Genomic DNA, 139,224 nt, shown 5'->3' with positions numbered 1-139,224 from the left:
AGAGGCAACTCCTCCTCCCTGAGCTGTCTCCAGTCTGCAGCATTCACAGGTAATGGGGTCTGACCAAATGCTGGAGGTCAGGACCTCCTGGAGTCACTTGTTGCCAATTAACAAGTCAGCTGCACACCAAGATCTGCCAGGTTTTACAAGAAAGCATCCAGGGACACCTGGGCTGGCTGGGCAAGCACTGTACACCCTCCTCCAGCCACAGCCAGGGAGCTCTTTCTGGGCCATGACCAGGCTCCCTGGGGACGCTCCACAGAGCAGCTGAAGATCCTGGACTTGTTTACACCCTTCAAGCCAAGCACACCAGGATCTCCCTCCTGCACGTTAGCAGATGGACATTACCTCTGCTCTGCTTCAGTTCTCTGGCCTGGGTGGGTTTCAGGCTGGCACTGTTTGTCCTCGAGTGCCTGGACTGGTGGCCAGGACATCCCTCCTGCACATGTTGGCCTCAGCCTCTGAGGCTGCCCAAACTCATTGACTCTTCAAGGCAGCCTCACCTGTGGGAACATGCTGGCACTTGTTGCTTGTGTCACGCCTGCGCTGTGCTCTTCCCATGCTGAGCTCAGCAATGGTCCTGTCACACCCCCAAGCCCCCCTTTCATTCAGAACTGAGCAACGGATTAATCATCTTCAGGTGTTTTAGTCAACAGATTAATCATCTTCAGGTGTTTTAGTCAATGGTACAACCTTGTTTGCTGTCCTCTTGGGTACGAGGAACTCTGCCTTGGCATCCTCTCTGGATGATGTCTCAGATGCACCTCTAAAGGCAGTGGTGGCCAAAGCAAGACCCCTCCTGGGGCAGTGTCCTTCCTGCAGGCTGCAAACTGCCTTGGGGTCATCATTTTGCACACCAGACCTTGGTGACGGGGACTCTTAAATTCAGACCTGACATGCTGCAGCTGTGCCCCAGCAATTCCTCTAAGTGCTGTGCTCTTCCAAACTGTTCATATTCAGGACCTAAGTATGAGGAGCTTACCTCTCCCCCAGATTCGGAAGCCACGCTGGTCAGCCCAGCCGGCTTTGCATGCTGCAACACTGGGAGAAAACGGAGATAAAAACATCCTGTAGGGCAGGAGCAGGATGGTGATTAATCCTTGGAAAAGGCTAACTGACATGACCATCAATAACTACAGTAACTTGTTATGGCTGCCTCATTCCAGGAGGATTACATGCCTGAACACTCCTTAAAACATCTAATGAATGTCATTTTGTTTTTACTCTCGGTGCTCATGCGAGTGAAGCACTCGGCAGCTCTGGCCAGAACCATGGGGAGAGCTGGCAGGGCTGCTCCAGCTTCCCACACCCCAACCCACCCTGCACCTCCCTGCTGACCTGAAATATCCCCTCTGGGGCTCCTGCCGTCCTGCCGCCGGCTCTGTCCCACCGGGGTCCTCACCCACAGCCAAGGGCTGGCTTCAGCTGGCTCTGGGGGATGTCTGGCTGCAGGACACCCACCCCACGGCACAGGCACTGCGGCTCACACCTTGCTCTTCCCAGTCACCTGAAAGCAGAGTTTTAGTCAAGCAGAGGGGGAGAGGGAGATGTGGTAAAGATTGTGCACAGCTCCAGATACTGAGGGTTACTTCTCTGTCTTGTTCATGCTGTACAGGCACATCATCAGTGGAATTCCGGGGCCACTGTTTTTCTCCAAAATCCCACCATGAATGCATCATGGCTCCAAGGAAGGCATTTATATTTTCTACTGGCAAGGCTGTCTGGGTTCATTCCAGGCTCACTCTTCACCCCCACACCAGGGGCAGGCAGCAATCCTGTCTCACCCTGTTGGGGGTTCATTTTTTCAAGGTGCTGACAGTTTCCTGCCAGTTGGTGCCGTGGGAGACTTTCTGGACCCTGAACAAAGGGTTTTGCAAAGGTCTGGAGATGCTCTCTGCAGTCACGCTGTCTGACCCCACTGATGGTCCACAGCCACGTAAAGACACCTCAGCACTGATGGGGACATCAAAGGGGACTCAGCCACCAGGATCCCACCCCACTCCTCCCCACATCCCACCAGTATGAGCAGCCTCACCAGCTACTTACTGGAATTCCTTAAACATGAGACTGTCCCCAGAGACGCAGCCCAAGCCCAGCCCTGTGTGGCAGCTCACACCTGACCTTCCCTGATTTCCGCAGCCCCGGATGACTTGGCTTTTCCTGTTAGCAGAGGACCTTTTTGCCGCTTCTTGTACTCTCAGCCTCATATTTCAAATTCCTTCGCAGCTGTATCTGGTTTTCATTTAAACATATTACATTTAGAGATAGAGATAGATATATATAATACAATGAGAAAGGATTTTCAAGGTAATAAATGGAACATGCGAGCCTAATTATTCAGGATGACCCAATGCAATTCGGTAAGTCCAGCGAGTTGTTTATATTGGCGAGATGGGAACAAAATATCATTGGATACAGTCGTTACTCTTATAAGATTTCAATATATATACATTGTCAGGAGTCCCTGAGTTATGAAGTCCTCCTCGCTGGAGGAATAAACATGCTGGGTAGTAATCCTGGAAGCAATCAAAATGCCTTCAGCTCGGTGCCTGCAGAGCCCCTCTCTCTCCTGCTGTCTGCAGCCAGCCCTGAGCAGGCTTCACTCAGTGCCCAGACTCACCCACAGCTGGTTTACCTCGCTCTGAGGCCGTGGGCAGAGCTCAGGGAGGGAGCAGAGGCAGGAATAGGATTCTTGGCGTTTCAGGTTGAATTACTGGAGCTGTCTGTGATGGGCCCCGCTGGTCAAATAGGAAAAAATAACATGAGGGAGCTGGCTTCGCTCTCAATATGGCTGGAGGAGCCTGATGGGTGTCTGCTCCTGCCTGCTGGCCCGGAAACAGCTTTCAGGTGTGCTGGGACCTGGGAGGCAGGACTGGCTGCTCTGCTGATTGTCCAGGACATCCCACCTGGAGATGCTGCCCCTGTTCCCCACCCAGCTGAGTGTGCCTGGGCAGCAGCTCCTCCAGCTGTGGATGCCAAAGTGGGCTCTGCTGGGAAGGATATAGGGAAAAGGGCTGTCTCCACTCCTATCTTTTGTGCACACCTTCCTGCCACTCAAGAAAAGCATGATCCAGGGAAGCAGGGTGCTCTGGGGGTGCAGGTCAGGGCAGCACTGAGACAACAGATGCTGAAAATGCCACAGCAGCCCTTTGGGTTCCATGGGAGGCCTCCGACTGTACAGAAACCTCTTTGTGATGGTGATACACAAGCTCCTCCAAGAAACAGGGCACCCTCCCAGCTCCTGTGCAGGGACCATCACAGGGTGCAGGGGTGCCAGGGCTGAAAATACTCAAGTCCAAGCAGTGGCTCCTGTTATGCAGTGACACACTGCCTACCCCAACAGGGCAGCCAGGAAACCTGGCAAGGCTCTCTGATTAGGAAAGGACCCGCCCCTCAGCTGGTCCTGTGTCTGGGGGGTATAAATCAGCCCAAAAGACAGCGTTTCTGTTTCAGGAAGAAGTTAACTTTCCACTGAATGCACTGAGCTGACAAGCAGTGAAGCCTTGGCTGTTTACCCCAGAGCCCAGGCGTCATGGTCCACATGGCTGGAAGTCCCAGTGGGGCTCTATTCACTTTGATTTTACACCAGGGTTAACTAGACCCCGGTAATTATCCCCTTTTAACAAGGCAGTGTTTACACCTATGAGGAAGGGTCAGCTCCTGACTTGTTCACTGTGGCTGGAAGGAGAGTATTGCTCATGGCAGCTGGAGACGTGATGTGACCGTAGGGGGGAAAAGAAAAGATGGGAAGAAAGAAAGAAGTGGAAATAGGAAAGGTGATCTTAAAGCTCAGATGAAAAATATCCCCCATGATCCTTGACTCCACAGCTTGCTCCCTCCCCATCCCTTCTTCCCCCACCATGCTGTGGTGGTGCCTCAGAGTGCACACAGAGATAGTTGGAAGCTGGGATAGGTTGATAGATTTCTTTGCTCCTGGGCTATTAAATGTCCGGACCAGCTAATTTTAAAGCAAACAAGCAAAGGCCAAATGACAAATTGTTTGGGAGGCCCTTCAGCAGGAGGATGGAGTTTTACGAGCACCAAGGGCACTATTGCTGCCATTAAATCTGTGGACAGAGGGGAAAAATAAGATCTGATTTATTTGGTGATGGTGGAAAATATTATCCAAGCTATAATTTATTGATCATCGCATCCTCCCAGTTTTCAAGGCCTTTTTCTTGTGCATATGGAACATATACAGATTTTTCTGTGCATATGAGGCCGAACACATCGTGGCTCCTGAGCTTGAGGAATTTTTGCATGCTCTGCTGGAGGTGGGGCAGGAGCCAGCAGTGCCAGCAGCCCCTGCAGAGCAGACTGGGGAGCTCCCTGTGGTGAGGGACAGGTCACCTTGGGGCTGGGGCTGCTCTTCAGTGAGGTGAGGAGCTGTGGGATTATTGGGAATGACTTGCCACTGGTGGCAGCTGCTGGTCTTGTGGGGCTCACCCAGGTCCAACACCTCTGTGAGAATGTGCAGCCCAAAGACCTGGGCATCTGCCCACCTCCTCCTTCCTGCTGGACACTGATCACTCCCATCCTGCTCCCCTGGTCCCTGTGCTTGCCCTCCCTCCTGGTCCCCAAGGCATCATGGAGAATCATTCAGGTTGGAAATCACCAAGATCACCAAGTCCAACCATTCCCTCAGCACTGCCAAGGCCACCACTAAACCATTTCCCAGGTGCCACATCTACACATCTTCCAAATCCCTTCAGGGGTGGTGACTCCACCACTGCCCTGGAGCTGTGCCAGGGCTGGACAACCCATTCCATGAAGAAATTTTTCCTAATCTCCAATCTAAACCTCCCCTGGCACAGCTTGAGGCCATTTTCTCTTCTCCTATTGCCTCTTACTTAGAAGAAACCAACCTCCATCTCACATCCACAAGGAGAAATATTGTCCCTGGGAAAGGACAAACTGGCCCAAACCCCCTGGCACTCCCACGTGAGGGGAAAACAGACCTCAAGGAGGTTTGTTCTCTGCAAAGAAGAGCGGGGACACACACCAGAGTGCTGGCAGCAGCATTTCCCAGTGCTCCCAGCCAGGCTCGGGGGCCCACGGAGCCCAGCTGCCTCTGTTGCCTGGCTCAAGCAGGGGGATTGCAAGCACGGGTGGTGGGAGCAAAATTCAAGATGGCAAATGAGAAGAGGGCAGCCTCGAGCCCCCTGGGAGCTGAGCTGGAGCTGGAGGCTCTCTAAGCCAGTCCATCTGGAGAGGAGAGAGCCGGGCTCTGCAGGGATAGCCGGAAATAACAGCAATTTATGCAGTTATGTTTCCAGATTTTTTTTCCTCCAACCATCAAATAATACCGTAAGGAAAAAATAAAAAAGAAGGAGAAAGGAAATAGAAAAAGCAATATAGAGACCAGAGCTTTTAATCCTCCCTGCGTTCCCAGAGAAATCCAGGGCCTCTTTCCACCCGTTAACTCACTCCTGCTCTCCATTAGAGCCTCCTCCAGCCGACCTGGGGAGAGGAGCCCAACTCCTGCGCACAGTCTGTGGCACCTTCTGCCTGCGCAATTTTTGGAGGTGATTGTGGTGGCCCTTCTGTGGCAGGTGCCAACTGCAAAGCACCACCCTCCTCTAGCCTGGCAGCCCAGGGAAACTGGGAGCCGGTGCCAGGCGATCCCTGTGAGCCAAGCAGTGCCCCTGGAGCAGTACAGAGACCTTGGCCTCCCACCCCACCAGGATGATGCTCAATCCCAGTCAGACACGGCATTTCCCAGGGGTGTGCAGCTGATCCCATGGTAGCTGCAGCTCTGCACCTCCAGGGAATGACAGAAAAGCAATTTATAGGGCCCCTGCCCCAGACCTGTGAGCTCTCCTCGGAGTCCTGCACAGCCTGTGAATGCTACAGTTGCTCCCAGAGCTCAGGGTGTGTGTCGGGCGGCAGCAGAGCCCTGCTCTCTCTGCAGTCACTCATGCCCAGCAGCCACCAGCACCCACGGCCCGAGACCAAGGGTGTGCCCAGGTGTGATGGCACAGACATGCCTGGATCTCCAGCAACCCACTTGGAAGGAGAGCACAGGAAAAAAGCTGCCAGGAGGCCAGCGAGGCAGAGAGCCCCAGGAGCACAGAGCCCCTGCAGTGCCACTCATTTGTTTTCCTTGATTTAGAGAGCAAAGGCCAGGGCAAAGGTGGGCTGCCCAGACCACCCACAGCCTTTGGTGGTGACAGGGAGTGATGGGCCAAGAGGGACCCACCACCCCCTCCACACCAGAGCCACGGCCAGGCGGGGGATGCAAAGCTGATGAGCACAAGCTGAGGCATGGATGGATTCCTGGGGCAGTGCCTGGGTGGATTCCTGGGGCAGTGCCTGGGTGGATTCCTGGGGCAGTGCCTGGATGGATTCCTGGGGCAGTGCCTGGGTGGATTCCTGGGGCAGTGCCTGGGTGGATTCCTGGGGCAGTGCCTGGGTGGATTCCTGGGGCAGTGCCTGGGTGGATTCCTGGGGCAGTGCTCGGCAGCTCCGCCGCTGCTCCCAAGAGCCCAAGGATGGCAGAGGACTGGGTTTTCCAGGACAGCAGGGCTGGGTACAACTGTGTGACAAGAAACTGCACAGCCTGTTTTGCCTCGAGCATCCAGAACTGAGGTGAAGAAAATACTTTTGGGCGGACTGAGCGTTCCCATTGCACCTATCACGTTGGGAATCAGGGAGAAGATGGATAACTGCATCCTCCCACTTATCAGGCAGAAAATTAATAGCACTCAGCTGCTGGGGCTTCTGCCTGTGACACAGATGGACCAGGGCATGGGTCCTCATGCCCAAGTCTCTTAGGAGGCCAGTGAGAGTGTTTGACTGAATGAACATCTAAATGAATGCCTCTTCCTAGGGCACCTTGCTAGCTGGGGGAACCTGACCAGGCTGTCTTGATCAGCAGGGAGAGAGGGCCATGGGATCAATGATTTCCTGCTTCAGCTCTGAATTAAACAGCAAATATTTTCTTCTTTTCTTGGAACAAACTGCAAAGAGAGTTGTGCTGCATCCAGGAGAGAGCAAAGCCTTTCAATGTGCTCACGCATCAGTTGGACTCGATGCCCAGAGCACAGTGCAGGGTTTCTGGCACCACCCAGGCTTGCTGGACAGGCTTCCCGAGGGACAGGCAGGGCTCAGGGTGAGCCAGCCCCTGTCAGCACAGACCCCCTCAATGGGAGCAGGCAGAGGACATGCAGCCCTCACAAAGTGCAAACAGAAGAGGATCTCTCTTGGCACTGGAGCTGTTTTCCCTTCCCAGAGTAAAATGCCCAAGTACTTGCTATATTTAGACACCGGGGTTTTTCAGGAAACAGAAAGAGGCTTGTGCAAAACCCCGTGTTCACCTCTGGAGATGGCTCCTGGCCTCCTGACCGGGGCTGGCCCCAAAGCCCATCATTGCATCCCTGCCAACCCCATTTGTCCTTCCTGCCCTGCCAGCCCTTCCCACAGGCACTGGGGGTCCCTGAAATGCCCTTGGCACACTGCGGGCTCCGTGGGTTCTGGCCAGCCCCCTTTTCACATGGGGAAGGGCTTAGAAAGGCTGGCAGGGGGCCAGTGCTGCAGTGGGAATGAGCAGCAGTGCCTGACTCCAGCTGCCACCGAGTCCTGGGAGCAAGGGCTGCTGCTGCTGGACGGCAGAGGGCACTGAAGGTGGTGAAGCCATCCCATAACAAAAGCTTCTCCAGCTTTCCTGATGGTTTTACCCTAACAGAGAGAAAAAGAAAAAGGTTGCCTTTTTGAGCAATTTATTGTTAAAGACTGCCACCACTCCTCGGGGTGCCCGGGCTGGGGTCCCTGTCCCTATCACCCACTCACAGCTGTGGGGCAGCCCTCCCTCCAGAGCTCCCCTTTTCCAGCTGGATGGCTTCCCAGCAAGGAGCAGCAGGAGAAATCTTGGCTTCTGGCAGGGAAAGGCAGCCAGCGGCGGGGAAGGGTGGGGAGGGAAAGCGATGCATTTCCAGCGCTCAGTGCACCATCCTCACAAGCATCCCCATAATTGCAGCCACATGCTGGCTCTCACAGCCCTCGCCTCGCTCGAGCCCCACATCTCCTTCTCCGCTGCTGGGGCTGCTGTACAGCCCCCCTGCCCCGTCCCAGACATGCCTTTCATCTCCTGCTTTGGGCCAAGAGCTCTGCACCCGTTCTGCATCACGGACCCGTAAACCCAGCGGGGCCGGCGGGGAATTTCCAACACACCCTTCAGCCACAGAGAAAAATGATGGACCCTGGATTATACCGGTCCACAGGCCCTTCACTCTCTTTCTTTCCTCCGTCTCTCCTCCAACATGAATATTTATCCCCTCGCCCGGGCTGCCTTCGCGCCGGCCGTCGCCATCGGCATTCCTGCAGGAATTCCTCCTTCTCCCGCCACCGAGTGCAGCTCGGGGCCGGGGCGAGGGGGAGGCAGGCCTTTTCATTTCCAATCCCCCCATCCTCGATGGAGAGTAAACATTGTTCCTCTCACAAAGGCGGGTATTGTAGCAGGACGGGGGGGAAGGCGAGCGGGAGGAGGCGCGGGGGAGATGAAGTGCGAGCGGGAGGGAGGGAGGGCACGGGAGAGCCCCCTGAGAAGAGGGAGAACGGGATGTGAATATAAATTCTGTAAATATTTTCTTTAAGGTGCTGCATGTAATCCCAGGAAATAGATCCAGTTTCACGGGAGAGTGGGGGGAGCGGGACTGACTTTGCCACGGGTTTCTCCACATTGATTAAGACCCTGATGGAAAGGAGGGGGGAGCACCCCAGGCAGCTCGGGAGAGCACCAGAACCTTCTTCTGCCTCCTCTCCTGGTCCAGACACCAGTCAGCAGCAGCTTTCCCCCTGTGCTGTCCCCACGTGCACTCCCCAGCCCTTCTCCTCCTGGGTAACACTTGGCCAGGCTGGGAAAGCAAAGAAAAATGGGGCTTTAATCCTTCAGCAAAGGGTTTAGAGCCCATCAGCCACATCACCCGGAGCAGGGAGAAGACTCTGAGTTGAGGTGGGGGATGTGGCACCCAAGGGAGATGCAGGGACACCTCAGCCTGGCCATCACCTAATAAAAGTCAAGCACAAGGCTTGAGATTTTTCTCAAGGGGACATCCCTGGGGATGCTGTCCAGTGGGCAGCAGCAGCAGCAGCCGTGGGACAGCCCCACCATCCCCTCCCCTACCCAGGAGCTGCTGTGTCCATCCTTCACCCTCCCAGACCAGCTCCCCTTTGCCAGGGAGAAGACAGGAGCTGGGATGCCCTGGACTGGCCATGCCAGAGGGAGGGCTGTGCCTGCCCCCCACTCGAGGGGACAGGGCCTGTCCCAGCCCTCCCGCAGAGCTGCTCGGAGGGGATGAGCCTTTAGCCCGTTCTGGTTGGATGAGCCATTGAGTCCCCTTCAGAAAAGGATTACCAAAACATCCAATTACGCTTTCTCTTCTGCTTGTCTCCCCTCCTTTTGATGCTTTTTGTCACTGTATGAAACAACTGTGTCCAGAAGTCAGGATCACCATGGACACTGGCTTTAATGGTGATTTTTCACTTGCTCAGCTCCATCCCAGGAGTCCCATTTACCTGCCTGCAAGCACCCTACAGCCCTGCTGGCCTTAGGGCATCAAGCAAAGCACGAACCCCTGGGCAGGTGCTGGGACTCCAGCATGGCTGAGGATCAGCACTGCATCCCATTGCTTGCGTGGGAGCTCAGCCACATCCCCAGTTCTGGCCTCTGGGGCAGGGGACCTACCAATGCCTTTGACACCCGTGGCCATCCCACAGCATCCCCCGATGAAGGGCAGAGGCTGCGAGGCCACCGTGCCCCCACCTGCTCCCTGAGCCACATGCAAGCACAGAAATCCCTGATTCTAAGGCATTTCTTTGAACTCAACAGTTACTCTCTATTATTACCCCCCTTGCTCACAGGGGATCCCTGACACCACCAGCTGGTCCCCACACACAGTCCTAGGGGAACACAGCCATGGTCACAGTCCCCTGTCACCTGGGGCACCGTGAGATGTGGCAGTCGCTGCTGGGGCGATGGGGAGGTCAGAAGTGTAACCACATTGCAGAAGAGATTAGAGCGGTTCAGGGAGGTGCCGGGGGCTCAGCAGGCTGACCCGGAGGTGTGCTCACCCTTTCACTGCCAGGAGGATCCCTCCACACTTACCTCATCACTCCTGCCCCAGTCCCCGACACTGGCTCATGTCTGAAAGGGAACGTGGGGCTCCCCAGACCTTTGATCTACTCCAGCACAGCTGTTCCCAGACCTTTATGTAAGGGACGAGAAATGTGACTGAAATAACCAACAGAGTGAACAGAAGCAAGTGTGAAAGGCTATAAATAAAAATGACACAATAACTGTGGTCACTGCTAAATAAGTTTTAAATTGAATTGATGTTATAAATAGAGTTGAAAGCAAAGAAGCCACCAGCAGGTGACATGGATTTGAGGTGGGGAGCAACTGGAGTGATGCAAGTGCAAACACATTGAGGCCCTACGTGTGTTCTCATTGCCCCACTGCATCTTTGCTGTCTGTCAGCCATGGAAGTGTTTATTTCTTCTTCCATTCCTCCTTTGGAGGGGGAGTGAGTCCTCCACAAGAAGAGAGCTGGGCACAGTGGGATGGGAAAAGCCTGTGGGAGACAGCGGCTCCTCCATCTTCTCAGCTCCCAGGTTGGAGCCATCCTTACCTCCTGTCGGCCTCACTGGACCCAGAGGAACCAGACAAGGCGGGATGTGCCAGCCCAACCCTCAAGGGGCATGAAGAAGGTTGTGCCCCCTCAAGGGGTGTGGTAGCTTGGACCCCTCTTGCCACCCTCCCAGAGCCCCATGGGCAGCCTCACATGCAGCCTCCAAGCAGCTATAAAATGGGGTTCACATTTCACTTGCAGTGTTTAAAATCTTTTTTCTTTTGCTTTTCCCTTCCTTCTCCAGCAGATGTGTCATCCCTGTCTCCAGCAGGTCCTGGTCCTTCATGGTGTTGTCTGCAACACTTGGCACCAAGAGCTGGGCGTGCACTGGCTCCCTTGCTGGCTGGTGCAGAAACTGTGATGTCCTTCAGCCAGTCACATTGCACCTACCTCTTGCATTGCAAATGCTCTGGGCACCTCAATCCGGAACCCAAACGAGAGTTGCATATAATAGTATAAATAGTATATAATATAGTATATATAATATAACCACTGCAGTTCCCACGTAACCAGGGCACCATCCCATGTCCTTGGCCCCAAAACAGACCAAGGAGCAGAGCCAGGAACCCAAATCACCACTGCAGCATCACCTTTGCAGACTTTCCTCTTCTATGCACAGTGGTTCAGCAATGCTCCAGAAATGCTCAGCAGACACCGAACACTGAGATCAGCCACAGGAGATGCTGGTGGGGACGGTGATGGTGCTGCTGTCCGAGCCGTGCCACAGTGGGGCTCACACTGCCAGCTGCCATGGCTGCCAGCTCAGGATGCTGCCAGCACCACGATGCCCAGCAGCACATGGGAGAGGACTCCCCACCCATGGCTGGTGGGACAGAGACCTCTTCTGACTTATCCACGAAGCTTTGCACAGCTCAGATTTGCACAGCAACCCTGGCAGGGTGGGAAACTTCTCCCTCTTTTCCACGTTCCTCACTGCGGGTTCAAATTGATCTATCTGCAGTGGTCTCTCTCTCTCCCAATTAATATTTGGGCAAACACCCCCCTTGGCATGAGAGCACCCAGCTGGGTTTGGCTCAACAAGAGGGCTGGCGTGGGGTGGGACGGGGGGAGCGTGTGTGGGAAGGGGCGAGGGGCTGCAGATCAGGGCTGATATGGCCTGGCATTTTGGCAGAATTTTCTAGGACAGTTTGTACAGTGTCTTCCCCATACAATGGTTATGTCTAGCCGCCGCGCTGCAGCTCTCATTTCCATGAGCAAGGAATTCAACCGAAAAGTAAACAGGAAAAAACGTTACATCTCACAGTTTATAAATATATACGGAATTATTTAGGCAGTCAGGCCAATTTGCACAGATGCCGCATATATGCTGTGACAGATCTCTGTGTTGTTTTGGAGCCACCCCTTGTGAATGGGAAACAGGGCTGGTTTCTCGCCATGTCTGCATGAAATATCAGTATCCTCCTGCAAGCTGGCTGCCAGCAGCGAGTGCTCCGGCTCTTGGGAACAGCACCGAGAGCTGATCCGAGCTATTTGCACGTAGAGCTGAGAGACTCGAGCCCCCACGTTTCCAACTTGGGCTCCACGAGGCCTTTGGAAGAGGCAGGGGAGTTTTTTCCTGGGCACCGTACTGGGGATTTCAGCCTGGGATCTGATGGGACAAACGGTGCTCTGGGGGGTGGGGGGCAGGATCAGCCCTGGCACACACACCTCCAGGGGGGTGAGTTGTCATCCTGGAGCCCTGGTTCCCCGTGTTCAACAGGCTGGAGCTACTGGTTCCCAGGGCTTGGGCATAGAGATGGGCACAGACAGGGCAGTCCTGCCTCTGACTCCACTCTGCCCAGGGGAACGAGGGTCCTGAGCCCCCATCCCATCAGCCTCCTCCACACGAGCATCCCACCGTGCCCCGAGCCGCAGCTCAGACCAAACCCACAGAACTGGGCTTTTCCCAACAACGTCCCTTCCTCCCCCTCTCACACCCGGCCTGAGCCCAGAGGTTTATTCAGCCTGACAGCAGAGTGACTTGATCGTTCGAGGCGATGTCTTAATTACAGGACATCCTCCATGGCGTTTTCTGGCTGTGGCCGGTAAAAGAAACTTCTCTTTGCCGTCTCTCTCTGCCCCCCCAGCACTGCCGAGCCGTGCCGGGCCACGAGAGCTGCTCAGACAGTGGGGATATTGTTTTGGCCATTGCCTGAATGGCCCAACCTCCTCAGCTGTAAAATTACCTAGAGGATAACTAAACAAACCCCAGACAAACACTTCTTTAAAGGCACTGCTTACTTTGCAGCAGCCATTTCCCCCTGCCCACCACATGTGCTCACACTGCGTTTTCTTTTTCTCCCTCTCTCAAGGGTGACACAGTTGCAATGTCCTTGCATGGGGAAGGAGGGACAGCGAGGCATGGGGGGACATGGGGGATGCCATGGGCTCTTCCAGACCAGGCTCTGCTCGACCCCAGCCCCAGCTCAGGGATGGAGACCTCGTGATGCTGAGGCATCCAGAGCAAACAGGGAGGCAGAGAGCAGCTCCTTGGACTGGTTCGTGTCGGAGCTGGGGGGGAAGATGGTGTTTCAAAAGGTTCAACTCTGACCCATTGCCTGGGAGGACTGGTTTTTCTCCCAAAATAGCACTGCTGGCCCACAGGAATACTGGTCCAAAGTCCACTGAAGCCAGAGGAAAAACTGTCCCAGCCTCCTGCATCATGCATGACCCGAGGGGACTGTCAAGCTCCTGGGGAAAATCTAAGCATTAAGGGGTGATAAAGCCCCTCCAGACTGTGCTGGTTGAGTGGGGAGGTCAGGACAAGTCCCCTCTGGGAGGTTTTGCTGTTTTTCAACTATCCCTCATCAACAGGAGAAAAGTTCTGGCCAAACCTCATTCGGAGTCAATCGAAGCATTTCCTGACTCGGTGTTGATTTCACAGATTAAAGCTGGTTAAAAACAACCTGGTCACAATCCAGACAGCATTAATTTTTGGAAAAAGACCTTGAGGAATTTCATTTGAGTATGTTCCGAGGGTAGGGGCTGCATTTTTCCCACCCAGAACCTTGTTTGCTTTGGGAATATGTGCAATAAACACGTGAACGCTGAGCCCTGGCTACAAGCAAAGAGGCTGCTTTCTGCTGCAAAGGCACTGTTTTGTTGTAAAGATATGGGATATTAGCCAGTTTGAGGTTATCCTTTAATTCCAGGTCTGCCAATGTGCAGACCCAAAGTACTACAACTTCTCAAACCCAAAGCATTACAAGTGCACCCAAGTTTCCATGTTCGCAAGGGCTGGGGTTTGGCACGGGGAAGCAAGGCAGGAGTTTAGGATCAAAAATCCCATTGATCCAAAAATAAAGGGGTGGAAGATGTTAATAAATCCCTCCATATTCCTGCAGCCTGCTGGGGGAGGCTTTCCTTTCTGGTGTTGCTGACCCATTCAGACAGGGTGCCCTCGCAAAGGCAGGCGTGGAAACCCAAACCACAACACTGCAGCGTGTGCTCTGGAAATATGCACAGTCTGACCAACGCAGATCCCAAGTTTTGGCAGATTCCTAAGATCAGGAAATTCCTTGAGAGTTCGGGAAATTCTCCAAGACTGAACCCAAGCTATTTCACTTGCAGAAGATATCAAGTTCTCCTCCCCCTCCTCTCTTTTTATTTTTTTTTTGCATTGGTGATGGGTCAGTGGGACCTTGGCAAGTGCACGTTGCTGTACAGTGAGAAAGAGGATTAGCAAACACTGCTGAAGGCCAAACACAGATGCAGGGCCTGCAGGAACAGCTGCTTGCAAAGGGAAGTGGGTGAAGCCAAATAGCAGCCATGAGGTCCCAGATCCAAGCAGGTCTGGAAGGAGCCCAAGCTGGTATTAGTTACACTTTCTTCTCTGTGCATAAATAACCACCCATTATTTATGGCTGTTCTCATCGTGCCTGCGGGGTCACCTCAGAGGATGGGGCAGAGCTGGCTGCTGGAGGGCATGAAGGGCACCTCTTTGAACCCAAAAATAACTGCCCCTCATCCCCTTGCCTCAAGAGACGTGGGTAATGGCAGGGTTTCAGCCCAGCTGTTCCCACATTTGGTATATCCAGAGTCACCCAGTGCTTGGGGACATGTGGGAGCTGGGCTGCCCATGGCTTGGAACAAGCAGGTCTTGACCACAACCAGAGAAAAACAGGCCTGAGGTGTGGGAAAACTTCCTGCTGTCCCAGGACCCCATCTCCTGGCAAAATGTCCTTGGCTAGGCAAAAATAGGCACAACAAATCAAGTGTGCAGGATAACTTGTCCCAGTTGGGCCTGTAGGGCTGCTTTCCATCATCCACCCCACAAACACACATTTGCCACTGAGACAACCCTCACCCAAGCAGTCAAGAAAGTTCCATGTGACTCTTGCCCCTAAAGTGCAGAGCCCTGCAGCAGCCTCTGCACTGGGCCATCACCCCCTGGGCTCACCACAGGGAAACCTGTACCCATAGCTGCCTCTCATGTCCCCCCCTCTTGCTGAAGTCACTCCAGACCTGGAGTGTCCACCCCTTGCCTGCAGGAACCATGTACCCATGGTCACCCAGCCCTCCTGAGCATCCCAGCACTTCAACCCAGGAAAACTTCTTTGACAGGAGGGTTGAAGACAGGGCACAAAGAAAAGCTCAAAGGTTACAATTAGCCCCCCTGTGCTGGGTGACTTCAAAAGAAAAAAAATCACCTAAGAAATCTGTTTGTACTAATGCCCTTCAATATTCCCCATATTCCAAAGGAAAAGTATTTTCTTTCCACTCCTGTGGTGTTTTTCTTCCGCTGTGTGCAGCAGTGAGGTCACTGAGCAGAGGTTTTGTGGCTAAATCGCTGGGTTGCTGCCATACCCCTGTTCCCAGGAAAGGCAGAAGGTGACTCAGCTGGATATACAGCCAGGGAACAACATGGATTTTCCTAATACCCAAAGACACAGCTCTGCAAAGGACCTGGCTGAGCCCTGGAGAAGTGGTCAAACATACCAGTTGTCTTGGGTTGGAAGGGACCAGTACCTTCCCTCACAGGACATGGCTTCAGCCCTGCCCCTGGCACAGCCTCGAGCCCTCACTTGGAAGGCATTTTCCTCTCCTACCAGCTTCCTTTGGCTTCAGGGATACCCTCACAGGTAAGTAGAAGCTGTTGATTTTTTTCCTTGCCACAGAGATCCCTCTGTTCCCTCCAGATCTCTCACACTGAGATCTGTGTGAGATCTGCTCTCTACCCACAGAGTAGTCTTTTCTCTCACACCCCAATTACAAAATTCCCCACAAACACTACTTACTCCAACCTCTCTAGCCCCAGGCACCAGCCTTTTATAGTATTCCCAGGCTCCTGCTCAGCTGAGCCCAGTCTGATGGGAACCAGCTGAGGTCAGGGCTGCTCCTCCCTGGGGCTTACGGGGCCAGCCCACCTCCCCACATGTGCCCAGTGCCTCACCATCATTATGCTGGAGTTTACTGGGAGGGTGGCACCTCCTCCTTTCCTCAGTCTGCATCCTCTTCACCCGGACTTGTGCGCTGCTGAATCCAGCTGGGACTGCTCCTGCTCCATCTCCATGGCTGTTCCCTGTTAATGCTCTCATCCCAGGGGTCCTGGCATGGTTGGAAAAGGTTTTTCTAAGCACATCACCTCCTGCCTGCACCTTGCCCTTGCTAAATGTCCCCTGCCAGCCTCCCTGCACCCTTTCCTGGAGGAAAGACACTAATGGATACATAAATAAAGCAACCTGTGTATTCTTCCCCCCGCTCAGAGCTTGTATAACCTGTGGGTGACCCCTCCTAGTAGTCCCCAAACCGCAGCCCCAGTGTGTGCTGCCGCTGCCGCTCTGGCATTTTTATGAATGGCCGTGAGCCCAGGGCAGGGGTGGGAGCGTGGATTTGGAACAGCTCCATCCCTTCCACCGCACGCGCTAATCTTGACAAATGATCAGCGTGTGGCTCTCGGAGCCAGAGATAAGGCTGTCTGACCACTGCAAGGCACTGCACTTTCCCACGAAGAAAGGGATCCTGTTCTCAGCCCCCCCTGCAGCTCCCTCCTCAGCCTGGGCAGACCCAGGTGCCCCCCACCCCACAGCTTGGGGGGACACACACTGCAATCACAGCCCTTGGGAGCAGGCCAGGGGCTGGTTCAGAACAAAACCTCAGCAACCTCCACACAAAGCAGATGTTGTGACCTTCCCTGGGTTTCTGATGGACCAGGGATGCCTCCTGCCTGCACACCTGCATCCCCATGGAGGCCAATGATCCACGCCCAGCAAGGAGCTGTAATGGGGCAGAAGCACTGGCTGGGAGCCAAAAAGAGCTTCCAGTTCTGCAGCCAAGCCATGACCATGGTGGACTTCCTTGAGCTCAGTTTTATCTGGGAATCGAAACACCTGGAGAGCTCCTGGCCCCACTGGGATCACTGCTGTCCTTGGACTGGTATCCCCCCACACTGCTATGGCATTTGGGACACGCATCTTTCCTGCCACTTTGGGCAAGGCAATGTCCCCGTTCCTCCCCGGGGCTGGGGAAGCAGCGTGGGATTGCTGTGGGATCTTCCCATGGATTCTGACATGGGAGAACAAGCCCTGGGTGGGTCCTGTTGGACATGCACCTGGGAAAGCTGCGCTTTCCAGAAGGCTCCCTCTCTCACACAGACATAGACACAGACACAGACCCGCTGCCAAGGGAAGAGGCCTCTGCGAGTGCCAGTTCAAGGAATGCCTTTGATCCAGTGGGAATCATTAGGGAGAAACTCTGGCTCTAAATTGAGCTGCTCTCTTGCCTTGCCACTTTGGGAAATGAATTTGTACTCGGAAAAACTCAGGCTGGGAGAGCTCTTGGGAAGTCATCCAATGCATTTCCCTACCCCAAATTGGTCCTGACAGGTTTTTTTTTTTATCTAACCTTTCCTTTAAAATCTCCAGATGGCTCAATACAGTCTCCTCCAGGGCTATATTCATTTTACTAGCAGATATTGTTTTATTATTAATATTCAACTTAAATTTCCCTTGCTGCAATCTGCTCCTACCCCATGCCAATAGAGAGGGAAACTGCCCTCTTATTGCCCAGCATGGCAGGGGACTTTCCCCAGGGATACCTGTTTAAAGCTTTGGATTAGGATGGACAAGGCTGGTCCTGGCCAAGACCAAGCTGAGTTGCAGAGTTCCTAGAGTGTCCTGTCACTTTTGCTGTCCCTGTGCTGCCCGAGGGAGGGTTTGGTGGTACAGCAGTGTACACCCCCTGCACCCTGTGCAGGCACCAAACATCGTACCCAGGTGGGAAGGGGAGGTCAGAGGCTGCTGACCCATGAAGGGAGGCAATTATCCAGCTGATGAGGCCATGCAAGTGTTAATTAAAAAGCATGGGAAGCAGAACAGGTCACTGTTTGGTGTCATCCACTTGTGAAATTAGCCTTGTGGTGGCTCACCCAGCCCTCCCCAGGAGAGAGAGCAGGGGAATAGCTGCTCACAGTGCCTCTGCTCTTGCTCTCATCTCCTCTGGCTGAGCTCCTATTTCTGGGTACCTCCTGCATCCTGCACAACGTCTTCTGTTGGATCCTTAGTTTGGAAAAACTTACTGTTCATTCCTGAACTGGTCTGGAGCATAGCTGTGCAGGGGTGAGAGCTGTAACCAAAATAATCAGCTCCTGGCAGTCCAGGTGGAGAAAGAAGCTCCCTAGGCACATGCAGGGGGTGCTCACACAGGGGCACTGATGCACTCAGTGTCTCATGGTTGGATTAGCTCATGGCTAATAAGGCACATGAGAGTTTTTCCCGTGGTTTGGAGCACTCATAATGGTTCTCTCCTGAGTGGATCCTTTGATGTCTTATAAAAGAGTCGATGATGAATCCATTTCCTCAGTTGGGACCTAAGTTTGGCACTCTCTTGTCTACTCAGATGTCTTTTTTCATAAACAATTAGACAATAGAACAACAAAATGGGATTTAGTCTCTCTGAGGATCCTGCCTCGCTCTGAAATCTGGCAGAAAGTGATCCGGTGCTTCAAACATGGGGTTGGACAGCAGAGACAGACAGACAGACACACACACACCCCCAAGTGCAGCAGCTCCCACTGCCTTCCCTTTCACAGCCAGGCTAGTGAGAGTACCCTTAGCTCTGCCCTGTCCTGCCCGTCCAGCACAGCACAGGCCCAAAGACCAGGGCCAAGGGCTCTTTCTGAAACTGTGCAACACCAGATGTTTTTTTGCAGAGGCCTCAGACACACACGTGCAGCTTGCTGTTATTAGAACTGGCTCTCACTCCCTGTGCACAGGGGAAAAAAATTAAGGCTGTGCTCCGGGTTCATTCTCCACTTTGGCATCCAGTGCTAAACCAGGCAGGCTCAGTCAGCTTTTGTTTGTTTTTGTGAAGTTGCTTATGGACTGTCCCTCCTGCAGCATCCCAGTGGAGTGGAACAATTCAATGCACCAGCTGGATGAGAGTTGCTTCATGTGCTGCCAAATGTACCACGTACAAACCACCCCTCAGCACCTCTGAGGTGCAGCCTGACAGGCACACGGCGGCTCAGCAACACCCTGCAGCAGCTTGAACCAAGAGGATGCACTGCTTCATTGCTCAGGCTTCCTCTTGGTTTTCCACTTGGTCTGTCCAGCCTTCCTCCCCCAGCATGGCTTTCTGGTGGATTTTTCTTCTCCTGATAATATTTCTGTACTCACCTCAGACTGAGCCAAAGGCTCCTTTTAACTGAAAAAGGCCGTTTGTCTCACTATCTTATCATCTCTGTCTCAGTGTCAGCCCAAGCCTTGATGCCTCCTTCCCCCAACAGCAGGTTTCATTCCTTCATTTCGGATTCCACCCAGCCACCCTTTCTCAGCCATTTCTTGTTTTCCTCCAAGAGTTTCAGAGAAGCATGGCACTCCTTGTTGTGATGCTTCCCTAGCTTGGGGCTGATCCCTGCCAGCCAGGACAAGAGTTCATCAAACCCCTGGTGAGGTCTTGGTGAGATGCCAAGGGTGTCCCTGGGACAGCGGGATGCTCAGCTCAGTCTCTGTCTATATGACAAAATCTCCTGCTCCCTGGCATGGCCTCAGTGCTGCAGGGCTTCAAGACAACCTCCACTGGGTAGCACTAGGGATGTTACCCCCTCCCAAAATGCCCAGTGCCCCAGGTGGGGCGCTTTTCCCCCTTGCCCAACAGCAAAGGCTCCCATTGTGGTCAGTGGTGCAGAGCCCAGGGAATGCTGTCGTGGTGCTCAGCACCCTCTGTGGTGGGTCACCTGTGGGTGGGGGCATCGGGGGGCAGGTTAGCAGGGATGTCTGCAGTGCAGGAGGAGAAGGAGACACAAAACTGCCTCCCAGAGCTACACAGGAGGAAATGAGCTTGGCTGTGGGAGATCCAAGGATCTGTAAGGAAAGGCAAGGGAATCCCCCTTCTCTCCTGCAACCTGGATCCAAAGCCAGAATCTACTGGGGAGGGCTCCAAAACAGCACCGCCTGCCTCTTCTCCGTCCTGCAGAACCGCGGTGCTGGGTTCGCTGTGTGATGCTGGATGCACCAGGCTGGTGCCACAAATAATTGACAACTGCCAGTCTCCAGCACCACAGATCGCCTCGACGGGCGGCGCTGAGGTCCCTCCATCCTTTCTCTCGCCCGCGCTCTGGGATGAAGCCGAGCAGGGCTGCGGACTAGGGGAGGACCAGGATCCAGGGGGCTCCGGACCCCGCTGCACCTGCTACCCCGAGGGGACAAACACTCGGTACGCTTGGGGGGGTGGGCAGCGGGAGAAGGGGCGGGTAGGGGGCCGGGAGGGGATGCGAGCCCCTTCCAGCCCCCGCGGGGGTCGGCAGCGCTCCGCCCGCTCTGCTCCGGGGGCTGCAGCACCGCAGGCGGGGGCTGGACGGGGGGAAAAGGGGGTCGGGGGGCTTCGCTTTGTCTCCCCGCCCGCGGGGCCGGGGTCGGCGGCTGTGGGAGGGCGGGAGGAGGAGCGCGGACCGCCCCCACCGTCGCCGTACAAAAGGGGAAGGGCGGGCGGCGGAGCGGCGTGTGCCGCCGGGCAGGGACAGGGACAGGGACAGGGACAGGGACAGGGACAGGGACAGGGACAGGGACAGGTAGGGCGGGGGACAGGCAGGGCGCAGCGAGAGGCCCTCCAGTCCCCTCCTCAGCGCCGTTCCGACCGGGATCGCGACCGTCCCGTCCCACCTCATCCCGTCCCGTCCCATCCCATCCCGCTCCGCCGCCGGGCCGGGACCATGCGGCGGGCGCGGGCGCTGCGCCGCCGCGGAGCGCTGCTCGCCTGCCTCTCCCTGGGGACGCTGCTGGCCCTCGCCGACGCCAAAGGCTCCTTCTACCCCCCCGCCGCCCCCCTGCCCTACGGCGGCAGGTACAGCCTCTACACGGCCGGCTCCAGCCCGCAGCTCGGCCCCGGCAAGCCCGTGGGCAAGCACAAGTAAGCGACTCCCTGCGCGACCCCCCAGCCGCGGTAGCGCAGCCATCCGGCGGGCACCGGGAGCCGCCGGCCCGGGTCTCCCTCGGGCATCCCTTACCGGGCACAGACCGCGGCCACCGGGGACCGGCCACGCGTCTGGGCTCTGCGGGCACAGCATCCCCGGGGACGGGCTGCCGCGGGCACCCCATGGTGGGCACCCAACCCCCGGCACCAACCATGGGTACCATCTCCCAGGGCTCGCCAGCGGGTATCCCTGGCTGGGCGGGGGTCCCTGGGTACCAGCCGCGGGCATCCCTTGCCGCACACCATGTGCCGGGTGCTGAGCAGGGGCTGGCGGCAGGGCAGCGGTGTCCGTGTGCCTCGGTGCCCCCTCCACCTAGAGGAGGGTCCGGGAGCTCTGTTTCCAAGAGGGAGTGGGCTGCGTGCGGTGGGGACGTGCATGCTGAGGTCCCGTGTGGGACGGGGCTGGGGAAGGTGGGGATGGGGATGTTCGTGTGCGGTTTTGGGGTAGGTGCATGTACCTGTTCTGCGTGACATGGGCGCGGGGGGCGATGTGCGGGAGGGAAGGGTGGCAGTGCACAGAGAGACGTGTGAAAACACATGTTGGTTTGGAGGGAATTTGCCCATTTGCTTGTAAAACACATGCATACTAAAGTTTAAATATGTTTTCAAGAAACCTGGAAAGCTCAGGCAGTGAGGAATGTGGGCTTTACACATACTATAGACTTTTTCCATTCAATTGCAGAAAAGCTGTTACACTGGGGGCGGGGAGGGGGTGTCGCTTCCCTCTCCGCTTGTTTGCTAAGAGTGGTTTCTGCCGGGCTCCTTTGAAAAGGGGAGGATGTGGTGTTAGGAACAAGCTGAAATGAATAAAGTAACACTCCAGACAAACAATACTGGCAGTGCCAGTGAGAGCTTTCAAAACCCGTAACATTTTCCAGCTGCTCACTCTAAAAACATCAGGCTGGAGCTATAAAACTGCTTGCCACAGGTGTGTGAGAGGGGAATGGCGTTCTGAGAGGGAGAGTGAGCCAGAACCACACTAACCCAAGAAGTTGGAGGTAGGCACTCTTTATTAGTAGTGAGTGGTAGATCTGCCTGCTTTGGCTATGAGGTGACTTAGAGACAGTTGGCAGTGTGTTTGTAAGCAGGTCCTGGATTCATGGATAGACTGTGATCCTAAATTTCCACATGAACATGCACACATGATCTCCCTTCCCTCCAGCTAAGAGAAGTGGCTGGCCTTGGCTCTCCTGTGGCCCTGTACGTGCATGAATGACTCACTTCTAGAGGAGTGGGGAGCAGCACAGGTCCCTGCTCACGCTCTGGCAGCCTCTCAGGTCTGGGCAGGCTGGGATAGATGTGCTGGTGCTGCTCTTGGGGGAACAAGGGGGATGTGCTGGGCATGTGGGATCAGGGCATCTCTGCTGAGAGGGAGCAGAATCAGAGCCAGGGTGCTGGAGGGAGGATGAGCCTGCTCACACCTTGCTGCTTCACAGAGGGAGCTCCTGCTCCATGTGGGCTGTTGGAGACGGAGGAACCTGCTCAGGTCCTGTGGATGGGGGCACTGGGAGGCAGCTCCCCCTGTGTGAGCTGGGGTTCCTGTGACTCTGGGCTGCCTGGCCACAGAGTGGATGCAGTCTGAGTCCCCTGGCATCCCCATCACACGGCCTGTGGAGAGCAGCCTCGGGGCTGAGCACAGAAATGAGCTGCAGGGTCTCAGCCCAGCTCTCGTGGGCTTGTCATAATGATGGTCCAGATGATGTTGAGACCTCTGGCAGGTGGAGGTGAGGGAAGGGACTGGGACAATTAGGTTGGAGCACAAGGGTTTGGGGAGAAGGACTGTGGTGTCTCCAGTGTGAGGGAGTGTGTGTGCCCGAGTGTGTGTGTGCGTGCTCCCCCCCCCCCGTCACACTCAGGGGACAGAGCAGCAGGCCTCTGGCTCACCCTGAGTGGGGACAGATCAGTGAAGGAGGGACAAGCAGTGATGGCAAACAGGTGAAGACAAAGTACACTCCCTGCTCATCCATACCAAGCCCCCCAGCTCACACAGAGCCACGTCCTGCCGCCTCACTGAGCACCTCCTGCAGCTGCAGCTCACGCTGCCCCATCTGCTCCATCCCACTGACCCTGCCCCTCAGCCCTGCCCCACACTCAGTGCCTGTGCCCTCCTCTCCTCCCGCTCTGCCGTCTGCCACATCCCCCTGTCCTTAATCCCTGCCTCACCACACATCCCTGCTGTCTCTGTCCCCATGGACCAAGTCCATCTGCTCCTGCCAGCAGCCCTGCCTTCAGCTGGAACAGCCTTGGCCTCCATCTGTCCCACCAGTTCTCCTGCATCCTTCCTGTGCAGCCTTCTTCCCACCCAGCTTATCCTAAACTCATGGATTTGCTGCTTGGCTCAGGAGAGATCCTATGCTGGAGCTGACTGGTACCTGTGGCACCCCACTGTGGGCACCACGGCAGGGGGGAGGAGTCTCTACTCCTTGTACCAACTGTTCTAGAGGTCTGAAGAGGTTTCCAGCCTGATCCATCACGGATCTGGTCCGTGTCCCTGCCTCCATGGTGGAGGGACCCATGATGCTGCAGCCCTGCAGTGGCCAGTCTGCATCTCCTCTCTGCTGACTGTAGCATCACACCTGCAACAGAACCCACTGCCTACGGGTACTTTTGAGCTGCTTTTCAGTTGGTCCCTGCCCTGGCAGCACTCCAGGAGCTGCAGCAGGACAGACAACCCCTGCCAGGCACTGCTGGAGCTATTTCTGGGATGCTATTCCCATAACTGCTGCTGCTGGTGGGGTTCTGCTTGTCGTCCCAGGCTGTCTCACCACCCAGTCCATCTATGCCCAGCTCTGGTGACACCACGAGCACTGATGACAAGTGTGGCTGTGACAGCAACCATGCTCCTGCAGCGTGGTGGTGATGCCCCCCCCAAGCAGGGGGGTCCCTCCAGCTCCTGCCGCCTGAACCTCGCCAGCAGTGCCAGACCTGCCTGGGGACTGGGGGGGACAGCTGGGGTGCCACTGTCTGCGGGCATGGGGTGACAGTGTCTCGCTGTGCTTCCCCCCAGGAGCTACTGTGCCTACGTGGTGCAGCGCAACGTGACGTGCACGCTGCAGGACGGGGCCGAGAGCTACGTCAAGGCCGAGTACCACAAGTGCAGCTGGGGACCCAAGTGCCCGGGGAAAGTGCTGTGAGTACGGGGGGCACTGGGCACAGCTCCCTTCCCCCCCACTGTCAGCTCCTGAGGCTCCTGTGCCACCTTTCCGACCATAAAACACCACTTTCCACAGGGTAGTGAAACGAGCTGAAAGGCTTTTCCTGGACAAGGCAGTCAACGGCAGGGCAGTGGTGCTGGGAGGAGGCAAGATAGGATCTGTTCCCTCCTTAGATAGGTCAGGGGAGGTTTAGGTCAGATATTAGGAAAAGGTTTTTACCTAGAGGGTGATTGGGCACTAGAACAGGCTCCCCAGGGAAGTGGTCACAGCACCAAGCCTGACAGAGTTCAAGAAGTGTTTGGACAATGCTCTCAGGCACATGGTGTGATTTTTGGAGGTGTCCTGTGCAGGAGCTGAAACGATGATCCTTGTGGGTCCCTTCCAACTTAGGATATTCTATGATTCTACGATTCAGAAATAAATCAGGAATTCGTGGGAGGTGGGGAGGTGCCTGTGCACATGTGCAGGGAAGCATTTTGTCACAGACCTGCAATTGGGCAGAGTGATGGCAGCTCACTGAGAACCTGAGTGAGAGGAGGAGGGAACAGAGCCCCTGGCTGGGGATGGCTCAGTGCTTCCTGCCCTAGGAAAATATTTGCAGAACTCTCTGCCACCTTGTCGGTGCTGGAGGGAAACACTCCACTGTGCCACCGCCAGAGCTGCTGCTGGAGCAGTGTGGACACCTGGGCTTTGTGCTTCGCCACCCTCGGCAGCCCTGGCTGGGGATGCTGCTCCCTGTGGAAATGCCAATCTCCTGCATCCTCCCCAGGCCCGAGGAGTGGAGCAGAGCTGAGCATGAAGGAAAACTGGGATGAGAGGGGCTTTTGTTGGAGCCTGGTACCCCTCCTGTGGCAGCCAGCTGGGACTGTCCATGTGCCAGTGGTGCCACAGGCTCTGAATGGAGCCTCTGCCAGCAGAGATGGGCAGTTGGACCCACTTGCTGACTTGTTCTTTCCATCATGACTTTCTGCACAGCCTCAGATGCTGCATCCATAGACCAGAGGGAAACATGGTTTTTCCACGTGCTGGGGCCATCAGCTAATGTTTGTGCAGGTGCAAATAGCACTTCCCCTTGCTGCTGCTTGGAACAGGGGGAGAAAGGTTTGGAGGGTTTGGAGCTCTCTGAGCTCCTCTGCAGAGTCTGGCATGACACAGAGAAGCTGCCCTGCCTTCTGGATGCCATCCTCCTCCTCGCTTCACCCCCTGACAGTGGCTGGGAGCAGCAGTGTCCTGGGGCACATCCAGGCAGGTTTCCACACACCACAAGACAAGGAAAGACTGTAGAAACTCAGCAGCAACTGTGAAAAGGAATACCAAGAAGAGGAGCTTGTTTTGAAGCTGTCCCGTGCCTTTGGGAAATTCATGTTGAGAAATCTTGAAGTGAATCAAATACCAGAGGATTTGGGTTTCCTTTATCCCCTGCCCTGCGGTTCGTACGGAGGTGGCTGTATTGCACTGGGAGTTGTGTGGAAGCAGCAGTGCCAGAGGCTGCAGCCTGGGCCAGGACACTGAGGATTCAGGCAGGGCCATGGATGACAGGGAATCCACCCTGTGTGAGCAATGGATAGCTGTGAGTGGCTGCTGCAGCCCCTCTGTGCTGCCGCCTCCTCTGAGACCGTCTGCTGGACATGCTGGAGAAGAACAAGGGCCTGATTGTGTGTGTTGTTGCAAAACAGCAAACTTCAGGGTTTTCAGGCCCTGGTTAAATTCAGATTGGAAATTTCCAAGAGGCAGGTTCGAAGCACTGACGTTCAGAGGGGGTGAGAAATGTGCCATCTTCAGCCCTGTGAGGCTCAGCTGGGCTGGTGGGGAGACACAGGGGCTGGGGGGTCCTGTCCCATCCGTGTCACCTCACAGCAAATTGCCATGGAGGAGCAGGGAGCAGCTGAGTCCTCCAGATGGGCTGATGGGACCCCATGCAGAGCAAGAGCAGAGAGGGAGGATGTTGGTGTCCCGCTGGGCAAGGAGGTGGGCTCGCACCTTCTGTGCTGGTTATGGGGGCATAGATGTTTTAGTGTCCAGATTGGTGATGGAGAAACTTCCCAGGGCATCTCAGCTGGGGCAGGAGGCAGTGTAAGGAGCCATCCCTCTGTGCACACCCCAGAGCATTGGCCCAGGGCCAGCCCAAGCCCCTTTAGGCTTCCCAGCAAATTGTTGTCCTCCACACATAGAGAAAACACCTTTCCAAAGGTATTTCAATGCTCACAGAGGCTTCAGGACACAATTACTAGGAAATTCTGCAGGTCAATTCAAAGTGCAAAACACTTCCACAAGCTGTCCGCTTCCCTCTTGGAAATGATCTGAGTTTGCAGGGGTTTTGAAATCACTTCCATCATTTCACCTTGTGGTCTCCTGGGCCAAAGGTTGCCAAACGATGTGGCATCAGTCAGAGTGGCCACCAGCTGGGCCAGGGACTGCAGCAATACACTTACAGCTGCTGTTCTTGACTAACACCAAGTGTCCCAGGTCAAAAACACTCCAACAAAACCCCACTGTAGTGCTGCACTGAGCTGTGGTGCAGTAAGAGGAGGAGGTGGGCCATGGTCTGCGGGTGTAGCACAAGGGTCTCAGCCAGGCTTTCCCCTGTGCACAGATCCCCCACACCCAACAGGACTCAGGACCCCGCTCTGCTTTCCTGCTCGATGTCAAGGTTGTTCTCTAAACTGTCCTCTCTCTCCCCCCTCTCCTGCAAAGGTACCGCACGTTCTTCAGACCCAGATACAAGATCGGATACAAGACAGTGACGGAGCTGTCCTGGAGGTGCTGCCCAGGCTTCATGGGAGAAGGGTGCCACGACAGCCCCACCGACCAGCCTGGCCTGCTGCCCCAGCACCCCAGCCCGAAAATGCCTCCTGGGCAAAATATGTTTCCAATGCCCAGACTTCCACCCTATCCAAAAAGCCACCCTGACCTGTTTCCAGGACCAAAGAAGAATCAGTATGGTGAGATCTCACTCCTGCCTCACATTTATAGGCCACCACACCACCAGCACACACTCAACCATCCTGGGTCTTTCTGTTCCAGCACAGGGCATGAATTTGGCAAAAAATCAGTGAGTGATGTGCTTTCTGATCAGAGATCTGAGATTTGATTCCTTTGAGGACCACTTGCTTTTTTAATCTTGTCTCCTTCAAAATGTGCAGCTTCAAAATTGCCTTTCCTCATTGCTTTAGAGCATTTTTCTATTAATTTTGGGGTTGATAGGGGGTGTCTCAAGACAAAGTTCCCCTGGGCTATTCTCATAACCTGCTGTTTAACTTGAGAGCACAGGGCTGGATCCCAAGAGGAAAGAGAGTTTCCTGATCAGCTTAAGGAGACATGGTGAGGGTGGGTGGGCTGAGATTTTGCTGAAATGGCAATAAGAGGAAGATAGCCAAGGAGGGGAGTTAAAGGAGCACTGGTCCTGACTGTGCCCTCTCTGTTTCTTTCCCCTGCAGGCAGGAAGCTGCCGGGCCTCTTTGGGGACCGCCTGGATCGGCTGGAGGAGGAGGTGAGGCGCCTCTCCCAGTCCTACGACAGCCTGCACACCATGGTGAGCGGGCTGGGGGACCGCCTGCGCCTGGCCATCCAGGAGGACACCACCAAGATGATCGGCTCCCTGATGAACAGCCCGGGCACGCCTGACTCCACAGTCGGCTTCGGCATCATTCCCGACGGGCTGGTGGACGTGGCGGACAAAGCCGACATCACCACGTACCCTCCCGTGGGGGAGATCCTGACCAAAGTGACCGAGGTGAGCGACGTGCTGAAAACCAAGGCAGATCTGCTGCACGAGGTCCGGGGCATGGTCCTGGACCACGACGGGCACATCAAGCACCTGCTGGAGGCTGCCCGGCCCTCGCCCCTCACCTCCATCGACCTGCTGGAGGAGTACGTGGACACGAGGCTGAGCACTCTGCGCGGGGAGCTGCTCGACGGCTTCGAGAAGAAGCTGGGGAAGATCCAGACCACGTGCGACTTCCGGATCCAAGAGGTGCGGCAGCAGTGTGAGGAGGAGAAAGCTGCCAACCTGCGGCTGCAGCAGACGCTGGATGGGAAGGAGCTGGAGATCAAGAAAGAGATCTCCCAGCTGGAGACCCAGATCCAAGGGCTGACCGTGGTGGAAAGCTGCTGCAGCAACCTGGACTACCTCACTGATCGCATGAACATCCTTGAGAAAGGCCTTCACAGCATCTCCGAGTCCCAGAAGAACTTGCACTCACGGCTGGATGGAGAAATCTCCACTGTCACCCTAGGGAACCTCTTTGAAGGGCGCTTTGAGGACCTGGAAGCCAGGCTCAATGCTACAGAGAGGGAAACGGGGAGCTGCTGCTCTGGGATAGAGGACAGCATGAGAGGCACAGTGGTGGCAGAGGTGGATGGCATGAGGACTGCCTTTGAGGACAAAATGCAGACCCTGGAGGACAGGTTCATGACCATCGTGGGGGAGCTGAACAATGTCAGTTCTCCCATGGGAATGGATGGAGCAGTGGTGCCTGTGCTGGAGGGCGAGCTCGCCAGCATGAGGAAACGGACAGACGAGACACTGGAGGTGCTCCAGAATCGCCTTGTCACGCTGGAGAGCACTTGTTCCCTGGGCTGCACCTCCGCCTCCAAAGATGTGGAGACCTTCCGGACGGAGATCGAAGACTGCCAGAACAAGAACCAGGACCTGCTCCTGAGGATGGACAGCAACTATGACCTCCTGCGCAAGCTGAACGCCACCATCCTGGAGATCCAGCGGCGAATCGAGGAGGAAGCATCGGGAGCTTTGCAAGGGGAGATCACCTTGCTAAAGATCAACCTGAACACTGTGAGCAAGTCTCTGACAGGGCTCAAGGACTCTGTCTCCCAGTACTCGGATACCGTGACACATGTCAACTCCTCTCTGGACGAGCACGAGCGGAAGATAGAGGATGAGGTGCACTCCATCCAGGAGAAAGTCAACGACCAAGGCTCCCAGCTCTTCTTCAGCAACCGGCGTGTCCTGAACCTCAAGGGAGACCTGGAGCGACTCAAAGCCAGGATTGTCAGTGACCTGAGCTCCTGCAAGAACGTGGCCCACGACCTGCAGCAGGAGATCTCTCACTTCGACGAGCGGGTGGCCCGGGTGGAGAGAGCCTGTGGCAGGCTGGGTGTCCTCACAGGGAGCCTGGACGACATCAGGAGGGAACTGGAGAAACACACGGGCAGTCTGTGGGACTACATGGACCACATGAACGGGACACTGGCTGCCCACTCTCAGGAAATAACAGGACTGAAGGACAACCTGCTGGACTGCCAAGCCAAGGTCTCCGAGCTGGCAGAACAGGTCGGGCACTTGGAAGAGAAGGTGGAGGGGAGGCAGCATTAGCCACACTGCCATGTGTGTCTTCCTTCCCCCCCCGTGAAGGACAGGATTAACTTATATCACACAGACTCGCTCCAATGTGACAACAGTTCGTGGGATAATTTTTTAAATGAAAAGCTGCTACTTTTTCTTTTTTTTTTCCCCTTCATCTCGTTGGCCCCACTTTTCCATAACTCTGCTGTGCCAGTACTCCCCTCCTGCTCGGCAGCTGTCCTGACCCTGGTGCAGCAGTGTCACTGCCTCCTGGCTGGGGGTGTTGCTTTGGCTCCTGGGCTGATGACCCCAGAAGGACAATTCAGGAGGAAGCTGGAGGCGGGAACATTGATTTTTAATTTTATTTTTTGTGGATTTATAATTTCTGGAAGAATACAACCCTGTAGTTATCAGTTGAGGAAGAGTTTCTCCGACCTAAAGACCACCTGCATCTCAGTCCAGGGACTGAGCAAAGCCAGGGCTCCTTACGGGGAACAAAACTCACCACAGGAATTGCAAATTTCAAAGAACACACGTATTCACACGTCCCCTCGGGGAACTGGCTTCCCCTCTCCGAGACAGCAGCTCTCCTTGTGTATGGTAAATCCATTTATACTGCTCCCTCCTCCATGCAGATGCACATGCCTTGTGGAGCAGATGAGGGTATGCATTAGGAAAACACACATATGCATATATATACATATGATATCTGTGTGTATATTTTTGAAGAATCCACTGTCATGGTGCTCATCTGATTGCAGAGTTTCCCCCTGCTGCCCCATGTCCCTTGCCATATTCCAAAGAGCCACACTGAGCAGCTAAAACCTGCAGCAGCAGTATTTGGGGAGAGCCCCACAGTCCCCAGAGCTGCTGTGCTCTGCAATCTCACTTTGCTGGGCTCTCTGGTTACACCTGGGACTGACTTACTGGGTTATGGAAAACGCGTCTTCCCCAAGGAGACGTGTCCGTAGGTCCCTGCAGAGACCAGTCCTGTCCTCCAGCTCTGGTTCTCTCCTGTTTTACTACTTAAACTGTGAACGTGGTTTCCCTCATCTCGTCCAGGGGCAGGAGAATTCCAGCTGCTCCAGGGTGTGAGTGCAGCAGTGTGGGAACAGGAGCCTCCCCCTCACATTCCTCTAGCCCACTAGCCCTGGGACCTGCACCTGTGAGAAGACCTCTGGAGACCTCTCCTCAGCTCAGCCTGGGAATCAAAATCCCAAGTGACTTACCCAGCTTGACTCTGGTTTCCCACAAGCAGGCAGGCTGGAAAAGGTTGTCCATGTTCCTGAGCAGCCCCAGCCTTGCCTTATGGACCTGTTGCACACAGAACCTGCCTCTCCCTGGGAGCCCCCCACGGGCACCCTCCACTAACCAGCAACAGGGTCTTCATGACTAGGATGAGGGGGAAATTAAAGAGCCTCCATCCAAGCAGGTCTGGCACTTTATAGCAGAGGAACATATTTTTCTATCAGCTCAGCGTTTCAGCTCATGGACTCTTCCAGACCATCCAGCCTTCAGCTCCCACCCAGTGCCCATCACCCTCACCAGACTGCCCCTGTTCTTTTCCACCAAAATTCCCTCCCTGATCCTCCCTGACCAGCACAAAGCAGCAGCAGCTCCCAGTAGAGATGCATCAGGGCACCTTTTCTCCTCCAGAAAAACTGTGTGAGCTCCCTGAAGCATCATTCCAGGCTGGGGAGGACCACAGGGATCCCTGAGTCCAGTTGGCCACATCGTGTTCCCCTGATGCAGTAATAAGCTCGTTCCCCTGCCAGAGGAGCATGGGCCATCAGCTGTGGAGAGGGGACCTGGCCCCCCACCACTCACCCAGTCCCACCAGGTGCTCACAGCACCAGAATCCACTCTTCCTGCTCTGGGCTTTGCTCAGTTGGAGCTATGCTGCAGCTGCTGAGACACTTCTATGGCTGAAGAACAACCCCCGGCTGCTGATCGGCATCCTGCAAAACCTGCTCTTACACAACAAAACCTATGTTTTTTCTCAGCCCAAAGAAGGAGTCTTAAGTCAATCCTCAGTACTCAGGGGAGCCCTCACCCCACACAAGCATCCTGCCAGAGCTCCCCTTCCCATACCCTCACACCAGGGAAAAAAAGGGCTGCAGCAACCAAAGAGAAAAAAAGCCAAGGGCCAGGCTCTCCCTTCCCCAGCCAGGGCTGGGTTAGAGTGGCTGAGCAGGAACAGCTTCCCGAGCACAGAGGGAGCCAGGATTGGCCTTAATAAAACTAGGACAAGGAAGAAGTCTGACCTTCCAGAAAATGGTGCTAAGTTTGGACTATTCCTGACTAGTCACTTGAAGCTATGGACAGTTTATATTTCAGTTCTCAACTATTCATGTTTAAAAAGTGAAAGGAACTTTGTACAAAACTGGGCATTTTTTTTTTTTATTGCTTGCAGAAGGAGGAAATGGTGCCCATGGGGTTGTCCTTGCATGGGCAGCTTTCCAAGGCAGTTGATAACTGATACCGTCAAAAGGCTGTGTTCTGTTGTTTTTAAAACATTTTACATTTGTTCAGATTTTAAAAGCTGAAAAAGCGTTTGTACTGGAAAGGAAAAAAATAAAGTATTTCTCACTGAGGTTTCCAGAATCAAAATTACTTGTGTGGCTTCCAGAAATGGCAAACTCGGAGATTATTTACACTCACACACGGCAGTCAGGGAAGGACAAGGCAGGTGCCAGACTGGAGGCATTATTTATTATTGCTATTAGTCAAAAACACTCAAATACCCAACATCTTCCATCCACCTTAATGATTTGGTGGGCAGTTTCACTCCACCAGCTACCAAACTGCAGGAAGCTGGACTGTCTGGGAACTCTGGTCATACTGGAGGTAGCAATAGCTATGCCAGAGGCTCATCAATAAATAAAACAGTGATCAACCACCACCTCTGAAAAAGAGCCAGGCTTTAGAGGGGTTACAAACATTAGAAGAGACCCAGCTTACAATAGCTTTAGTTTAGCAACTGGAGGTTTTGTAGAGTCAGAGCTCCCTTTTACTCCCTTTAGCCACCTGAAAAGGGGTGTCATGACCTCTATTACAAGTGCAAAATGCCTGAGCAGCAAACAGGGGAAGAGGTGCAGCTGGAGCATTCAGTCCTGGCAAAGGACACACAGGAGAGCCCTGGGTCCGGCCTCCACAGGGAATGGGGTTAGAAGAAGGCATCCAAGTCAACATCAGGCAGCACAGGTCTCCAGTAGGAAAAGTGGCTGTACTCTGGGCACTCCAGACCAGCTCTCCCCCTCTGTTCCAGGGGAGGGAAGATGAGCTCCACCAGCTCCGACAGCCGCTCGTACCTGTGGGGGTAAGAAAGAGGTTGCACTGGGGCCATTGGGCATTTGTTTGCTTTTCTACACCCCAAGATGCTCCTCTGGGTTACAGCGAAGTTATCCCAAGGATGCTGAGGAATAAGCACATCGCTTACGTTGACTTGTGGTTCTTGGTGAGCTCCTGCATCAGCTCTCCCCTGGGGTTGACCGTGAATATGCGGCTCTCTGGCAGCCCCACTTGCTTGTATGCGTAGACATCCTGCCCAAGGAAGGCCAGCATGGCATGAGAGCTGCAGGAAGGCACCACCACCCCCCCGAGCCCTCCCTCTGCCCCAGGAGAGCTGCTCACATTGGGCCTGTTCCCAAAGGCCGCGTGGAAGGGACACCTCGGGGCAAACAGGTTTTGGATGTCCCTCAGGCAGGTGATCTTGAACACCTCTGGCTTCTTCTCAATCACCTCCCTGCAGCACAAGACCCGTGGTCAGAGTGGCATCAGCTGGCCAGGAGTGAGGGCAGCGAGGCTGTCCGGGGCTCAGGGAAGTGATTTGGAAGGCAAGAGAGGTTTTGTGCATCAGGAGTTGCACCACAAAGCTCCAGGGAGAGCAGGCAGCTCTCCTGCTGCCTCACACAAAAGGTATCGTGTGCCAAGGAGGGCAGAGCAGTCTGAGGCTGGGACATCCCTCAGCACTGAGCTGGGGAAAGGGGTGCTGCCCCCAGGGACGTGGGGGGTGCAGGAGAGGACACAGTACCTGTGGAAGGCAGAGAAGAGGCTGCTGGGGGCGAGCAGGATGGGGCCCCTGGGGAGGGCACAGCCTTGGTCATTGACCCATTCGAGGTAGCCTTTGGTGACGTGGGCCATGCCTATCGCCCTGGCCGAGCAGTAGAGGAACTTGTAGCCATTCCTAGAGAGAGCACAGGGAGCCCCTCTGAGCTGTGTCCAGGGCAGGGCATTCTCCTGCTTCAAGGGGGACAGTACCTGGCCTAAGCCCAAAGCTGTTCACCCCTTCAGCAACCAAGGTGGTTCCACAAACAATGCAAATGCCTTACCCAGAGACCTGGGCTAAGCCCAGTCCCCACCTGCCTCACACTGGGGGTCCCTGCACCACCCTCCAGGCTCTCCCCAGCAGCCACAGCCACCCAGCTGCACAGCACCCACTGCTGCTCAGCACCCACGCACCCAGACAGGACCCCCAGGCAGCACCTCCATCCCACCGGGCTGCCTGGGCATTAGGGGGGCTTTACCCAGCCCTCACAGGCCTCCAGGGCAGGGCAGCTCAGCCGAGGGGGTACCACGGTGGCCAGAGGCAGCCGAAATGCCAGTCGTGTCCCTGCAGCCCCAGGAGCGTGTCCCTCCCAGGGCCGGGATGAGCCATCCACGGGCCCACAGTGCCTCTCAGTGGCCACAGGGGCCAGGGACTGAGCTGGAGGCTCTGCAGGGACCCACTGCTAGTGTCACCCTTCGGGGGTCTCATCCCCTGGGCTCTGGGAAGCAATCGCTGGGCACCCAGAGAAACACCAGCACCAACCCAGGGCTGGCAGTGCTGGGGACTCCCCTGCCGCCACTCTCAGGTGTCACCCTGGGTGGTTTCACCACCACTGCTCAGCTACACCTCCCCAGCAAAGCTTCCACCGACACACTCCTGCCAGGGAAGGCAATGCCAGCATCTGCTCCCAGGGGGCCCCCTGCTTTCACCCCCCAGCACCATGTAGGCAGCACAGCAGCCATCACTGACAGCAGGTAACGAGGCCATTCTGGCCAGCATCAGTGAGCCCTGGCTCTCACTCCATCAGTTTCCCACTTCCCCTTGGCCTCAGTTGATCCAATACCTACAGGTGGATTTTGTGGAAGAGTTTAACAATCCCATGATGAGTCCAGTCTTTACCCAGATGAGGCAAGATGTGCCCCAGAGCATCCGACCTAGAAGGAAAGGATACCGGGTTAGTGTGATCCAACCTGGTGGGTATCCATCCCCAGCACCGTGGGGTTTGTGGTCTCTCCTGCCTGCCTATGCAAGCCTTTAAAGGACACTTTCCCCTAACAGGGGAAAACACGGATTTTGGGGTGGCATAAAGGCCTTTTACTTGGTGATGGTGCCGTCGATGTCCGAGATCACCACCTTGTCATCCCAGTTCCACAGGTAGATGGTGGCCTCGCAGCGACACGTGCCCTGGTACTGAGTTGTCACACTGAATGCCACCTCGTTGGGGCCATCCTGCAGATTCAACCTTTCCTGTGGCAGAGGGGCAGCAAAAGTGTTACAGCAGCACCAATTCACACCAGACCAAGACTTGCCAGAGGCCAGACTGCCACCCAGCCAGGCCAGAGACCCCAAGCCTGTACAGGGTGGCCAACCAGGGCAAGATACTTGGAGGTCAGGAATAGAGAAATCCCTGTTTAAGGTTGTCTCACCCCTACACACACACAGGCAGTGAAGGCAGAGGAGTAAATACATACGATCTGTTCGGAGGAGAGCCGCAGGGATTTCTTGTAGGTTGGCAGAGGTTTCTGAGCAGGGGCCTCTATTGCCAACATGTGCTCAGAGTGCAGGGTCTCATAATCACTGGATGAGCTTTCTTCCTCCTGCCTACACAAAGAAGGGAAGATCTTGCTGGACTGGGATCAGCCGGAGTCTTAATAGAGTTTTTTGCCCCCTTACATTAGATAAATTTGGGAATAACTGGAATATCTTAGAAGAGATAAGGAGCGTGCAGACTTGTGAAGGTGACCTGGGAGAGAGGCACTCACCTCTGCTGAGCAGAGTCAGGCTGCAGCATCTCCTCGTTGGCTTCCCCTGGCTTTGGCTGCTTCTGCAGGCAGAGAAGGGTGTGCTGGTTTTGGCTGGGGCAGAGTTAATTTTCTTAACAATGGCTGGTTTGGGGCTGTGTTCTGGATTTGTGCTGAACAGTGTTGATAACAGAGATGTTTCTGTTATTGCTGAGCAGTGCTTACACAGAGCCAAGGGCAGGAACAGGGGCTGCTTTGCTTTTCTTCCACTTGGAGCAGTGATGCCAGAAGAGAGGCAGCAATGCTCCCCCTGCCTCCACAAGGACACTGCCCATGGCAGAGGAAGCACAGCCTGGTGCTGTGGTGGGGCAGGGAGACCAGCAAGCACACGTGGTACCTGGGGACCTGGCATGAGGGGCACGTGGCAGGATGGATTACAAGGTCTGTGTTACTGCATCACCAGGCCTTGTTCTGCTGCTCAGGTATTAACAGACCCAAGGGGACAGGAGCAACCTTCAGAAGTCACCTTGTCAGGTCCTGGATGTCCTCATATTCAGCCCCAGGCCATCCCCAGGACCCTGCTGCTCCCCTACCCCCACCTCTGCCAGTCAGCAGAATGATGCCTGTCCCCTGGGGACATGGTTGTCACATCCACTGCCACAAACACACCTCCTCTGCTGGGAATTCTTTCCTCCTCCAGAACCACCACCTTCTGCCTTTCCTGGGCATCTTCTCCTTCACCAGGTCGTCAATGATGCTCTGTGAACATGGCAGAACATGGGATAAAGTCAGTTCTCATCCCAGGGAGGCTCAGCCCAGGATTCTCAGGCCCTGCTGAGAATCATGGCCAGAAAATGTGTCATACCACTGACCTCAGGAATGCTTCTGTGGAAAGCCTGCATGGAAAGGACCATGGGACCAGCCACTGCCCAGTTGTAATACCTGGAAAACCAAGAGGGGTGGGCACATCATCACTCCTGGAGCGAGAGCTCTTTACAGATCACCAACCTGCACCACAGCCAGCTCCCCTCTCACAACTACTGCAGTACAGTCATGCTCTGGGATGGAGTCACACTGCTACAGGAGGGTTTCTGTAGGGGCAAAGGGACCACACTGTCCATCGTGGGATGAAGCAACAGGAAGAGCAGGCCACTCACTTGTTGTTGATGAGTATGACCAGGTTCGGGTCATTGACAAGCATTGGATTCTCAACAAACTGCTGGTAGGAAACCATGTGCTCCAGGAACTTCTCTGGTGGGACAGAGGCTGTGTCATGCCACTGGTGGATATAATGGATTTTGGGGCTGCAGGTTCCCCCTCCCCTCTCACCTACCGTGAGAGATCTGCTTGCTGCCCCTCAGGCCCCCGCACAGCGACAGGGCGACTGCAGGCATGGGGTCACAGTCCGGGGGGGTGTCAGCAGGCAAGCTGGGTGGCAACTGGACACACACAGGGTTGCTGGGGTCTGTCACAGGCCTCAAACTCTGCTCTGTGCTTCTTCTTTTTCTGGTAGTGACATCAGACAATAGTTTTAAACATACCTCCATCCTTTGTGCCAAGGGAATTGCTCAAGAAGGTCTGAGCTTGGCCAGCTGGGGCAACTCATACCTCCTGGGGAAACAGAGAGCCACCTGCTCCTCATCCAGGTTGGAGAGGTCTTCCAGGTAAATGTCACTGGGACCCAAGTGAGGACTTCTTTTGATGGATCCTCAATGCACAGACAGGAGAGAGAGAGCTTAGCTGAATCACCTTTCCAACCATTCCAACACCTATCGAGACAGTAACAGTGTTTTCCTCCATCGTAGCCATGTACCATACAAACAGGGCAGCCATTTTCCTACTGCAAAAGCTGCCTTAAATCAATAGCAACAAAAGTACCTCAAGACACCTACACTGGCATAATCCTTAAATATACTGTCAAGGGGAGGAATATAAATGCTTCCCTGAGATTTTCCCCTTGACTTGGCATGTTCAGGATAAAGACACAAGTCAGGCCAGGTGGTGCCAGACACTTCAAGTTAAGGTATGGCCTGTATTGCTGAGAAATCTTCTAAGCGAGCACAGGCAGAGACATCCAAGGATGGACTTCAGGGAACATAAGGCAAGAAAGCCTTCCTGGGAGCTGGGTGGTCACTGAAAGCTGGAAACTTGAGGGATGAATCTTCAAAGCAAAGGAGTTGGTTGCACACAGAGAGGGCAAAGCAAAGCAAACAGCACACCTGCAATGCCCAGGGCAGTCATGAGGGAGTTATAGTGAATGAATAACCCAGGCCCTCATCCGAGACAGGCACCTGCAGGCTCAAACACCACTTCCAGCTGCACCAGCCACCCTCTCACCTTGGCTCCTCTGCCTCTCCCGCTGGTGCTCAGGGCCCTCTGAGCCTGCCTGCCTTCGAGCAGTGGCTCCCTCAAAGGGCTCCACAACCGGCTGAACCTCTGGCACAATACTCCCATCTTCCTCCTGGTTCTCTTGTGGGACTGAGGAGGCCAACAACCTTTCTGCCCCCCCAGCACTGGGGATGCTGTTCCCATCCTGAGGTGCAAGTGTTGTCTCAATAACAGCCACAGCCGAGGAACAGGGTACGTCCTGAGGTCCTGCTGGACTTGGATTCCCTTCCAGACTTTCAGAGGTGGCAGCAAGAGGGGTTGCCTCATCCACTGGGACCAGTGCCGCAGAGATGGAGGTTCTTGCAGTAGCAATGGTCTTCAAGGGCTTGGCTGGTTCCACTCGTTCCAATTTATTCACCTCAAGGAAAGCAGAAGGACAGGTTTGAGGATGGGAAGTTGCCCAGAGCATTAGGCAGAGGGGGACAACTCCCCGAAGGCTGCCTGGCCACAGACTCCTCCGCTTTCTGCAGCTGCTAGAGAAGATCAAGAGCAGGGACTCACCTGAGGGAGCATTCCCCAGGTCCACTGCACGTGGGATTCAGCCTCTAGAGCAAAACTGTCCTGTGATCTGACCTCCAGTTCAGAATCACTTTTGGGAGAAGATAGATGGCTCAGCATGAAGCTGCAAGAAGAGAAAGTGATATGGGAGCTTACCAATACTACAGCCCCATGCTCTCCTATCAGCACAGGGATATTTAGGACCAAGAACCCTGTAAGGCTGGTTTCCCATAAAGTCAGTTCTGCTCCATAAGACTGTCACTCACAAAGGACCAGGGCCTACGGAAGCTGAGGCCCAAGGAAGCAAAGTGCTATGCCAGCAGTTGTCCAGAGCAGCTCAGGAGCACAGAGCCCTGGACATGCAGGTTTCTCACATCTGTGACCATGACCACAAGTGTCCCCCATGGTCTCTGAGCTTTCCTCCAGCCACACCATATCAGGCCAGGAAAACCCTCCTCTCCTGATACCTGCAAGTCCTTTTCCTGTACCACTTTCCTAGCCATGAGGCCTGTCCCCTGCTCTCACCAGAGCTGAGCAGAACACCTTGCCCCTGTCCATTACCTGTCCGCAGAGGCCAGCTCCCCATCGGAGTGTGGGTGCATCTCTGGGGACTGCAACAACAGGGTTTCTTCTTCGAGGCCACCAGTGAAGGATGAACACCCTGCACCACTGCAAAGGGGGAAAAGAGTCAGTTGTGCTACTCTCAGGCACCTCTCCAGAAAGCTGGCAATATAGCTTCACCATTCCCACTGGCTTCCTACTCCAGAACAGGCTGGGCTCCCCTTGGAAACACTTTCCTCCTGTTCCAATACTGCTGGGCTTCACCAAGTGAACCCACGGGCTTGACCCACCTTGCCCAGACCAAGCAGCTCACCCTGGGGCTGGCAGCTTGCACAGCTCCTCCATAGGCATCTCGCCTTTGGTCTCATCAGAGCTTTCAGACTCTGAGTCCAACACCTCCTTCCTCTTGGTCTTTCTCCTGCATCGCCTCCTCTTGCGCTGGGTCACTTCAGCGCCGGTGGCCTCCTGCCCGTGGGACGGCTGGACAGAATCCTTCAGGCTCTGCTCCATGGGGATGGGGGACGTGCAGAGGCAGAAGGGGATGCTGTCCTGCAACAGGGATGGGGAAGAGCCCATCAGCTCCCTCCAGCATGCTCCTTTCCAGCCTGGCAGCTCCTTGCTCTTGCCTATGGAACATACTCCACCAGCACAACCAAAACCACTGAGCCTGCAGCTCACGGGCCGTTTTGTGGCCTGGCCTAAAAGGGAGGGTTTGTACATAAAACTTGTAAATAAAAGAAGGCCGATCCAGCCACAAGCTAAAGACAACTCTAACATGGGCAAGGAGAGACAGGCAGGAGATGGCACCACGAGACCAGAATAATAAAGGCTGCAAATGGGACTAAGCCCTCTCCTGCTCCCAAACCCAGCCCAAGCTAGCAGTGATCACGAGTCAGGCTGGGAGAAGAGCTGCCAAGATTTCTGGAAGCCACAACTAGTCTTATCCCACTTCCCAGTGGAGTGGGCAGCCTGCCACAGCATCTGTCTCATTCTCATCCCTGTTATAAGATCCCTCAAAAGGCCAAGCTCCAAGATATCTGCCTGGTTGGCCAGCAGCCATGTCCGTTGATGGAGATCAGTCTGGGATGCAGATATGTGGTCTAGTACTCCCTCAGGGTGCTCCATTGCCCAGGTCCTCCACACTGGTTGAAAGGTCCTTTGAAAAGGAACCTTTCCAGACAGAGAAAACATCAGAAGGGACAATGGAGTCACTCTGTGGAAGAGCAGCATTCCAAACCTGGTCATTCCACCTCAACTCTGTACTTCCACACAGCAGAACACAGACCTGCAGCACCTCTCCATCACCAACCTCATTCTCCTCTGACTCCTGGACAAAGAAGGCCTCTCCATTGTCTCCCAGCTTCATGTGCAGATCCACAGGCTCCCCGTTGATTTCAATGTCAACCTAACAAGAGGCAGAAGCAGCCTGTCCATCCAAACCCACTCATCCACTGGAGTGCAGGGGCACTTCCCCAGGGAGGGGCTGGGTCGGAGTTGCTTGCAGGGCTGACAGCCACCCAGCCTTTGAGGCAAGGGACCACTCCCAGATTTCCTGGGAAGCATAGTCATTCCTGGAAGAGGATGGGTTCCATTAGGGGGCATCACCTCCAAATCTTGGCAAGCACTCCTCTCAGTAGGGCTCCCATTCCCCTCAAACAAAGTTTTTCCACAACTCAAGGGTTATAGAAGATACTGGGTACGGAGACAGAAGAGAGGAAGCACAGCCCCATGGAAAGGAACCACTTACCACCTTCTCCCTGGAGCGCAGCACTCCCAGTTTCCCGAAGCGCACGTGGAATGGGGAGCACTTGAAGGAGTTATCGGGCTGCCTCACCACCACCACATCGATGCAGCCTGTCAGGGTGGCAGGGTTCAGGTCCTGGTACAGCTCCTTCACCGTGACAAAGACGGACTCAGCCAGGTGCCCCATATAGTTCATGGTCTGAGACTGCAAGGGAGAGACAGGAATACACTCAGGGAGGGGAAGAGAACTCCAGTAGTAAACATTTACTCAGTGAGTCACATCATGGCTGCAAACACAGCCCCATCATGGGCACAGGTAAGCCTCTAGGGAAACTAAGGCAAACACCTGAAGGGCCAGGGCCTTCAGCCAGGGCCTCTGTGAGCACCAGAAAACAGGACAGAAGCCAGAGCAGAGCATCCAGCTTGGAGAAGAGATGCCTTTGCCATTGGCTTACACCATCACATCTGCCCCTTGGAAGGGCACATACAGCCTCACAGCAACACTGTGCAACCAAGCTGTCAACATCCTGCTCAAACAAGAATTTGATTGGCAGAAGACATCCTGTCCTGCACTGTCCTTAAAAATTCCCAAACAACTCAAGGCAGAGAGGGGAAGTTCGAGCTGCTGCATACACCACAGACTCCCTTTGAACAAAGTCCAAACCTAACATTTCCCACTCGGAAGGGAAGGCATCGTGGAATTGGCCAGACATGACCCTTGTTCAAGCCAGAACTCCCTAGTCTCCACATCTTGGCCCCTGCCACCACCACCCATCTTTCCAGGGAATCCCAGCAAAGGGGCCGTGCCGCCTGGAGGACACTCGGACAGCTCTGCCACAAAGCTACACTCTGAGGTTGTACAGCTCCTGGTGTTCATCAGCAAGAACATGTGGAAGGAAAGCCTTGCCTGCTTCCTGCTCATCCACCATGATGAGCAGGAACTCCTCTCCACCATGCTGGAGTCCTGGCTGTAAAGCTGGAGAGCCAAATGGTCCATGCTGGGCTCACAGCACAGCCATGCTTCCAGCCACACAAGGTGGCACACATGCTCTCATGCAGCACCTCTTCCTGCACAGTTCCACCACTGGTAGCTGCCTCTGGTCAACATGATGAAGACCCAGGATTGCAGATCTATGTCAGGGTGCTGGGTCTTGTTCCCAGGCCTCGGGCCAGAGGAGCTCCTCGCTCCATTTGCTCAGCACTCAGCATCAGCAGGACAGTGGTTGTGGTGTCAGCACGTCGCACCAGGGACTGGGAACCATGGAGGCCGAGCCCAGCTTCCCCAGCAGCCAGCTCTGCAGCCCACCTTGTCCCAAGCAGAGTAGGAGGGCACAGGATGACCATGGATGAACTAAAGGAAAGGTCTTGTGTTGACAGCACAGCCAACATGGTGTGGTGTCCCCAGGGGCTCTCAGCACAGCCCGCAGTGCACACTCAACCCAGGGCGGCTGGAGAGAGTTGGTTTCTTACCCAAAGGGATGAGGACAAGCACGTGCCACCCGATGAGCCCTCTGCCCCAGCAGGTACCCAGCCTCTCCGATCTGTTTCGCGCAAGCTCAGCCCTGTCCTGCTCCCAGACATCCCTCCTGGAAGGCTGTCTGTGTGGGCAAATGCGGTTCCTGCTCCATGCTCCGTCCCCCACCTCTCCCTGACAGCTGGGAACATGCCCAAAGCCCAGATCCTCCCTGGGGGATGATGGCAGGGAAGTGCTAGCCAGCTCCCGAAGCTTCGGTGCCTCCATCAGCTCTGCTGTGAGCGGGGCCAGGGTCATGGGGCCACCACCAACCTGCTGAGCCCAGCTTTCCCAGGCACTGCTGCCGGGGCTGGCAGCCCTCCAGCTGCCTTCCCTGTTGTGCTGCAGGGCCTGGCAGCAAACAGGAGAGAGCTCCTCGCTGCATGGGGGGGATTTTTGGAGGAGGAAAATCTGGGTCACCCCAGTGCTCCCAGGGCAGCGCTGATGGCCTCCCCGCTGGGATATACACTGACACAGACCTAAAAAGTACACAGAGAAAATCCTGGGCAGGTAAACCTGCATGGCCCATAGGATTTGGGGTGGGGGCTTGGAAATTGGCCCCAGAAACAGCCCCACACTGAGCATCACCATCAAGGTGAACACAGGGTGCGAGAGCTCAGCAGCAAAACGTGCCAGAGCCACATCCCCTGTGCGGAGCTGCTGTCCCCCCCGGCCTCAGTGGGCAGCTGCCCCCTCCCCAGGCATCTCGTTGCTGGGGACCACTCAGTATGGCTCTGGTACAGGTTTCACCGAGCTTGACTCCCTGTGGGCCTCCCGCAGGACGGCTGGAGGAAGGCAGGGGATGGAGAGAAGAGGCTTCTCCCCTGCAGGCCTCAGCTCCCCCACGGATGGAGCAGGCCCGTTAGGGAGGTGAAAGGCAAGTTTTACTCTGGAGAGAGATTAAGAGTTGGACAAGAGCAAGAGAAAGGGTTTTCAAGTCACATTCAATAAATAACCCCCTAGAGGAACGCGGCAACTCGAGCCCTCAGCCCCCAGACCAGCAGGACCGCAGCCCTTGCGGAGGGGTCAGTCCTGCCCCGGGGAGGCAACACCGCTCAGCTCCACCTCCACCGCCGAACAGCCTCCCAAAACAAGACGGGTATTTTGCTGACACCAGCCTCCTCTGCTCCTGGGCCACCCTGCCCACATCCACACTGCCATCCATCCAGCCGGGACCTTCCCCGTTACCCGGGCAGCCGCTGAGCCTCGGCACGCCCTCGGCCCGGGGCCGGAGCGAACCCCGGGGGCCGCTCCCTGCCGGCAGCGCTCACCCTCGGCCCTGCTCTCCCCGCCGCTTCCCTCCTCTCACCTGAGCGAGGGGAGGGCCCGTCTCCCGAACTACCGCAGACCCCGGGGCGTCCCTCCCGCCGAGCCCATGAGGGTTGCTGGGAATGCGGAGCGGGATCGGGGAGGCAGCGGGTACCGGGGTGTCCTTCGACAGGCGCGTGTGCTCCGGCAGCTCCGGGCACCGCTGCCCACGGAGACCCTCCTGCTCCAGCCCACCGTCCCGCAGGACACGGCCACGTCTTAACAGGGCACAAAGGGAGGGCTCCTCTGCCCTGTGTCATCTCCAGTGGGGTGGGAAAGGAGAGCGCACCGAAAGGAAAGCAGCAGCTTGAAGAGAACTGAGGCTCCCCGGATCTCAGTGGGGAAGCGATGCAGTGGGGAAGAGATGCAGGAATGGCCAGGTGGACTCAAGTGAGAAACTGAGGTTGGTGGGGTTTTTTTATGCCCCCCAAAAGTGTGGTGACTCCCACCACCCTGTGACTCTGGGACAGGGGTGTGGCTGGTGTGGGCTCTGCCCTGTGGCCACCCAACCCCTGTGCAGGTGATTCTCCAGCACCCTCTCTGCTGGGTTTTGGAGTGATGGGATTGAGTGGTGGCAGCTCCTGGTCTGCATAAGACCTGGTGGCACTTTGGGGATGAAGGGCCTTTTGCTGGTGTGTGTACAGGGCTCTCCCACCCATCAGTTGTGGAGCTGACCTTGCTCCATGAGAGCAGGGAAGCACCAAAGCTGGAGGGTGGCTGCTTAGGACCTCTTTAGTCCCTGAGAAGAAGGGTCCAAACCACCCTCATTGGTCCCAGCCGATGGGCTGATCTGCAGAAATGCCACAGTTCATTCCCAGGCAAGCTCTGTTACCTCCCTGTGCCTCAGTTTCCTCAGCTGTGCCATACTGGTAAGGCTGATGGCAGTGGGAGGGAGGAATGGAGATCCCCCCCATGCCCATCCAATGCCAAGAACAGCCTGGACATGAGGTCCCAGACCCAACACGGGAACTTTCCTGAAGGCTGTGACAAATCAGCTGAGGAAGGAAGCCTGTTTTCCAGCAGCTTAGTGTTTCTGAGAGCTCTGCCCCTCGGTGAAATTGGATTGAAAGCAGCTATTGTGGGTGGCCAGGCACGGCTGTGGTCCCCGAGGAGGGTGGGCTGGCACTGCCACCACACCCCACAGCCTGTAGCCAGGTCACCAGGCACTCATGCCTAGCGGGGAAGGAGCTTGCTGGAACCTCCATCAAGACACTTTGGGATGTGACACCTCAGGCACTTTGTCCTTAGACTAGTGCTTGGTGATGCCACCACAGTGGGTCTCACCCAGGGCAATGGGTTACACCCTGAACACCCTGGGGCTGTAACACAAACCCCAGGGCTGGGACACAAAAGCAAGGGCAGATCCCGGCTGCAGATGCCTGGTAACTAGTCAAAAGTGCTGCAGAGGACATTTCAGCACAGGACACCATTTCTTCCTCAGCCAGCTGAGTGCATCACCAGGTAAGCGTGGAGAGGGAAAGCAAAGCCAGCAGGAGCATATGGGCAGCTCAGCCTTGCTGTGGCTCCAAGCCACCACCCTCTGGACACAGGAATGAGCTCTTGGCATTCAGGCACTCTGCAGAAGTACCTTCCCCATCACTTACCTCCAAGGCTCCTTGTCCAGCTGTTTTTTCCCACCAGCCCTTACACCTGGCTCCCGACACACCAATCTTTGCTCATCCCCCATGCCCCTGCAGCAGATCCCCAGCTGTGCCATGGCTGTGCTGGGTGATGGCTGTTCCTCTCTCCATCCTACCCTTCAATCCGGCCCCAGGGCCTTTTACTTCCCTCTTCTTTCCTTCTTTCTCCTTCAAAAGCTTAAAGCACTTTTAATTGCCATGGTAATTTTTCGCAAAACCATAAAATTATCCTTGGTTCCTGCCAGCTGCTTTTCATACTCCCTCTTACTCCTCCTTACTCTTTTTTGGAAGATGAGCCCTGCAGTTCCATCACTCCCTGGGCTTGTAACCCTGAGCACCACAATTTCTCTGCATTCTCTGCCTCCTCCCACAGGAGCTGCTCCAGTGGGGAGAGGTTTCTTCCTCCTTTTGGGAACTCCACAACATGCAGATGTTTGCAATGAGCCTTTGCAAAACAAGACAGATTTTTTCATTAGTCAACTGAGATGCAGTATTTTCAGCTCCTTGGATTCCACAAAGCTCACACACACATTCATCCTGTCAGCTTTTGTCCTGCATCCCTGCATCCCAGTGCTCCCCACCCATCCTGGATCACAGCCTTCACCTCGCATGGGGCAGCACTGCCTTGTGGGCTGTGCCATCACCACAGTGCTGGAAGTCACAACCCCAGTGTTTCCAGGGCCTCTCCAGGAAAACTCCATCCATCCACTTGGCAGTTGGGAGCACCCAAGGCACTGGCTGTGCAGGAGACTCCTAAATTTTCCTCTGTCTCAAAAAAACAAGTTGTGTCTTCAATCACAGGGTGGGAGAGGGCACAAGCCGTGTCAAACATAGGCTTGTTTTTACCCCTCTTTGTATTTCAACAGCTCCTGCAGCCCAGCCAGGCCACAGCCAATTCTCCAGCTGCCTCCAAGGTGGGAGTTGGTGAGGGTTTTGCCTCCTCCCTCAGTCATCACATTATTTCTCTGGGATTTTCCCAGCTTCTTGATCTCATCTTTGAGCAGCCTGGCAGTCCCCTGGGATGCTTCTCCTTGTATCCCCACCTTGCTGTCTGCCTCTTCATGGGCCTGGGGGGAAATGTCTGGAGGAAGAGTGGACAATCCAACCGTGAGAGAGATTCAGGAAGCTGGTCAACCCACCTGTCCTCATGCTGGCTGAGACCTCTGATGGCTTAGCTCATCAGAGATGCTGCAGAGGACAGGAGGGGAACTGAGCTGACAGAAAGGGTCTCGCTTGGCTGTTTAGACAAAAAGCTGGGGCTGGGACAGGAGAAATCCCTCCAGTCACAGTGCTCAGACAGTAGCTGGGGACACCAGCACTGCTTGATGGCTGGAAGCCCATCTGCAACATTCAGATCCTCTTCCCACCCCTGAGCCAGGAAGCTGTGTTATCCTGCTCCCTTTCTCACACTGAAGGGATGCCCCAGGACCTCACTGCTCTGTGGCACAATCCTCTGAGGGCCACTAGCCTGGCCCCTTTCTCCCTGGGTCTGCTCTGTCTTTACCCTCACCAGTGTCCCCCTTACCCAGGGGTTTCCTGAGATGCTGTCGCAGTCCTGGCAGCGGCCAGGCAGGCTGAGGCACAGCTGCAGTTGCCTTTTCCTCAATGCTATGCTCTGAGCAGGATGCTGCAGGCACCAGATGTTTGGTGAGAGATGGCTGGGTGACCCAGATGTGGGATTGACAGCAGTCAATCAACCCACCAGCTCCAAGGTCCCTGTGCCAGGCAACTCCCTGGAGCAGCTCCCTGCTGCTGGCAGGCCTGTCATCCCTCACTGACATCCCTCTGCTGTGACCCTCCAGGGAATCCCTGCCAGAGCTTGGGATGTGAAAGGGCTTTCCTGTTATCAGGAGAAACAGCCTTTGAAGAGCAAAGGGATCTCTGGGAAGGCTGGCAGAGCTTCCTGACCCTCAGCTGGCCAGGCTGGGGCTTCCTTCCCTGGATCAACAAAGAGCTCCAGAGGCTTGTGAAAGGCGTGATTCAGCAAAACAGGATGAGAGCAGAGGCAGAAACACCAAGTCAGCACAGCTGGATGGGGTGAAATTCCCATCCTGTGAAAGCCATGGGGAGCATGGCTCAGGTGTTCTACTCCCTCAGGGGTGGGGACAACTCCTGGAAGTCCAGCTGTTCCGCATGCCAGCCCTGGAGCCAGGAATACAACAGGAAAACAGTGGTGTTGTTTTTTGTTTGTTTGGTTTTTTTTTTCTTTCCCATTCCCAGAAAGATCAAGTCAGACTGGCCTGGCATGTGATGAAGTGGGTGGGAAAGCCATTTTGCCTAAGAGAAGGAAATGCCATCCTCAGTCACCAATCAAATGCATTGAAAAAGCTGGATTACGGCCGCAGGACTGGTTGAAACCACCCGTTCTGGTTTAAAAACATGCTCTGCTGATTTGGCTCCTAGTTTCTGACCTGTTGGAAGTTCACATTTCTTTTGTAAACACAAAGGGTTCAAGCTCACTTAAAAAGAAAAACCAGAAAGCTGTGATTCCCACACAGTCATGTGGCTCCAAGAGCCAGGGCTTGCAGAGAAATCCAGCCACACTCTAAAACTGGGAGAGCTGAGAGCCCCAAGCACAAAATGGTCCTGAAAAATGAAGGCTCTGAACTGAACCCTCAGCTTTTTTGTCCCAGCTGCCGCACTATAAAGCCAACAGCTTTAGATAAGTGACATCGTATTTACATCAATGTAACTGTGAGCAGAGTCTGACCATCAGCCCTGAATCCAGGAAAAGTGGGATGACGTGCACATTTAGGCAGCTGGAAAATCTTTTATCTTTTGTCCAAAAGCCGGTGTCTGATTTCAGGACAAAATCTTTCCAAGCCACGCTTTATTTAAAAAAAATAGTCGGTGCTGGGTTCGCTCTCGCAGCAGGCTGTGAGTGATGCTGCCAAAGCCCTGGGGGTGCCGGTCTGGGCTCCGGTTGGGGCACCCTGGGCACCTCCCCAGCCCGGGGGGCCAGAGCCGCTCCCCCCGTGGCCGGACCCCTGAGCCCCCAGCCTCTGTCCTTCCGCGGGTGGGACAGACCCTCCTGCCCAGGCTGGGACTGGGAAGGGGACCATCCCTGCCGCTCCAGCGGGAAGGAAGGGCTGCCCTGCCCGGGCTGTTATGGACAGCGCTGATGGACATCACGGACGGACCGCACTCATCGTCCTTCTCCAGCTCCACAGGGAGCCCTCCGAGCCCCGCCGGGCCGGTTCAGCTCCCTGAGCTCCCCCGGTGCCGATCCCGATCCCGGTCCCGATCCCGGTCCCGATCCCGATCCCGGGGCTGTCCCGACCCTCCCGGTGTCCCCCCCGCGCGCACGCGCGCCCCGTCCCGGGTGACGTCACCCCCCCGCCCGGCGGTCGAGCCCGGCTGATGCCGGTGTGTGTCGCGCCCGCCCGCCCCGCGCTCCCCCCGCCGATGCCTGGGCTCGGCGGCGCCCGCCCGCCCGCCCCGCCGCGCCGCCCGCCCCGCGCTCGGGGCCGGGGCCTCCGCCGGACCGGACCGGACCGAGCGCAGCCCGGCCGAGCTGCCACCACGGACCTGCCGCGGGTGAGTGCCCGGCGCGGCGGGGAGGGTCCCGCGCCCCGCGCTTCGGTCCCGCCCGCACCCGCTGCCCCCCGGCCCCGCAGCCCCCCGGCAGGTGCGGGGCAGCGACGCCGAGCCGCCCGCACCCCCTGCCCTGCGCGCGGGGGTCGGGACACGCGTGGAGCCCCCGCCCCGGTGCGCCCTGCCCTGCCCTGCCCGGGCCGGGGGTTGAGCTGCCCTTCGCTGCCCTGCCGCGGGCTCCCCAGCCACCGAAATTGGAATAAATGCAATTAAAATCCCGTCCCGCCGCTGCGGGAGCTCTGCGGGACCCGCCCGGCTGCGTGGGGCGGCTCGGCACCCCTCTCCCCGCGGGGTGCTCTGGGCTGCTTTTGCTCTAGTCTGGGATTTTAGAGGAAGAAAAGTGGTTTTTTCCCAGCCCTCGCTGGCTGCTCGCTCCGGGGACGGCGTGGCAGCGGAGCCCACTCGCGTTGCATATGCGGGGTGCGAGGGTTGGTCACGGCGGGGGTTTCTGTGGCTCCAGGTGTTGCAGCGATGCCGGGTTTAACGTGCCTGGCCTTGGGACAAACGGGGATGAGAGCAGGCACATCTCCCTCTTCGCACAGGTAGGAAAACCGAGTGGCTGCTGAGCGAGGTGCCCGGGGCCGCTCAGGAAATCCGTGGTGCAGCTGGGGCTAAACCCCAGATTGCCCAGTCGCCGCTTTCCTTGCCTGGCTGGGGACGGTGGTTTAAACCTCACCCCCTTGGGCTCCGGGGTGAAGTCCTGCCTGGGCCGTGCCAGCTCCCAGCCGGGGCTCCCGCGGTGCCAGCCGGGCGGGTGGCCAGGAGCCAGCAGAGCGAGGCCTCTCCGCTCCAAGCGACGGATTTGGAGAGGTTGTCCCTTTGGATGGGACGTGGATCCAAGGTGGAGAGTGGGTGTGTGCCCCTCGGGTGTCACATTTGCTTGTCCAGCTGGCCTGTGTGAGAAGTAACCTCGTCTTCCTGCTCAGGGCATGCTTAGTCTGTGCCCTCAAGTCTCAAGCAATAAGGTTTTTCCGAGGAGTTCTCTGCTATTCTGATTATGAGATGGGAAACTTTTGGGGGAGAGGTAGGTGATGTAGGTGATGAGTCTCGTTAGGCCATGTGACGTACCTGGAAAAACTCACATACAAGCTTGTGTTTTCCCATTTCTGCCCCACTAAAGGCAAGAGCTCTGCCCATCCGTGGGTTTTCCCTCTGCCCGTTGCTGTAGAGTGGCTCTAGTTGCACAGGGAGGGTTTCCCTGCTCCCTGACCACCTAGTCTGGCTGCAGTCCCCAAACAGGGATCACAGTGTCCTGAGGAACGTTTCTTCATGGATAGGAAGCCAGAAGTTTTACTTTGTTATCTGGAACAGCTTATTCTAAACTAATCTCTCTTTAAGAGATGAGAAGGAGGGGAAAACCCCTGATGCTCAGAAGCATTTTATTTACCATAGATGAAAACAGCAATTTTATGATAACTTCTATTAACTAGGTTGGGTCTGTGACCTTGATGTATTTTACAACTAGGGATGTGTAGCTGAGAGGAGGGAGCAGACTGTTTCAGTCTGTTTATTGTTCCCTCTTAGTTCATCCCAGTAACTCGCAGCACAGGGATGCCCACACAGTTCTGGAGTCCTGACCCACCTTTGGGGGTAGGAAAGAGGAGGCGTTGAATGGCGTTTTGCTTCAGATACAGCTTAATCTGTAGCTGGTGCTAATTACATTATAGATGGATTGGGGTTTAGCATAGGTTTTTCTGACAGGGCTCAGCCTCCGCAGTTCTTGCTACTGTAGGAAAGCTGTGGTAACTCGAAGCCCCAAAGTCACTCATGGGAGCACATCCCTCTCAATAAAATCCTTGTTGCAAAGCCAAGTGGAACCAGCCCCGTGGGGGCTGCTGGCTTTTGTCAGGGAGGTGCAAGGATGGATGAAGACAGTGCTGACAGCCTGGAGCAGGGCAGCCTGGAGCAGGTGAGCAGAGCTGTCAGTGAGAGCCAGGGTTGTCAGTGTGGGGAGATTTAAACAGCAGTGTGGCTCAGGTTTCTCCTTTATACAAGTGTGTCCCCTCATTCCTCAGGGTTTTCCTTCTATTTAAACCTCTTCTTCCTCCCCTCCAAAAACATGGTCCCCTTGTGTATGCAGGCTTTATCATCTGCCTTGGTTACTATGGTGTTTCTATGTAAAAGCAGCTCCTCTAATAGCTCCTGGAATTATCTACAACTTGGGTTTGCAGTCCAGCCTGGGGACGTGGGCCTGTGTCTGTGTGTGCCGTGGGACGGGTTTGGAGGCAGCATCGTCTGCAGGGCATGGCAGTGTCTTGGTCCCACAGGACCTCCTCCAGGTTTCCAGGCATGAGGATCCCACTGCTCCGTGCTAGGCTGTTGCACAGGGGCATTGCTGGCTATTCCCAAATGTGGGGCAGTGTCTGGGCAGCAACGAGCCCTGGAAGACCCGCTCACATCCATCCCCTCCAGGGACTGAGCTGCCCACTCCCTGCCGAATGCAGTCAGGTTGTCAGCTCTCCCAGAAAACTGTTGGGAGAGGAGACAAATAATTGAGGGTCTGTGGAAATCTGTGCAAACAAAAGGCAGAAGGTGGGAGCAGAAGTCTCCCCCCATCCTGCCCCCAGCTTGTGCAAGCAAACCTCCATGGGTTGGCTCGTTGCTACCCACTTTGCCACAGCAGGTCCCTTCCTTCTTCTCCCCTGATATTATTACTCCTTTCTGTCTTTGCCACCAGATTTGCATGTAAAAAAAGCACAAGGGAGGTTCACCCTGTGGAGAGGTCCTTGGTTTGCTCATGGTTAACGTAAATTATTGTTGCCCTTGTTCTTACAGGGAGCTGGTGTGACCCTGGAATAGAGGGATTTGGTTGGGAGAGCAGGAAGGCAAAGCCAGGTCCAGGTTCCCCCCACCCTGCCCATCCTAAGGATGATTTGCCCTGTATAGACTCAGAATCACACTGAGTTGCCTGTCTCTTTGCAGTAACCACATAAGAGCCCAGGATGATTATGTTTGTAACTTAGACACCTCTTTCAGGTGGAAAGAGCCTAATTCTGTTATGGAGGCTAATTTGGAGAAGATCCTGCTTGCTGGTGCCTGATGGTGTTTGTGGTAAAGGTCGGCAGTCTCTCTCCTTCTGGGAGCTGTGATGGCTTTCTGGCTTTGTTGAGTAGGAAAGGAGTGATGTTTCTAATTATAAAGGGAAAAAAAAAGTCTTGTACTTCTCCTCTTCTTTCTTTGTTTTTTTTTTTTCTCTTTTTTCCCCTGGACAAATGTTCTAAATAGCAACGGTTAAAATGCAAGTGGAGTGAGTTTGTGTGAAGTGACTGAGAAGGCCTGGTTGGAGGAGGACTGGTGGAGCCAGAGGAGCTGGTGATGACACACGGCACAAGAGCAGAGCTGAGGTGGTTGGGTTGTCACCAGAGGCAGTCACAGCCATTGCAGCCATGGCTCATCTCCACGTGGAAGATGTTCTTGTGCCCTTCAAATGCTTCACGGTGTCTCCTTCCTGTCCACAGAGGGACACAGTGTGAGGGTGCCCTCTTTTTGTCCTACAAGCACAATAATGGGACATGTAACTGAAATCCCTTTTATCTATGTGCTCTCCACTCCTTATTCCTACTTTATTTTAATCAGAAGTAGAAAAATTGGAGAATGAGCCTTCTAAACTGTGCGTCCAGTTGCAGTCATGGCTTCTGTAACATTCCTCCTGCTGCAGGCGAGCACTGCCCTTGCTGCTCCAGCCAGGCCCCTCATGTGTGCACTTGCTTGGGGAAAAAAAATGAAATAAAATAACATGGTGTTGAGATTGCAAAAGATTCCATTGTAGCTCCACCCAAACACTCCTGCCCAGTAATGCTCAGAAAATTCGGTCTGGGTGATGGGGCTGCCTTGCTGCTGGGCTGCTTGGGGGAAGGGGAAGAGCTTTTGGGTTGATTGCTTTTTTTTTTTTTAATACTGAGGTGCTTGAGAGGGCCATGTCAGGAGTAGGGTGGCTGGTGTTTGGCTTCTTAATAAAGAGCCTGGGAGGGACAGGTTTGAACTGCGAGCACTCAAAAATGAACTGGGCAAGAGGCAGATGGATCAGCTGAAAGGGGCTTCCAGGGAGAGGAGGTTGCTCTTTGCCATTTGTGTTCGTGTCTTTTATCTCTTCTTCTCCAGACTGAATATCTTGATGTTGTTTTCAGGCTGATTTTGTCCCACTGGTGTAAAGGGCATCACTTTACTCCTGTGGGAAGGATAAGAAGGGAGCTGGTCGCTCCCGGAGCCTGGCTTGGCGTGCGGGATGCTCGCGCATGCTCCGCTCTCATGCCTCAAGAAATAAAGAGGTTTTCATGGAACTTATGAAAAACTTCTCTCTTGGAAATAGGTCAAGCAAATATTTATTTGCCTAAGGTGTCATGCCAATGTTGCACAAATACTTGAATGGGTAGTCATTTTATTTTTCCCTGCTTTGTTTCTTCTTAAGCACATTCAGTGCTTTTTTCCAGGGGTGTAGAAGCTCACATTAATAATTGTATGTAATCAGTCCTGTATATCTCTCTTTCCATCTGCAAATCTGTGCATCTCCTATGGGCTCGTGCTCTACAATTGCAGTGCTGTAAATTGGAAGTTATGACACTTTTTTTCTTTATATCCACGTGCTTATCAGAAATCTGGGGGAATTTTTTTTTAGTTCTGTGGAGGAGTTTCAGGTCTGTTTTATAGAGGCAGAGCTAACTTAAAACCAAAAATCCGGGCACAGAACCCCTCAGCTGTGCTAGCAGGGGGCAGCAGGCTGTGGTCTGGGCTGGGAGCAAGCAGATGAATGTGAATATTTCATTTAGACCATAATCCACCTGTTGGGCTCCGCTCCCCCGGCCCTGCGTGCACTGGGAAGTGCAGCAGATGTTTGAAATGGCAGCCAGCACTCCCTGCTCCAGTGTCTGGTGTTTCCATGTTGCTTTAGAGGCAGGAAAGATGGAGACCGAGGGTGATGTAACTGCAGGTTTGCAGGTCCTTTGCTTTGAAGTTTTTTCCCTCCGGTGTTCGTGTCTGTGTGGGTCGTGTGGTGTTGTCCTGCTGTCCCAGCCCAGATTCACGGTGCTGAGCTGTGTGTGCTCTGCCATGTGCCAGCATGATTTCTGGAGGTTGGAAATTTGGCCCTGGGACTCATGGGAGTGCTTACTGGAGCACTAGAAATGAAGGTGCTTTGGAGGAGGCATCTTTGGAGTCAGTGTACTGGGGGTTAGTTGTGCAAAACCCCTCTCCTGTGAATAGTCATTGTGTCTACCTGCTCCTAACTCTTTACCCAAGAAAAGTTCTGAGGTCACCTGTATGTTTTCTGGGTTGGTATTGGTTCCCTTTGGCATTGCAGGACACTTTTCTTATCACCTTCTATGAAGGTCTCAGAGCAGCTTGAGGGTGCCCAGCAGTGTGTGGGGAGAAGGAGACTGGGGTGTTTAAAGGAATTGTAAAGCCTTCCTGCTTCTACTTTGATCTTCTCTGGCACCTAGGATAGGTTTTGTTTGTTTGTTCTTTTGGCTTTTTGTTTTTTATTGTAGTTTTCAAGTGAATGGTTGGAGCAGAGAGGGTGGGGTAACCACAAATAAACAGCACTGCAAGGCAAACATGACATTCCTTGTGTGCTCAAAGCCCTGCTGTTGACAACACTGGTATATGTGGTTTTCCAGGTGAAATGAGGTGATAAGTAGTATTTGAGCTACACTTAGCAAAATTAGGGACCTCTTTGCCCTGTATCTCTCCACAAAAGGGCCTCCATCAGGGATCAACAGGTAGCTGGTAGACCTGATGACAGGATAAAGTGGTCCTTGCTGGTGGAGTTGTGGACTGGTGTCGCTCTGTCCCTGGCACTCTTCTGGGGTGAGGATGAAGCCACCCCGGTCCAGCAGAGCTGCTGATGGGGCAGGGAACATCCTCCCTACCTCAGCACCAGCGTTTCTGTGTCGCCGGAGCCTTGTTCTTGGAAATGGGGCCTCGTTTCCCACACGTGGGGAGGTTTTCCTTCTTAATTACAATTGTTGGCCGACTGGAAAAGGGATGGGGTTGGTGTGAGGCAGCAGAGGATGGGGAGGAGTGACAGAGGTGTTGATGAACTTGGAAGGGTTGCAATGCCTTCCCAAAATATCTGCTCCGGGGATTTCATTGCTGCTCTGCCCCTTAATGCTGGGAAGCACTGCCCTGTGTGTCTGCTCTGCTGGGGCTGAGTTTGTCAGGGCATTGTAGGCGTGAGACTGGGAGGAAAATTGAAAAAAAAAATATGTTGAATATAAAATGTCATTGATTTCTTCTTCCATTTTTTGGTATTTTTCTTCTAATTGAATCAATTCCCTACTGTGTTGTAAATTCCAAATGTGAATGGGAAATAATCCCACCAGTACAATAATTAGCATGTAACCAGCAGATGAAGAAAACCCAAACTGCTGAGCTGATTGGTGAATGCTGACTGTTTTCTGAATTAATTTCAATAATCACATCTCCCATTAAAAAGAAGACAGGGCGGGGAGGAAGTCTTAAATTTTCCTCAAGCTCAATGTAGCGAAAAATGGTATGTGCAGTGTAGCTGTTCTGCATGTGATTAGAAAAAAAGAGCTGAGGGAGGTTTTTGAAACTGAATTGCAGCGACAAAGTATTGCTAATTTTGCAGCCAAGAAGCTCTATTTCACCTGCTTTTTTTGGGGAGAGAAATAGAATTGTAAGTCAAATATCCGTAATTCTATGTAGGTGTGTGACAGTAAATAGTCTACTGGAAGAGGAAAACATTCCCTCGCAGTGATGTTTTGCTGCAGGATGCAAAAACAAGTCCACTGAAGACCAATAACAGTGAAATATGTTTACTACACATCCATCCAGCTCCCAAATATTTTGTTGTTGTGCTTTGGAGGGAGGGATGGAATTTGGCATTTGGGAAGGGGTGATTTCAGAGCGTCCAGGAGCTGGGCACCCTCTTGGCACAGGGATCTGCAGCCCTGCTTTGCCCTGCCCTGCTCTGCTGCTTTTTTAGGCTGGTTCTGCCCCGATGGTGGGTGATGTTTGGAGGGAGAAATCCTCTCTCAGCCTTGGTGCCTCCATGGTGTCACATCCAGACAGCACCAGGAAAGGTCACCTCTGCAGAGCTGTACCTGGCAGATTGTGTAATTACACACCTGAATTCACATTCAGGATCAGCAAAGATGATTTTATCTCCTAATGATGTTTTCCCCCTCCTGGCTGTGGCCACCTCACCCTCAGGACTTATTTTCCAGCAGCACAGCACAGGTGGTGCTGCTGCCAGGTGTTGGGCCAGAGCATCACTTTAGAGATGGTTTTTCATTCCAGTTTAAACTCAATTTTGGGAACATTTGCTAAGTTGTGATACAGTTTGGTGCTTGTAGGCTTAAAAAATATTTCGTTTAGAAGCGCAGGGGTGATGTGCTGAACCCCTGGCCCTACAAGTGTTGGGTCTGAGTGTACCCCACTGTGCTGCAGGGGTAGGAAATCCCAGTGCATTTATGGAGCATTTATGTCATTGATGTGGAGTGGGAGGGAGCCAGTGATCCAATGTGCTCCCTGCTTCCAGCTTGGGGAATGGCTGCTGTCCAGAGCCACCTGTGGTGTGACAGCCAGGAGGGAGAGCAGGTCCCAGAGAGCATCCCTGGTGTGTGGCACTCAGGTCCCCTCCCTCCCCAAGGCTCTGGATATGGTGCCATATGATATTATTATCATATGTTATTTTAAAAGAATTTTAAAAGAAGAATTTTAAAAGAAGAATTTTAAAAGAAGAATTTTAAAAGAAGAATTTTAAAAGAAGAATTTTAAAAGAAGAATTTTAAAAGAAGAATTTTAAAAGAAGAGCTTTAAAAGAAGAGTTTTAAAAGAAGAGTTTTAAAAGAAGAGTTTTAAAAGAAGAATTTTAAAAGAAGAATTTTAAAAGAAGAATTTTAAAAGAAGAATTTTAAAAGAAGAATTTTAAAAGAAGAATTTTAAAAGCCAGGCCAACCCAAGTGCTTTGAAACAGTATTTGTTATTTTATCAATTCCAGCCCGGTGTGCTGTGGGAAGGGTCACAGCAAGCAGGTCACTTTGGGATTTTCCTTGCCTATTTTTCTGATGTTAGAGACAGTCCCAAAGAAGTATTGCATTGTTTCGTTTCCCCTCCATACTTGATGTTTTTCTAAAAATAAAAGCTAATGTCAACAATCCTACAATAACCAGTGAGTGAATATGCATGTTCTGCACCCGGTATTTTTATTTTTTTTTTTAGGGAAAAGCAAGATTTAGCTGGTAATCATGTTATGAGCTATGGATAAAAATATATATTTTAAACCACCTCACTGATGGCTTTTTCTTTTAGCCTTTTTAAAATGCCATTATTCAAGTTAGAGACTGGAAATACACAAAGCAGAGACTGAGAAAAGTCATTTGGGATGAGTAAACAAGTTGGCTTTTTTTTTTTATGAAAGCCCAAAAAATGGCCTGCTGCCGCTGCCTGTCTTAAGGGTACCTTAAATACACAGTGTCCTTCAGTGCTGACAGGCATCCCAAACACCTTTTATAATAAACCTCTAATTATAGCTTAGTGACTCCGTAGGTTCTCCAGATCAACTTGGGAATATTGCACTGAAATCAGGGAGAATATTTATATTTTCTGTGACTGATGGGTGACCAGATTTAGAGTTGGACCCGGTGAGTGTGGACAGAGTGATGTATCTATGGCATGTTATAGAGTTGTGCTTGCTGCTGCATGATACAATTTTGGGGTTAAACTCTGCATTTTAGGAAGTAGTTCCTGAATGCATCAGTGTGCAGTCCCAAATCCAGACCCCAGCTGAGCTGGTTGGAAGAGGGTTCAGCTGGTGGCCAGCCCCTGCAGCCCATTGCTATGTCCTGGTTAAAGCTCAGCACTCAGAACCAGGGACTTCTGTGAAAACCTCGGCTCTTTAAAGAAAAAAAAACCCTCCAGAGCTTTGTGGTTAAGGAGAAAAGCTGGAAAATGGGCATCTTTTCCATCTGGAAAATGGGCAGAGAGTGGCAGGGAGATGCATTAGCCTGGTTGTTCCCAGTGTCCCAGACTGGCAGCCGCTGCCATGGGTTTCAGGGCTTGACTTATGGTTTTAGAAGCTGGCATGGCAGACACTGGTAAGTTGGCTCTTTTCTCCTTCATTTATTTATTTCTTCCCTCCTTCATTTTAATACCGTCTCCCAGGAGATTCCAGCTGAAATCTATTCATTGCTGAGATGTTTCTTTTCCCCCGTGTGGTGGATGCCGGGTCTGGGTTGGCTGTGGGTTGTTTCTGGCAGGGAGGGAGGAGCAGCAGGACAGAAGAGCTGTGCCTGTGTTGGGGGTGTGTATGTGTGTATGTCCTGCAAAGGTCCCCTGTAGGTGTTACCCACGTGTTGTGGGCCCAGCCCCACTTCCACAGAACAGCAAAGCCACCAGCCCGTGTCACTGGGGCTTGTCCTCCTCCATCTGGGCCTGTGTGTCCCCTGGGCTTTGAGGGATCTTTGATGGGCCTCCCTCCTTGAGTCAGATGGGGTTTGATTTCCATTTATATTCCCCTTGTAAGCTCAAGTTGGAGGTTTGTGAGACAGCTGATCTGATGCTAAGGGATAACCTTGAACAGCTTTCTGCTGGTGCAGAAGCTCTTGGAGGGGTCTGGCATGTGCTAAGGGATAGTCAGAGATTGTGGAGGCAAGGACAGGGAGATGTAGGGGGTGAGGGAGGGCAGAGCAAGACCTTCTGGGGTTTTTTGACAGGATTACAGTGGCTGAATCACAGTCACATACCCTGTGTAGGAAGCAAAGCATCCCTGCTCAGCTGAGCTCCGAAGCCCGTGTTTGCAGCCGTGCAGGATCTCCACGGCTCTGCTCCCACCCGTGTGGTGGAGCCCTGGCTGAAGGGAGCAGTGGCCCTGGGGACAGCTGCTCTCCCCCTTTGCAAAGCATTTGTTCTGATGGTGCTTCCAGGGCTGAAGTTCACAGCATGGTTTCACCCAAAAATATTCACAAGTCACCAGTGAGACACTGAAATCCTGAGGCTGGATCAAATCATGTGATAATCCATCCAAGGTTCCATCTGCTTGACCATCAGTCCTTGAAAATCTGGATCGTGTTGCCCTCCAGCTTGAGAGTTTTACTCCAGAATTGTGTCTAGACACTTATCTTTTTCTTTTTTCTTTCTGTCCTGATCAAATCTGAGGTTCTCACGACCCTAAGAGCCGAAGCTTCTCCTAAGCTGATGCTCCCAGCAAGAGCATCTTTTCTGTCTCCAAGTATTTTGGAGCTCGTGCTAAAATTGCGAGGCTTTGGCAGTGCCCGTTTGGGCGCTATTTGTGTGCCAAACCCTGCTGAATACATCTTTTATCACAGATTTGTAACAGTAGCTGTTGGAGGGGAGCTTCACGGGAGAAGCTTTCAGAAGAATGCTTTTGTGAAGGAACACTCCTGCAAAAAAAAAAAAAAAATAAAAAAGGGGGCCTTGCAGGCAAAAAAACACAAACCCACCAGAAAACAAGCCCAACATTTTTCATGTGTTTGTGTTGTAAAATTTGCCCATTAATTTGGATGAATAAGGTTTCGCTTCCATTTCTAGACAATTTTGTTTGTCCTCTTCGTACAAACAAGCACAGTTGTCCTCCAGGCACTTTTTTGGGGGGGAAAAAAGAAAGACATGTAGGTTCTGCTAAGAAATGCTGAAATCCTTGTTTTGTGTAACTCTCCCCGGGCTGAGCCCCAGCCAGGTCCCTGCAGGAGCTGGGATCGGGACCCAGCTGGCACTTTGCTCAGACTGGGCTCGTCTGTAGTGTGGGGAGCAAACTGGGAAGAGCCAAGATGGGTCTGTTCATCTGTTCCACCTCAAGAGAAGGAGGGTTTAAGGAAAAAAACAGGGCAAGAAGGTTTCTGAGCAGCAAATGTAGTAAGGGAGGATGTGCAGCCCCTCTGGTGTGCTCAACTCTTCTTTCTGCTCTGGATCCCACTGACCTTCCCTTTGTGGCACTGTTGACTTGAGCTGTGTCCGGTCTCTGCAAGAGCCTGGTGTTTCTCAATGGCATAAAGCTTGTCCTCCCACACATTTGCCTCACAATACTAAATGATTTTCCTTGGAAAAAAAGGGATTTTTCATGGAAAACTCACTTTAAAATGATGTTGGTGTCTGAAAGTGTTTTGGGTGCTGTGTTCCACCTAAGGATGCTCTTGGTGAGCACCTCCCCCCCAGGGAGGAGGAAAGCAGTGCTTTGCTCCATTTCCAGCTTTCGTTTGGATTGTCATACGTTGTTCTTAAGTGGCCATTTACTCTCCTTCCCATCTCTTTGGCACAGAAGCAAGAGAATGAAACATTAAAAGAGGAATGTGATTATAATCCTGTAAAAACTGTCAGAGGGATTTGGCAGTGGTTACAGCCTCTGAGTGTAATACATAATATTATATTCATTTTTTTAAATGATTAGATTTCAAGCTGACAGCTTAAATGACAAATCACCTTAAAAAGACATTGTGGACAGTGTAAAGACTGTCAGTGTGGTTTTTTTCTTTGCTAACTGTGGAGTTTGCAAGGTCTGTGCACCCCAAAAAAATAAGAACCTTTGGCTTTTGCCAAGCTGCATGTGGAAGCTGAGAGCAATGAGGTCTCTCATATTAATAATTTGTATTATAATAGCATTGTCACTGCTGGCTCCCAGGCTTTTTTTATCCCTGAGTTAATGGCAGGGCTGCCTGTCAAAGGGAATTTTTTTTTGGAAAAAACTTATTTTTGCTTTTATTATCTCCTTGCTTCCACAAACTGTGTGTGAATGGGACCAGTAATTGCAGCTGGGAGAGGCTGGAGGTAAGGGCAGAGGAACTGTTCAGCTGTGTTACTGAATGTATTGACTGTTTAAATATGTTATTCGGCATGGAAAGCAGATCCCGGGGGACTGACAGAGTTCCCCATCCCAGAATATCCCAGCTCACAGCAGGAGCTGGAGCTAAAGATGCCAAAGCCTCCAGGCAGTGCAGGAACAGAGCCGGAGCCTCGGCTTCCCACGTCCTGCTGTAGGCTTGGGATTTTTGGATGAAAGGGAAGCCAGTGCTCTTCTGTTTCAGCGAGCTGGATAATCACACGGGTGATCAGAGCCCTGTCAGGCCTTGAATAAAACATGGAACAAAGTGATGATTTCTGCTCTCAAATAATAGATAGTAAAATTTAGCCATTTGTGTCCCCCCGTGGTCCTTGGAGCATCCTTTAGGCAGTGAAGTGAGAAGGAGAGGAGTGGGAATCTGTTGTTTCCTTTTCCTGGATGAGAAGCTGGCTGTCCTTTGCTGAGCTTTAATGCTCCATGCCATATATACATGTTTTTTTAAAAGTCCAACCTGAACAGGATTTGAAATTTTTAAAACTCTGCAATAGGAATTTTTAGCTTAACGAGAATATTCCATAACTCCTTCTCTTTCCAATGGAAAAAATGATTACTGTAGACGTGGACTGGACGGCATCTCCATCTGCTTGTAAATTCTTGGAGACTGGACATAAAACTCAGCTGAAAATAAACATCAGCATCAGGAGCAGCATAATGCAGAAGGATGGGGGAAGGTGTACTCTTGTGGATCTGGCAGGAGAGAGGAGAAGAGTTTGGCTGGAGGAGACCCAGAGAGTTGTAAGGAGATTGACTGGAGGGCTAGAAACCCCTGGTGAGAACAAACCTGAGCTGTTTGGCTCTAGATAGGAGAAGAGGGAGGCAGGAAATACATCTTCAGGTGCCTAAAAGGGAAGGTGGTGGTGGTTGCTTTCTGCATTCACAGTAGGTAGAGCAAGATGTCATCATCCTAAAATTGTAGGGAAAAAAGCTCGGATTAAATATTGGGCAAAATTGGGGCAATACTTTTTCTAAAAGTAACAGCAGAGTTTGATAGTCTGAAAAGCTTGTTGAGCATCAGTTCTTAGAAGTTAAAATGGCTTGGAAATATCTTTTTAATATTTCTTGTTGGTCATTCTTGCACAGGGAAGGTGCAGTTTATTCTCCCGCAGTGGGAGTTGTTTCGCTGCTGTCCTGTTCTCCCTCCCTCCAGTGCTGCCCTGGAGTGATGAGAGGGTTGTTTTCAGTCTAAAATAAGCAAGAGATGAGAAATTATGTTCTGGGGCTTAAATTTTCAAGCACTTGAAAAGACTGAAGTGACTAAACATACTGTAAGTTTGCATGCCTGTCTACGAAAGCAGATGTTGTCTAGAAATATTTTATGCTCTTTGCTTCTAAAATTGAATGTTATGGACGTTAAATTGTATGACTTGCCTGTCTGGATGGCACAGCTTTTCCTGGACACTGGTTCACTTGAGCTGGAAGAGACAGAGAGGGGGAGGTCCCTTAATAGTCCTTTAATTGTACTTTGGTAATGGGAACCTTTTAAAATCAGTGTCCCACAGGCAGTGGAGGCTGCAGGCCTGGAGAGTCTTTGCTGGGCAGTGTCAGAAGGTCTCAACATATCTGAGAAGTTTCTTCCATGTGCGTTTTTGCAGCATCCTCTGCACATGTTTTCTTCCCAAGAGTCATTAAAGATGCCAGTTTAATGCCAACTTCATTTTTTTTTTTTCTCTGTAGGGAACAATCATTTTATAGTCAAGAGCAGGGAGTGGATCTGTGCTATTGATTCCCAAACAGGGTGTGAAAACTCAGACCATGTTTCAGAGGCTGCCATGTCTGCTTGTGCAGGTCTCAGGTTGAACCAGGCTTTGCTCAGCAAGGAGGCTTTGTTCTGGGACAACCTAGTTCTCTTTTCAGTGACATAAAAAAATAATAAATCCCAAAAGAGAGCTAACATCTGTTAAAAAAAAATAAATCTGAGGTGGGGTTACAGGTGAAAGGAAAATAGAATAATCTGTATTTTTGAGCCTTTGCAGTGGATTTGACTCTGAAATGTTCAGCTCCTCAGTGGATCCTGCACAGGAGTGCTGCCCGAGGCTGGTGTTCTTCCCTTTCCACGAGCCCACTGGCCTGGCTGGTTTGGTTGTTACGGGGTTAAACCCCCAGATATAGCAAGATGACTTATTCTGTGTGGAGTCTGGTATTTGGGGAAGATATTCTCCATTCTGGGGCTGTCTGCAGGTTTTGAGCTGCTCAGTAAGCCTGAGGAAGCCGTGAGGGCAGCAGTGGGGTGGTAGCGATGGTCGCTGGCTCTGGCAGACAGTGGGAATAACTGAGACACAAGGACCTGAGTGAATCTTGGCTGGCAGGTGCTGGGATTTTAATATCGGAAAGAAGTCAGGGAAAAAAAGCATGCCTTGGTTGTCCTTGCTGCTGCTCCAGTTTCAGTGATAAGCAGCTGAGCTGTCTGCATGTGCTGCTCTGAGGAAACCCCAATCCCTGCTCCCTCGCCCCAGCTCTGTGTTATTCTACTTGAAGCAGCAGTTCCAGGGAATTCAAGGAGGAGCTGCCAGGGTAATCATGGCTCATGGTGCCAAATTTGCAGGGGCTTTACTCCATATTTCAGAACAAGGTTTTGGGAGACTCAGATTTTTCTCTGCCTCCAGCTTAAGTTTCTATTTAAGCCACCTTTAATTTCTAGAAGCGTGAAGCTGCTCAGACTGCTGTGATCGAGGTCACTCTTTAATTTAGGTATTCCAAGGAACACAAAATCTTGTTTGTTAAAGTCTTAGGCATATGTTGAATCCCTAAAGGAACATGTGAAGGATATTAAACCTACCAAAGCAGAGGGAGAGGAGCAGCAGTGTTAGAGAAGGAGGAACGGCAGATAAGCAGCGGGGCCATGCTGTTATCGCTCCGTTTAGGAGGTCATTGCATTGTGCAAGTTGATACAGGACATTTACACCAATTGCTGGAATAAAAACCCACTCCATCAGCAGTCTAGTATTTGTTTCTTATTATATGTTAAACTTTTTCTGGCATAGCAAAGGTTGTCACCTGTTGTGTCAAGGTCTCGGCGTTCAATGCTGGGATCTTTCCAAGTGTGCTGAAACCTAATTGGTGAGGGATAAGCCTTCCCTTCATTTTAGGGGAGGAAAAAAAGAAAAGCGAGGAAAAAAGAAAAAGCTGTGGCATCTAGCAGGCATTTGAAGCATTTTTTCTTGTTCTCTCAACTCCTGTGATTTGCCAGACTTGGAGCTCATTTTTTTCCCCAGTTCTGGGCTCGCTTTGCTTTTGCCGTGAATTAATTTAGGAAAATAATATACAGCAAATAATTTATAGAAAATAACATAGAGCAGCCAGCACTGCAGGTCTGGGGGAAGCTTTGTCCAAGTGTGGCTCTGCAGCAGGGAGCATTGGGACACCTGAGTGCTCAGCAAGGGAAAATCTTTGTGTACTTCTACCCCATCCAATTCCTTTGCCTTTTTTTTTATTATTCTCTTTTCTTTACAAGTCCTGCTGGGTTCGGTCTGTGTGATTACAGCCAGAGTGGAAACTTCTTGTCTGCAGGATTTTGGATGGGTTTGGGGAGCACCTCCCTGAGTTGTGATGCATCTGTGCTGGTAATTTGGTGAAATCTCTCCATGCCACTTATTTATTTTAGTCCAAGAAGTTCAGCAGTTGTGTGCAAAGTGCCTGGTCAGCAGGATCTAACCTGAGAAGAGGATCACTGGGCTCTGGCAGAGAATTCAGGGACTGGAGCACACACTGGCTGAAGCACAGGGACATTTCATAGAATCACAGTGTTGGAAGAGACCTTAAAGATCATCTAGTCCCAGTCCCTCTGCTGTGGGCAGGGATGTTTGGGACATGCTGCTGGGAGAGGAGAACCTGTCACTGCCCGTGCTCAGGCAGGAACAGCAAACAGGCATAAATTTTCCTTTACTTGGGCAATCACAACATAATTTTCCTATTTTTCATCCTTGTTACAAGCACTGGCTTACCTTTTTCCAGGGTGACTGTTTTTCAGTATGCTGTTTTCTTCCCTGGTCTGAACTTAATCCCAGAAATCCACTTGGCTGGTTATCTCTTTAGACAGTAAAGTTTAGAAATTATGAAATACATGGGGCTGGCTCTGCTGCTTCTCCAGGAGTGAGGGAACAGGGACTGGATGGCAGCGGGGGGAAACGAAGGGGAGAAAGGAAGGCCACAGCTGTGAGCAGAGCTGCAGGTTATATATAGCTGCTGGATGTGGCAGTGACAGTCAGGGTGCTGTGATTGCTGCTCTAAATATGTTCTGGCCAGTTGAGGTTTCCAGCCCTGTAGAGGACCAAAGCCCTGAGCAGTGACAGACGGACAGCGGCGGTCACTGGTTTCCAGCACACCACAGCTGGGAGGGGGGTTACTTTTGCTGGGTTGAGAGGAGCATGCTTGAGTGCCTGGTGATTAATTCAGCAGACAGGGTTAACTTCTGATAAATAATGTCTTTGCTAATGGAGTGGGGAAAAATAATCAAAGATGGGTGTTTGGGGTGCTGCAGTGAGGATGTACCGTGGGAGCACAGCGGGGTGGATGGCATGGGCTGGGAGGCACCTTGAAATGATCAGTGTCTTATTTTTACTTTTAGCCTTTGCTAAGCTTCTCCTGTGGAGGTGCAGCAGTAATTCTTAGTTTAATGTCTTCTCTTCCAGCCCTGAATCCCAGCACAGCTGAGGCGACTGCAGGCACTTTAAAGATGCGGGTGAGCGCAGAGGAGGAGCTGGAGAAGGACGGGCTGAGGACGTGGCCCCTCCTGCAGGTGGGTCACCTGTGTCATGTGGACTGTGCACCTTTCTGTCCTGTGCAGCATGGACAGAGAAATGTGGTTATTCCAGTGTATCCCAGGGCTCTCCTGTGTGGGCTGTCGGGACCTGATGGCTGAAGGAAGTGATCATGCAGTGGTTGGCTCTGTTACCTTGAGCCTGGCACTGCTCTGATGCTGGAACAGGTCTTGGGTTGTGCTTCCAGGTGTCCCTGAGAAGGGGGCAATTTTTATTTTTGCTTCTGAACATCACTCCTTAGACAGAACAGGGTTCAGATGTCCTTTGTGTTTGTACTCTTCTCCTGGCTGGGGCTCCTCTGTCTGTGTGCTAGTCACTGATTTATTTTATTTCCCCACCCCTCAGAAGCCCTAAGAATAACTTACTGAATGTCCACCTGTCCCATGGTGTGGATGAGGGGTCAGGAGAGCGATGCTTTTTCCCCTTGGCTTCTGTGGATGGAAGAAGTGTGCTTGGAAATAACACTCCAGTTTTCCATTATGCTGTTCCAGACTTTTGAAGAAGAAATTGGGTCTCACAGCAGAGCCAAGCCATTTTATTTGTACGAAACGAAGCTCTAAAGCTGAGCTTTAGTGAGCAGGCTGGCGGGGACTTTGTTCACCCAATTCATGGCTGTGATAAACGACAGTGTCTCTGTGGAAATGGGGGTTTTCAAACCCTGGAGTGATTTCTACTCAGCTTCTGATGTGCCACATCTGGAGACTGCTTGTTTCTAGACTTTATTAAATAATCAGCGTTGGGAATATGGTGACTGGACTGATGCTGTTTGCTGCAGCTTTCCTGACATACTTCCAGTTCTGCAGCCTAAATGCAGCCTGTTCAACTGGTAGGAATAAACTGAGGGACCCTGCTGCAGCACGTGGTACGGTGGGATCCACGTGCACCCTCAGCCCTCTGAGGGGTGTCCTCCTTGAAGTTCTCTCAGTTAATTGCATCTGGGTGGGTCCTCAGTGCCTGGTGTCAGTGACTGTGCAAATGCAGTGAACACCGTGGCTCTCTGGGTTGTCTGACTCTTACAGATGGAGAATTCAGCATGAGGAAGAGGGTGAAGCTTTTGTAGCTTCACTCTGCCTTCATAAACAGAATCAGGGTGTCTTGGGAGGGAGAGTAGAGAGGAGGGAAATAAATTTTATATCCCTTGGTATCTGCCACTGAAAGACAGTAATAATGCATGTGGAAGGTCCCTGGTAAGTGGGAAGGATTCCTTTGGGTTCCATCTGCAGAAAATCACGTTGTTGGTTGCTGAAGGGCTGGCACTAGGTATGGATCGTGGCCTTGTAGCAAAGTGTGCCACCCCTCACGGTCCTGTGCTGGCCCACGTGGCTTTCCAAAACCTTCTGAGGGAGCTTTGAGAACCAAACTGAGGATCTCTGCTCTAGGATTTGGCCTTTTTCTCTCCACTCCTCTTCCCCCCCGCCACCCTCCTCTGGTGTCCTCTCCCTCCCAATTCATTTGTTTTTAAAACGATTGTGCTATTGTGTGCATCAATACACGCATGGCCTGTCTTGTTTTTCCCTTGGACTGAAAGTGCAAAGCAAATCTGTTTATGGTTTTGGTGAGCTAATTCTTCCCCACCCTGGATTTTTAAATAGACTCTTTCTTTACCAAGCTTGCAGAGCTCGCAGGATGTATTGAAGTAATGGGAAAAATATGTTGTGTGTTAACCTTCCTATTTTGTAAACTTTATTTACAAGACCCTATTCCTAGCAGTGTGTCTGGGAAGTGAATATGTGCATGGTAAAGCAAGTAGAAGACTTTGAATTAGCAAAATTGGAGTTGAATGAATTCGGGGAGAAAATGTTTTGCTTTTTCCACTTTCAGCTCTTGGATTGTGGAGCGAGGTGTAGCAAGCTGTGCTCAGTTGTCCCTTCAATTATTTATCTTCTCTTCCTGCAAATCCCAGTTCTCAGGCTTGGCTGTTCCCTGGGCTGCCTGTTACCCTCAGACAGGCTCCTCCAAAGCAGCTGCTGGCCCAGACCTTGCAGCTGAAGGTAAGAGCAGTGAGGAATGCTCTTGGCCTGGAAATAGTCCCTTGGATTAAGGGCTCGGTATGTCAGTGGTGTGTTGGAAATGTTATTTTTACCTCTTGATTTCATCCTTCCTACGAATCAATCTCAGACCTGTCTGAATAGGTTAACAACCTTTTCTACATCCTTGTGGGGGTTTGCACAGCTCAGTGTGCAGCATTTTCCTCAGGGTGTTTTGGCTGCTGGAGGCAGATTTTAACTCTGCTGTGAGAGCACTAGAGAAGCCCCAGGATGTCCAAATGGTGTCCAAAATGCCTGACTGCTGGCTTGGTTCCTTGTGCTGGATCTCTGCTGTAACCTGCCCACCTCACTGCTGCCCCTCCTCGCCTCCAAACCTGGCTGTGAGTTATTTCTGTTGAAAACTGCCAGCTTGTGGCTGGTCACGGGGCAGGAGCTCCACGGGGAGATACAGGGCTTTGTGCAACCTGGGCTAGTGGAACATGTCCCTGCCCACAGCAGGGGGGTTGGACTAGATGATCTTTAAGGCCCATTCCAACCCAAAACCATTCTGTGATTCTACGGCCATTCCATGTGCAAATGCGCTTCTCCAGCCCCGGCTCTGCAGGGCTTGGCTGAGGCCTCTGGGTACTCCTGTAACATAAATAAGCAGGAGTAGGATTTCAAAGCAAGCAAATTTTTGACATAGTTGATGTCATGCCTCTTCAGCTTTGTGTTTAGGGCCCAAGGATCTGGAGGCCCACAGCTGCTAGTTTGGTCTTGTTGCCTAATAACCCTCTGGAGGTGCTTCTGCTGAGCTGGTTCTTGCAGAGGACTGAGGGGTTCATCCTGATCTGGTGGTGACAGGAAAAACAGGACCCATGGTGAGAGAAACATAGTGCTTTCCAAGACTGGGTGCTCGGCATGAAGCCTCTGGTCCAGCTGCAGCATTGGACGTGCTCCTCGCTGGGGTTTGTGGTCTGGTGGTGTGGAGTGGCAGGAAGGTCTTCTGGTGAGTAGTCTTAAAGCAGACTGGGCTGGGACAGGGCTATCCCACTCATTCAGCTGCCATCACCATTCCACCCAGAGCCTCTGCTCTGCTGGTGAAGAGCAGATGGGGGAAAGATAGATTTAATTTCCAGACCCAGAGAGAAATTTTTCTGAGGAGCAAATCTGCAAATCTGCAGCAGAGCACAAAGTAAAGAATTCCCCACTCAAAGGGTTTGCAAAGCAGAGTTGTCCTTGAGCCATGTAGTGCTTGGTGTCTTTCTTCTGTAACAGTCTTTGTGGAGGTGAGGTTCTCTCTGTTTTCTTTTCTTCTCTCTTCCTGTTAAGCCTGTGGTGTTGGTGCTCCTTAGGAAGGTGATGGTTGGAGGTTAGCACTGAACAGTGCTCCTCATTCCCCAGGCAGGTGGCCATAGCCCTGAGCACAGAACTGTGAAGCCTCTCTTACCTCTCATTTTCCTGTCTCCCTGGTCCATATGTGTAACTAAAGGTTCCCAACTTGCTGCTCAGATGCAGTTTTCTGATTGCCTTTGCATCCCTTTCCCTCATCCCTCCCTTGCTACTCCTGTTCCTTACTGACCTGTTTGCTCAGGACATGTATACACTATCAGTGTGACAAATTAAATTGCTTGTACTCAGAAAGATGAGGCCACTGGATGCCTGAATGCTGTATGAACTTCTTGGCTGGACCCACACTAGCAGTTTTGACTCCCCCTGCATTGTATTTCATGAAAGGCAAATTCCATTCTGTGTGGCCCTTTCCAAACCTATTGCCCAACACTTTCACTATTTGTCATCAGCTGAAAATGATCTGAGTGCTGCAGATAGCCACAGATGTGGTTTGATTGTCTGTTGTGTGGTCATCCTGTGTCAGGAGGTTTGGGTTTGCTGTTCCTCTTCTCCCCGTGCCGGAGGTCAGCGGGGTTTGGGATGTGCAGTGGTTCTTCAGCCTGGGCTCTGCTGGTCCTCTGGGCAAGGTGAGCTGTCCTCCTGGAAGGCACCGGGGGATGTGGGGAGGGAGACTCCCAGGAGCAGCCAGGCTGGATGCTGCCAAGATGCCTCCAACCATCCCTGCCTGGCAAAGGTGCTCTGGGGTGTGGAAGGCTCCAGCAAAGGCTGTGTCTGGCCTCTGAATGGACTGGGGAATGCTGAGAGATGCTTAGACAGGTTTTCTTTAGGAAGGGAAAACAACCGTGCCCGTGGCCTGTGAAAACCTGGGTAAAGTCCTTTTGGTTGTTTTGTAGCAACACACACTGATGGCCCCATCAGGTTCAAGGAGAGGCTTTTGAATGTCTGGCTCCGTGCTCAGGCTGCAATATTCTGTTTCATCAGAGGTATCTATGAATGAGGATACAAATGCAAGGTGAAATGGTGAGTCCTCACTCACTGGAGGCCACCCTTCAAAACAAAGTGATTCACTGCAGAGAAAAAACACCTTCTTATCTGCCAGCTTGATCTGGAGCCTTGTGAGCACTTTGGTGGTTCAGCTGTCTCTGCAACACTGGGGGGTTGTCTGTTCCAGCACACCGAGCATGCTACAGGTTTTATTTTATTTCCAAAACAGCCCTTTGAACATGTTGGGCTGGAAGGGAAACTCGTAATGATTCCCTGTGCCAGTATAATTCAGTGTAATCTCTTGGCAGTGCAAAATGGGAGGGTTTCTGATTAAAGGTGACCCATTAAGGGGTGATTTCTGATAACGAACTAGACTGGGGACGCACAAGTGCTGAGTTCAATTACTTGCTTTGCTCTAAGCTTCCTGTGACCTTGGGCGAGTTATTTAAAATTGCTCTGTGCCTCATTTCCCTTTCTGTGACACACTGGTGACAACATTTCCCTTCCAGCCAGGAACTGTGTCAGTGGGAAGGTACTCCCTACCCTTTTCCATAGCTGGTGTGTGAAGAACATGGATGGAGTAGAAAGCATGACCATCTCCTGGGCCTTTTTTCTGTTCTCCTGGGAAAAACAGAACAGGATGATCCATTTAAATGGTTTTACAGGTGCCCAGAGAATATGTGCCATGAGATCCCGGGGCTCCCAGCTTAACTGCACTAGCAAGGTGGTTGCTCCTTGTGCTGAGAAGCTTTCCTTAGGATTTCTCTGTATTTCCCTCTGGTCTCATAGCTGGGTTAACTGTCTTGTGCAGGCTGTTGAGAAGCAGCAGAGTGTAAATTGGGGCCAGCTCTTTCATCATTGGTGTTAATATTTTGTATGAATTTTTTATCACCTGTGCAAGAGGCATGGCCCAGCAGTTGGAAAAATCCATCCCTTTTGGACAGAAGCTTTGCTTTCATCTCTGTTCTGCTCCTCCCAAAAACCAAAGCCCAAACCCCTTTTTTCTTCAAGGTATCCTGAGTTATTGACTGATCTGCTGGGTGGGATGCTGTGAGGCTGGACAGCTTGGCAGCGTGTGCTCTCCAGGGCAGGGTGACAGGCTGGGGCTGCTTCTAGATCAGGGATTGTAAATATCAGACTGCGGATGGGTCTGTTGGCTGTTCCCTCAGACTCTGCCTCTATCTGGGAACCCTCCTGGAGTAAAACTGTCTTGAACAGCAGGCCTGACATTGGTAAAAGGGAAGAAATTGAATTCTCAATGTAGAGGATGTGGTATCTTCAAACTGTTAACCACCTTCTTTTCCCCTTTCATGGTTTGTGTGATTCTGACGCTGGGACAACACACATTTAAGGTTGTGCATTTTCCCCCAAGTTGGGATGAGGAGAAGATTCCAATGAGAAAGAGGCTGGCAGCAATTTCCTAATGTAGCTGAACCCTGGTGAATGGTTTCAGAACACCGATGTGCTTGGGGGGACGGCAAGTGGTGCTTTGCTCAGTGTAACCTGAATATCCCACAAGCAAGGAGCTGCTGTCCCGTGGGATCTTGCCTAGGATGTCAGCTTGAGTCATTTAGAAGGTGAGGGTATCTCCTTCACCAGCACCTGCCACGTGGTGATGAGCCTCATGCCCGATTTTAGAAGTGGGGAGAGGATGAAGGGTACGGATGGGAGCAGCTGGCCCTGAATTTTGGGTGCTGGCCCTGAATTTTGGGTGCTGGCCCTGAATTTTGGGTGCTGCCCCTGTGATTGCTGCTTGCTTTTGATGTGAAAGGGCATGGTGTAGAAGAACCCCAAACCCAGTGGCAGTGTAGCTCCCCAGTGCTTTGAACAGTGCTGCAAACCACTTTCCCAGCTGTCTCTGGGAGGCATGTGCAGTGTTACTGCAGGAATCCATGGAGAGTTCCCTTAGCAGACCCTCCTGCTCGCTGCTCTGCCTGATCCCGGTCACTCTGGAAGCAGCTTCACACAGGGACTCGTGTGACTGATCTGAAGAGTGTTGCCCTTGAGGTGTTTCTCTGCAGAGCTGCCCTGTCTGCTCCTGACATGATGAGGGATGAATCCTGCAGGCTGTGAGTGCTGTGTCCCCCGGCTCCTGACACTGGAGGCATCCATTCCCTGCAGCCTTTGCCGGTGGGTGATCACGGGCTCGTGTATGGAGGGAGTTCCCTCTGTCCTGAGCTTTATCCAGCATGACACGCTGTCATCTTGGTGCAGTATCATTAAGGTGCTTCCAAGTCTGCTCACTCCCAGCCCGAAGAAGAAAGCAGGTGCCTGGAGGACCATGTTCTCTTAACCTGACTGCAAGAAATGAACTGCTGGCCTAGAAATGAAAGGCTCCATCGTGCCATTACCAGTCTGTCATCCCCATTCCTGTGTTTGCAGGCTCCTGCTGACACAGCATAAATGTCATTTTTACCTTACAGTCCCCTGTGCTGACTCCTGCAGTTTAGTTTATCCTGCTGTTTTCTTAGTTCTACGAAACAGAGTTAATAATGTTGCTGTGCCCTTCACCCTAATGATGATGATGAATGTTTTAGACTGGTGTAATGAGACCACCCTTCATTTCTTTCTGAAAAAGGAGGAGGAAGTCTTGATTTCTGTCTCTCTGAGGTTATAACATAGGCTGTGATGCCTTTAGTGGTGTAAACCAGGAATATATTTCTGTTGTTCATGGCATACTTTGCAATGAGAACTTTTCCATGTTCAGTTGAAAGGCTGGGAAATTTTAAATTCCTGACAGATTTTCTCCAAAGGCTTCAGGTTAAATCAGCTCTAATGAAATGACAGTCTTCATGTGGCAAACTGATTTATTTTTTTTAATTGACTCATTTCATTCCCTTGTTTCCACGGAAGGATGTTGTTCCCATCCCGCACCCCGTCCCATGTAAGTCACGCAATTTTTTGTGAGGGGTGGGATGGTTTCAAGAGGGCAAAATGCAGCAGGCAGCTCTCCTATAAGCAATGTAATGATGGAAAACAGGCACAAATCCTTTCTCTGTTTTCTCCCATCACTCCCCTTTGTCACCTGTCTGCAGGTCTGGATTTGAACAAATAAAGCAGCTATTCGTAAACTCTGCTGCAGGACTGCCCTGAGCAGGCAGTGAGTGGTGAGGTGGTAGCAAGTCTCTTTGCTCTTGTATGAACGTATAAAATATTTAGAAAACTCGTCTAATACAGTTATTGAAGATGTACTAGTAGCTTCACACCTGGCTGCACGATTGCCTCGGGTTGTCATTTCTACGAATGTATTTTTGAAGCCTGTGGGCAAGACCTGAAGATAGGTTTGATATGGCTTGGCAGTAACAGGCATAATGGCAGCAATTTGCATAATGATAGTAATTTCCTTCTTATATCTTAGATTTGGTTTATAAGACCATGCTGCAATGTGACTTACAGTTTTAAGTGTTTGTCTCTGTTGGCAGTTGGCAATGTATTAGCTGTGACTCTTTACAGAAATAAGTGTTCAGTGTCGGAGCTAAATTGAATAATATGGTGGTGGTTGTGTCTTAATCTTCCAAATAGCTCTTTTTAAGTTTGCTACATTGATGTCTGAAAGGCTTAAAAATAATAAACTCCATTGTGCAGAGCTTTGAATACAGAGTGGAGGCTTAGTAATTGCTGGCAGTTCATGGGTAGACTTGCTGAAACATGGCAAGGGGGCAATTCTCCCAGCACGCCTGAATTTTTTAAAAGGATCTCCTTGTATCGAGGCCTCGTGATCCACAAATTGATGAGGACATCAATATTTGGAATTAAGGCTTGCAGGAGACCTCAGTCCAAAACCCCAAACCCTTTAATTGGGCTGTAATATCACTTTAAAACACCTTCTGTCTTCCTCCTCTGTCTGCTGGGAACTGTTTCCATCCCCAGCTGCTGGGCAGGGTGAGTGGATTGGGCTCATCTTCCAGCTAGCAAGAGGCTCTGCTGGCTGGTTGTCAGCAGAGAGCTGAAGTCCTGAGCCCTCATCCGCAATAGGAAGGTGACAGCCCAACTCCCAATCTCCTGCTTCTTATAGGAAGGGGGGAAAAACCCAAATATGTGGTGGTTTGTTAATTTTTTTAATGCATTCACGGGGAATCGAGTGTCAAAGGGAAAGCTCTGAAAGCAGGGATGTGGCTTTGCTGATTTTTCTCAGATGTCTATGTTCCCCTGCATCCTTGTGAATGAATTTTTAAACGAGGAGTTGCAGAGGGCAGCTAAGGAAAAAGCTGGGTGGACCAGCAGGCATGATTTAAAAAAAAAAACAAACAACAAACCCACAAAAAAAAAAAAAAAAAAAAAAAAAAAAAAGAAAAAGAGAGGGAAAGGAAGAGAATGTGATTTGTTTATCACAACTGAACTTGAAACTAATTTTAAATGTCTGTCTTCCAAAAGTAAGGAAATTCCTTTAGCTTCCAGCAATAAATAACTGGGATGCTTTCAGCTCACAGCTGACCTACAGACGATGGTGAGTTTTCAACTAAAAAATAATTGACTCTCCAGTAAGGACAAATCCATACCAAGTGTCACTAAACAGCTGGAGGAAGAGAGGAGTCCTGACTAGCACGGTTCATATCACAAATAGCCCTTGAACTTTGTTCTGTGTCTCTGCTTGCTGTCCAGAGTGTCTTGTCAAATGGCTTTGAACAAGTACAGTTCCAAACCAGAGAGCAAATGACCAGGATTGTGTCTGGCTGGCAGGTGTGTGAGCCGGATGCCCAGATCTTGCCCACAGAGATCTCAAATCAAGTCCCAAATCCATTTGTGTCTTACTAGCAGTCCTAAAAGACATGGTGAGCATTTCAGAGAAAAGGGAGAAGGTTGTCCTGTGGTAGCTCTTGGGGTTCAGTGGAGGAGGATTTGGTGGTAGGGATGATGCTCTTCCTGGCAGCTGACTGCTGGGGGATCTCATGCTGGCTGTGGTGAGGAGGACTTCTCAAACTCAGCTTCTCCTCAGGCACATCTCAGCAAAGGGTTTGGCTGGTAGGGTGATGAGCTTTGTTAATGGTCTGCCCTTCTCTATGCCTGCAGGGCCTGTCCTGTCCAGTCCAGTCCAGCTGGGACTTCTGGAAGTCTGTCACTTATGTAGGTACTAAAAAGGAACTGAACTCTTGAAAATCGGTGTTCTGGCTGAAGGAGCTGAACACTTGCCGGTCTGACCATATGCCTCTGAAGTCCTTGTGGTTCAACGCTTTAGTCCAGGGTATTGTCTATTTAAGGCAATGGAAGAAAACCATGTACCACTCTTGCAGAGTAGGTATGTGGACTGTAAGCATCAGGACCAAATGGTAGTTCTAGAATTAGATGGTGTCCCTAATTTCCCTCTTCAGTTTTAAGTGGATGCAGCATTCTTCACTTACAGCCTCAACTGTTGTGTTGCATTGTTGTATGGGGTTGAACATCTGCCCCTTGCAGCCACAAACGTGGCTGTGTTCCAATGGTGGGTGGTTTCTTTCTATTCAGGGATCCTCTGAGGCCTGGAAAAGCTTGAGTATTAGGCATGACATGGTGATAACTGTTAGAGATCCCCTTAGCTCCCTCCTTCCAACATCTGCAAGGCCAGAGTTGGCCATCTTGGTTTGTCCATGTACACAGAGCAGAAAGGCCCAGACCTTACCAGCTGCTGCTGCTGACCAGGGAGTACTGACCAAGAACCTGTCCATCCCATGCCAAAAACATTTGTGGTCTCAGCCTGTAGCAGAGGAGAGGGAAGAGCTATCATCAGCTCCCTCAGGAGGGCTGTGTTGCTGGGACCACTGTGCCGGGGTCCTTCCCCTCTCAGCAGCCCGGCTTGGGATGCTCATCCTCCATCCAGCAGCTCCTCTCTAGCTGTGCTGTCCTGCAGCGTGGCAGGGGATGGAGCAGGCTGTGGCACCAGCAGACCTCGGCAGGAGCACCTTAAAACATTAAAGATAGTTGGGATGCTAGAGCAGAGCCAGAGAGGGGACACAAGGTGCCTGTCTCACACAGGTCTCTCAGCCCAGTGTTTCTTTCCTGCAGCATTGTTCCAGTGATTGACTGGAGTTGGCTTGGCAAAAGCCTTTTGAATATTCATTTGGCTGACGGGAGAGGAGAGTACTGTTGCTCCTTGAAATCAGCTTGGGGAGGGGGAAGCAAATAAGACTGCCTTTTTCTCGCTACTAGTGCTACTTGAACTCTCTCAAATGCCTGCTTCACAGGGATAAATGACTGCAGAGGCCTCAGCCTACCTAACAAGCCTGCTCTTGTAAAGCAAAAATTATAGTGCCTGCATACTTGCAATCCTCATTCAAAAGCCCATTCCTCATTAATATCACTTTATACATATTATTGCAGCTCAAAATGCCATTTCTCTTCTCCCCACCCATTTCCTTGTCTGGCTGTGACATACAGGAACTACACCCAGTGCTTGACTCGCCTCTCCTGACCTTTTGTAACTTGGCTCCAAACTCCTTTTTTTGGGTCTTTTGCAAAACACTGTCAGAAGGGAAAAATCCTTTGTTAAAACACAGCCAACTCCTGCCTCAACGTGGAACAGTTTGTTCTGCTGAAAGAATGAGCCAGTTCAGTGAGCAGAAAAACATTGCCATAAACCAGCGGGCTCAATAAGCTGCAAAAGCCATCGGCTGCGCGCAAGGTCTGAAAGGATGACTCTGAAGCAGGATCCGTGGGGATGGAAAAAAATAATCCACGATCCCAACCTGCCAAACCCCGTTTCTTTGCGTTCAGACCAAGTATTTTGCAGTTGTCTTTTTGGTTATAGCAACTGTACGTGGGGGAATGGGAGCTGATGCCGAGCCAGAACGTAACGCAGCTCTCGAAGCTGCATATTGCAAAAGGGCACGGGGGATGAAGTAATCCAAAAATGCTCAGCTGGGAAGGGGCTGCAGCACTCCTAGTCGTCAGACTGTGCTGCAGATGATCAGTTCCAAGCGCCTCTGGTACTGTTTAGTAGCTTGGTTTAGTCCTTCCCACCCACATCTTGTTTTAAAGCTCTGGACACTCTTTATTTCCCTGGAATTGCTGCGGGTCTGTCCCTTACGTGGCCGCTCGGGTAGCTGGTGACCAGCCTGGCTTCAGCAAGCGTTTCTTCGTTCCACAAGGGACTTGGATGCTCGGTGAGAAACCTGTGTGACAGGCTTTTGGGTTAGTGGCTCTGCAGCGGGATTGTTTTGGTGCTGGTCTAAAAGCTGACACTGGTTTTCTTTTAACAGTAAATGTTGTGCTGGCATTCAGAGCTATAGTTCCTGAATTTAGGGTGATGGCTCCCAAGTAGGGAGCTGGATGTGCAAGCCTGGAGGTGGGGTTGTGAGCAGAAGGGTGGGCTCCGAGGCTTCCCCCAGAATGCCTCCTCGGGACTGGACAGGCTGCAGCAGCGCTGGGAGCACGGTGGGTGCTCTGGTGCCATCGGGTGCTCACACCCACGAGCTCCTCACCAGCTCAGCCAAGCATTCCCTGCTGATTTAAAAGCCTGGAGTATCCTTGTCAGAAATTTGACATGGACTAAGAGCTACCTCTGGTTCTTATTCATTACTCTGAGCTCCCCAATAGATTTTTGGCTTGGAGCCAGTTCAGCAATTTCAGATAATAAAACCCCGAAGAAGTAGATTTTAGGTGTAACATTCCCCTTTTTACTCGCATTCCTGAAGGCTGCTTCTGCCAAAGCTGGTCTTGCCCTACCTAATGCTTGGTAATAAGCTCTAAGGGGGGATTGCAGAGCGTGTGGCATGTCCAAAGGTGGTGTGGCAGGATATTGGTGACCTGTGAGGGGCTGTTTGAGAGGCCTATGATCAAGCTGAAGTGGCAAACAGAGCCCTAGCAATGCAAGCAAAGAGAGAACCTCCTAGAGAAAGCACAAGGGACTGAAATGGGACCTCCTGTGTGTTTTAAGCATGACCATACTGTTCTGTTCAGGCACAAACTGACCCGCTGGCATTCCCTAGCTGAGTGTGAGGTGATGGGAGACCCGGATATGGATGAGCTGAGGGAGTTCTTGAAGCTCCATTAATGCTTTGTGGTGAGCTGCTGGTAGTGCTAACCTTGGAGCTGGTCCTGTCGAGACATGATTATCTGTCTGCTGGACCTTTTCCTTTGGGGGAATGCCAGGAATGTTTTGCAACATGGATAAAATGTGAGGATTGAAGCTATGGAGGTGGGTCCCTGGGATGCTGGGACTGTGAACTCTGCTAAGGTAGTGTAACACAGAGTAAATCTGTAATGAAGCCTCTATGCCAGAAGAGATTATTACTTTTTTGGAAGATGTTAATGGTGTGATTGCATAACGTTTATTTTGTGCTCAATCAAATGGATGAGGGCAGAGGAAAAGGAGTGAATTAGTGTTAGTGATGTTCAAACAGAAGCACGCAAAGCTCCAAGGGCTGATCAGTGGTTTTGTTTGGATGTGTGTCGTGGTGGTTGTTTTTTATTCCTCGCATTCTCCTGAAATACAGCACACAGGCTTGTCTCTAAGGGGGGCACATTGCCAATAGTCTAAAGGTTATATTATCCCAGTGACCTATTTTTATACTGTAATCGCGTTCTGTTTCAGCCAGCCCTTTCTAACCTTCCATCTTGCTCAGTTTTGTGCTTGTCTGGGAAAAAAAAAAGGCAGAGATAACTGCCATTAGTCCCCGAGTGCTGAGGCAGCCTCTGCCCAGGTACCAACACACAGGTGAGGTGCTGCTGTTAGAGGAGCACGAGAGCAATCCGAAATGGGAACTTGAAAATGGGTGACAACCTGAGACGGGAGCTGAGGAGCATTGTGGGGCAGGGAAGAGAGGGCTTCTCTTAAAGGCAGATTTTAAATGGAGAAGTCCAGCAGTTTGGAGAAGGGTGAAATTTTAATGAATAGCTCTGTTTAACTGGCCTAAATGGAAAAGACGCTTTTCTGCTCTAGGCCTGCCAAGGAATGGAGAATGAATTCGATTGTTCGGTCAACCGGCTTCCACTGCATTTAGACTGTACCCGCGGTTTCGAAGCCAGGCTTAAGCTACAAAGCACCCTGACCAGTTGGTATAAAGAGAAATTGTTCCTTAGTACAAATGTTGACTGTGGTGCTGCTTGAAGCTCAAAACTGCTGAAATTTGTGCGTGTGTTTGTACATTTGTGCAGCGCAAAATAATGAGATGTGACGAGGCTTTTCTTGGCTGTGTGGCCCCTTCGGGGTTGTGGTTATTGTATTGCTGGTGGCTCTCCTGGTTCGTGTTGAGATCACCTGGGCTTTGAGTGCCTGCAGGGGTAGTGTGGTACTAGTCTGTTCTGGAGGGGGAAATCTCATTGATGGGAACTTTCAGTCCTGTGTGGGGTTAAACACCAAAAGAATTAAGTGTGTCATGAATTCGGTCTGGATTATGAACCAGGCTCTGGGTGACAGATGCTACCTCCAGGTGCCAGCCCTGGGTGAGGGCTGGAGATGTGTGCTGGGAGCTGGGGTGATGCTCTGCTGCTGGCATTTTTAGGCTGCTGGAGATGTTCCCATCCTGTGACTTCCTCCCAGCTGCAGGCTTTGCAGAGATATTCAGGGAGGATGCTGGACTCCAACTAGCAGGGATGCACAGCCACAGACTGGGAACAGAGGAGCTCAGCCCTGCCAAATCTTGCCTTTTGTTCTCTGTCAGAGAGCTGTGCTGGCCCGGCTAAAAGAGAGGTCCCGTCCACACCTTGGAAGTTTCTGTGGAGAGGTGCTCTGTTCCCTCTGTCTGTACTGAATCATGGGGATGGGGCCTGGAGAGGTCTGTGAATTACCAGAGCATGTCTATCCACACAGTGTGTCCCTGCAATGGATTGGCAATAGCCCCCACCGGGCGTGTTTTGGCAATAAGTTAATCAAACTGGTGAAGCTCCTACATGACTTCTCATGAACAGACTCCAAATGGAGGATGAATGTTAATGCCCAGCCAAAGAGGAAGAGTCCCAGGCCTGCCATGGCTGGCAATAGGGTGGCCATGGAGCTGTTTTTCCTTCCCTCCCCAGCACCCTGGTAAATGCAGCCAGTGCTGCCCAGGGCAAACTGAGTGTCTGCCAGGCTGGGGACCTGCTGTGACACACAGTGGGATGCTTGGTGCTGGGAAGGGGAAGGCAGCTCAGCCCTCTGATCTGGGTGCTGCAGAGAGCATCCAGTTGCTGGTGTTGGCCACAGGGATAATTTATTTAATGGCCTTGCTAATTACAGTGGGAGTTGGGAAGTCATCTGTGGAATTCCCAAAGACAACCCTGCATCTTCTGGGCCTGGCTGGAAGTAGAGCCTGAAGGGGAGAGACAAAAACTCAGAAACATCAACTTTTTTTTTCCTCCTTTGATTTTTTTCATCTCCCCCCCCCATATGATGCTATCAGCTGGGGCCTGCAGAGTTTCAGCTTGAAAACAAACCGCTTTTATTTAAAGTGCCAATATTGTGCTTGGCTCCATATGAGACAGAAACATCAACTTTGTCTCTGACCTGGGGAGCGTGTCTGCTTGCCTAGCAGGCACTGAAAGTGTTGAGAAAACTGTTATTTTACTTCTATTTTGGTGTTGATTTTTTTAAAAATATGATTTTTTATTAATTTCATTTTATTTTAATGGAGCATTCACTCTTCAGCAGAGCACCAGAGCCTGCAGAGCACGGAGCCATCTCCTGTGTCTGCGTGGAGCCTTGTCCCTGCTGTCAGCCTGGGCACACAGGAGCTGCCTGGGCTGGGGGCAGAGGAGGGCAGCTGTCCTGGCATCCCTGTGGCCCGGTGATGGGACTGGATCTGCTGTGTCCTGGCTGGTGATGCTGCCTGGTGGGTTTTCTGGTTGTTGTTTCTAGGCGAGGTTTGCAAAAGGTCACAAAAATTAATCTTCTAACTGGGGACCTTGGCACTGCGAGGAAGGAATGTTTTGCATTAACAACCTAACTCGTTAATTCAGTGAAACATTTAAAACCAAACCAGTTATATCCAGCCAAGCTGGAAAAAGCTGAAAGTTCATACTCAGCAGTGCAGATTTCGAAACCTCCCTTTGTTAATCTCTGCAGAAGTAAATTTTCTGCAATTGCAAAGCTCACTGTGACCAGTCTGGGCATTGTTTCCCTCAGTGGAGGCAAAGCTGCTCTGCAGAGGGTTGGTGGTGTGTACCTGGAGCTGCCCATGAGGACGGGAGGGCTCCTGTGTTGGGAGGAAAGAGGGTTTTTTTGGGGAGCGTTACAGGAGGGGGTTGATCATACCAGTGCTGTAGGTTTAGGACTGTCTCTGGCAGAAGTGCTGTGTTGTTCTCATGGATTGGGATGATGGATTTCACAGCTTCCATCTTCCTCCTCTGGTGTGATTTTCTGCATTGCATGTGGCCAAAATAGCCTTTGGTCCACCTTTCCTTCCAGCATTAGTTTCTTGGTGAGCATCACAGAGAATTGGTTTGACTCTGCTTTAATCAGCCTTCCCTCAAATTTCCAACGGCAGTGACAGGTTTAGGTGCTCTGCTCATTTGCTCTGCTTACTCTGCTACCTCACCATGAAATTAGCAGCTATAAATGAAATAAGAACCATGAATTTAAGTACAGTCCCTCTGTCTTCCTGGCTGCCAGGTAGCTAATGGCTCATTGCTCCAGTTAATCATAAAATAATACATAGGAAATGGAGTTCTTCACTCATGGCTGTGCAGATGGGTCTGAGGCATCTGCATTGGTGGTTTATGTACTGAGATCAGTTGTAAAGATGTTTTTCAACTGATTAATTTTACTCCCATTAATTTACCCTATCCATTAAAACAGTCTCACTTATTTTAATGGTGAAGAAATAGGTGAATTATCAATTCTGTTACGTATTAGCGGTGTATTAAAGTATTAAGTGCATTCCAGAAGGTGAGCAGTGAATAAAACACACTCCCAACATGTGGTTATGCAACTGTTCCATGGAAATGAAATGGACGAACAGTACACTTGATTAATTTTTTTTTTCTCCAGTAAATTGCCACTGTGATTCACTTCCAGCTAAATTTGCAATCTGTGTTCTCAGGTGGCATTAATATTGGAGCCCCGCAGGAGAGCTGCGGTGGCTGGGGCTGCTTTGATTGCATTTTTAAGGAAAGTTGTTGGAGGGAGCACAGGGCTTGATGCAAATGTGCTGGTAAATGAAATGCAGAGCTTTTAGGTTCTCTGTAGGTGGGTCAGACCGTTCACATTTACTCAAAATAATAGCAGTGGAGTGCTCGGGAGAGGCACTTTGTTAACGGGGCACAATGGGGGTCTTTGTGTATCACTGGTGTCCTGTATCAAATTTACTCTGCTGACAGATAAAAATCATCTTTTTTGATATCTGGTGACTCCATAAACACTGGGTAAGATTGGTCTGGGACTTGAGCTGTCTCAGTAATGGAGACTCTGGAACTGAATCTCTATCTGGAGTTTGCTTGAAAGGAAAAAGCTTGCAGAGGGCCCAGCAGCCTCTCCCTGTGTCAAAGCTGCAGGATAAAATGAAATAAGAATTCTCTTTTACCATGGCTTCCCTTACATGGAACTTCTCTCAGCTGTATTTTGTAGCTTTCAGGCTGGTCTTATTGTTTTTTCCTTAATTGACTCGGCTTGAAAAGGTCACTGCACCCTGCTAGACTGTGTAATATTTAACTTAGCATCAAAAATGAGGATCTCAGGATTGGTGTCAAATGGATGCTGTTCCCCTCTGAATAGCACAGCCCATTCATAGTCATCCAAGTATTCCACTTGCTAATGCTAATGGATAACTTTCTGGCCCTCTGCAGAGGGAAGGACTAACCACAGGAAGGTGGGATGAGAGCAGCATAAAGCAGGTATTGAGACGTGCAGTCCTCGCTGTCTAAATCCAGCTCACAGCTTTAATACCTGTTTTATTTATAGACATTTTTTAAAAAGTTGTAATTTCTAGCCCTTCACAAAGCTTTAGCATAGCAAGCAGTCTTTTCTGATGCCAAGTTCAGTGATGACTAACACTATTTACAGGACTGTTTTGTAATCTCAGATCAGCCCACATTGACGGGAAGTTGCGTTTTCCCATCAGTCTTTCAAACGGTGCTGGAGAGTTGCTGAGGCCAGAGCTGGCCATCCAGGCTCTCCCATTTGGAGAAGATGATGCCAGCTTTCAGAACAATTTTTTTAAAAAAAATCCAGTAAAGTTGGGGAGGTCAAATTGTACTTCCTCTGTTTGATTTTTTTTTTCATAAGGACCTTTCATTCCTCTGTTCTAAAAACTACTGACAAAACTAAGCACAGGAGGTATTGCATAAGCACCACCAAGTCATTTGCCCGATCTGCATTTCTCAGTGCATGAGATCAGCTCCAAATATCTGATCTGAGAAAGCTACTGGTACACAACTGGTGTAACTGATAGGAGTTACCTCTGTGAGTCATCTCCTAGGATGGTAAGTAATTTTTTTTTTTTGAGTTCAAGTTTTTATGAGTGTTTTTTTAAAGCTCTGTTACTGTAAATCCCAGAAAAACCTGGCACGGAGTCTTTGTAGTATGAATCAGTGTGTCCATGTGCTTCCAAGTGACCTTGCAGTCTGGAAAAATACTGTTTTATCCCTCTGTTTAAGAGAAAAAAAAAAAGCAGAGTTGCTGTAGAAAAGGTTGACAGAGGGGTGTCACCAGGCAAGTGATTCCTGGTGCCAGCTACAGCAGCTTTACTACCCTTGGGTCATGATCTCAGGCACAGAGCATTCACTGTGCACACGTGGAGGCTACATCAGGCCAGGAGTAAGGTCATGGCTAATGCCCCGGCCAGCCCTGGCCTTCCACAGGCTGGAGCAGTTTGGGATCTGCTTTAGTTAGTTTCAGGGAAAAAAGAACACCAAACAAAAACAAAAGAGAAAATATTATTCCTTTTCTGTTTGTTTGTTTGTTTGTTTGGGTTTTTGTTTGTTTTTTAAATGTATTAAATCTCTGGTCACCCCAAGCACAGCAAGATGGGCTTGCCTTAACAAGGAATTACACTTTCTTAGGGAATATCCCCAGTGCATTGAGTGGTGTGAGTGCCAAAAGCTGCAGAGGTGGTGGGAGGGGAAGGCTGGGAGCCAGGAACATTGTGATGCTGCCCTTGAGTTTTGGAGTCTCTACCTTCTCTTGCAGCTCCAGATGAACACTCACAGATGCTGTTGAAACAGTAATGAAGTGTGCACAGGGTGGGCAGGGAATGTCCCAAATGCTTTGCAGGCTTGCTGAGCAGGGAGAGCTAAAAGATGTGTTCCAGTGTGCAGCCCCCTCGCTCCCTGCAGCAGAGCTCCGGTGTCTGCAGGCAGAGGCTCTTGGCACGGGCACAGTGCTTTGAGCTGGCGAGAAACTTCCCGACGGGATGGGTGGAAAATGCTGATTTTGAAGAAATTGAAGTGTTCTGTGGGGAATGTGTGGATTTTTCATTAGGTTCTTCTGATGGAAAGCGGGCGGCTTTTCCAGGTGCCCTTGCCTGGTATCACCTCCTGTGTGGAGCTGAGCTGGGACCCCGGGCACACAGGGAGCCCGGGCACTGCTCTCCCTGCCAAAACACCAAAGATGGGTCATGGCAGGGCAGGGTGAGTGGAAAATTCAGTGGTTTTCCTCCTCAAATGAGAATTTGATGCAGGCTGTAAAAGAGGCATGTTTATTTTTAAACAGGTAATTCACAGGCTGTAGGTGTGAAAATACAGTAAATCCAAGGTCAAGTTAAATTTTTCAATCAAAAGTGGCTGAAAAATGATTTATTGAGGGAAACAGTTAAATACCAGGACAGTTGTGCTTCGTCAAATGCCAGAGGAACTAACCCCTTCTTCTCCTTGTCCTCAGGTTCGGTGGCAAATATGAACATTTGTCAACATTTGACAACAGCTCCTTCTGACATCATGAATCTGCTGGAATCCGGACCGCAGAGCACTTGCAATAGCGCTTTTTAAATTTGAATTTAATTTAAATGAAAAAAAAGTAATCATCTGGATCAATCATCGTGATGGCTAGCAAAAGGAAATCCACAACTCCCTGCATGATACCAGTGAAAACACTGGTGCTTCAGGAGACCGAGCAGGACGCTGTGGAAGATGATCATGAAGGAACACAACAAGAGGCTCCCGTGGAAGGGCCGTCGGCGAGCGATGCTGGTGCCAGTAACAGCAGCAGTGGAGCTTTGTCCAACGGGCACCGCGGTGCTGCCGACAGCGACACTTACATCTGCAAGTCTTGCGACTTTGGATCCCAGGACGTTCATCAGTTCTTCGGGCACTTGGACTCCGAGCACTCGGACTTCGGCAAAGACCCCGCATTCGCGTGTGTGCCGTGCGGCTTCCTGGCCAACAGCCACGAGGGGCTCTCGCACCACAACGCGGAGTCGCACGGTGGCGAGACGGGCTTTGTCTGGAGGGTGGCTAAGCAGGACGGCCGTACCACCGTGGAGCAGAGTCTCTGTGAGGCCACCAGCAGCCATGACCTCCCAGGAGAGGTTCCTGAAGAAGGGGCAGATGGCCAGTCTGAAATCATCATTACCAAAACCCCCATCATGAAGATAATGAAAGGTAAACCCGAGGCCAAAAAAATCCACACGCTGAAGGAGAGTGTGTCAAGTCAGTTGGGCGGTGAGTCAGAGGTGAAGGATGGGGAGCATTCGTTCCCAAACGGGTCCGTGCCAGTCAGTCAGCCCACTGCAAGTTCAACAAAGTCATCCCACATAGTGAATGGCTCCATCATAGGAAACGTGCCTGTTCTGCAGGCAGGGGTTGCACAACTTGTGTCGCTGCAGCAGCAACCCCCGTTGCATCAGCAGCTGCCTACATCCAAGTCCCTTCCCAAGGTGATGATTCCCCTGAGCAGCATTCCAACGTACAATGCCGCCATGGACTCCAACAGCTTCCTGAAAAACTCTTTCCACAAGTTTCCCTATCCCACCAAAGCTGAGCTCTGCTACTTGACTGTGGTGACCAAGTACCCAGAAGAGCAGCTGAAGATCTGGTTCACTGCACAGAGGCTGAAGCAGGGCATCAGCTGGTCACCGGAGGAGATCGAAGATGCCAGGAAGAAGATGTTCAACACTGTTATTCAGTCCGTGCCACAACCCACCATTACAGTTTTGAACACCCCACTGGTTGCAAATCCTGGGAGTGTCCCCCATCTTATCCAGGCAACTTTACCAGGCCACGTGGTGGGGCAGCCAGAGGGGACGGGGGGGCTGCTGGTCACGCAGCCCATCATGGCAAATGGGTTGAAGGGCACCAGCTCCTCCTTCACCTTGGCAGTGACTTCTGTCCCCAAGCCACAGCCGGCGGCGCAGCACAGCACCGTGAGCTCCAGCAGCGCCTCGGGGGTGAAGGTGGTCAACAGCGCCCAGTCGCTGCTCACCGCCTGCCCTGCCATCTCCTCGCAGACCTTCCTGGATCCCAATGTCTACAAAAACAAGAAGTCCCACGAGCAGCTCTCAGCCCTTAAAGGCAGCTTCTGCAGAAACCAGTTCCCTGGTCAGGCTGAAGTGGAGCGGCTGACAAAGATCACGGGCTTGTCCACCAAGGAGATCCGAAAATGGTTCAGTGATAGGAGGTACCACTACAGGAACGTGAGAGGCGGCCGGGCCGTCTTCCCTGGAGACAGTGCTCTTGATTCCCTGCCCGAAATCACCTTCGATGTCCCGCCCAGAGGAGCTGAGCTGAGCCCCGCGGCGGCGGCGGCCACGCCGGCCCCTCAGCACCCACCGCGACGGCAGTCGTGGCACCAGGCGCCCGACTTCACCCCAACCAAATACAAGGAGCGGGCACCGGAGCAGCTGAAGGCCCTAGAGAGCAGTTTTGCCCAAAATCCTCTTCCTGCAGAGGAAGAGGTGAACCGCCTGAGGGGGGAAACGAAGATGACACGGAGGGAAATCGACAGCTGGTTCTCAGAGAGGAGGAAGAAGAAGGTGGCGGAGGAAAACAAGAAAGTGGAAGAGGCGACTCAGCAGGAAGAGGAGGAGGCAGAGAATGGCGGCGGAGAAGGGGAGGACTCCTCGGATGAGCAGAGAGCTGCAAGTGAAAACGGCTCAGTCGACGCCTCCGGCAACAACATGAACTCAGCAGAGCGGAAGGTGAGTCCCATCAAAATCAACCTGAAGAACCTGCGAGTGACCGAGTCCAACGGCAAAAACGAGGTACCGGGGACCGGCGCAAACGAGAAGGGGGAAGGCAGCTCCAGCCGGCCGCCCACCCCTCCCAAAACCAAACTGAACTTCAAAAAAACGGCCCAGCAGCGGCATCTGCTGAAGCAAATGTTCGTGCAGACCCAGCGTCCCACGAACCAGGAGTATGACGCCATCGTGTCCCAGACGGGCCTGCCGCGGGCCGAGGTCATTCGCTGGTTCGGGGACAGCCGGTACGGCTACAAGAACGGGCAGCTCAAGTGGTATGAGAACTACCGGCAGGGGGTCTTCCCCCCGGGGCTGGTGGAGGTCAGCCCTGCCAGCAGGGAGGTGCTGGAGGACTACTACGAGAAGCACAAGGGGCTGCGGGAGGAGGACGTGCCCAGCCTGTGCGAGCGCTCCCGCCTCGGCGCCCAGCAGCTCAAGGTGTGGTTTGCCATGAAGGCAGAGGAGGAAGGCAGGGGCTCTGGCTCGGAGGAGGCCTGTGCCGGCAGGGCCGCGGGGAGCCGCAAAGGGCCGAGCGAAGCCGGCGCGGAGGCGTCGGAGAGCAGCGAGGCGTGGGAGCCGGTCGGCCCGGAGGGCAGCGCAGGGACCCCCGACGCCCCCGGCCCGCCGCCCGCCACGCGGCTGGGTAAGGCCCCTGCCTCGGCAGGGCTGGCTCCGTGGGGGAATGGGGTGGCCGTGGGGCACTGGGCCTCTCCCACTTGGGAAACAGGCTTCAGGGAAGGGTTTAGTGTTTGAGATTTAACTGAGGAAGCGGTGAGGAACTCTCCTGTGAAAGAAGGGGGGAAAGGAAGGAGGATGAGGAGGGTCAGGCGGGGTGACATAAGTGCCACTGCCTGCCTGCCCCTTTCTGCCTTGGTCACTGGGTGCTGACGCCGCTCAGAAACCAAATCTTGGCTTTATCTCAAGCCTAAGTAAAACAGCAGGAGTGTCTGGTCCTTTTACCTGCCCTGTGGGAAAGTGACCCGTGGATTTATGAAGGGGATAGGTGTTTGGGAAGGAAGGGGCCTGGCTACTTGTCCCATGCCACTAGCTCCTTCCATACCCCCACCTGGGCTTGGGCAGCAGACAGAACCCCTACTTGCCCTTCCCTCTCCTGCTGCCAACTCCTCAGGTGTGAGCATCCTTGTTGGCACGGAGCAAGGCTCGGGTAGTGAAGGTGGAGGATGCAAGAGGGGAGAGGACATGGAGGGCTGGTGCTCCCAGCTGCTGGCCCTACCCCTTCTCCAGGACTCACTTTTGGAAGGCGTGTGTGTGGAGAAGAGGTGCTTTCCAAGCCCTCTGTGGGCTCTTCCATAGTGCAGCTGGGGGGCATTTCCTCCCTGGCAAAGTTCTCACCAGATGGGGATGGCCAAGTGCTGACCCCATCCCACCATGGTCCACACATGCAGCCCCTTGCTGGTCAGCTGGGATCTTGTCTAGCCTCACTGCCTTGCTTTGAGGCTCTGCCATGGCTGCAGGCCTTAGAAAAAATTTGTAAAAATCAGGTGAAATTCATGGCTTCCCTTCTCCGTCTAATTTGGAGGAGGTGGATTGTGGGTTTCGGAGGGCCCTGCCCTTCCTGCAGCTGCTGGGTCTGGCTGTGCATCACCACCCCATGTGCTTTGCTAGGGAGCTGTGGGTTTGGGGATGGGTGGTGGGCCAGCTTTTGTACCTGTGCTGGGGAGGTGCCCCTGCAAGCACCCTCTGGGCATGGCTTTATGCCACCCAGAGTGAGGTGGTCCTGTCATCCCTCATGGCACAGAGGCAGGAGGTACTCGGCAAGGGTGTGCACAGCTTTGGGCTGCTGCAGGCTGCATCACTCCTTAGCCCTGCCAGCTCCACTTCCACAGGATTTTGTGTTTCCTGGCCCCTCTGAGTGGGGCTGTCCTTTTCTGCAGGTGACTCTGTCAAGGCTCCCAATTTTGCCCATCCTGAGGCACTTCTGCCCCCCTTCCTCCCCACCCAGCATCCCACCTGGGTCGCAGGCCCTCGCAGCGGGCTGGAGCATCTGACACCTCTGTTCTTTTTCAGAAACAGAGTGAACTGAAACCACCAGCCCTGGAGGATCCGCTCTTACCCTCGAGAAGAAATTTGTGATCTTTAAGCAACCCACGGGCCGGCCTGATCCAAACCTGGGGAGCAGGACGTGGTGACGAAGCACTGCCATAAATGAGACCTTTGGGCACAGCACACGAGACAGCACGTGCACAGACTGGGCCCTCGGTGCCGAGCTCTCATGGCCCAGCCGGGGCCTCGGCCGAGGGCTGCCCGAGGCACCCGGGAAATAGGATGCTCCTGTTTGCTTTCCAGTGACAGACTTTCAGATTTCATATTCATATACCGATGCCTACAGCTGCCTATACAAGCATAACGAATCTCAGACATTGTGTATACAAGGTCGTTGCTTAGATATGGACTATCATGGCATAGTACTTGTTTCTTGTTTCTTTTTTTTTTTTTCATCTGTCCGTTAAGGTGTTTGTTCTCTAAAGGTTGGCATGGCTGCATATATCCTTTCTGCCCCTTCTGGTCCTGGCAGTGAAGGGCTTTGTGGGCAAACAAATGCGTGTGTTAGGAGAGGGATCTGAGAAGAAAACTGCCAGTCTTGAATTTAAGTTGAGCAAGATTCTTAATCCCTACAGATGAGGTTAGAGTCAGCCTTGTTCTGATAAATAGCAGGTTCCCAGACCCAGGCAGCCCAGGAGTTTGGTGTCATTTTGTCCCTTGCTGGCTAGAACGCTTTCCCCTGTGTTCCTGGAGACTGACTGTAGCAGGCTATTAAATCTCCAAGTCTCTCTTTAATCACTGAGAACTAGCACATAGTAATTTTTGCATCCTGACCTGGAATCCTTTTCATTGTTCAGAGAGAACAGGCTGTTCTTCAGAGAACAAACACAGGGAATCGCAGCGTGGCTGTGAGTGGTTCAAGTCATTTTTGTCTCCAAGGGATGGCGAGGCAGCAGCTCTGCTGCAGTCAGGAAGTTTCCTTCTTGCAGCCCTACATGGCAGATCCTCCTGGAGCACTGCTGGTGACTTCAAGTGTTTGTTCCAGTCTTTTTTTTTTTTTTCTTTTTTTTTTTTCCTTTTTCCAGGCCATGTGCAATGTTTCTGGCAAAATAGCAAAATGAATTTCCTGGTTAACCTGCCTGCTGCCTGGTACCTGGACATTTTTAATGTGTGTTGTCCTGGGTGGTTGCTGTGTGATGCAACTGCTTGAAGGTTTTTTTTTTTAAATATCCTTTGCTAATAGAAAACAAGGTCTAGAAGGGAAACTCTTGAGCTGGATAGTCCAGCCAAATGCTGTGTCAGACCATTCTGTCACAAACTAATCAAATCCCAACTCCAAATTGGTTCCATGTCTTGCCTTCACTTTTGCTCTTGGAAGGCTCTTCCAGAACTTCACTGCCTTTGAGTGGTTAGAAACTTTATTTAAATTTCTAGTTTGAATTAATTCGTGGCTGGTTCATTGCTGGTTTGTTTTGGAGCCAACATTGTCCTTTAACTTAAATAGTTTCGGTGTTTATCCGCTGATGTATTTATGGAGAGTAGTCATAGCTCCTTATTTTTGCCAAGCCAACTCAGCCAAGCTTTTTCAGTAGAAGTTTTTTATTTAGTGAGAGCTTTTTAATGTGGGAGACTTTATTGTTAGTGGTAAATGATATTTATTAGGAGGGTGGGTAGCAAACCCTGAAGGATCGGATCCAGAGATTTACAAAAAATCTGGTTTAAAAACAAAAAAGCTCTTTCAGAACCTCTTCCAAAGATGGTGTCTGATTTCTACCTTTAATTGCCCTTGCTTTTGCAATTCTTTCTTTGTCCCCTCTTTGAGGCTGCCTTGCTCAGCTGCTGGAAGGGGCTGTATCTGCTCAGTGCTTCGGCAGAGGGGCTTCCCCTCGCCTGGTGGGACATGCTGGGTGCCTGTGCCTGAGTTCGTGGGGCTCCCTGGCACACAGGGATGATCCCTGTGCCCAAGTGTGACCATCTGCTTCAGATGGAGGTGACCTGCACCCCAGAGAGCCGGGGTGATGTTTTGGATGCACCCACTCACACTGTGCCCATCCCGTAGCGGTGAGATGGACCATCCCCGACCCAGAGCACCCTGCTGTGGCACCAGGCTCCCTAAATGTCTCTTTAGAAGCACTACTGATGGTCATGGCATGGTTGGAGGTGTGACCAGCAGCCATCCCACCTTGGCTTTGTGTTGGCTCATCCCCACTGCTCCCCTTGGGGGTGGCTGCACTGCCAGAGCCCCAGGGGTTCGCCTTCATGGGTGCAATGCTGCACACCCTAAAATATCACAGGCGATGGGAGAATCTGGGTGGGGCTAGAGCTGGAAAGCAGATCTGTGAGTCGTGTGGCCTTAGGGGGTGTATGGGCAGTGCCACCTTCAGAGAACAAATACAGGTAGGTCAATTTACTCTGTAGTGTCTATGTACATGCAGGTTTATTTAAGTACACATATATACAGTTCAGATATGCCATTGATTCTTTATTGCATTAAGATGTACATTAAAAATGTACACTTTTACTAACTACTTGCTATATAAATATGTTGGAAGTGTAGTTTGCCCATTCAAGGTGATTTTCTGTGGGATTTTTGGTGTACACTTAAAGGCCTATGGCTAATTGGAAGAGTGATTCCCCACTCCATCTACAGAAATGCTTAAGGACTATGGTATGAACTGGTCCCTTCAAACCACGTTTCCATGCACTAGCTGAAATATTTTGCACTTGGATTATATTCAGCCAGTTTTCCAGAAAAATTGAAAAGAAATCTTGTGAGCTAGAGGGAGAATTTCCCGGTGTACACAGAAAAAACAGCCTTGAGGGTTGGAAGCTGCTGAGGTTTTTGAGCTTTGTCTCCATGCATTCATACAAGCACAGCAGGAGTTTTCTTTCTTTTGGGTCAAAGGAATTTTAAAAAGTGGTTCCATGCAGACTCCCCTCGGACGTGGCGACGGGGCTGGCAAACGCCACTGCGTGGGGAGGGTGAGATTTAGAGACAAAAAAAAGTCAAAAAGTGATCGAGTTCCCTTTCTACTCCTACATTCCTTGTTATCTGCATTTTTTAGTTGACTTGAAATCTCCATAAAAGTATAAGCTGAAGATTTCTGAGGGTTTAGCTCTGTGGTCCCCTGTTTCTCTGTTGAGAAGGAGAAGCAGGTGCCATCTCCAGACAGACTCGGGTTTTGGTGCAGGACATTGGAAATGTGTTTGCATCCAAAACTGAAAGGAAAAATTGAGAGGTGGCTTGACAGTCCCAGCAGCAGCTCTTGTGGTGTTAAGAGGAAGTGTCACCACAATTCTACACAGTGTGTGAATATTTATCATCATCTAATCAAAGATGACTATCTTGACTTGAAAGGAGGGGTGTAAGACCGAGGTGATGTAGCCAGCATCAGTAAGGAAGGGAAATTATATTCTCCACCTCCATCGGCTCTGTCTGAGCTTGGGCTTGGCAGGCACAGCAGTAACCATCATTTTTAATCCATGTGAATCTTGTTACTTATGTCTCTGAGACTGCTTAGATTAAGGGCACAATCCAATTGCTTAATAACCCGAAACCCTGATTTGTGCCAGCCTTAGACATGGCTCCGTGTTTCATTTGGGTACCTTATTTTTCAGGTCCATAATTAGCATCCTGGAAATCATTCTTTTTTTTTTTCTTTTTTTTTTTTAAAGCAGGACACTAAACCAACCATAATCTACAGGTTCCTATTTCCACTTGCCTGAGAGGTGAGCGCTGATGGACACCAGGCCTGCATCTGGTGGGAGGATGGGCACAGCTGATTGGAGGTATTTTGTGTGGCTTCATGTCCCCTCCCTGCCAAGGATTTGTGTTGGTCACCATGAGAAGCAACCAGCAAAAGCAGCAGCTGCTACAGCTGAAACCCTTTACCTGGCTGGAGCTGCAAGATACCTGCTTGGTTAATTTTTGCTAAGTGTCCCTTGACTGTTCAGGAAAAGAAGGAAACTGTAGAAGGCAGGTTTTACATTTAGGGTTTCGTGTTTTTTGGTTTTTTGTTGTTTTGTTTTTGTTTTTGTTTTTTTTTTAAACTGAAAAGCAACAGTTTGATCACATGGAGGAGTGTTGTATTGTCTTCCCTGCAGCCCCTCTCTCTTAGGGATGTAACAGAGACAACCTGACTGGAAGCTGGATCACTGGGAATCAGAAGAGAGAGATGATTTTCAGCACTTAGGCACAAATTACAGTGTTGACAGTATTTCAAATATTTGTAAACTTCTGTCTCCAGTTACCCTAATAACTTTGGCTTTGTTCTTTTCAAATTGATCAGGGGCCTGATGTGATTCAGCTCACCTGCAACCACTGGTGTCAAGACCCAGCTGATCCCCAAAACAGCAGGGAAGATTAGGCAACACTTCACATGGAGAGGGATGAGGCACTTGCAGGCTCTCCCTTTTTTTTTTTTTTTTTTTTTAAATTGGGAGGTTTAGTTTCTGCTCTCTGTTTTACTGGCAGTGGTCCTGCCAGGAGTGCTGGATTGGCATCACAAACTTTAGGGCAGACCAAGGGAGCTCTGTTACCTAAGCAGTGAATTTTTATTTTTTTTTTTTTTAAATTTGGGGTTTTCTGGTTATTGCCCAAGTGCTCTGTTTGCTGACATTGGCCATATTTTGATGGCACAATTAAAGCCCCTTTTTACCTGCACTGATGGAGGGCAGTGTTAGGAGGACTCTTGCTTACTGGTGCTAGTGAGGGTTGGACTAGGAATCCATGGCATAGAAAACTTTTAGCTAAAATTGCACTTTCTCTCTGCCCCATCTGGCTCGTGGTGGTGTTATGGGTACGTGGCTGTGATTCCCCTTGCACATACTAACATTGCACTAAAAGAGAGACTTTGGGAACAGCGTGTTGATCACTTTGTTTCTCAGCAGACCACAAAGTCAGCCTAATGGGGTCTCTTTTTTTTTTTTTTTTTTTTTTTTTTTTTTTTTTTTATTATTGTTATTTAGAAATCACGCTGGTGCTGAATGACCTGGAATTTTTGCTTGGATTTATCCAAAGGAAAATGTAATTGTAGCTGCAAGGGGACCTTTCATAAGGGTGTCCTTGCAGTGAGGGAGCAGAGCGAGGGCTCTGCTGTGTAAACCGTCTTTGTACTGGGGAGGTGTGGGGGGTTCCAGTGGGGTTGTTACTGTGTTTTTTTTCAAGACCACAATTTTAAATGGCCACTTTGGCAATCGTGTGAAACAGGAAATAGTTTTTACTTTTGGTAAAGGTTTTAAAGAGGGAAAAAAAAAAAGTGAAGCTGCCTGTGATTGTGGGCTGTAGCTATTATTAGGGCTAGGGTAGCTTGTACCTGCTATGGACTTTACCTGCTCTTATTCTGAGGGCAAGAACTCCCTGTAGCAACGCCACTTCTGAGAAGTGAATGGCAAGTTTCCCTTCCTTTTGTATATGTGGATGTGAGGGTGGGCGAGGGGAAGAGCTTGCTTGTACAGTTTGTTGAAATGAAACCAGACATTTTTGGTTGTTCCTAAATAAAGAGCGTAAAAGACAAGCGTGAGTTGACTGGTGCTTGCACTGGGGTCTGGGGAGGCCCGTGGTGATGCTCTTAAGCCCAGGGCATCACAGCAGGAGCTGCCCCACGTGGAGAAGGCTGGGAATGCTTGATCACAACCTTCCCATTTGTTTTAAGAGCACGATGGGGTGGTAAGGCCATGAGTGAGTGACCCAGCAACAAGCTGAGCTCAGACACCTCTGTCCTGGGAGCTCTTCTTCATCCTGGGGTGCTTGTCCCCAGGCTGGCTCAGAACTGCATGGCCAGTGGTAGCACATGACCTCGTTTTACCCTTTTGAATGAAAACATTAAACCTGATGCTGCTGCTTATTATTTTTCCCCTCAGCAGCTGCAAACTCCCTAAATCCAGGAGGAAGGAGAGAACAGTGCAAGCTCCCCTCAGGAATGGCTGCACCCCTGTGCAGGGCACAGCCCACCAGACACCTGAGCCAGCACACACATAATACTGACACTTTTATTGTCGTTTAAAGCTAGAGCGGCCCCGTAAACACAGAGTTTCACTACTGGACCCTTAGGCAGTGGCTATACAGGTAGTAGATCCGATGCCAGGACACAGCTATTGCTGCCTTGGTCTCCAAAGTCCCCCCCTGCCCGGAGTGCTGGGAACAGTACAGCAAAGGATGGCTGCACAGAGCCTCTGGCAGCTGCACAGGATCTCTGGAATACAGGCAGAGCAGCGACACAGAGGGCTGGATGGGGGGTTTTTGGGTCTCTCCTTGTGATTATAGGCAGTTTGGTCTCTCACCTCAGCGGCTGGCAGCCTGTCTGCACCGACACGCTTCATTAAGGGCTTGGTGGTGAAGGTTGGAGGGTGGTTGGGGTTGGTTTTGGAGTGGGGGTTTTTTTCCAATATTATTTTTTTTTTTTTTTAGTTCTCCACTTGAACACACTTCAGCAGAGAAACTGGAAAAGCTGCCTGAAAGTAGGCCATAGCAGTGCCGTTTCCATAGAAACCAGTTCACAGCGTGCTGTGAGATTCACAAGCACTGGAGGTGCTTTCGCCCGCCGGGATGGGCTACAGCCGGTTGTCCCCGTTGACCCGGGTCCTCCGCAGTACCCTGCAGGGGGCACAGAGAGGGGACAGCTCAGCCTCACCCGGGGTCACCAAGGGCATTCTCGGGTGTCTAAGGTCACCCCACTGGGGGAAAGCAGGGGCTCAGCCCCATCTCCCATGCCTGAGGAAGGTGGCACCAGCTGCAGGGCGGCAGCTCCTTGTCCCACCCTACTCCCACAGACCCCAAAGCAGCGACTCCCCTAAGCACTGGCACAACTTCCATGCTGAAATTTAGGGTTTCTATGCAGCAGAGTCTGCTGGGAGGAGCTGAAGGAGCACTGCCATTACCTTCGCTCCCGGCTCTCGAAGTGGTCAGCGAGCTGCTCCTGGGACACCCGGAAATCCTCAAAAGGCTGCTGGTACCGCGACTCAAAGGACCCCTCTCTGCCTCTGCTTGACAGCAGCTGACTGGAGGCATCCCCTGCTCGTTCCCGTAGGGCTGAAGCATTGAAGAGGTTTATTTCACCATTCTCCTGCTTGGATCAGAAAGAAAAACACACAGCAGTCAAGGAGCTGGGATTTCAAAGTGTACATCCTGCAGTAAGGGCAGTCCTGGTGCAGCTGCCACGCAGCGTGTCCAGGGCTCACGGGGGCTTGGGGTTTGCAATATGAAACTGGTCTAACAACCACTGCTGGCTCCCACCAGCATCATTTAAAATGAAGAAATAAAAGAACCATCTGTCTCTGAAGCAGCCCTGCCCTCCACTTATGCCAACACAGACAGCCCCAGGCCAGCCAGCTCCATGATACGGAGCTGTAACTTCCCTGGAGAGCAGACAGGCACTGGGATGGAGCAAATCCGCCTCCTCCAGCTTTTGCTGAAGGGATTTCCAGGCAAGTCAAACGCAGTCCAGGCAGGACCCTGCCTGAAACACCCCGACTGCTGCAGGAGGCAAGCCCAGCACTTGCCCTTCCACCATGCATCACTATGGAGCAGCATTGGGAATTCAGGCCAGGCACAGCTGAGCCTTGTCCTGACCGAAGCAGGAGCGTGGGCAGGGCCAGGCAGGGCTCACTTACTGCCTCTGCTCCTCAGCCCTGTGGCACCGTCACCTTCCCGTGTGCGACCCCAGCCTCACCTTGCTAGGGAAAATGTCTATCTTGACCAGCAGGGAAGCCAGCTCCAAATTCTCACTGTAGTTGTTCTTCAGGGGAACAGCTCGGAAACCTAAAGCAGAGACAGCCCTGGTGTCACTGTGGCACATGTCAGTGACAGAGGGGGGTCCTTCTCCCACAAGACCCTTCTTTGCTTCTGCCAGGTTGGATGGGGCTCTGAGCAACCTGGTCCAGTGGAAAGTGTCCCTGCCCATGGCAGGAGGATTGGAACGAGATGGTGTTTTAGGGTCCCTTCCAACCGAAACCATTCTATGATTCCATGACTCTCCAACTCATCCCAGTCAGCCCCAAGGGCTGTTAGCAAATGGCTTCTGCCTTCCTTTACCTCACTGGGGCTGTGACCTGTCATGGGGACAGGATGGACTGAGCCAGCCTGGGGCATGACAACATCCTCTCGTGAAACTCAGCATCTTCCTGGCTAATGATGTGAACTGGTGAGGATCACCATGACCACCCTCCCCACTTCCCCAAGTGCTTTACCTGTCTTCAAGCCTTTCACCAGGAAGGTGGCCTGAGCCAGGAAGTTCTCATCGCTGAACATGTCCTCCTCGTACACCACAAAGCGGAGGAAGGCAAAGTCAGGGTTGCTGACCTGGAAGTGGAACTGCTTCGGGGTCCAGAGGGGGTTCAGGCCGTTGTCCGCTGCTCAGGAGACACGGCTGTCAGTGGGCAGCCCCCGCTGAGCCCCCTTCCCCCACAGCTGATGCTGAGCTTGGGGGCAGCACAAGGGCAGCTCCCAGCCCAGGGCCAGGCTTTCCTGCAGCACCCATGGCCCACAGCAGGATCAGGAGTGCTGGTGCATCCCTCTCCCTTCCCCTCACTAACCCACTCACCCACGATCTCGGTTTTCTGCTTGGCATTGTCATACTCGGCGCCGGACACCTCCACCTCCACGAAAGGACAAACGATTCCTCTTCCATTTTTGGGAAGGTGCCGAGCCCCCAGGACCTGGGCAGAGAGCAGGAGACACTTGGTAAGAGACAGGACCAAAGGGAAAAAAAATGTCTTTGCATACCAAGACACCTTTCCAAATAAGCCACCCTGGCTCTGCTAATTGGAGAGAGAAGCGACGCTGACAGCCAGCCCAGCACAGCCTCTCGGAGAGAAACAGCTCCCACCCCTGGAAGCTGCTATCACCAGTCTGACCTGTAAGCCATAAAAAAAACTGCCCCAGGTTCCTGCCTACTGCCTGCACAGCCAGGCCTGGGCCACAGCATCCCTCCCCCAGCCTGCCAAGCTGGAACTGGGCTCCAAGCCGAGCGCCATTCCCTGTCTGGAGTGCTACGCTGGACACCCTCTTCTTTGCTGAAACTTCTCGGCCCTCCTGCCTCGGTGTGAGGATGAAAAGGAGCTGCTCTCCATCACTGCTCTGCCTCCTAATCATAGCACAGTCTGTGCCCACTCCAATGACAACCTGCTTCCTCACAGGAGAAAGCCAGCGCAGCTCCCTCTTGCCGGTGGCCATATGTCGCTCCAGCGTGCTGTCGGCACGCTGTTGTTGCAGAGGAAGGACATGCTGCCAACGCTGGATCATGTGCTTTGAGTCATGCTGGGCTCGAGACGGCTTCTCCATCCGTGAAAGCTGGCTTTGGTGGGGACATGGGCAGTTTTGCTAGAGGACAAAAGGCTGAGCCCATCTCTTAAAGGCGACAGTGACTGGCTATGGTACAATGACTCTTGACACCTGCTGATTGCAGCTGCATTCTGAGATGCGGAAAGAGCTGGGAAAACAGGTGGTGAAGGGAAACAGTGCCAGGGATTTTAGGGAGACGGTGGATGTGGCATCAATGGTGCAGATAGGACATGATGGGGTTTCCTCATAGGGAAGACTGTGGCTTAGGTGGGACACTCTGAAACAGGTGGCTTCAGAGGAAACTTGTGAGCACCTAAAGGCAAGATCTCCACTGCATCCTCCCCAAGGTCTGCATGAGGTGAAGGGACTGGCAAAGAAGACTGCTGACCCACAGCTCAGTTCCAGGATCACCACGGATGCCTGTACAGGACACCACTGCTCCAAACATGAGAGCCACCTGCTTTGGCACAGCCCTCCAGGAGCTTTGCCTGGCAAGCTGTCCAATACCCCTGCGGAGCCCCTGTGGTGCAGCTCCCTGCTTCAGAACCACCATCCGGGAAGAAAAAGATTCACCCAATACCCCCAGCCCACCCTATGGCACCCCTCACCCACAGCCACCCCTCCTCTTATCATCACCAGCAGTGCAACACAGAAAACAGGGTGAAAAGATGCTCTGTCCTTGAGCATCTTCCCCTGAGGGGCCACAAGCCAAGGGGTCATGGACACCTCGAGCCCGGAGGGACTGAGTGACAAGGAGGGGACCAGGCACAGCTCCTGTGTTATCCCGCTGGAGCCGGCCAGGCTCTGGGCACAGGGATGCCACCTCAGCAGCTCATGGATGCCACCTGCTGGCACTGGGCCCTGCGCCGGAGGGGTCCCGGGGGAGCATCCAGGGATGCTCCGGATGGTCCTTTCCAGGTACCCTCAGCAACACCCGCGGGTCTCCCTCTTCAGGGAGGGCTCTCCAAGCCTGTGCTGTGGGACAGCTCTAGGGAAGGGCTGAGGGGTTTGGTGAGGAGCAAGCAGCTGCAGGCAGAGCCAGGAACCCAGAAAATACATTCTATCACCCCAAGTCTGGTACAACCACCCGGATGGAATCCCTCCCCACAGCGGGAGCAGTACTGACCTCAATGGAGATGGAGAGCGGCTCGATGCCTCGCAGCGTGCCCTTGTCAAAGGGGTCAAAGATGTCATCTCGCATGTTGGTTGGCTGCAGGACGTACCCACACTGGCCACTGGACATGAACAAGGCCTGATTCATCTGCATGGGCTTGTCTGGAGAGCACAGGCGGGAGATGGAGGAGATGGAAGAGGCCCTTTTCACGAGCTGGATCACTTGGATTACTGGTCCCTCACAGGAAGCCCTTGGCAAGGGGACCTGGCCCATCCTGTGCTCCACAACCTCACTGCAGCCTGTGCACGTGTTGGGGACATGGGGTGATCTTCTTATGCAGGATCTGCCCAACTACCCAGTGTTCCATGGGTCACCTCCTCCTTTTCCTCCCTCTCCCTTCAGCTTTCCCTGTGCTGACTCTAGTGTTTGCCAAACCACCCTGTGAGATGCTTGAATTCACAAAAGGAATGAAAAAGCCAGCAGGAAAAAAGAGGCAGGTCATTTGCTGGTGTGTGGGTGAGCTGAACAGGCTCACAGCAGGGCTTGGCAAGGGCCAGGGAAAGAGGAAGGTTGGACTGCACGGCAGGAGCAGGAATGGAAGCTGGGGAAAGGCAAGAGGAGCAGCCAGCTGGACCCAGACCATGCATCCAGCTGGTGTCTAACCCTGCAACCAGCTGGAGTCCCAAAGCTGGGGCTGCACCATCCCCTTTGGCACCTTCCCTGCCTGCCCTCCTTGTCACCAGGGACCTGGGAAAACTCCCTGCCTCCTCTCCATCTCATCTTGCTCTCGTGGCACAACCCTCAGGATCAGCCCAGCTCCCTGGGTCAATCCAGCCCTCAGGAGCACATTTCCCCTGCAGCAACCACGTGCCTGGACATGAACACTGGGTCTTGTTGCCTGCAGAGCCCCTCCTAGACCCAGAGCCCCTCCTAGACCTCCCATTTGCCAGGAGCAGGTTAGCAGGGGTGCAGGCAGGTGGCTCAGAGGAGATACCGGGCACCCCAGGAACCCACCCACCTCCCCTGCCTGCTGCCCTCACCTGGGGTCTGGAAGTTGAGTGCTACCAGCTGGCTGCCACAGATCCACATGGGCAGGGGGTCGTAGTTGGAGGAGTCGAGGCGCTGGCCCTTGGGGTAGATGCGGGAGAGCTGCAGGCGGTTGTACTGCAGGAACTTCTTGCCTTTGATCTTGTTGACGTACTTTTCCGCCTTGGTCTCAGGGAAGGAGGACATATCTCGGTAACAGGCCCTCTCTGTGCCGATCTCTGGGAGGAGACAGCACTGTGTAAGCCAGAAGAACACTCCCTTTTCAGACATTTCAAGCACCCTGACTGGCTCCTTCCTGACACCATCCTCCCACCCCTGGCTCAGACACCACAGCAGTGCAGACCCTACTCTGACCTGGGGAGTGTTTTCCAGGGGCCTAACACCAATGGCTGAAAGCACTGACACAGCTCTTGGTGATCAGGCACAATGCTCCCCAACCCCACTCCATCAGCAGCTGTTCTGGGTGGTGACAGATATGAGCAACAGAGGGATGGGGAACAGAACTTCCACCCTCTGCAAAAGGATGTTTCCAGAGCTCCAAGGCAAACTGGTGCTTTGGACACCTTGGACACCTGGCCTCTGCTGAGATCTAGCCAAAGCAGCCCCTCGGGGCACACCACGGGGTGGGTGATGCCACAGTGAGTGCCTGTGGTGGCCCCAGCCCGGCAGATGCTCACTCTCTTCATCGAAGGGCACAGGTCGGCAGTAGACCACCAGCTCAGAAAGCTCCAGGGCAATTTTCTTCCTCCTCTCCATCATCTTCCCTTCAGAGAGCTGCCAAGAGAGGGTGACAGAGGTGTCAGGCCAGGTAGGAGCAGTGGTGTTGGACAACCCAGCTCATAAACTGACCCACACTGCTTGGTGTGGCTGTTCCTGCTCATGCTGTGGGAACCACTAGCAGGTCTGCCAGGTCAGCACTGGGGGACACCACAAAACCCCCATGGGAAGGGCCCTTGGTGGGTCCTGCCTCCTGCCTGGAGCAGGGCAGGGCAGGGCAGGGCAGCTGTGGCCTTGCCACCCTCCATGGATGGAGATCCCCCACCTCCCAAGACTTCAGCACCCTCCCAGTTGTCTGATCTTCCCAGATATCCAGCCTGAACCTCTCAAGCCATAGCACACGGCCACCACCCCTCACCATATTGTCAAAGATTGCTCTGCCTTTGTCATCTCTGTCACTGCTCTGCCATCCATCACACACTGCCACCTCACCACCCCCCCGCCAGCCTCTGCCTGCTCCTCAGCTCCTGGAAAACCCAGCACTTGGCAGGGAGACGTCTCTGCAGGCTCACCCGTGCATCAGCTGTCTGAGCTGCCTCCCGGATCTTCTTCACCCAGTCCAGCAGGTCCTCGTGCGTGTCGGCCGCCACGTCGAGGGACAGGCGCGACACCGAGGACATGCTGATGGAGAACACGAAGAGCCGGTTGTTCTTCCCCTCGGGGCGGATGGCTGCGTGGGGACAGGGGCACAGGGCAAGGTCACAGCAGCTGCTGAGCCAAGCCCTTCACAGAGCAGAGGGAGGAAGGGAGAGGACAGACGCAGGGGCTCAGGGCTGACCCAGGACTCTTCAGCTACAAGAAGGTCCCATTTCTGGTCACTGGAGCCCAGGAAGTGACAGGTGAGGATGCAGAGTGTATCCCCAGGGGGCTGAGAAGCCTCAAGGGGCCTTTGTAATGCTCTCTCCCTGGCACTCACCGATCTGGCACGAAGGCACGTCCAGGACACCTCCGAGCAGGTCTCCCAGGGGGCTGTTCTCATCCAGCTGCTGCTGGGAAGGAAGCACAGGCAGGATGGTGCTGGGCATGGTGCTGGGCATGGTGCTGGGCATGGTGCTGGGCAGAGCAGCCAAGCTCGAGGGGCACCAGCCCTCCTTGCCCCACTCATGGACATACCTCCCGCTCTGGCTCCAGGCTACTGGGACTGGTGATTTCCTCCACATAGTTGGAAGGGAACCACAGCTGCTTCTTGCCACCATAATCTCCTCTCCACCTGGAAGGGAAGGAAGGGGCAGCATCAGCACCTGCCATGGGACCCCAGAGCATCCTGAGTGGGGGTCAGGGGGGCAGACAGTTCCTCCATTATCTGCTTTTAGGGTTCCTGAGACTTTGGGACTGTGCAGCTTGTGGGCAATCCCCAGACAGACCCACTCCTGGAGAGGACACACCTTTGTATAGATGGTGACAGCAAGGTTTGACCACATCCCTGAGGGAAAAGGGAGGCTCAGCCCCCACTCACCAGCCTCCTTCCTGTTTCTCCACATTCTGGATGATGGCATTTTTGGTGAAGGTGAGCTCGTCCTCCCGCTGGGCCTTGTAGTCGAACAGGGCTTTGACTGCACACTGCAAGGAGGAGAGTCCCATGAGGCTGGGCAGGGGAAGGACACACGGACAACAAGCCCACAGGATGAGATCACCTCCCACCACAGATGTGTTTGCTGGGGGGGCTGTGAGGCACCTTGTGTGCAGGCAGCATCCAGCCCTGCTGCCAGCCCCTACTGACACCCTGCAGAACAAATCAAGGCCCCATTTACACCAAAGTAGAGCTCATAAATCTGGTATGGCCCCACACAAGCACTTTCCTTTACCCCACAGCCACTGATGGATTGAATTCGGAGAGCTCAGAATAAGAGGCAGCCCAGCCTGGAAATCTGCAGGTTCAACCTCCAGCATTTCTCCCCTCATAGTCTAAAAATGAGCGTGCAAAATAACCCAGCTCTTGGAAAATGAAACACAGAGACACTTGCCAACCCTCAGGCCTTGCAGGTTGTCCCATCCCAAGCAGTCATAGCATACCTTGAAGGTGGGCATGGGGTTGGCTTCCACATAGAACCCGGGGTGGCGTCCCTCATACAGGGCTCCGTAGTCCGGCTCCTGTGGAAGCAAAGGGACAGTGGTTACAGCAGTGACAGGTCCCCTGCCTTGGGGCAGGGAGGGAGAGCACCCCAGGGAAGCCACAAGACTGAAGATGATGCTGCACGTGGCAAACAGCAGCCCAAGCCCACACTCCCTGCCAGCCTGGCTCCGAGGGGCAGTGCCAGTAAGCGGCACAAAGCCCCAAGAGGTGAGGGCTGTGGAGCACAGGGATGGCTCACACACCAAGGCACCAGCTCAGAAACGACCTGTCCATCACTGTGTGGCTGAGCTCTCCCAGTGGCTGCCACGCTCACCGCGGTGCCGATCTTCTCCAGCGTCTCCTCGTTGATGGGGTACCGCAGCTTCATCTTGCGGTACAGCGGGTGCTTCTCGTAGTAGCTGATCAAGTCCACCAGGCTCTCGAACTCAGAGTTGCCCAGCAGCACAGTCTGGCCCTCCTGCTGCACCCGGCAGTGCTTGATCTTCCCTTCTGCCCTGGAAGGAGGAAAGAGAGAAGCCACTTGGCACCTGGCACGAGAAAGTCTCTGCCAAAATAAAGACGCCCGAGGAAAAGGCGCCCCAGGGCTGACGGCTGAGCAAAGTCATCTTCCATCGGAGGATGGGAGGAGGAGCAGGGCCCTAAGGGCTCTCAGGGGGCTACAGGACTTATCCATGGCCACATGGGAACAAGAGGAGCTCTGGGAAGGCTCATGTCTGGCTGATGGCCTCTGTCCAGCTCTCCCACCCACCACAGCATCCCGGCCACACCTCCCGCGCCCGTCACCCCTCCCCAGGGACACACCTGAAGGAGATGGCATAGGAGCTGGGCTCGCTCCTCTTGCGCACCAGGAAGGCTCCGTCGCGGGGCACCCGCATCAGCATGTGCTCGGCCTGGGCCCGGGTGAGGTTGGCGTGGTACCACCTGTCAGGAGAGACACGTCACTCTGCACAGGCCTCCACACATCCAGCTCATCCCACAACTCTGCCATGGAACACGCCTTCCCCTCAGCCCCTAAAAGGCTGCCTGAATCCTCAAAAGGAGGACAGGGAGCAGAGAACATCCTATCCATGACACTGGAATGGGGCAGAGCCCTTCGGTGATGCGTGGCATGGGTGAGGGCATCCCAACCAAGCCCAGTACCTCTGCTTTGCACTGAGACTCCACAACAATTAGCTCCATGCACAACAGAGCTGGCCAGCACGGCTGCTGTGACAGAGCTCCACGGGGAGAAAGGGAGGACCAGAAAGTCCCCGCAAGAGGGGAATGGCTGAGGAGAGATCTGGGAGGGTTTCCCCTAGGGTCCCAGCAATCCAATGGACACAACTTCCCCTCCCTAAACACACACTTACTCTTTGCTCTCATGGGCATTGGTCTGTGGCACCGGCTCTGTCAGCCTCATCTCAAACTCGTTGCACCTCAGTGGCACCCCCTGGTAGTGGGTGATGAGGTCGTAGAGGCTGTCAAACACCAGGTTGTCCGTCAGGAAGAACTTGGGGCTGCCGGCATCCTGCCGCGAGTGGATCCGGCAGTGCTGCACCTTCCCGTTGCGCCTGTGCAAGAGGGAGGGGGTAAGCCAGGGTTGTCCACAGAGAGATTCTGCACCTGCCTCAGGCACAGCAACAGCCTGAGACAGAATTCCTGCCCCACAGGAGAGTGATTGCCTAAGGATCCCAAAGGACTTGACCCTTCTGCACCAGGACAGGGAGCTGACATGGTGCTGGGGCTCAGAAAAAGGGGAGAAACCTGCTCACAGACCACCAGGGAACGGGACCCCACCACTGAACACAGCACCGAGAGGAAACTACCCCTGGAGCGGCACGGGGCAGCCAGGGCCTCACCAGAAGGAGAGGGTGTAGTCCCCAACAAAGGTCTCGCTCTCCCTGACGAGGAAGGAGCCGTCGGGGGCCCCCGTCTCGATGCAGTACTCGGTGAGCAGCCGCTCCGCGATGTGCCGCCCGTCACGGCCCGCTCCCAGCTTCCCGTGGAACCACTTCTCTGTGGAGTGAAGCTCGGTGCTGTTGCTCACCTGGAAGGGGGAAAACCCACCACCTTGGGTTACTGAGTTGTGGTGCTGGAGTCTGCTCAGGGGTCTACCAACCAGGACCAGGGAGTTTCTGAAGCAGCTCCCATCGTTCCCAGCACAGGATCTCCCCCTGAAGGCAGCTGGCAGTGGTAATGCTCAGCCCCTGGGGCAGTCAGGTCCTTTCCTTACGGGAACAACTCACTGCCACACAGGAGAGCCCTCACCTCCTTCTGCTCTTCCTCATCCTCGTTTCCTTGGTCACTGGTTGTCTCCCCAGAGTAATAGATCTTGCTGCTGGTCAGCACAAAGTAATGAGGGTTCCACTCCTGCAAAGAAACAAACTCTGGCAAAGAGACCCCCAAGGAAGCACTGAGCTGGCCCACCACCCATCCATGGGATTGTCTCTCCCTGACCAGCACAAGCAGGGAGGGGTGATCAGGTTTGTGAAGGACAGTCACCAGCAACACCGATTCCAGTGAGTCACAGGAGCTTCCAAGACATCCCCCAGATCTGAAGCACAGATTTATCAGTAGCAAAAACCCAGCACGTGACAGGTCTTACATACAAAGCGACTGCAGATCACACTGCAAACACCCCAGCACGTATTAAAAGGTGATGACCAAATCAAAAGCAAATCAATGCAAAAAAACCCCTCTGCATGGACTCAGCACAGTGGCTATCAGAGATGAGGATGGCAGGGATTTTATGTGGATTTACCGTTGCACTTTCCCCTTTTCCCAAAAAATCTGTTTTGGTAGCAGGTGGTTTTGCATGACAGACCCTCAGCAAAGCAATGCTGCTGAAGAAGTGGGCTGTGTTAAGTAAATGCACACAGTAAATGAGTGATCAGTGTTTTACAAAGCAGAATGCTTGTTTAGGTGTGTCAGGAGTGCAGGCACTTGGTAGGAGGCAGGGCTGGAAGCACAGCCATCACCAGAACTTCCTGCAGCACAGATCACAGGCTGCAGTACCTTGGCCCAGAGCTCCCTCTAGCTCAGCCTTCTGCCTCTAGCAAGGGCCCACAGGAGATGCCTAGGGAAGAGCACAGGAGAGAGCCAGCACAGAACTCCCCCAGCCTTCAGGGATGCCTGAGAAACCAGAGAGACCAAGAGCTTCTTTGGTCACTTGCACCACACCCCTTCCTTCCAGCACACACAGCACACGATGGAGCCATGACACCATTTATGGAGCCCCCAGAGCAGGGACACGGTGACAGCAGCAGAGACATACGTGATTTATGGGGTCTTCCAGGTAGAGGATCCCGTTCTTGATGGAGTTGCTGATGTCATTCTCTGAATACATCACGGACGTGGGCAGCTCCTCATAAGCACTGCCCTCTGCCAGCTTCTTGTGCTGTGGGACAAGAGAGCAGGTCAGGCACCCCGAGGGGAACAAGCATCCAAAAAGCAGCTTGCATTTTCTGGTGAACAGCCCTGCTGCAATGGGTTCCTCCAGACTAAAAGGATCAAGATCTATGCCACAGAGATCATTGAATGGCAGTAAAGTCCTACCCTTTCTTCCCAGAAATGACTCCTGCAGCAGAAATACCAACATCCCCCACGCTCTCCAGAAAGGCAGCACCCAGCTGCTCCTCTGAAGCAAGAGAGCTCTGTCTCCAGCTGGTTTGAGCATCAGCTCTCCACTTCCAACCCTGTACTGACAACCACTCCCTTCCAGAGGCAGGTCCCACACCCTCCCCCCATTCTGCCCTCATTCTTTCACTTATGAGCCTTGCTGGGGACAGGGGTTCACCTTGATGAGAATCTTCCTCTTGAGCTGGTTTGGAGAGGGAAGGCCATCAGCAGAAATATCGACTGGTTTGGTCAAGAGCATGTCCCCAAAGACTTTCTTGAAATTCTGAGCCATGTTCCTCTGCTGAGCAATGCTGCAGTGGTCCTCGATGGACAGAATGACAGGGAAACTGGGAGAAGGAGAACAGTCATCAGAGCCACCACGGGCTCTGGATGGAACCAAGGACTTCTGAGCTCTGTTTCGAAACCTGGTCTCTGTGCCCTCCAGGAGCAGCTCTCATCAACAGTGCTCTCTGTTGTCTTGAGCACCCAGTGTAATGTAACCACCCTTCAGGAACGTGTCCCACCACTGCTGGCAGGGCACAGGGTGGAGAAGGACTGGAAAACTACCCGGGTTTACCCAAAGCCCTCCCTCCCACAAGTTCTTCCAGGAAAAATCTCCCTTTGGCTGGGGGACACGAGATGATTTTTTTCCCACCAAATGCCAGGCCTTGTGCTGGATCTCTGGATAAAGGTGGGCTTCCCTTTACTACAACCCTGGCTCTACATTCTCTCTGCTCTGCCAGCTGAGGTCCTGCTGTACTCACTCGGAGGTGACAAAGGCATGCTCCTTGATAGTGACCAAGACGTCGGAGAACTTGATCTTGGTGGTTAAGGTGTGTCCGTGGTAGATGACGGGCATGCCATCGGGACCGTCCCAGCAATCCACTGAAAGAGACCCACGGGGGAAACTCAGCCCAAAGGCTGCAATACAGGCAGGACACGGACATGAGATGGACTGAACTAAGCACTGCTGGAAAATGCATTAGGTGGCAATAGAGGAGGTGAAAGGCCAGATCCTCCCCAGGAACCAAAAGCTCAGGCACGCCCCACAAAGCAAACGACCTCAGCCCTTTCTGCACATCACGGAGATAATGTTGCCAGTGGCACGTCAACCAGCAGCTCTGCCTTCTGTGCAAAGCCTTTCCCGACCACAAGCTGTCCCAAGGACGGAGGCAGGAGGAGGGGCAGCACTCACGTTCGATGCAGCGGCAGCCCATGCGCAGGCAGCGCGCGTACGCCTCCAGCGAGGACTCGCTCGAGAACTGATCCCCCGTCAGGTACCTGCCAGGGGACACAAACACATCAGCACAGCCACACCACTGGGCCATCCTGGACCTGCCTCTGCCCTGCAGGGAAGGGCAGAGCAGCGTTCCCACAGCTGCCACCTCCCCAGGGCAGGGGCTCGGCTCTGTCCCACCGGCAAGGGCTGCCAGCACTGCTCTGAGCCCAGCCCTACTGCTGTCTCCTATCAGCACTGGTGCCACAAAGAGCCCAAGAGCAGGGTTAGACCAGCTCCTGCAGGCAGACAGGAGCTCACTGCCTGCCCTCAGTGCTGCTCAGCTGGCTTAGGCTCTTGGTCCTTTACGTGTGGGCTAAGGGGCTGCCACTGCACCCCATGAACAGGGAGCACACACAGAGCCTGTCTGCACAGAAAGCAATTCCTGCAAAATTCTTCCAGCAGCAGAGAAGGAAAATGGCCAAATTCAGCCCGACAGGTTTTACCACATCTGTCCTGAGAGGCTAGGGAAGATGCCATTGCTAATGGTGAGGAATTACCAGAGTGACAGCTCAGGATGTGAAGGCACCTGAAGGTCTGTGCAGATGTGTGCTGTGAACAATGTCTGAGCAAAACATTTATGGTTAAACAACACAGGGAAAATTGAGGCACCAAGAGGAAGGTCTCTAATGTACTGACCACTGTTTGGAAGTCTACTTGACCCATTGCTGGGATGAGGCAAAATCAGGAGAATCTCCCCCTGGCATGGGAAAAGGCTGCTGGGAGCAGCTGGGTGGAGAGAGCCCTCCCCCAGTCCTTACGTGTTGTGTGAGGAGGAGATCCAGTAATGGGAGAGGGGGTTGTTCATGTTCTCCAGACACACCATGTCCAGTTGTGAGTTCCAGATGCTGTTCTCTTTGGAAAACAGGAAGGTGAGAAACTGCTCAGGAAGAAACAGAAGGGTGTTAATGATGTGGAGGGGCCGGTGCTGTGGTTCAGCTTCACACACCTCCCACCCTGTGCCAGAGGCACAGACTGACCAGGGGCCACCCACACAGCACCCAGGCTACCTGAGCCAGAGTAACCACAGCCTGGGCATGGCCACCTGCCCTCTGAGCTGTGCCAGACATCTGTGTGCCAAATCCTTTGACCCAACTACAGACGAATGAGTTGCTCTGCATTTATTTCTTACATCTCACATGGCTGGCAGTAGCTCACTAAGGCCATGTGGGTCAAGGGACCTTGGCTTGGTCCAGAGTGCCAGTGACATTGTCATCTCTAGTTGTTTTTATTATTTTGTTTTCAGCTCTTCTTGCTTTGAAAAAAATCCTGACATGCCCCAAAGCAGCATTAAGCCAAATGCAGCCCCTCTCCTCCCCCAGATGAACTGCCTGATGAGTACTCCCAGCTGCACACACTTGGCACAAAAAGAGAGCCCAGAAGTCACTCTCTTTGTCAACCAGCTCTTGTGTAACACAGTGACCCACCACGTCCATCTCACAGGGCCAGGCAGCTCACAGGAGCTGTGATCCTTCCAGCACCACCACTCACAGCACAGACAGCAGAGCTGTCCCACCACAGCACACTCTGCACCAGGGATGCCACCCCCTGTGTCACCCCACTCCACACACACCACATTCAAGGTGTCTTACTTCGTCCAGGGTGAAATAAGGCTCATCAATCTCCCTCAAAGGGTCTCTCAGAAAGTTGAACATGAATTCCTGTACCTGAAGGGTATCTGCAGCCCAGAGCTCCTGCAAACCCCGGGAGAGACATAAAAGAAGCCATTTCAGAAAGTACTATTCAAAACCACGTGCAGCTCATCCAGCAAGAAGCTTTAACCATTAAGGAGGTGGTTTTTGATGCAAGACCATCTCTGCCAGGAACTCAACTGTCAGCACAAATGCTGGAGAGCACAGAGTGAGCAAGTCTGCCCTACTTCTGTGGGATTCATTTTCTCAGTGCTGTGCATTTTCCTCTCCGACAGCTCCTTCACACACATCTGCCCTCCCTCCTCCCTCGGCAGCAGAAGCCAACCCGGCTTCCTTTGGCTCCCTCTCCCTGCGTTTCTTTCGTCAGCCATGGGAACACCACATCTCCCCCTGGGTAACTCCCTGCTGGCTGCAGAGAGGCAGCGGTGGGGCACAGAGCAGGAGGCCTCACACTCCCCCACCTGCCCTCCTGGAGGAGACCAGCAGTGAGGTGGGAGCCCAGCAAGAGCCAAGGGGTCTGTGCAGCCCACAAACACACTGCCTCTGTGTCTGTGCACGCTGTGCTGGCTGAACAACCCACAGTCACTTTGAAATGGAAAGGTCAGTGACTGAATCCAGGTGCTGCTGACAACTTCTGAGCAGCCAGGATGGACAGGACTTTTTGGCTGCTCCAAACCTTCAGTAACCAGCTGAGGTCACAGGGACTGGGTAAATCTCCAGTGACCAGTTCCTTCCTCCCAGGACCTCTGCTCCTCCCAGATCTTTTGGTTCCTTCTCTGACCAGGGTGCCTGGCTGAGGACAGGTTTGCCCTCCCCAGTGCTCCCCCTGCAACACCTCCTGCTCCAGGAAGGATGTGCTCAGGTTGAGGTCATGCCAGGCAGAGCACCCCAGAATCAAATCACCCCAGCTCCACAGCAAGGTTACCCATGGAACACTGGATCCACACTGATACTGGTGCCCACCCCACAGTTCCCCCCCACGGCCTTTGTTGAGCTCACCCTCTGGTACTCCAGCAAGAACTTCTGCAGCTCCAGCAGTGACACCCTGAAGTGCTCAGACCTTTCTCCACCCCTGACAAGCAAAGAGAGAGAAGCTTCAGTCACTCACACAGCACACCACGTGAGATGCCATCTGCCACCTCCACGGCACGTGCAGCCAGATGTGCCCCGAGCAAGCAGGCTGCAGGAGCAGAGCAGGATGGGCAGAGAGTCAAGGAGACCATGACAGCAAACATGGAGCAACTGAGATCATATATCCATATCTCAGAGCCAGGGACTGCTCCAGGAACAGTCCAGGATTCACACTGCCAAGGGCACAACAACATGAAACTCTGGCAAAGGGCAGCAAAAATCATCAGAGGTACAAAAAAAAATAAAAATTGAGGGTCTGTACACAAGTGAAAAGAACTGAATAGGTGCAGGGCAGTCTAGGGGTGATTGCAGACAGGACAGACATGGAAGTGTGGACTCAGGGAGGCAAGGTACAGGGAATTAAGGAGGAATGGTTTGTAGCTGATTATCTCAAAAGACTGGTCCATGAGTGCACCAAGCCACAATGGACAGCCAAGGGCCATGCTGGGCACTAACATCACAAAACCCCAAAGTGGACTGGGCAGTGCTGGCTGCCCTGGGCAAAGGGGTGAGCCAGATGGTCTGCTGAGGGTCCTGCCAACTCTTTTCTATGGTTAAAGGAAAAAAAGGAAGGAAACCATTGAGAATTACCTGAACAAGTTAATAAGTCTGTCACTCTTTAGCTCCTGGGTCTAAATTCAAACTCTTTTTATCACGGCTGAGGTGTGCAGAGGGCACAGCTGGCGATGGCACCAGAGGCACTGCCTGGGGAGCCAGGGCTCTGCAGCCACCACGAGGACAACCCCTGGGAGATGGCTCCAGATCTGATCACATCAATCAACTGACCTGAGCTGCATCTCAGGGGGATGTCTGGGAGGAAGAGCCCTCACTGCCCCGAGCTGAAGTGTCTACAGCAAAGATGCTTGTTCAGAGCACAAACCCACAGGCAGCGTGGTGGCAGGAGGAGTGCAGCATGTCTCATCCCAACATGCTGCTGCAGGCACCAAAGCATGATATGGAGAAAAAACCCCAGCCCCTTCCCCAGCAAATACAAAGAATTATCCACCTTTCCAGGAATGGGACATCCATCTGCAAAAGAAAGAGCACAAACATTAGGTTTGCACTCAGTAACTTCTTCACTCCCCAGACACAAGAGCTCACCTCAACAGCAGCAAGGTTAAAAAGACAATTAAGAGGGAATGCCCAGTAACAAATAAGGTCTTTCCTTCCCCTTTCCACCCTTGGGGAATTCAGCTCTCACCGTTTTCTGGGCGCTGAACATCAGGCTGCGGTAGAGCTGTGCAAACTGCCCATATGTGATGTCCCCGTTCCTCTGCTCCACATCCTGAGGCAAAAAAAACAAACAGCAGAGTTTTTACAAGAGCCACAGGCAACTGTGCATGGCCTGAGGAGTGTCTCATTCCACCAGGATTCATGCAGAAAAAAGGAGAAGGAAAAGGCCAAAACCTGTCCAGACTTTGCCTCCCACACAATGGCCTCAAGTTGTGCCAGGTTTAGACTGGATATTATGAAAAATTTATGGAAATAGTGGTCAGGTATTGGAACAGGCTGCCCAGGGCAATGGTGGAGTCACCACCTCTCGAAGGGTTCAACAAGCATGTGGATGCAGCACTTGTGGACATGGTTTAGTGGTGGACCTGGCAGTGCTGGGTAATGGTTGGACTCAATATTAGAGGTCTTTTCCAACCTTAACAATTCTGATTCCATGACCTCTGCTGGGGCCAGGACACGGGCACATCCTAAAACGAGTGCCACAGTTCCCCAAGCTCAGCCATACAAAGGCATCACTATGCTGAGAAAAGCATCACCACTTACTTGAATGGTTTCCAAAGGATAATTTAACCTTCTGTTTGCCAAGAGCACCTGAAATGTCTGAAAACTGCATGACCCAGAGCGTGTGCTCTCCTTTGGATACACCACTCTTTGGCCTCAGAGTTCCATGGTGGTCATGGTGAGATGACCCTCCACCCCTGGGCCTGCAGTGATGCTGGCAGAGCATCACTCCCTGGCAGTGGGTTGCAAGATGCAGGATGCAGGACCCAGTAGCTGGTCTCCTGTGCTTTACCCCACCAGCACCAAGCCCACAACCAGAGCCAGGAGCAATGTGGGGAGTGTGGGAGGCAGGGTGGGGTAAAGAGAGGGTGCTGGCCACAAATGGGCCAGGGTGCGGCACCCAGTGAGAGCTGGCACCTCTTCAGTCACCACCGTGGGTGGGGGCCCTCCCAGGAAAGGCTGGGAGGCTCTGCAATATGCAAACATGCCCTGGGAGTTTAACCACCACCAGGGTTTGCACAAAGGTGGGTAACAGGCTGCTGGGGGTCCCCAGAGCTGAGGGGTCACACACTCACTGTGAGTCTCTCCCGCAGGAACCTCATGTTGGGCACCCGGTAGTTGACCTGAGACAGCATGTTCTTCAGATCCTTGGCAGAGATCCTGGCTCAGCAGGGAAAAGAGGAGAAACGTGTTCAGGAGGTCTGGGATGGAGGGGTCTCATCCTGGAGCTGGGACACCACACAAACAGAGCAGCCATGCCCAAAGGGGCACTGGCTGTGACGCACAAGAATGGATGTGTGACCCCAGAGGGATGCCGAGGTTGGGACCAAAGGCAGAACACTGGGGAGCACACAGGGAAGCAGAGAGAGATGTCTGCATGACAGTGAAAACAGCAAATACCACTCCTACAAGCTCCTGACCCTGCAGGGTGAGTCCCAGTGCCCTCAGCCCACTCGAGCCACGGTGACACACAGCAGCACTGCTTTAGGAGAACAACCAGGAAGAAGCATTTTTCAAGTATCTGCCCCCAGCGTGGATGCTGAGTGACCAATTCCCTTCCAAAACCCAATCCCTGGCCTGCTGAAGGAGGGCAGGCTCTGTAAGTGGTTTGGATTCAGCTAATTTTATCCTAAGAGGAAAAGAGCCATTTCCAGTGCACAGCCACAGGCACAGCACTGCCACGTCGTGCCCAGCTGTGTTCTCCCAGCCACACATGCTGCTGGCACGGAGCAGCCAGCATGGCTGTCCTCCCCCTGAGGCCCTTCACACCAAATGTGCCGGTTCCTGGACCAGGGAGAGCTCCAGTGCCAGCCCTGAGCAGGATCCTGCACCCAGGCGGGCAGAGACAGGCAGCAAACAGCCCTAGGCTGCCCCTGCCTGCTCTGGAGCTGTTCTCCAGATGGGGCAATGGCCCTGCAGCGAGAAAAAATGTAGATGCCTTCCATCTGCAGGATTTAAGAAGCTGAGAGGTCTGTGTGCAATCATTTTCTGGCAACCTCTGCCTTAAAAGTAAGTCCTGGGAGTCCACCCCTGCAACTGCAGATGCTGCTTTTGCCCCCCACGGAGCGTGTGGGAGCCCAGGATTCTAAAGGATGCTCCCCCATCCTGCAAAACATAGGGCAGGTCTGACCCTGGAAATCCTTATGGTTTGGGTTTCCCTGGCTGTACCAGAGGAGATGTCCTTCACCCTGTGAACCACATCTCTTTCACACTCTTCCCAGGAAATGGGGTGATCTCCAACGCCACAGGAAGGAGGAGAGGGATAAACCGGCTGGTGTCAGGCGCTGCAGAGCCGAGGGCCTGGCAGCCAGTGGGACACAGAGAGCCCTTGTTCCTGGGCTCTGAGCTGGGGACCAGGACACACACACGGCCAGGGCAGGACCTGGCCCAGCTCCCGTGCATGCCCACAGCCAGCACCCAGCCGGCCAAGGAGCGGGCAGTGACCTGCCACTCACTGGCAGGACAGGGAAAGAAAGAGAAAAAAAAAAAAAGCTGACACATGGCCCCAGCCTCTCCTTCTGCCCCAGCTGTACAGGCTGCACAGCCAGTGACACACACTCAGCATGGGCAGCAGCTCTGCTCTCTCCCCTGCACCTCCCCCTGCCCCAGCAGGTGAAGTTACCCCGGGGGCTCAGGGGGAGTGTCCTGGGGAGGGGAGTCTGCCCTTGCCCCCTCCAGCACACCCAGCATCCACGGGATGTGCAGGGAGGGTGCAGGGAGGGTGCTGTGTGATCCCAAGGGCAGGGGGTCCCAGCCGTGGGGTCCCAGGTGACAGGGAATTGAGCCAGGAGTGCAGTGAGAGATGCCCTCTCATGTCAAGGACACAGCATGTAACAGCTGCCATGGGACCCCTGACAGGACGCCCAGAGTCCCCATGGCCATCCAACAGCAATCCCTCCTCGGTGAGAGCCTGGCACTGCAAAAAAGCTCATGGAAAAAGAGCAGGAGGGGCTGGAACAGCAGGACCAGCAGTAGGAATCGGGCTGGAGACCCGCTGGAGCCAGCACTCATGCTCTGGTGATTCTGAGCTGCCTCACAGCATATGCTGGACCAAGGCACTGCTCGTTGATGTGACAAGAGCAAGCCCTGTCAAAGCTGTGACCAACATTTTCCTCTCAGCTTCGGAAGGAGGACAGGGTACGGAAGGATTTTATTTACCGTGTGTTATTAATCACGTTAAAGTGCTGGAGACCTTGGATAAACAGCTCGGTAGTATTTTCAGACTAGAAAGTAAAAACCAAATAAACAAACTAATTTTTTCTACGGAAGTTTTCTAAGGTTTCATGACAAACAGGCCAAAGGACCAATTCAGTCCTCTCACAGGGGATGGAAACATTCCCCTGCCAGCCCCCAGTGCTGTAACACTGCTCCCAGCCATGGGCAGCTCTCCTGGCCAGAGGTGAAACAGCCTCTTTGGCAGCAGTTAGGAAAAAAACCCCAGCATCCTGTTATCCTCCTCTTTCCACCTAACCTCCCTTGGAAAAACAAATACCCAAAGGCCCAGCAGCCAGTGAAAACAGCCAACATCTGCCGGCGTGCTGGAAGGGATGTCCCGGCACCAGCCGGGGAGGCGGAAAGGAGAGGGAAAGGCTCCGGCACAGGAGGCTGGGGCACAGGGCACACCAGGGCTGGGAATGATTTCTTCAGCTGCCAAAAACCTGCCTGTTCTGGAAAGGATCAGGGATGGTTTGCAAAAGAAGTGGTTTTTTGTAAATAAAAACAAACAAACAAAAAAAAAACCAACAAAAAAACCTCCCCCCAGATCTCAGTGTTCCCTTTGAAAACCCATCTCCAGGCTGAGAAGCAAAAGCAAAATGCTCAGCAACACTAAATTTAATGCTGAAATGCCTCATAAGGGCAAAGATTTAATCCAAGAGACGTGTATGTTCCATAACTGCTGCCTTTACCTTGCAGAAAACACATGGATGCTTGTAGAATGTTTGTAATATGGGAAGACCCCAAATCTTTCTGCGTTCCCCCTGTGTTGCTGTTTTGTTCCTCTTGCTGCCTGGGCTGGAGCAGCAGCTCTCCTAATTAACCATTTTGCACTGAAAGCTCTCCCCATGGTTGACAGGTAAGGAATATATTGGATTTTGCTGCCTTAATTCTAAATTCCAATAGAAAGATGATATTCTGAAAAACAAGAGAGATGCAACAGGCTGGCTGTCAGCTCTGCCTCGGGCAGACGGATCTGGACATGCAATCTCTGTTTGTCCTGTTGGGATGCCATTTCATCAGTTTTACTGCATAAACAGAGGAGAAGGAGGCCTGAGTACTTCCATTTTTCCTGTTCTCATCCTCCAAACCCCCCATGCAGACACCCCTGCACCTGCCCCAGTGCTCTCCATAGCTGGATTAGGAAATACCGTGCCCTGTCACCACTGAAATACAGTGCACTGCATATACAACCCCAGCCTGGACTGGAAAGGTGTGTGGCATATGCAGAGCAGCTGCAACAGATTAAAGCTCCTCTCCTTCCCTTTCTGCCTCTGCAAGGACTTATCCCTCCTCCGCTAAATCCCTGTGCACCCAGTGGTGCTCTCGTCACGCCACAGGATAAATCACTGCAAAGGCAAAAATGTCCAGTGCAGTGGGATTTTCCCCAGGCAACACACTCCTGCTCTGCTCCTGGACAGGCTGGATTTAACCCCTGGCAGCCTGGCAGCAGGGCTGTCTGGCTGTCCTGGAAGGGACACAGCAAGGACAAAGCAGAGGATGCTCCAGAGCCCAGGGATCTGCCCGATGCCCAGGGCATGGAAAGAGGGCAGGTGGGACCCACGTGCTCCACCACAGCCCGGGGCAGGAGCTGTGTGTGAGTGATGTCTCCAGCACTGCCCTCTCCGGAGCAGGACTGGAGGAATCTCCCTGCCCCAGGGGAGCACATTAACACGGAAATCAATGCTGAAAGGTTAATGTGCTCAGTAAACATCACAGGGGAAAAGCCTGTCCCAGGGATGAAAGGAGGCAAATAACAGCACCTCAGGAAGAGGAGGCTGGCAGGCAGCATGTGGACAGGAAAACTGGCATGGAACTCACCTCCCTGACAGGGAAATGTCCCTTCCCTTATCTCCTCGTGATGAATCATGACCCAATTCTCCTCCCTTATCTCCTCATGGCAGGTTCAAGCATGACATTTTACCTGCTAGGACATCACTAAGCATTCACCCAAGAACTCCCCAAGCAGTGGCCCTGCTGCAGCCCACCAGCCTAGCAGTGGGATGATCCGTGGCCTCATGGACCTCAGAGAAGGAGAATAAAACAAAGAGGTTGTAGGGTAATAAGCCCAACCCAGTTCAGTCCTCATGGGGTGCCCCAAACTGCCTCTTGCCTCTTTGATGTCTGCTTCCTTGGGAAGCTGGGGGGAAGGCATTTCACAGCTCTGGGCTCTCAAGGTGTTACTGAGTCTACACAGCTGGGAAATAGGTCAGGGAAACAAGACAGCTCTTTTATGCTTTTTTAATTCAGTGAAGGTCAGCTGGGGAAGTAATGGGACTTGGATTAATGTTCCTTGGATATGAATATTAAAAGCCTAAAGAACCCAACAAAAAATCCAACCAAAGGCTGGGGTTTTAAGTCAAAGTCAAACTCTTCCAGCTTAAACCCTTCCACGAAGGTGGTTACAAGTTCCTCTCTCCTTACCTGTCTTCCCGGTTGCGATCCAGCGAGTAGAACTGCTTCCGGAGCCACCTGAGCAGGAAGGCACAAACAGGCACACACTGAGCCACAGCTCCCCAGCAACCAGCCTGGGTGGTTTGCTGCTGTCTCTGGAAGGTGCTCAATGCCACACCATCCATTCCCACAGCCCTCCTTCCCACCAGAGAACCTGGCTCCACTCCCTTCCAGAGGCAGCCAACCCTGTTTCCGTGCGAGCAACCTGCCCCCCTTTAAAAATGTCTCTGCCTGAAAGTGAGCCCACGGATAAGACAAAAACCAAAGGGGTTCTGTTCCACGTGCCTCTGCACTGAACTGCTACAGATAATACAGGCTGCTCACACCAAACATCAGTTTCATGGTAAAGCTCCTTTTCCCTGACAAACGTGAGATCAAACTCTGGGATCAACAGGATGAAGCCTCTCGAGTGCAGAGGCAGAAGCGTCAGGCTCAGAGAGGGAATGAGATGTCACTGTGCTCATCTTTCTCTGTCAAAACAGACAGAAAAGGGAAAAAAGAAAACAAGAGCAGGACAAGGACAGGCTTTCCTCACCTTTCAATCTGCAGGGGGGTGGGTGCCCTCAGAGTGTCTGCCACCAGCCAGTTCAGCCCCTTGATCCACATATTGACCTCATCCTCAGAAGTAGCTGTGGAAAGTGCAAAGGAGAAGTGGGAGGAAGGGACACAGAGGCTGATCACCAACACAAACCTCTTGGGAATATTCTCAGCACCTTATATTCCCTATTCCTTCCTTCATCCCCTTTCTGATAACATTTCCCTGCCATGCAGATGCTCTGGCCAGCTCCAATCCCTGCCAAGCTCCCGCTCCCCTCCCATGGGATGTACATGGCTGGCTGGACCTCTTGCCCCTGCACATCACGCTCCATCCTCCTTCAGTTCCCAAGGATGGGTTATCTCTGTCCCCAGGCACTGAAGCTGTTGGGTCTGGTGGTGCTGAGGCGCCCAACCAACCCTGTCCTGGCACGACCCTGGGGCCACAAGTGCTTTACCTTGGAGGCTGAGGGTCTTCAGCCGGAATTCTGTGCCATAGAGGACCACGAAGCAGTGAGACTGGTCTGGTCGGAAACACGGATCCTCCTGGTACCGGTCAAAATCACGCGAGTTTTTTCCTGGACGAATCTCTTTGATTTCACGAATATCCACTGTGAGAAAGGGAAAACGAAAGGGGGGTTCAGCAAACAGTTTGAAATTCCCATGGAAGATAAAAGTGGTCTTCAGGAGCCCCAGCTTGCTCCTCAACCTTCCAAAGCAGCACGGAGATCTTCCCACTCACCTTGCACGTCTCCCTTGCTGCTCATGGGTAAGCACAGCCCCTTCCTACCGCTTCCCAAGGAAGTTTCCCCAGCCACCACCCCCCTATTTACCTCTGTGTTCCCCAAAATGGCTGCATGTCTCCCTCACGGGGATCCCCAGCAAGGGGCAGCTGTTAATGCCTGGAGCGCTAAAGCCAAGCAAGAAGAAGGAGCTGAAGAGACACTGGTAAGGGAGCATTTCACAGCCTCCCTCCCCAGAGGAAATTCTGGGAAAGGACTCACATTGCCAGAGAACAAAGAGAAAACAACAGCAGCAAGGAGGCAAAAAAAAACCAAAAAAAAAAACCAAACCCAATCCAAACCCAAAAACCTTTGCTTCCTGGAAAAATAGTTTCTTAAATGCTCGTGGGAATCAAATAACAACATTTCTGAGTCACGTTTCCAAAGCAGATGATGCTTCTGAGCAATGTGAGACGGAGATTACTGCAAACCTGGCATGTAATTCATCCCAATTAAACTCCACTTACTGCACTCACTGTGGATCGACTCGCCTTTCATTTCAATTTCCTGCAGTTTAAAACTAGGCAGAAATGTGACCAGCTCATCACCCGCAGCAGCCACGACAGCACTAAACTGCATCATGAGAGATGATGCTCTCTCCAAACCCCACAGCAAGGCAGACACAGGAATTGACTCTGGGAGGACTTATAAGGCACGAGGAACATGGGATCCTCTCTTGGCAGGAGTGCACAGCAGTGTGGGTGTGCATCTGGAGATGATGGCAGCCTGCTCATTGCCTGACACAGGACATATCTAGACTGAACACTGATAGATTTTGGGGGTGTCCTGTGCAAACCCAGGAGCTGAACTTGATCCTTGTGGGTCCCTTCCAACTCAGGATATTCTATGAATCCAACAACCCTCCAAAGCTCGCCAGCTCATGACAAGAGCAGTTCCTTGGGGCTGCAAATGGAGGACAGACAAGCTTCCTAAAATAAGCAAGGGTGGAACTTTTTAAGGAATCACCTACCCTTTGGAGAGAAGCAGGCTGAAAACTCAAACATTAGCATGCCCTGCCATAACCTGCCTCTGTTCACGTCCTTATGCTCCCAGCAGGTTATTTCAGCCCTTAAAAACCCCTATCACTGTCCAGGTCTTTGTATCCAGGACATGCACAGTGGGACTGAAGGCTAATCCTATCTTTAGAGGATACAGGGCTTGACCAATGCAATGGGAAGGAACTGGCAGATGGGTTTTCATGGTAGTTTACCAGGGAATAACTCAAATGGAGGAAGGTGCCATGCTCTGTGCTCACCTCAGTGCATGGAGCACCGGCGGGTTAGTAAGACAAAGCTGTTATTACAAAGTGCATACCTAAAATCCACCCAATGGAGAGAGCCCTGGAGCAAGTGAGGTGCTTATCAAGGACAGAAGCACGCAGGGAATTCCTGGGGCGAAGGGCAGCCTCCGCAGGGATCGTGCACTCAGAGGGAGCGGGGCAGAAACCTGCAGCCCACGCACGCCTGCAGCTGCTTGTTCATCTCTCTCGTCCTACCAGACATGCCTGTGTGTGCTGGGGGAAGGTGGTTCAGGTTTGGTTTGTGCAGCCCTCTTCTCACCACAGAGCAGCACTGACTCAAACACCCTCCTGGCCCCCTGGCAGTGTGGAAGGAAGTGACTCTGAGCAGGAAGCACAGCAAGCACAAATGCCACCATCCCCAACAAGCACGTGCTGAAATGATGCTTCCCTGCACTGGTCCCAGCCTCCATCCTGCTGCAGGTCCTCCCTCTGCCAGCACAGGACCGGGAGCCCCTGTGCAGAGGGGAAGGAGGGCTGGAGGCACTCGCTATAGCCCAGGTCTCAGAGGTGCACCCTCAGCACCACGAGCTCCCCGGTGAGGGGTGGGTGGGCTCCGTGACACGGCCCACGTGTCCCACCATGGCTCTGCACCCCGGGTCCTTGCTGGGAAAGGCCCACTAAGGATGTGGTCAAAGACATGGGGATGAGCATCAGATGGGGCTCCAGCCCCACAGGCCACACAATGCCTGGGAAGGGGAACAAGGGCAGGTAATCCGGGATGATCCACCCGAAGACAAGTCCCTTGTCACCAAGGTCAGCAACATCTCCTCCTTCCCAAACTGCTCTCTCCCAGAGCATGCTGTGGGAGACAGAAGATACTAACATGTCTTCATCCCATACAGGACATGGCAAGAGAGGAAGAACTTGGTCCCACAGCAATGGCAGTGGCAGAGGGAAGCTCTCTAAGGGAATATGAACCTGCTGCAGCCTGGCAGGGCTGGATGTCCCAGAGTAGGAACCAGCAGCAAGCAGGGACAGAGGAGCAGCTGATGAGATGGGAGGGCTGGAGCGAGCTGGCTGTCCTCCAGCCCTCCCAGGCTGGAGGCAGGAGCAGCTCCAGGAAGGAGGCAGCGGAACCCACGAGATGGCCTGAGCTCCCCACAGGGTTCCACGCTGCACACTGAGCTGTGCTGTGGCTCTACAACCAGGCTCTGTACAACAGCCTCCCAAACCTCCCCCCAGCCCACTGCCAGCAGAAACAGCCTGGCCCTCCCCTTGCCTCCAGCACTAAAAAAAAAGGGACACAGTCACATTTCTGGGCAAAGAGCCTTCCTTTTAGTGGGAGAGGGTTGCATCAGAAAGAAAAAGCTGACCCCAGATCCACCTCCCTCGCCATGTAAGAAAAAAACCCCACCAAATTACCCTCTGGTTACATGAAAACCAGATCCACCCTTTAAGTCATTTAAAACTGAAACTTCATCCAAGCCTCATTTACCCGCTGATGGATAGGGTGTTGTAACATGAAGGATAAGGACACCCTGGAACAGGCTCTGAGGGTTGCAAAATCACCACCTCCAGAGGATTTTTGGAAAGATGTAAAACTGATTAAATAAAAACATTTAAAGAAAAAGCTGTCAAAAAGGAAACTTAGCCAGATTACCTTCCAGGAGGGGTTTACTGGGGACAGCCTCCAAGCAAACACCCATCCCCTCCACAGGTATTGCTGGGTATATGTGACAGCCACATGGTCACTGCCAGCCCAGCCTGACCTCAGCGGGCTGACATGGTCTGATCCTGCCCCAGGGCAGCGGAAAAGCCTCCAACCTACTCATTCTGGCAAAGAAAAAGAGGTTAAAAAAAGAGTCTTCCTGCTATTTAACATTGTGGATCCCACTGAGCACAACCAGGGCTTCCCATCACTGGAAGGGGCACTGGGAGGTCAGGCCCCCGGGGAGAAAGAGGAAAAAGACACATATGTGCATGTGAGTAAAAAATAAGAAAAACCTATTATGCAAAAGCATGAAGAATAAAGTAGCACCTTATCCCTCTTAATATTGCAGTGGAAGTCCCCCCGAAACGCACATTCAGGCAGCAGTGGGTATCAGGAGCTGCGGGAGCCTGGAGCAGGATTCCAGTGCCCCTTCTCCGGGCAGCCCTGCCCGCTGTGCTCGGCTCCCACCCGGCTCTGCAACCCAACACCGCTCGGCAAGAACAGCCCGACCAGAACTCCCCGGTGAGGGGGAGCGAGCACTAAGTGCTTCTCTGGACGGGGGCCAGAGCCCTCAGCACCTCCCAGCCTGGAGCCCTCGCCTGCCCTTCGCTGCTCAGCGAGCCCCTTCCGCCTGCCCCACGCTGCGGGCGAGCCCCGGGTTCGTCCCCGCACAGCCCCAGCCCCGCACAGCCCCAGCCCCGCACAAACTATCCCCGCACAAACTATCCCCGCACAAACTATCCCCGCACAGCCCCAGCCCCGCACAGCCCCATCCCTGCACAAACTATCCCCGCACAAACTATCCCCGCACAAACTATCCCCGCACAAACTATCCCCGCACAAACTATCCCCGCACAGCCCCAGCCCCGCACAGCCCCAGCCCCGCACAGCCCCAGCCCCGCACAGCCCCAGCCCCGCACAGCCCCAGCCCCGCACAAACCATCCCTGCATCCTGGGGGGTTGGGGCAGGAATGGGGCACACGGAACCACCCGAGCTGGGACTGGTTGGACCGTAGAAATCACGGTGGCTCTTAGGACGTGTGTGCTGCCCCCATAACGACACGAACCGTGGCGTCCTGCCCTTTGTACCCCTCCACAAGAAGCCAAGCGGTCACCCCAAGCGATGAGGAACAGATTCCAGAGGGAATAGCTGTGTGTCTCACATTAGCATTGGTTCTCAGTGACGACAGCTCAACCTCTCAACCCCACGAGCTTTCCCTTAATCGACAGGACTAAAGCAGACAGAGGAGCAGGGAATTGAACGTCTCTGCTCAGAGATGCAGCACTGAGGTTACTGCATCCCCCTCGCCTGCCATCAGCGCTGCTCAGCAGCAGCTATCAGGTTTCCAGAGGACAAGCCCATGCCATTAGCAGATGGCTTATCCAGACAGGACAACAAGAAACCAGTTGAGGCCTCTCATTTGACCTTAACTGGTTTTTCAGAGGGCAGGAAGCCTGGCTGAGGCATCCAAACACCAAACCAGCAGAGCCCTGTGCCCCAGCACATCCCTCACTCCCTATGAACTAAAAAAGGCCATGCTGCCCTTTCAGTGAGATGCCAAAATCCCTGTAAAAAGCTCCCTCGCTCCCACTGCTGTACCAGGGAGGGACACAGCCACCCTGGTGTCCAGGGGACCATTGGGTCCCACTGCTCATGTTGCTGCAACACCCAGGAACTTCTCCTGCCTTGGGAGAAGATGCAGGTAAAAATGTTTTCCCCTGCAGACTCAGCAATGTCCCAGGTTGCTCCAGCAAAGTGCTTCACCTCACCTGCATCAGCAAACAGTAGTTTTTCCTCTGAGCCAGTGGACTTTGCTATGAAGCAACTGTTGCAAGAGTTCTACCCCAGAAGGAGCAACATCCATGCAGAGCACACCCTGGGAGAGGAGATGCTGGGGAAAAATATAGCTTGATGGGCTGGAGATGGGACAACAGGGAGCTCCTGATGAGCCAGCATGACTGGGACCAGCCTGGATCCCGACTCAGGTCCTGGCTCATCTCTCAGACATCCCTGTCACTCAGAGTAGAGCAGGAGGATTTGGCAGAGAGCTGGCACACCACCCTGGGAGCTGGTACCTGGGCAGATGTGCTGGCAGAGTGCACTGGGCAGCCCACACAGGGCACACAGGGACCCGCCAGCTGCTCTGCGGGCACCGGCGCTTCCTGCCCATCGCCTCCCCTGTGCCCCTGGGTCACATGTCCTGTGGCTTCTGAGCTCCTCTTCCTCCCTCCCCTGTTGCCCCCCTCCAATCCTTATCGACTGCAGAGGAAGCCAGAGGAGATGTGCAGGGAGATTAGGAGATGCTGCTGCACTGCTGTGCGGGTCAGAGGAGAGGATGTGAGGAGCCACCCTTCCCTCCTCCATCCCACACACATCCATGCCAGGGGCTGGAGCAGGGAGGCAGAGTCCTGCCCACACATCACTCAGCTTCTACAGGGCACAGCAGAGCTCTCCCCAGGCTGCCCCAGGCCCGGCTGCTTTGCCAGCATCAGCCTCATGCAGGTGGCCTTCAAGAGCTCTCAAACATCCTCCCAGCACAAGAAGCAAAGGCAGCTGTGGGCTGGCAGCTGCCTGTCTGTGTCGTCAGCACATCTCTCTGGCTGAAAGAAAAACACGAGTGAGAAAACCAACGCTGATCCCCCAGGTGAGCGAGGCAGGACACTGCTCTCACAGCCCCTGTGCAGAGCTCATGGAGACAGGCAGCCAGATGGCAAACATCAGGCCAGGGCCCAGCAACCCCCCTCCCGGGATGCTCTGAGCTCCCTCTTGTCCTCCACAGAAATTTTGTCTGTGTCAAGCTGTGGGGTTTTGTACCAAATCCCAAGCTGGGCATCCAGGGCTGCTGGTTATACCCACTCCCACATGCAAGGCTGCACCCATGAGAGCCCTGGACTTGTTGCACCTTCATCACACAGGGTATGGGAACACATTTCCATCCCAAACAGAAGCAGAGCTGCTCCAGCTGGGGTAAAACACCAGCTTTTGCTTGCACAGATGCTGCTCTGAAGGTGTGGGTGTCCCTGGCCCAGATGAAAACAGGCTGGCAGCAGGCACTGGAGCAACCCTTCAGTCATCAGCCCAGTCTGTTTGAGAGGCACAAGCTTCCACTGACTCAACTGGAAAGGGGAAGCTTGGCACTGGTGCTCTGGACAGTCTGGCTAGGCAAGGTTCCACAAGCCATCCCCAAGGTGACCTTTTTCTGGCATGGCATCGTGGGTTCCATCCCCCTCAGCCCTGCCTGGGTGACAATGCAAAGACCACAGAGCAGCACAATAAACTGGAAGGAGGACAGGATGAAGACCTGCCAGCACAGCTCCTCCATCCTGCCTCTGCCACCTCCCTGCCTCCAGGGTGGGCACAGAGCTGTGAGGAGAGCAGAGGTACCGCAGTGGGCAGTGACAGATCCATGGGGCACTGACACAGAGCTGTGTCTCACTATGGAGAGGGTGAGAGGCTCGAGAAAGCTGCTCCCCAGGCAGCTGTGCCCCATGGAAGGGCCCAGCAGGGAGCCCTCCTGTGAAACATCTCTGCATCCCTCTCCTGGACCTTAGAGGGTCACTGATGATCCCAGGCTGTCAGACAGGTGGAGTGCTCCTCCCCACTGCCAGTAAGAGGAAGGGGATTGGATCAAGCAGACCAGCAAAAAACAAGCAGGACAGAAGGGCAGACAGGGAATCCAGCAGTTCCTGAGTGCACAGCTCACAGCCTGGCAGCCAGGAGCTTGGCAGGGCCAATGAGGAAGCCCTGGCAGATGTGGATTTGGGGACCTGAGTGTCCAAGAGCAGCAAGCTCTCCTTGGAGCATTTTGGGGTTTTTTGCACTCAACAAAGGCACCTTCTTGACTCTTTCATGCCCAGGGAGTCATGCCCTGTCACAAAACACATGGAGACAAGAGTGACCACACACTGTCCCCAGGACAGGGCACAGAGGCGAGGAGTGAAAACTGAAGGACAGAAAAGATTTGTCACACTGGCAGCAAATGCCAGTGGTGTTCAGATGCTGTGACTCAGTTTTCACCCACCCCACCAGACACGCAGTCAAGTTTCCGTGACAGCAATTTAACAACAGAGATGACTGTTGGCCAGGACACTCGGTGGCAGCAGGGAAAGGGCTTGTTCCCATCCTACCAGGGCTTGAGTGCCTCAGTGTCAGGGTAACGCTGGGAAGAGAAGGAGAGGATAAAGATCCCATCTGCTGCCGAGCCGGCCGAGGTCACCCCAACAGCCCGACCTCTTCCTGCCCCACGCTCCACTCCAACACTCTTCTGACACAGCAAGGGCCGAGTACTTGCCAGATGTGATTTCCAGATGTGTGCCCTGCCCCTGATCTGCCTGTGTGCCACTGTCTGCAGGAGAGGCCCTGAGGACTGGACCTTCTCCAATAACACAGGGAGGCACCTCCTCCTGTCACCTCCTCGTGTCACCTCCTCGTGTCACCTCCTCCTCCTCGGGCTCTCCATGTGAGTTCCTTCCACCCACCGCAACACGAACCAGAGCCAGAGTTACCAGAGGGGCTGCTGGTGAAATCAAACCTGCTCTTGTCACAAAGAGGCTCTTCCCTTTCCATCAGATCTGCTGTATCTGCACTAACTAAGGCTTCGCCTTCCACTGTCAAGGTTTTGGTGGCTAACCAGCCAACAGCACCTCCTGACAGCCCCATCCAACTGCCAGTGTCCGGGCACTGAGCAGACACCACCCAAGCCATGCAGTTAACATCATTTTCAGTTTATGTGGGAGAAGCAGGAGTGCATGGTGATGGCATTAAACCACTTGGGATTGTTTTTTAATGACCTCATCTGGGATTTATTTGGTCCCCAGAACTACAGACCTACTGCTGCTTGCACACCAACCTTCTGCATGGTTCATACCAAACCTCATGTACCAATGCCCCAAAATTTCACACTCTCATCTCTAGATCTCTTCATAACATGTCCCAGAGCCTGAGCTGCTGGGGGGTTACAGGGACCATACTCCAACCAGCACCAAGACCTTGAGAACAGGCTGACACAAGGAATTACAGGACATGTGAGACATAGAAGAAGGGGAAAAAAACCAAAACAAAACAACAAAACCCAATTTCTGCTGCTTTGTTGGGGGACAGAGCCAACTCCCTGCTGCCCTGTAAGCCCAGCACCACTTGGGTGCTGCTCTGGGGCCAGGGACACAGCTTTTTGGTCCTCTGAAGTTGAGGAGGGATTAGCAGGACAAAGACTGCAGGCTCAAAGGATAAGGGAGGTATCCAAAGTGCCCTGGGATCCTGGCCAGAGGAACCAGAGGTGGGTGAGTGATGCCTGTGGGATGAGTCCCCAAGCACAGCTCTGAGGCAGCAGGCTCTGTGTTCTGGTCTGAGGGGCCCAGGAGCATGAGAGCCTCACGAGAGAAGGACCATGACAGGCAGTGCCCAAATGCTCAGCAAACAAACAGGGCCAGTCCCCACCCCCTGCCAGCTGGGAAGCAGATTTATGGGGCACAGGCTTCCAGGGCAGGGAGCCAAGGGGGAGAAAGTCCTCTCGGACATCCTGTGCTCCCAACGCGGCCAAGCTCCCACCTGCAGCCACCCCATTGTCTGAGCTGGGCTGAGGTCTGTACCCTCAGAGGGTGAGGAGGAGGAGGAGGAGGGATGAAGGACACACCGGCACATGCAGGAGGGATGTCCTTTAATCACCACACCATCAGCACTTCTGGGAGCAAGTAAACAGGAAAAAGGCTCTCAAGCAGCTGCTCTACCCAGCGTCCCTGTGGAGCACAGCCTGCAGTGACAGCCTTCCCTGACATCCCCTCCTGGTGACGATTTCCAACCCCGGTCTGGCCACAGCACAGGGAGATGCTCAAAGGGAGCAGGATGGGGCTCTGCACAGGGCAGTCCCAGAAGAGGAGCACAGCACACTTCAGATCGAATCAGAGGAGCTCCAGCAGAGATGGGGAGCAGGACAGTGCCATGTTGGAGCAGCTCCTGGTGACAGGAGGCAAGGGAGCAGGCACAGCATCCCTCTGTGTGCTATCCAGAGCACAGAGAGCCTCCACACTCCACCCAGGAGTCTGCACACACCCCCAGACAGATAAAGGCTGAGGGTGAGATGAGAGGCTGAACTACAAACACGAGGCAGCACAGCCCCAGACCTGATGATTCCATGTGCAGGGAAAAAAAAAAAAAGTCATATTCCAAGAAAAAGCAAATAAATATGTTTGTAATGGGTTGGGGAACAAACATGACCTGTAAGGCACAGTCCTGCCCCTTCTGCCAGGGCTGTTGGCCATTATATCCTTAAGGCCAGCAGGCTAAGTCAGCTCAGGACAGCATCCCACAGCACAGGAGCTCACGTGCTGGACCACGACCTTCCCTGGGACAATTTCAAACCAGTGCCAGGGGCAGCCAGATGTGCTCTGGGGCACCCTATTGACAGTGCCAGAAAACAGTGACCAGAACTACAGAACCACAAATGTTTGCAAACAGAAGGGAGGAGCTGCAGAAGAACACAAGGAGAGGTCCATGCCAGACTCTGGAAGGTTTTCCACAGCTCCCCAGACAGGCCAGGTCAGGGCCTCCAGTTCCCAATCAGGCTGAAGAGCCACCAGACACAGAGGCAGCAGAGATGGAGCTGAAAAGGAGTTTGAAAATCACTGAGACTTTCAGAGTTCAGGCTGGCAGCATCCTAAAGCTCTGCTGACTTCTACAGATTTAGAGTGGCCAGCTTCTCCTAGAGACACCAGCCCGTGGCCCTTTGGGTGCTCAGGGTGCTCCACAATCCCAAGTCTTCCCAGTGTCCAGTATATCAAGGTGTCTGATATGTGACAGGGATGTATCAAGAGGCAAAGGACACCTGGGACAGGAAGGATGAGCCTGGCAGAGCCAGAAGCAGACAGCCCTGCCTGCAGCTCCAATTGCTGGGGGATCTTCAGAAAGGTCAAAAATTCTCAGAAATTAGGAAATTTCTCAGTTGAATCAATGTCCAAAAGTTTTTTCCATGTAAAACAGCTCTTCGTGCAATGTAAGAATACTCAAAATCTAAAGATTAAAACTATTTCAAAGGACAGCCTTCTCCAGTACTGCAGAGTCCCTTTGGGAATGGCTGCTGTCACTGTGTCCCTTCCTAAGGGCTCTCCCCAGCCTGGGAGACACCCTCCTGATGTAACACCTCCGGCAGAGAACTCGCTCGGAACAGATGAGCAGGGACAGCAGAGCACAGGAAAAGCCATGAGATCACCCACCCCCTGCGTGGCAGGACACAGCCACTGGCAGAGGATGTGCTGGATGTTAAACTGATCTCATGTGTGACACCAGCAGCACACACTGCAACCCACTGAGCTCACGAGCTCCAGGTTTGCTGGGACAGCCACAGGTTCCTGTGGGCATCCCTGCGTGTCAGACACCACATCACCTTCTCCACACAGCCCCAAGCATCTGCTGAACACACAGACCTTTCTCCCTTTATCCTTCTCTAACAAGGTAACCCGCTGGTTGCTCCACTTCAGCATCATCTTCCACCATCCACTTTCCGAGCCTTCCACCAGCCCCCTCCGAGAGGAGAGGATGTGTGGGGGGGTTACTTTTCAAAAACATTGTAAGGACTTGAAAATCTTCTGATTTCTATTGCCCTTAAACCTCAGGGCACAATAGAAAAGTAAAAAGTCTTCTCCAGTGACTTCTGATATTTCCTTTTTCTGCGTGATAAGGTTCAACCAATGGCTTAAAGTCAGAGCTGCTCGGGTTTTCTGTGCTCAAAGCCCCACACCTCCTCACCACACGCTGCAAGCTCTTCCTGGGCTCCCCACACCCTCCTTCACTGCGAGCCCTACATCAGGTCCTACCAAACCTGCAACAGCTCGGGAACAGGGACACAGCAGGGGCTGACTGCAGCCCTGCCAGGACACCCAGAGGCACCACCACACCCCCTGAGCCCAAACCACCAGCCCAGCTCTTGGCTGACCCAGCATTAAGCCCAGACTGCCACTGTTGGCCCCTTCACCTCACAAACCACAGCCCACCCACAGTGTGGTCCTGGGTGTTCCTACAGCCCTGCAGGACAGCAATCACTGTGCCCAACAACAGGCTGATCTGGAAGGGGTCTCACAGCTCCTGCCAGCCAGTTCCATGGCCTGGATGAAATGCTCAGCACAAAACTGTCACACCAGCCCCAGCAGCATCCCACTTTGGCAGAGACAGAGGAATTGGACACACTGTCAAGTGTGCTCCACTTCCAGCAGCTTCTGAAGCTCCCATCCACAGCTCAAGCTGCTGCAGCTTGTACGGGCAGAACTCAAGCAGAAGTTTGTGTGATGTAGCCAAAACTGTCAGGCAGTCACAACTGAGCCCCTGTTCTGAGAGCTCCTGCTCCAGTCCAAGTGCTGGCAAGTCCAACATCCTGGACAGGCTGCCCATCATGGTGCAGTAGTTTCACCTGGGTCTGTCCCCACGGGTCACAAGAGTCCCACTGCTCTCTGGAGGGGAAGGTCCCAGCCAAAAAGCAGTGCTTGAGTTCCCAGGAACACAGAAATTACATGAAGGCTGCACCACTGGGCAACTCAGAGGTCAAACCTGCTGTGCCACACACAGAGCTTGGGGGCAGAGACCTGAGCACTGCTCAGGGACAGGGACTTTAGCACTGGCTCCCACCAAGGTGGCAGACAGGCCTGTCCTCCTCTGTCTGCAAGCTGTAAGATATGCAGGAGGTCACAGCCTGCTCACACAGGCCACAGGGGTGACAGTCATGGTGTCTTGGGGACGTCTGCAGTGCAGCCACTGCGATCAGATAAGGAGCTGAGCAAAGGCTCTGAGATAGGGATGACCATCCCTGCTGTGCAGGCAAGGGAGCTAAAACAAAGAGCAGTAAAGGGATCACAGATTGGTCTGGGCAACTCCTGGCTCAGCTGTGACTGAGATGGGACACATTAAAAGTCCTGTAAGAAATCCCACCACAAAACTGCCCCCGGGGATGGGAGGTGATGGAGCCGAGCACTGTCACCTCTTTGCATGGACTCTGCAAAGCCAGATGTTCAGATCCAGCTTACTCAGGTGCTCCTTTGGCCACACATGGTGTCCAGCCAACAGGCAGGGAGAAAGCCAAGCCCTGAAAAACTTGGAGTGCTCAGGCCCTTGATGTAGGTGAGAAGCAATCAGTCCAAGAACACCCAAAACCTCTCCAGCACATTTTAATTAGCGGGCTTGAACCCCATGAGCCAATTCCTTCCACGTGGCTGACTGGCAGATGAAGGAACCAGAGAGATAGACAACATGGGTGCAGGTACCACAGGGCAGCACTCATCTCCCAGCTGGCCAAGCTCCAGCTGCTCTCCAGAGAAGCTTTCCTTTGTTGCAGAGAAGCTTTGGAGATGCCAAGGGAGGAGGTAATTTTTGTGTCTTACTACTGCATGAGTAGGGGGTCTTCTAACCTGTTCTTCCTGGAAGATGCTACCAAGAAGAAAGAGGAGCTGACAGAGGGCTGTGAAGTGAGGGGAGAGGCTGTTTCAGTTTGGAGAAGGCACAGCAGAGCTCACTTTGATTTCCCCTGTGTAACACAAATACCCTAGTAAGCAGGAAGGGGACTGGTAACGACACAAAAAACCCACACTCAAGAAACTCCCACAGCAGAGCGTCAGCAGGGGAAGCTTTAACCATCCCAACAGCCACAGCCATGCTCTCCCCCTCCCACCCCAACCATTCTGCAGCCCTCTGCTCAAGGCACCTCCGAGAGAGCTCCCTCCTCCCAGCTGCAGGGGCTGCATCCTTGGTGGTGGGGCAGGGGGGGACCCACCAGTGCAGGAGCCATCCTGCACCCCTCGAGGAGCTGCTCCCAAGCTAGTTTATCCTTGAAAGCCATTTCTGGCTTGCTTGCTTCTCAAGAGCCCCAAGCCCCTCAGTTTAAGCAGATGGCCTCAGAAAAATATAAGTAAAAAAGAAAAAGCTGCGCCTTGGTGGACTAATGAAAGAGGCAGGTACTTGGAATGGCTGAGGCAGGTACGAGTCACACTTCACAGCCACTTTGCATTAATATTTTACAGCCTCTTTCTTTTCTTTTACACAAGCAAGGGCTTTTCTGCACCTTCACGGGACTGAGCTCATTTCACGGAAAGCAAGAATGCAACCAGGGCTTTTTCTGAGGTAGTTTTTTTTCCTCCTCTCTCTCCTCTATAAAACAAACATCTGCTCCAAATTTTCAGCTTGCTCTCTGAGCAAACTCTCTGAATTTTCTGACGTGTTTCAAGGCAAACAGATCAATTAGAAGCTGGCCTATAGCCCCCCAGCACATGAAGGTAAGAACACGAGACCCTTTTATACTAAAAAAAATAGTTAACACAGGAAGCTAAAAAAAAATATAAATGCATAAAAGACAACTGACTAAAGGGATTAGCTCTACTTTGCTTTGGGTGATTAACAAAAAGAATAGAAAATTATTAGCACTCTTCCCATCACAGCAGACAGGCCCTCTGCAGAGTTGATTAGCAAGAAAGCAATGCATTGGTAATTAGAGCTGGCTAGAACCCTTTGGATAAAAACAAATATTAATTGAAAAAAATGCCCTTTTTTTTGGCACAAACGAGGACTGCATTTTTCAGTTTCAGTTTTGAAAAAGCACAGGGGAAGGAGGCGACTGCTTTCCAAAGGGGAAGGCTTCCCACACGGGGAAGCTTCCCCCCTCCTCCCCAGCCCTCAGCTCGTGGAGAGCCCCAGCGCCCTGGAGCAGGATGAAGAGCTTAACGAAGAGCAGGCACGGGTCCTGTCCAAGAGAAGAGGCTCTTCATCGGGAGCCCAGCTGGCTGCGGGCCCCGCGCCGCCCCCGCCGCGCTCACGGAGGGGAGATGTGGGGGACACACACGCCGACCATCCACACACAAAGGTCACTCTTTATGCAGCGCTCACAAAGCCCTACACAAGGGTCACAGAGCAGGGCACCACGACAGGGCTGTCACACCAGCATGGGCTCCCCCCTCCCGGCACCCCGGCACCTCCCAGCTCACGGGCAGCAGAGGCCGGGCAGGGTGGTGGCCAGCAAGGCTGGTTGGCTGCCTGAACATCTACAGGCACGTGTGGTGATGTCACTCAAGACCTTTAAGACCATCAAGTCCAACCATTTACCCAGCACTGCCAGGTCCACCACTAAACCATATCCCCAAGAGACACATCTACACAACCTCCTCCCCAGTCAGCATCCCCCTGGTCCAACCTCCCTGCTGTTAGGAGATGATGCACATGAAGGGCTTTGTCCTTAAGTGCCAAAAGTTCCTTCCAGAGGATGGCTCAGACCCTGCTTGCTTCAATAAATAACTTGAAATAAAGGATGGCCCATCACCTCAGGGCAAAGCAGTGTGGCCAGTGGAGAGATGAGAAGTATTGACAGACCAGCACGTGCAGATCCTGGGGTGATAACTGCTCTTGACATCTCCCACAGTGATGAGCCCTTCCCGGGCTGCAGCCAAAGGGGCTGTGCTCTTCCCAACAGGGTCAGTCATGGAGCCAAGTCCCCCAGCACTGCCCCCCCCAGACAAACACTCATCTGCTTTCTGCACAGCCCACCAGGCACAGAGAAAGGAGCACAGATCCTCTATGCTTGGTGTTCACAGAGACAGACACCTCTCCAGTACATGGCCCGTCACACAATGTGCCCCGAGTCCAAGACCTCTCTATGTGATACACTGTGGATACTCACTCGTTCTGAAATGGATAAGAACCCAGGATCACTCCTACTTAGACAACTAACTTGTGTGCAGGGTGGTCTGAAGCTCCCTGGTGGTCTCCACGTCTCAAGAAACACATAAACATCCGTTACAGACCCATGAACATCACACACACAGTTTTTGACCTGAAAACCCTCAGACTTTGTCCAGTAGAGATGCTGTTCCAAGGGGATGAGCCAGGAGGGGAATACATCAGTGTATCTTCCACGTGAAGTGGAGCTATCACACACCTGGCTTTTCCCAGGCATCCTTTTTCTGCCCAGAAAGCACATCCAGATAAAAATAGGGAAGCTGGCCAAGAACCTAGTATTGCTGGCCATCGATCCCATGGCTTTGCCTTGCCTGCCTAGATACACAGTCACTATTTGTGTACACAAGTTGATATTTCCACCTAGAGCTCCCACACTTCTGTCCAGGAAGTGCTAAAGCAAAGCTCTGCTCCTCAGCCCTGTGAGGAAAGAGGGGCAAGGGGATGGGTGCTGCTCAGGGTGTTGGGTGACACCTGAAGAGGGGACTGAGGACAGGGAGAGATGCTCAGGTGCAGAGAGGAGGCCATGGAGAAAGCACCCAGCATCAGAGAGATGGGGCTGAAGGCATGGCAGCTCCTCAGGCTGATGTTGCCTGTCTCCAGTGTGGCCCACCTTCCCCCTCGAGAGGGTCACACACACTGTGGGAACACCACATGTGTTGGGAGGCACACAGAGGGAACCCAGAGCCCATGGGCACCATGTGGTCTGTAGACTCTGCAAGAAACTCCCCAGCACAAGCATCATTTGCTGTGCCTTAGTTTGAGAACACCTTAAGCCCAGGGTCAATAGACTGCCACTCTCTCCTCCGTCTCCCACTGCCTCACTGCTCCCAGAGGCCATTCTGGGAAAGAGATGGGGGAGCTTCACATCCTGGTGATGCTAAAGGAGCCCAAGGCTCCCTCCAGATCTGCCTGGAGACACCACTGGGCAAAAGGTAGAGGACTCCGAGGGTCTAAGGGCAAACAAAAGCCCCAAACTGGAAGCACCAGCATTTTGTGGTTCTGCCACAGAGACGTGGCCATCATCTCCACATCCTTCCCTCACTGGAGTCCCTGGTACTAACAGCATCCCACCTTCCCACCCTGGGCCAGCAGCACTTGCCAGGAGAGACAACAGCCCCTCCTTGGCCTCGCTGTGCCCCAGTCACACCCTCAGCACAGGGAAGGCCAGCGCCAGCACTTACATCACGTTTCCTTCATTCACATCCCCTCTTCCTCACCTCCAGCACCAAACAGAGCCCTCGTCCTGTCCTTGCGCTAGTGCATTTGGGGGTGGGAAGGGCCGTTTAAAAGAAAGAGCAGTAACCTGGGAAACCAACACCGACGTTAAAAGTTTCCCAGTGTGGGGCATCGCTGCTCTCGCCCCCTTTCCCACCCATCTTTGTGGTTTGACGCTCAGGTTTCTTACGCACCCTTTCCCGTGCCCTCCTCATTCCAGAGGTCCCCATCCTGCGCGGGAACCCGGAGGCACCGCGGGGCTGCAGCACCCACTGCGAGGAGGGGGTGCGGGACCGGCCCCACGCTCAGCTCGCCCCGTGCCATCACCCCCGCGCAGATGTGCGGAGGGGAACGCGGAAGAGGACGGAACTACAATATTTTGGGTTGGTTTTCCTACTTTTTGCCTTTTCCGTTCCATCTCATCTGTTGCTCCGAGGTGCAACCGCAAAAGGGCTCACACCAGCCCTGCCTCCTTCCGAGGCTCCCTACGCCTTTCAGGTGCTGTTAGCCAAGGCACCACCCGGGAAAACACCTCGTTTATCCCAGGGGAAGTTCGGTGCCGAAGAAGGATGCGGAAAGTTGGGAGGCGGCGCTGGGCGGGGGCAGTGGCGGTACCGGCCGCGCATCCCCCGCACACCGCGCGGCCGGGGCCGGCCCCGGGCTGGGAGCCGGACCCCCCTGCGCCCCCCGGGCTGCCCGCGGGCAGATGCTGAGCGCGGAGAGCCCGGGAGTTAATTCCTTTTCATTTCCCTCTTCCTCCTCAGCCACCCAGCCCCCGCCGCCCCCCGAACGGCGGCTCCAGCCCCGCACCCATCGCCCCGAGGGACCGCGGCCCCTCTCGCCCCGCTCCCCGCCGCGCTCGCCCCCAGCCCCGCACTCACCGGCCCCCTCGACCTTCTCGGAGCCGCGGCTCCAGGTGACCTGCCGCGTCTCCAGCTTCACCTGGAAAGTTTTCCGCTCGGGTCGCTGCGACTTTTTGGAGTAGAAGAGGGTCATGACGGTGCCCACCTCCAGGCTGCGGCAGAGCTGCACCGCCTCCGCCTCGCTGGGCGCGCCGGGGCCGCCGCCCGGCCCGGCCGCCATCGGAGCGGCGAACAAAGGGGAGCGGGAGCGCCCGAGCCCCGCCGCGCCCCGCGCCGCTGCCGCCCGGAGGAGCGGGGAGAGCAGAGGGAGGAGGAGCGAGGAGGGAGGAGGGAGGAGGGAGGGAAGGGGCGGGGGTGCGGGCGGGGCGGTCCCCGCGCCGGGGGCGGGCGGGAGGCGCAGCGCGGGGGGTCTGGGGGGCACGGAGCGGGGTGATACCGACTGGGGGTCTCGGCTGACAGAGCACCCCTCGGGGTGGCCCGCCTGGGCAGGGGGCAGTGTGGACCCCGCTTGCCGGTGCTACAGACCCCCCAGCATGCCTGGGGTACCGGGGTGCCCTGCTCCCCTGAGCACACCCAAGTACCGGGGTGCCCTGCTCCCCTGAGCACACCCAAGTACCGGGGTACCCTGCTCCCCCGAGCACGCCTGGGTGCCACCCTGCACCCCCCAAGGAGGGCTCCCAGGTCGCCGGGGTGCCGCTCACCCCACGACACCGCGGGGTCCCAGCACCCACCGCAGGGTTTGCGTGGCACGTGCGGGGTCCCGGCTCTGCATCCCGGTGGCTTTTCCTGCGGACAGAGCCCTCGCTGTGGCTGCCGCTGGCGCCATGGGGCGGCTTCCCGGTGGAGCCCCGTCTGCGTTTGCAGTTTCCTCCGCACAGATCCCGGCTGGATGTGTGTTGACATGGAAAGCGGGATGGGGTTTGCGGGGCAGCCTGTGGCATCCTGGCCCTGGGGGACGTGTAGGGAGCCGTGGGGCTCTGGACGGTCTTCAGCCCCTCTCTGGCCCCGGCTGGAGACCACACAAAAGCAGGGTTAGTGAGGGGATAAGTGGTTGAATTGGGAAGCGTTTCAGAGCAGTTTGCTGCATTCATGTGGTTAAAGCCTGCAATTTCCCTTTCTGTGTGCCACTGGCCTTCCTCCCTGTGCCCCCGCCCCACCAGGACACCCCAGGACACGCTGGGCACCCAGGTGTCCCGGGCTGGGGACAGAGTCCAGTGGCATCTCTGCCCCTGAGAGGTGATGACTGCCAAGGGCAAGCACAGCCCTGCTGCAGGTGAGGTTGGAGGGGTTGTACCCCACATAGAAATGCACAGGTATGTGATATATGTGTATGTATACAATATAAACACACACATACACACACGTGTGTGTCCGCAGGGCCAGGGCAAGGCAGCCTGTGCTGAGCAGCCCTTATCTCACACCCCAGCTCATGGGTGGGCCTGGAAGGGGCATCATGTTCTAAGTGAGGGGCCCCCAACCCCATGTGCATCCCACAAATGAGCAGCTCCCTCTGTCCCTGCTGCTCCACTCGCCTCCAAAGGGACACGCTGGACACACACACGCACACACACATGCACACACATGTGCACACTCACGAGGAGCCCTACAAGGTTGTTTAGGATCCCACCTAGTGTCTGGGCAGCAAAAAGGCAAGGACAGACCAGGGTAAGAACCTAAACCTGCCCTGATAGAAACAAGCAGTGTATGACAGCACTGTAAGGGCTGACAGGATGCTGGGGACGTGCTCAGCTGAGCCAGAGCCACTGGAGTCTGTGCTTGGTGTTGGCACAGGACTCTCAGCACATTCTCTCCGGGGTGAGCTGCCGTGGAAGTCGCTCCTGGCTTGTGGAATGGCCTCGCTCGGGACTGGCAGGAAGCAGCCGGCTCCCAGTGGTCTTAAAATAGCTGAGCATTATGGGCACACCCTTGTTTTTGAGGGCAAAACCTGAGAAGGGAGTGCTGCCATCGAAGAAACAGAAGAGGTAACTCCCTCCCTCCCAAATCCTGCCTGTTGTGCTGAAGGAGAGCACCCAGCCCGGCGAGTCCCCGGCTCCAGAGCACTGCCTGGCTGGGGCTGCTGCCTGCAGGATGTGGTTTGCAATGGGGTCTCTGCAATGGATATTTTTTCTTCTGCAGGTTTGACTAATCACCTTTTAGCCTTGCATTAGCTCTCCATGTCTGAGATGCTGCACACCAAGGAGTTTCATCATTTAATTTGACAGCACATGAAACCACCTTTGTGTGCCTGCTGCCTGCCAGCTCTGTTTAGTGGTCCCAGCTTCTGTATCTGCCAGGCCATGGGCAATCATGCTCCACCCCTCAGGGCAGCAAAAACTTCCATTACATTCCTGTTTTTAATTCCCTGGATTGTGTTCATCGTGTGGCTGTGAAGGGCTGGGGGTTCTGCAATCTCCCCTTGCAAACACCTTTGGGGAAAAGGGGATTTCCCCCTCTGAGTGGCCCCAGCACCTTCCCCCATCACAGTTCCGAATCACGGGATGCCATCCCCCATATCCTGCAGGATTCATGGAGCAGCTGCATCCTCCCACCAGGAACAGGCTAACAGCCAGGTGACCTCTGGCTTAAGGACAGCCCCTGGCCATGCTCAAGGGCTGGGGACCAAAATCCAGGGCAAGAGCACTCTGAGGCCACCCCACAGACAAGTGTGGGAGTCCCTGCAGCCCAGTATCCCTCTGACACCAATGTCTGGGAATGGACACGTCTCTCTCCTGCCCTGGGGACCATTCATTGAGAGAAGGTGCCCGATCCTCATCCAAGCAAGGGGTGCTTGGCATCTTGCAACCCCTGGGAGAGGTGCTCCACTCCAGGTTATTTATTCATTCCTGCCTGCTCCGCATTGCCTGGGGTGGGTGAACGTGACATCAGCTCGTGAGCTGAGAAAACCACCATCAGGGAAGAGCTTCCCTGGTGCTGCAGGCAGCAGGATCTGGAAAACCAGCAGGGAAGGCGGTGCGGAGTCCCCTCCTGGCCGGGCTGGTGTTGGCAGACGCAGAGCAGTGTTTTGCCGGGGATGGAAAGCAGACCCGCCTGGGGCTGTGGAGCTGCTGCGGATGCTGGCGCGGAGCCCGCCCCGTGCACGCTCTCCGAGGAGCTGCTGGGCAAAGCTGTGCCCGCAGGCAGGGCTGCCTCCCCCCACACCCTCCTGCCCCTCACAGGCCCTGCAAGATCCCTCTGGATTACAACTGGCACCTGATGGGAAACCCACTGCAGCTCCAGGTTTCCTGTCTCCGCTCCCTCACGTTGCATGGGGAGCACAGGCTTTTTTAATATCCCGAATTCACCTGGTTTCAATTTCCAACCCTGGAATCCTGTAAGACTTCAAGGGGGATGGGGCTGCATCCTGCAGGGTTTGCAGCCTACCCCTGGCTGTCAGAGCCTGTCCATGGGCTCACAATGCACAAGATCCAGTTTCAACCTACATTTTGCCCCCTCCTCTGGCCACATCACCACTGCCTCAGCTTCCCTGGCTGCCAGACACAAGCCTTGTCGTGGGGCAGGAAAGCAGGACTGGGGCAGGCGAGGACGGGCATTGCAGTGCTGGGATAAAAAACGGGATGTGGCATGTCCGTGGCCATTTCCCTGTTTGCACAGTGAGTCAATGGGGTCTGGGAATTGTCCATGGAAAGTGTGGGGTGTGTGGTCCTCACCCTGCTGTGCCACAGGCAAAACCACAGATTAAA

General features: G+C 53.2%; 4 protein-coding genes across 14 annotated transcripts; 2 read left to right on the top strand and 2 right to left on the bottom strand.

Annotated features, from left to right (window-relative positions):
* The first annotated feature begins 20,464 nt into the window (after positions 1-20,464).
* Positions 20,465-32,096, top strand: EMILIN3 (elastin microfibril interfacer 3). Its single transcript, XM_064673617.1, has 4 exons — positions 20,465-20,972; positions 24,043-24,165; positions 26,885-27,132; positions 27,628-32,096. The coding sequence occupies exons 1-4, from the start codon at positions 20,776-20,778 to the stop codon at positions 29,520-29,522; spliced, it is 2,463 nt and encodes an 820-aa protein (XP_064529687.1). The 5' UTR covers positions 20,465-20,775; the 3' UTR covers positions 29,523-32,096.
* An 86-nt stretch (positions 32,097-32,182) lies between these two features.
* Positions 32,183-43,716, bottom strand: LPIN3 (lipin 3). 4 transcript variants are annotated; one of them, XM_064673613.1, is made up of 20 exons: positions 43,514-43,602; positions 40,696-40,896; positions 40,258-40,353; positions 39,262-39,497; positions 38,949-39,056; positions 38,391-38,511; positions 37,839-38,247; positions 37,110-37,209; positions 36,835-37,007; positions 36,659-36,752; positions 36,374-36,443; positions 36,171-36,260; positions 35,523-35,584; positions 35,232-35,361; positions 34,859-35,007; positions 34,608-34,694; positions 33,526-33,678; positions 33,126-33,237; positions 32,932-33,035; positions 32,183-32,803 (listed from the first exon to the last, which is right to left on the bottom strand). In XM_064673613.1, exons 2-20 carry the CDS (start codon positions 40,885-40,887, stop codon positions 32,659-32,661), a joined length of 2,631 nt encoding a protein of 876 aa, XP_064529683.1. In that variant the 5' UTR covers positions 40,888-40,896; positions 43,514-43,602; the 3' UTR covers positions 32,183-32,658. The 4 variants fall into 4 exon arrangements, with proteins under 4 accessions (XP_064529683.1, XP_064529686.1, XP_064529685.1 ...); XM_064673616.1 differs by having other exon boundaries at positions 32,932-33,237; positions 43,514-43,716; XM_064673615.1 differs by lacking the exons at positions 32,932-33,035; positions 33,126-33,237.
* Positions 43,717-48,548: 4,832 nt separating this feature from the next.
* Positions 48,549-94,139, top strand: ZHX3 (zinc fingers and homeoboxes 3). Of its 4 annotated transcripts, XR_010434815.1 has the most exons (5): positions 48,549-48,689; positions 65,190-65,296; positions 84,327-87,262; positions 88,648-89,013; positions 92,302-94,139. XR_010434815.1 is itself a non-coding variant. In XM_064673608.1 (4 exons), exons 3-4 carry the CDS (start codon positions 84,487-84,489, stop codon positions 88,656-88,658), a joined length of 2,787 nt encoding a protein of 928 aa, XP_064529678.1. In that variant the 5' UTR covers positions 48,549-48,689; positions 65,190-65,296; positions 84,327-84,486; the 3' UTR covers positions 88,659-94,139. The 4 variants fall into 4 exon arrangements, 3 of the variants coding, with proteins under 3 accessions (XP_064529678.1, XP_064529679.1, XP_064529680.1); XM_064673608.1 differs by having other exon boundaries at positions 88,648-94,139; XM_064673609.1 differs by lacking the exons at positions 48,549-48,689; positions 65,190-65,296 and adding an exon at positions 71,372-76,698 and having other exon boundaries at positions 88,648-94,139.
* Positions 94,140-94,600: 461 nt separating this feature from the next.
* On the bottom strand, positions 94,601-135,801 carry PLCG1 (phospholipase C gamma 1). 5 transcript variants are annotated; one of them, XM_064673603.1, is made up of 32 exons: positions 135,542-135,801; positions 118,467-118,619; positions 118,010-118,103; positions 117,445-117,492; positions 112,881-112,965; positions 111,773-111,856; positions 111,578-111,600; positions 110,440-110,512; positions 109,381-109,482; positions 108,550-108,668; positions 107,708-107,793; positions 107,277-107,397; positions 106,691-106,859; positions 106,169-106,291; positions 105,163-105,264; positions 104,754-104,941; positions 104,265-104,465; positions 103,717-103,836; positions 103,229-103,409; positions 102,855-102,932; positions 102,298-102,401; positions 101,955-102,051; positions 101,758-101,830; positions 101,354-101,511; positions 100,742-100,838; positions 100,058-100,282; positions 99,030-99,178; positions 97,164-97,278; positions 96,811-96,972; positions 96,294-96,382; positions 95,503-95,690; positions 94,601-95,218 (listed from the first exon to the last, which is right to left on the bottom strand). In XM_064673603.1, exons 1-32 carry the CDS (start codon positions 135,741-135,743, stop codon positions 95,176-95,178), a joined length of 3,852 nt encoding a protein of 1,283 aa, XP_064529673.1. In that variant the 5' UTR covers positions 135,744-135,801; the 3' UTR covers positions 94,601-95,175. The 5 variants fall into 5 exon arrangements, with proteins under 5 accessions (XP_064529673.1, XP_064529674.1, XP_064529675.1 ...); XM_064673604.1 differs by having other exon boundaries at positions 101,758-101,827; XM_064673605.1 differs by having other exon boundaries at positions 95,503-95,687; positions 135,542-135,800.
* Between the last annotated feature and the right edge of the window lie 3,423 nt (positions 135,802-139,224).

This window comes from Pseudopipra pipra, chromosome 17 (assembly GCF_036250125.1).
Source record: "Pseudopipra pipra isolate bDixPip1 chromosome 17, bDixPip1.hap1, whole genome shotgun sequence".
Lineage (NCBI taxonomy): Eukaryota > Metazoa > Chordata > Aves > Passeriformes > Pipridae > Pseudopipra > Pseudopipra pipra.
Note: the sequence above shows the minus strand (reverse complement) of the source record. Positions and strands in the feature narration are given on the sequence as shown.

Excerpts from the sequence above, each read along its gene's own strand:
- EMILIN3 (XM_064673617.1), top strand. The coding sequence starts at position 20,776 with ATGCGGCGGGCGCGGGCGCTGCGCCGCCGCGGAGCGCTGCTCGCCTGC. Across the intron at positions 20,973-24,042 it reads AAGCCCGTGGGCAAGCACAA|GAGCTACTGTGCCTACGTGG; the intron begins GTAAGCGACTCC and ends GCTTCCCCCCAG. Across the intron at positions 27,133-27,627 it reads ACCAAAGAAGAATCAGTATG|GCAGGAAGCTGCCGGGCCTC; the intron begins GTGAGATCTCAC and ends TTTCCCCTGCAG.
- ZHX3 (XM_064673608.1), top strand. The coding sequence starts at position 84,487 with ATGGCTAGCAAAAGGAAATCCACAACTCCCTGCATGATACCAGTGAAA.
- PLCG1 (XM_064673603.1), bottom strand. The coding sequence starts at position 135,743 with ATGGCGGCCGGGCCGGGCGGCGGCCCCGGCGCGCCCAGCGAGGCGGAG. Across the intron at positions 108,669-109,380 it reads CTTATTTCACCCTGGACGAA|TTTCTCACCTTCCTGTTTTC; the intron begins GTAAGACACCTT and ends CTTCCTGAGCAG. Across the intron at positions 105,265-106,168 it reads TGGAAGACCCCATAAATCAC|GAGTGGAACCCTCATTACTT; the intron begins GTATGTCTCTGC and ends GTTTCTTTGCAG.
- LPIN3 (XM_064673616.1), bottom strand. The coding sequence starts at position 40,887 with ATGAACTATATGGGGCACCTGGCTGAGTCCGTCTTTGTCACGGTGAAG. Across the intron at positions 37,210-37,838 it reads GGAGAGGCAGAGGAGCCAAG|GATCCATCAAAAGAAGTCCT; the intron begins GTGAGAGGGTGG and ends CTGTGCATTGAG. Across the intron at positions 34,695-34,858 it reads ATCGACGGCACCATCACCAA|GTCGGATGCTCTGGGGCACA; the intron begins GTAAAAGGCCTT and ends CTTTCCTTCTAG.